The sequence below is a fragment of the Euleptes europaea genome, chromosome 13, assembly GCF_029931775.1.
Source record: "Euleptes europaea isolate rEulEur1 chromosome 13, rEulEur1.hap1, whole genome shotgun sequence".
NCBI classification, from domain to species: domain Eukaryota; kingdom Metazoa; phylum Chordata; class Lepidosauria; order Squamata; family Sphaerodactylidae; genus Euleptes; species Euleptes europaea.
Window position 1 is genome coordinate 41,346,970 of NC_079324.1, and position 143,289 is coordinate 41,490,258.

The 143,289-nt window shown below is 43.8% G+C and overlaps 2 protein-coding genes across 10 annotated transcripts; both read right to left on the reverse strand.

Annotated features, from left to right (window-relative positions):
- Nucleotides 1-13,117: 13,117 nt before the first annotated feature.
- On the reverse strand, nt 13,118-18,385 carry YWHAH (tyrosine 3-monooxygenase/tryptophan 5-monooxygenase activation protein eta). The gene is made up of 2 exons (XM_056859361.1): nt 18,256-18,385; nt 13,118-14,034 (listed from the first exon to the last, which is right to left on the reverse strand). The coding sequence occupies exons 1-2, from the start codon at nt 18,340-18,342 to the stop codon at nt 13,378-13,380; spliced, it is 744 nt and encodes a 247-aa protein (XP_056715339.1). The 5' UTR covers nt 18,343-18,385; the 3' UTR covers nt 13,118-13,377.
- A 26,180-nt stretch (nt 18,386-44,565) lies between these two features.
- On the reverse strand, nt 44,566-114,799 carry DEPDC5 (DEP domain containing 5, GATOR1 subcomplex subunit). Of its 9 annotated transcripts, none has more exons than XM_056859156.1 (42): nt 114,679-114,799; nt 112,537-112,624; nt 111,395-111,441; nt 110,815-110,900; nt 109,200-109,283; nt 108,670-108,719; nt 107,114-107,183; nt 106,111-106,189; nt 105,240-105,301; nt 103,521-103,590; nt 102,802-102,874; nt 101,863-101,966; nt 101,116-101,190; nt 99,813-99,947; nt 98,574-98,635; nt 97,560-97,633; nt 96,272-96,341; nt 95,873-95,909; nt 94,542-94,662; nt 93,292-93,512; nt 88,172-88,375; nt 87,459-87,594; nt 86,683-86,774; nt 85,826-85,891; nt 80,288-80,444; nt 78,582-78,742; nt 77,583-77,700; nt 76,740-76,907; nt 67,600-67,819; nt 66,656-66,789; nt 64,368-64,473; nt 61,323-61,385; nt 57,948-58,099; nt 57,300-57,377; nt 56,854-56,986; nt 56,054-56,162; nt 54,929-55,153; nt 53,233-53,402; nt 50,434-50,605; nt 47,484-47,544; nt 45,856-45,938; nt 44,566-44,910 (listed from the first exon to the last, which is right to left on the reverse strand). In XM_056859156.1, the coding sequence occupies exons 1-42, from the start codon at nt 114,734-114,736 to the stop codon at nt 44,618-44,620; spliced, it is 4,767 nt and encodes a 1,588-aa protein (XP_056715134.1). In that variant the 5' UTR covers nt 114,737-114,799; the 3' UTR covers nt 44,566-44,617. The 9 variants fall into 9 exon arrangements, with proteins under 9 accessions (XP_056715134.1, XP_056715128.1, XP_056715129.1 ...); XM_056859150.1 differs by having other exon boundaries at nt 80,288-80,471; XM_056859151.1 differs by having other exon boundaries at nt 93,292-93,515.
- Between the last annotated feature and the right edge of the window lie 28,490 nt (nt 114,800-143,289).

Genomic DNA, 143,289 nt, shown 5'->3' on the forward strand with positions numbered 1-143,289 from the left:
TCAGTATAAGTCTCTCTCTCCATTGTGAATAACCACAGCTCATACTATACGTCATAAAGGGCCTTAACCATAGAGAGAGAATATGTTGTAAGGTCAAATCTGTGATCCAGTTACAGTTGTTTTTAACTCCATTATCTCTTCCCCAAACTGAATGACTAGGTATTGTTAAATACATGCTTTGCTTAAATAAAAACTTTCCCCAAATGTCTGTTCCCATGCCAGTAATGACATCCCATTAAACAAATTATCTCAGTAATGACATCTCATTAAACAAATTCATTAGCACCTCTAGGCCTTCGTTTCCCAAACTGCAACACACATGTGCACAAACCCAACAGTTTCTCCTGGGAGTCTCAGTGGCTCATTTCCCATATTAAAATACATATCTAGTAGCCACAGCCCTTAAAATGCCTGGCTTTTGGTAACAACCTTCTGCTTTTACACTGATGATGTGTTTAAAATCTCCAAAATCTTCAAAAGATACAGCTCTTCTACAGTCAAGTCCAAGACTGTGAACAGGGTTGCTACCTTTTATTCATGGCTCCAATGCCTTAAATACCACAGAGTGGGCTGATCAGCCAGTGATGTTTTTCTGTCTTTACTGAATTGTTTCACTTGCTGATTTATGCAGCTATGAAAGGTTAAAAAAAAAGTCCTGCCATTAAGAAGTTGGCAACTGTCTTATTTTTGAATCTGTACCATGGTGCTGGAGGGTGGGACATTGAAAATACCTCCCAGACTTAACATTTAAAAAAGCCCCCTTTCTGTTTCTGTAGACTATTATATGTTCCAGATGCTCAAGACTTTCATGTTTCTGTATCATAAAAGGAGCTCAAAAGAGTAATTCAGTAGCCTTAACAAGTGGACCTATTCCAAGGAGAATTTCCTTCAAGTTGACAGGAGTTGACAGGAGGTGAAACATGGCAAATTTAGACTTAGGACATTCTCTGTTATCCTGAGTATAGTTTGATAAGCTTCAGCTCATGAGCTCAAAGTACACAGATAATGACACACCCACACAATTACTGCTGGACATATTAAAACAAAAATAGAAACAAAGTAATATTTAGCATATTTGATGCTATCAATCTGTGACTCAAAGCAGCATCTCTTTCCATCACGGGTGGCTTCAGCCTTTTAGCCAGCAGTAGTAGTTTCCGACACCACAGCTGCTAGTTCTGCTTGGCAACTTTTTCCTGCTTGTGAAGTACCTGCTTCTCCACTGGGGAGGGGGGAGAATAAGTTGCTCAGCTGACTAGATCTCCATGCAGCCCTTCCCCCCTTCCTCTCCACCCCTACATAGGGCTGCCAATCTCCAGGTGGGTGCTGGAGAGCTCCCAGAATTACAACTGATCTCCAGACTGCATAAATTACTTATTTATGATTTATTTATTTAAAACACTTGTTCTACTTCTGGAGAAAATGGCTGCTTTGGAAGGTGGACTGCATGGCATTATACCCTACCAAGGCCCCTCCCCTACTTAAACCCCACTCTTCCAGGCTCCACTCTCAAATCTCTAGGTATTTCCGAACCCGAAATTGCCAACCCTACCTTACACACTTCTCTCTCAATAGCTGCTGCCACCACAGACACAGATATCAAAGGAATTCCTACCTGAGTGGTGTGATCTCACCGTCCTGTCTTCTGCTGCCTTTAGAGACTTTGCTTGAGCACTTCCCTGCTCTTTTCCCCAAGGCAATCTCAGGGCCTAGCACCCTCAGCTTAGTACTAGAGGGATGAGGGATTGAAGTGCTGCCCCCCCCTCCTTTGGGTTTCTTTCTGAGTTCAAACTACAGCATTCAAAATAAAAGGAAATTTATTAAACAAATAAAAAGAATACACATGGTTGCTCAAGCATCAGTCTGAGCAAGGATACAAATATAAGGTTTAAAAAAGCAATGCTCTTACCGTATGATGTTTAATTAGGATAAACTAGTAATTCTTTAAGTTGCAATAATTTAGTCCATCATTACCTCTGCTTTCTGAGTTAGGTCTTCTTGCACTTTCCCTCAACGTATGGTCAGGTGGAGTTCTTAGGTAAAGGCATAGTCCTTTATGGCTTGAGATAAAATGGCTAAGCGCAACTACCTCTTCTTCTCCATGGTCAGGAAATATAATCTCCCCTTGCTCAAACCCTTGTAGGTGATTTAAACTCTGCGTTCCTAGGTGTGACTCTCTAGTTGCTGTGTAAACTTGTTTCTCTTTGTTCTCTCCAGCTTTTGTCATTTGCCAATGAAAGACACCAAATTGCTCTGTGTTTGTAAGTTGAGTCAAACCTAAGATGATTTAATTTTCCCTGGTGTGTCAACTAACTGCGACAAATGTTCATTGCTTCCTCACAACAACTTTGTAGTGCAGACCAAGTCAGCTTAGAATGGAAGTTCTGGCATGCCTGGCATTTGTTCAAACTGCTTTTACAACTGTGCACACATTCTGCCAGCAACCTCACAGGGTGGAGAAATGATTCACCTAGTGATTTTTGTATACTATGCAAAGGTTGCCCAGCCTAAAACAAAAAAACAAATAACCCTGACATTTCTATTTTTGACTGCTGTATATAACTTTGATTATTGTTATATTGATTTATGTTAATTTGGTTATGTTTATTAAGTATTTCCATGGTATGATATCGTATCTAGCTGGTTTACTCACAAATGCATCATCACGCTGGGGAAATTGGATCCACTGCAGCATTTCCAAAAATTGAAGTATTTTTGCTAGCAGAGCATATTTCTCTCATGGGGGTAGCTGGGGCTGAAGCAGGAGGGGAGGAGGAGAAAAACTGATGCTCCACCAGCAGAAATCCTGTCCAGTGAAACACTCCAGTGGATCTAAGCTATGGAGTCTTGAAAGGCCCACTGTCTCCCCTGTCTCCCAGGGAAATGGCTGGAAAATCTGCCCTTTTCCAGCAGAAAACAGCCTCAGAATGAGAAACACAGATAATTTAATGTTTCCTGCTGAAATAATTAATGTGACAAACTCTGGAAACACAGGCTTTCATACTGGTATGAACATTTCTTCAGTCTTAGATACTTCAAGCAAAGTACTGTCTTTTAAAAAGAGGTGACGTTATATGCCCAGGCGGATGCTGAGCCAGAATGCACGTGCACACATGAAAATAAGGTACTATATAATTTTGCCAGGGAAACATTAACTGAATTGCAAACAACTTTCCCACTGTTTTCAAAAATGTCACAAGGAATACCAGCAGTCATGTGTGCAACGTTTTTTAGGATTTACTGCCTCCAGCAGATTTCTAAAGGAACTGCAACACATTTTCCTCTCTCAGGTCAAAGTTTCTTGATGCAAGTTGTTTCAGAAAGTCAAATTCACTCAGCTCAATAGTCAGCAGAAACCCACACTGGAATGTGGAGACAGTGGTTGCAGTGGAATTAACCCACGGGTATTCAGATGTGCAGAATGTGCAGTAGCCCAAAGGGGCCAACCAACAGATACAAGTTAGTTACAGCAGGTAACACCCACTGCAATGCAGTATAAGAAGAAATCTGGTCTCCACTTCTCTGCACAGCGCCCCTTCATGCATTTAATGCAGCATCTTCATGCTCACTGCAGCCTAATCATATGTATGGAGCCTGGAAGGGTAAGAGCAATGCAAAGTCAGTGAACCTAGCACCTCAGGGAGGTGGAAGTCATGCAGGGTAAAGAAAATGGCAGAAGCTCTTAGGCCAAGCAGAAAATAATCTCTCTCTCCTTTGAGTCTTACCCTGCATCCTCTGATAATCCTGAAAACAAGACCAAGACTCTGAAACTTCAGGCCAAGCCCTAAGACCTGGCAATTGTGAGTGTGTGGGTAAAGTGCCATCAACTTGCTTCAGATTTATGGTGACCCTATGAATTAATAGCCTCAGTTTAGTCATTTTAGCTTCTAGGGACAGTTCGTGCTTGATTTGATCTAGAATCCACTGATTTGCCTTTTTGGTGGTCCACAGCATCCGTAAAACACCCCTCCAACACCACATCTCAAATGAATCAAGTTTCTTTCTGTCATCTTTCTTCGTTGTCCAACTTTCACACCCATACATCATAAGGGGGAATACTATGGTATGAATTATCTTGTTCTTGGTTGCCAGCAACATATCCCTACACTTAAGAATTTTATTCTAGCTCCTTCATGGCTGCCCTTCTCAGTCTCAATCTCTTTCTGATTTCTTGGTCACAGTCACCATTTTGATGATAGAGCCAAGGAACAGAAAATCTTGAATTTCAATTTCTTAATTGTTAGCTTTAAAGTTGTATAATTCCCTTGTAGTCTTTTACATATTTAGTTGTAATCCTGCTTTGGCACTTTCTGCTTTAACCTTCAGCAGTAGTCATTTCAAGTCTCCGCTATTTTCTGCCAGTAATGTGGTGTCATCTGCATATCTCAAATTATCAAGGCTCCTTTCACCAATTTTCACTCCACCTTCATCTAAATCTAATCCAGCTATGCTTATTATGAATTCTGCATACAGATTGAAGAGATAGGGAGATAAAATACATCCTTGTCAGACACTTTTCCAATTGGAAACCATTCCGTTTCTTTATATTCTGTCTTAACAGTAGCCTCTTGTCCAGAGTACAAGTTGCACATCAAAACAATCAGATGCTGTGGCACACCCATTCCTTTTAAAACCAACCACAGCTTTTCATGATCCAAACAGTCAAAGGTTTTGCTGTAATCTATGAAACTGTTATCTCTGATTTTCTTCTGAAATTATCTCGTATGCTCCAGTAACCAACGTAAATTTGCAATATGATCTCTAATGCCTCTTCCTTTTCTGAATCCAGCTTGAACATCTAGGATTTCTCATTCCATATATGTCTTTGCTGTAAGATCACTTTATTTGCATGAGAAATTAATGCAATGGTTTGATAGTTGCCACGGTCTTTGCCATCTCCTTTTTTGGGAATTGGAAGGTAGATGGAGCATTTCCAATAAGTGTGCCATTGTTTTGTTTTCCACATTTGTTGGCATATTCTTGTTAAGTTTTTGATGGACTCTGTTATTGTGTCTTGGAATATCTCTACTCCTGGTGATTTGTTTCTCCGAATTGCTCTCAGTGCAACTTGCACTTCACTTTCTAAAACTTTAGGTTCTTCTTCAAAAGATTCTTCTTGGAAGGAATCTGTCATCATTTCACCTCTTCTGTATTGTTCTTCAGTGTATTATTCCTAGCCTTTCTTTATTTTGTCCTGTTCAGTTAATGCTTTTCTGTGGCCTTTTAAACATTAGTTGTTTCCATCGCTGCCACCCCCTAACTACTTCGGGACTTTATTTTCATTATGCATGTTTTCTTTGACTTTTAAAAGTCATCTCGCTCTCTCCTAACATTTCCCCTAACTTTTCTGGATGCTGTTTTATCCCGAGGTAAATATCTGCATCAATCCCAAATCGATAGTTAGTCCTCTGCATAGTTTTAGTCCGGGGTTTTCTCCCATCACCCACATTCTTGCTTCTCCCTCCCACTTGTCTTTCCCCTTCATCCAGCCCCTCCCCTCAAAGCCGTTTTGTTTTGTGAGTGCAGCACTAGTGATATACTCCTGGAATGATCACAAATGACCTATGAGGCTGCTTATTTCTCCATTCTCCATTTAACTTGCTCTCTTCATTGGCCCACCCTGCCCATTTTTTATTTTTTGTTTGTGAGTACAAGATTAGCAATAGAATGCTGAAATTGTATAAACAACCAAGCAAGTGTTCTTATGTCCCCTGCATTGAGATTGCAAGAAACAACTGTGTTTTTTTTGGGGGGGGTGATTTGCCTGAGCTCCCCATCATCATCATGTTCCAAGTTTGTGGTTAATTGCAGCTTTTCCATAACGCCCCTTGGTGAGCCATGTGAGCCACATGTGATAGCCTTATAGAGAAATTTTTAGTCAAATGGTGCATTGATGTCCATTTCTCCTTGGTCATTTTGGGTGGAATCACATCATGATCTCCATTCTCCATTTAGCTTGTCCTCTTCAACTGCCCCCTCCCCAGTCTACCTTGTTTTTTGTTTGAGAATACAAGCCCAGCAATAGAAGAATTAAATAGTGCAAATGACCATGTGAGTGTTATGTCTCTTGAGATAGTGAGAAATATTTAATCAAATGGTGCATTGGTGTGCAATTATCCTTTTGGTCATTTTGGGTGGAATCACAGTAAAGCAGGCATGTGGAATTGGACCTTATGAGATTCTCTGCTTTGGTCTTAAATGGCTACTCAGTTCAGTTAAAATGAAGGAATCCCACTGCGGGGCTGGTGATGAATTAAAAACAACACTACAGCCAATTACAAAGCAGTATTTGCAGGGGGAGGGACTCGCAAGTATACCGACATTAGTGCCTTATTTCAATAGCAATAAATCTCTAGAGTGTACGCGTGATAAAAAAAAGGGGGTGACAAGCCATGTAACAATGACTACATTGGTGACCACTCCTACATTAGTTCAGACACTCTGCATTTTTGCAGGTGATGCAGAAATTTAATCCAATTAATTCCAAATACTCCAGGAATTAATTTGGGGAGCGGGGGGGAAGCCCCTGTACAGAGTGATTTGAAAATTCAACTGCAAATATTGTGCATCGAGAGAGCAGCATATCCAGTGGAAACAACCCATGAATAAAAGGCCTGCGTTGATCTTTCAGCATGCCTAACCGTGCTTTAAATTTCCCTTTGATTTCTTGAATCTTGTGGAACAGATCCCGTGTTCTTCTTTTTTTGTTGTTCTACTTCTTTGCACTGGTTATTATAATAGTTCTCTTTGTCTCTGTGCCAGTCACTGGAACTCTGCATTTAGATTTCTGATTCTATTTCTGTCATCTTTTGCTTATGCCTCTCATCTATCTTTAGCAATTTTAGAGTTTCATCAGTTATTCTTTGAGGCTTTTCATATTTTTTGGTTACAGGAAGGTGCATTCTTCCTTGATAATATCTCTGGTTTCAATCCACAGTTCTTCCGGTTCATGTTCACTTGAACATAGTAATGCAAATCTGTTCTTAACATGGTCTTTGAACTCTTCAGGAATGTTTAGATTGTATTTTGGAACTATGAATGTTTTGGAGTTTTTCTTCATCTGTATTCTAATTTTTGATATTAATAATTAATGGTCTTTACCACAATCAGCTCCTGGAAGACCTGGAAAGCAAGCCTGGCAATTACTTGGAAGTATTTAGTTGCTTCATTTATAACTCACCTTCTTCCCAAATAGGAACCCAAAGCAACTTACATTGTTCTGCCCTCTATTTTATCCTCACAACAACCCTGTGATATAGGTTAGGCTGAGAGTTTGTGACTATGTATTCTATATCATCCTTCAAATGTGTAATCCAGTTTTTGTTTGAATATTAAAACAATGCAGTAAAGACCAGTATGTTTTAATATTCCTGTAATCCATCTTGAGTCTCAGTGAGAAATGTGAATGATAAAGGAAAGAAATAATTTCACTGGGTGATAAGCCATTCACTTTTAGCCTAACCTACCTCACAGAGTTGTGAGGATCACATGGACAGGGCTGTGTATGACATACTATATTTAAAATTTTAAAACCATTTGTTATGTATCCCTACAAGGTTTCTTTTACATAAATGGCTTTATTTGTCTCAGGTCACATGGAACACTTCTCTCTCCACACTCTTCAGGATCATCAAGGAAGGCCCTGTTTTGATAACCTCAAAAGCTGGAGGCTCAGGCCATGGCCTCAAGGAGCAGGCCTCCTCCATGGAATCTCACCACCCACTGCTCCTTCTCCAAGGCCAACTTGCTAGAGCCAGCAGATCTTCTTGTTCAAACAGTCCTCAAGTTAATTCAGTTGCTCACTTTCTTATTTTTGCACTGTATTGCAAGGGCATCTTGAAAGTCCTAAATAGGCTTAAGGAAAAATGAACCTATTTTCTTGAAGTATGTAAATCTCTAAAATACGTACATTTTGCTAGACATGCAGCTGAAAGGAAAATTTTTCAATAGGTGTCTTGTGCATTTAGAATCTAGGTGTAATTAACAAGCATGTGAAGCAGCTAGAACTTATGCACTGATGGAGTCATACCAGATCTAGCAAGACTGAAGAAACACCAAGCCAGGAAGTCACATCTGGTATTCCAAAAATAATATATTCCAGTTTCTTCTCAGAACATTTGGAAACTTTATTTGGTGCCTTAAAAAAACTTTTAAAAAAGCTCCTAACCAATCAGCATTCATACAAGATGACTTGGTTGTTCTCAAGGTTAACTGAGGTTGGACGCAAGGCTTGTACATAGAAGTTAGCAGGGTCACTCCTCAAGTTCATCTTCACTCACCTGCCACCAATACTAAAAACAACAACAACACAATTCTTGAAGCAGCCAATGCTATTATTACTGGAAGGCCTAATGGCACCTTTAAATATAAAGCATGGAGGCACAAGGCTATGCAAAGCTCATCACCATTGAAGTGAATATTGAAGACCTTTAGTTCTGTATGTCGTAACTCCAGTAATTGTTATTAGCCTCCCTGTTTTTTTGGTGTTATGTCTGTTTATATGTTTTTATTGAATTACTGTACATATACTTTAAGTGTTTTTAATGTTTGCTGCCTTGGGGATCCAATCTGGGTGGAAAGGTGGCATAGAAATGTTTTAAACAAATAAACATAGTACACTTTGAGTCATCCTTCGAAAAGGGGAAAAACACCCCAGAACCAGACAGCAAAGCTCTCTCCTTTAGAACAGAAGCTGAACTCTGCAGCTTATCCTACCCTTGGGATGGCTGGTGTCTTGGAAACAGACAGTCTGATGGATAGGCACACTGAAACCCAAGCTAATGGAGCCCTGACTGGGATATCAAAATTTCAGCAGCTCTTTTATTGCATGATTTATTTCAGCTCTTTCCATGTTGACTAGGAAAATTTCCAGACATGAGTTTGATATCACTACTTCCTCTCCTACCTCCCAGCAAGCCTCATCCAGCCAATTTAGTATCCCTAGCAACACTCTCCTGTGCAAAGACGTCACACCATTTCCAAGACAACAGTTCCTAGTGCAATGATGTCATGGTATTACCATAGTGACACTCCATGAAAGGCAAGGGGAAAATACCCTAAAGGAACAGAGAAGGGAAGAGATGGAATTAGGAAAGGCTATCTTTGAGAGAAAAGCAAAATGTATTAACTGCTCAAGGCCTGTAATATGCCAGGGAAAATATCACACAAAACTTCCAGGAAGAATATGCCTCTACATCTGACTGAAGTGTGCATAATTTGCTTCGAGATAAATATCCTAATTCTACACAATTAGGATTTAGCAATTGTATTTTAGAAGACTTATTTGCAACACATCCACACCTCTGACAATGCTCCTAATTAAATGCTGACCTCTCTCTGTAGTACAGGCTTTGATCATCGTCAATACATATAACTCTCAACATTGCCAAATCTGTGGATACTTAAATCCAGAGATTAGAGCCATGAACCGACAAGATGGATCTTTCTATAAACCTGAAAAAGCCTCAAGTTTGCAAAAAATCTTAAAGCTCTTTCAAAAAATACATTGGGGATTTAAAAAAAAACCAAAATAATGGAAGCAGCACCTGTAGCTTTAAGAAATGAACACCCTCTGCAGCGGCCATTATGGGGGTTGTTAGGCAACCTCAACAGTATTGCCAACCTTCAACCCTTGGTTTCTATCTTGGTTTCTAAAGGCAAGAAGTGGGGGCAGAGCCCTTTCCAGGGCTGTTTTGTCCTTTGAGGGATGACTCATTGGGGCCAGTCCTGGCAGCAATCACAGACAATTTGATACCATGCAATTGTCATGACTCACCCAGGCCTGGCTGTTTGCTGTTGTTCAACCACAGCCACCCCATGAAAGCCAGCAAGGTGTAGAGATTCGTTTCATATTCGGACCTGGAAGGCCCAGGTTTAAATCCCCATTCTGTCATGGAAAGTCACTGGGTGACTTTGGGCCAGTCACCCACACACAGCTTAACCTATCTCATGGATTGTTGTGAGGATAAAATGGAAGACAGAAGAATGATGTAAGCTACTTTGAGTCCCCATTGGGGAGAAAGGTGAGTGAAGTAAATGAATTAAAGGTGAGTGAAGTAAATGAATTAATAAATGAAGTAAATAAACAATAAATTTAGCTGAAGACATTAAAAGGTAGGTTTGTTAATGGGTGGGAAATGGGGACAGTTAAGGATATGGGGCTGCCAGGAGGACGGGTATAGAGTGGGGAGGGAAATACAGGGGAAAGTAAGGTGCTCTACTCAAGTACTTGTTGCTTCCCCACTATGTAACTGAGTACCACACAACTTGGCCAAACTTTTCCCAGGGAGCGGTTGCCGAGGGAAGGAAGGATGAAAAGCTGAGGACAGGTGGATGGGAATAAAAGAAGGATGCAAAAAAAGGAGAGGATATGGGGGCTTTAAGGGAAGGGAAAGAGTAAATCATAAGGGAGAGGAAAATTATATGCCTCCTGCAAGTCCTTGGGGGTACCAGCTTGTTATATTGCATAGTAAAGAGCTGACTTTTCTGTAAACAAGAAAAGCAGCAATAAGACATATTACATTTATAATACCAGATAAATTCCCTGAACAAATGTTCAAAATTCTCCTGAAGCAAAGCAATCTGATGCTTCGGTGAAAGAAGAGTTGCCTTATTTAGCAGTAGAGGCAAGAGCATGTAAGAGAAGGTTGACATTCTAGGGCAACCTAACAGTACAAGGAACAGATTTACTCAAGATTAGCAATGCTGAAGAAGGCAGTAGCCTGAGATTTTTTTTAATACTAGCTACTAACTCAAACAGTTTAGCCAACCATAGTAAAGCCACAATCCAGCCAGTAATCAGTAGTATAGGCTGTCTAGACAGCAAGATCCAGATCTTACCAGCTTCTTCTCTTTAAAAAAACACCCTATTCTCACTCCACTTCTGACCCCCTTTAACTTCCATTTTGCCTAACCAAAGGCAACTAACCTGCAAAAAGGCCCCTTGAGGTATTATTGATACTGAGAGCATTGGCAGGCATTGGTTGTCCCAGGCAATAACCAAATTCCAGCACACTGCTCCAAGATACCGTTGTACATTATTGAATCCATATTGGGAAAGTGCATATTTCCATTGAATAAACTTGACCCCTTACATGGGTTTTTGCAGCTTACGTAGTATGCGCTCACCACAGGATAAAAACTGCATTTGAGAATGCTTAAATGAATATGCATGAGAATATGAAGCTCTTCATGTTGTGTTAATTATGGATATAATTCACAACTATTAAAGTGAACAGGGAGTTTTGCTCTTGAATATGGACTGAAGCCATGAATTCTGATCAAAAACCCTGCCGAGGCACAAGGTTTTCCATTGTCATCAATGGAATCCACAAATGTATTGGTAGCTCTCTACATCCTAAGCCAGCAGCACTGGATTTCAGACACATGCAAGGATCTTTTGTGATTTTATGATTCTTTGTTGGATATGGCAAGGCATTTCCCAAATAAGCTGTGCCAATACTTAGCACTGTTCTCTTCTGTAATTCCTCTCAAAATGGAGAGAATATTGAGATTGCTTTATCTTAACTAGGTAATTAAACAATTATTTAATGGCTTGCCAGACCTTGGTAAAGGCGATGCTTTGTTTGAAAAGGTGTTTTTTCCCAGGGAGTTCATTGAGAACAGAAAACAGAGAGCAAATTTAATCAGCTACATACACCCTGTCTTAATCTGACCACGGATCCATCAGCTTAAAAACCAGGAGTTATAGCAACTCAACAAGGAGGCCTTAGCTAAAAGATCATATGTTTGGGCTTTATAAACGGGCTGCAGAATTGCTATGGCAGGAACTATACTTTGTTCTAGGCAAACCATGTCTAAAAGGACAGCCAGTAATAATGCACTATTTGATTTCAAAACAAAAAAAGGAACAGAAGGATAATTCTAACCATTTCCCACACACAGTCTATTAGTGCATGTCCATTAACCCAGAGCCAGAGATACAGGCTGGTACTGTGCAGATGCTTGCCCTCTGGCCCTGATGTGGTAATAAAAACATGTATGGGGGTAAAACTACAGCCAGTGAGGCTTTGTGTATCCTCGAAAAAACCACCTGAATACACGAGGCTGAGGACAGAATTGGTTCTGTTAGAGGACTGTGCAGTTCTTACAGCTATTATCAATGTGTTTGGCTGCATTTTGCCAGATCTTTGGGGCAGTCTGGCAAGACTTCCCTTTGGACCTAAGAGGAAGAGAATGTGCACGGCAAAGTACTGTAGTCAGGTACTGTCCTTCATATTAGTGTCTCTCTCAGGACATTGACAACATTACAGGAATCCCCTTAACTTTTGTGCTATCACCAGAAAATAAAAATGTGTCAAGGCTAGAACATCCAGGGTATCAGGAAGAGAGTGGTTATATCCACTTAGCAAATTATAAGTAAATCTGTTCAGTGAACTGGCTAATCAGTGATTGGTCTATGGGCCCACAGGACAGAAGATAAATGTGTGTCTTCCACAAGTAGAGAAATCAGCCAGGCATCAATTGCAACTAAGGCAACAAATCCACCTTGTCTCTTATTGCCATGAGAACCCAACCAACAATAATGAGCGGCATCTAGTTCCTTAAAAGTTTATTTAGATCCCTTGATTAGACACACTGCAAGCATCATTTTGTTTAGTAAATACAGGACATCTTACAGCCAATATCCCCAAAGCAGCAGTTTATTTTTGTTTAATTCCAACACACTTAATTTAGAATTCTGGTCTCTCATCATCATCCATCTTAACATGGGCTAACATTGACACAGAGCTGTCAGAATACACAGACAACTGAGCAGCCAAAGAATTTACCAAAATAAAATTTCATGATTTTTCAAACTTGCAAAAAAAAAAAAAAGTTACAAATATCAAAACCTCTCAAGATGCATTGCCTGAAACCAAAGTCCGTGAACATTAAGAGGCAAACACAGATCACAGAACACCGCCACTTTAAAACCGATGAAGACAAAATCAGTTCACACCTTATGGTAGTTTCCACTGGCCGACGGGATCAGCATACTTTTCATTTGTTTTGAATGTACAAGGCATACTGCTGAACACACACAAAATCTGCTCCTTCCAAAAAGAAAACTGAACCATTCAGATTTCTGATCAATTCCGCTCACTTTCCATTATGTTAACCGATATATTATGAATCAAATGAAACTAAAATGTCTCATTTTCCTTCTACACAATCAATATGCCACTTTAGTAAAACGGGGCTGATACACCTTTCAGTCCAGCAATATACATGAAGAGCTGTCTGATGCAGCACCTGGCAGACTTCATAGCTGTGCCAACAATACAGATATGCTTAGCACTAGATACATAGTGTGATTGTGGCAAGGAAGTATTGGTGATGGGGGTTTGATGGTAAGCTGTGATGGGGAAAAGCTCTTTAATTGTTGCCCTCCCCTGCTTCCTCATCCTGCTGATCGCTTGTCCAGAGAGTGAGGTTGTCTCGAAGTAGCTGCATGATAAGAGTGGAGTCCTTGTAGGAATCCTCATTAAGTGTATCCAGCTCTGCTATGGCATCATCAAAGGCTTGTTTGGCTAGAAGGCAGGCCTGCTCAGGGGTGTTCTGGATTTCATAGTAGAACACTGAGAAGTTGAGAGCCAGCCCCAGCCGAATGGGGTGCGTGGGCTGCATGTGCTCTTTGCTGATCTCAAAGGCTTCTTTGTAGGCAGCTTCTGATGCTTCCACAACACTGTTCTTCTTTTCACCTGCAGCCACTTCTGCTAAGTAGCGGTAGTAATCACCTTTCATTTTCAGGTAAAAGACCTTGCTCTCATATTGAATGTCACTGCAGTTCTTGATCAAGAACTTATCTAGGAGGGCTAAAACATCATTGCATACGGTCTCCAGCTCCTTCTCAATCTTCTCTCTGTATGCTTTAACCTTTTCCAGCTTCTTTTCATTCCCATCAGTCATGGTTTTCTGTTCTATACTGCTGATGACTCGCCAGGAAGATCGCCTGGCACCAACAACATTCTTATAGGCTACAGACAGCAGGTTTCTGTCTTCATTTGAAAGGGGTTCATTCAACTCAGTCACCTGCAAATGCACACAAAGACTTTGAGACAATCTGGTTTCAGGGACAAATAACCTCCTTCCAAAAAAAAAAAAAAAAACACCCATAAAATAAACCTCCTACACACAAGTTTCATCCTTGTCTCCTTAAAAATCCAAGAAGGAAAACCAGCTATTGTTCATTCAACCAAGACAAAAAAGAAGTTTTAAAGAACTATTTGGGAAAGCCTTGAAGTCATTGGCATTAACCACAGTTCCTAAATTCTTTAATGTGTGAAACTGGTTCCGTAATTTAGTTATAGAAAAGAGCAGTAGCATTCGAGATAATATTAATTTAGTTATAGAAAAGAGCAGTAGCATTTGAGATAATGTCTTACCCAGGGTCCAGGGAAACAACAGGCTGCTTTGGACATTACTACCTACCCCTACATTTTGGGGGACATTCTCTGGCTTGCATGCTTCATTCTGGATTCTTCCTTGATCCTCTCACAGGATGTCTCTTACTCTGAATACTGAACCCACTTTCTCTGTACACACATACACAATTTTTCTCTGGTAACATTTGGTTTCTGAAATCTGACTACTGGATGCATGTGCACACACATCACACACCCAGAAAAAGCCCATATTAACCAAGAGATTGCAACAACATGGTAAGTAAGGGCTGTAGTCCCATTTCCTAAATAAAGACCTTACAAGAGGATAAAGGAGAATCCTGTGAGCTGCTGTATAGATATATGAACAAAAAGGGGGAGAGAGTCTTTGCTAGCCCCAAGATTCTGTTTTTGAGACCATGAAAAAGGGAAACTACCTATTGTAGCATATAATGTGCTATCATTTTTTTGGTTGCCTTGCATATACAAATACACCTTGGGGAAAAAATCCTCCTTTCCTACTCTAAAAGTGGCCTTTCAAAATAGCCTACTGTAAAGATGTTTCTACTAGGAAAAGACAGATTAGAAACAACTCACAGAATCACTATGAACACCACTGGGGGGAAAAAGCTTAACTTAAAAACAAAATAACCTTTTCTACCCCACATTAAGAAAATTAGGGGACACTAGAGAAAAATGACAGATAGCACTGGAAGAGTGTCACTGCCCGGGTACAAAGGTTATCAGCCAGTGAATAAGATATACTTATACAGCTTCAAAACATCAGAATCAAAATAAACAAAAGATATATGTTTGGGGAAAATCCCATGCATTCAATTGTGGTGCAGGTGCCTAGGAATTTACTTCTCTTCTTATCCCTACACAAGGTTGGCATTTATTAGAAGTGTAATCCTGGCACCCAGAACTTGGAACAGTCCCTGCTGTTTTGTCCTCCCTTGCTCCCCTCCATTTAGAACAGATGCTTAAGGCTGCCATGCACAGTGACTTGCTTTTAGATCACCTGAAGAGAGCAAGGTTAAGCACACACAAAGCAGAAATGATGTCTAGATTTAAAAGTGTGTAAATAATTAAATGCAATGCAGTTATAGAATGTGATCTTTAAGTCACAAGATGAAATCTTTTCATTTTTGAAACATAATCTCTGAGGTAAGTCGTAAAAAAAAACTTGTAGGCTATGTTTCTACAAGTCACGCCTTGGGCTATCTTATAACAGTGGCATTCTGACAAAACAGAACCAAGTAAAAGGCATATATTTAAATTTGTGCAGAGATTATGTAGTCAGCTAGCACTACACATTTGAGAAAGATGTTGATTGCCATCTCATCCAGTATGTCACTGATGCAATTATAAATTCTTGCCAAATTAGCCTTTTCCAAGTTCTCCTTAATTTTTTTCGTAGACTGCACTTTTGGGGCTTATCTTGAGGACTACTGCGAACATCTATGACGGCCACTTCTCAATATACTTTGGAAAGTAACATTACACAAATATTAACATAACTAGTTTTTAAAAATAATACTATGGTTGGGAGCAGTCTTTAATGAATAATATGAATTAGAAGTGGCATAGGCAGGCCATGTCAGTGTATGGCTTATGAGATGCAGTTAAGCATTTGACTGGCTCTAGCCTGGAGATGCCATTTTGTGACTGGCTCTGGCTGGAAAGAATCCTGGGTTCCATTTTTAAGAAACCAGATCCTGCAATCCTGAAATTTGCCTTCAGGCATCCAAAAGCCCACTCACTCACTAGACTTGCCAGGAGCCCCAGACCCTCTGGTGAGAAGGGCAACCAGCAGCACCATATTCCCTCCCTGCAAGCTTCTATTATGCAGCAGTAAGGAAGACAGGAGTCTATCACCATTTCCCACCTCTTCAAAATTTAAATGTGAGTTAGACACAGGCAAGGCCTACTTCAATTATCACTGCAGCATGGGAAATATAGGAAGACAAGATAAATGCAAGATAAGCTGTCATAGATGCTTCAGCTCATCTAACAAGGTTCAAGTATTAATTCTAGGATGGTATTAAGAATAAATGTAACAGCCTCTCAACCTGAAATCCTAAATTACAAACCCAAAGCGTAATGGCTCCTTTCCATAACACTGACCTGAATTTCAGGAAGAAATATAAAGGGGAGAACCATACATATGCATTTTAATACTGTGATTCTGCTAAAGTTTTTCATACAGAGAGTTTAAGCTCTCACACTCTTCCTGTACTTGTGAATGGCATTCCACTAACCATAAGGAATTTGAAGAGAAACACAGTACAAACATTCCTCACTGAGGAACAGTTATTGATTTGAACCCCACCCTGACATAAACAGCTAGTCGTATTATCAGGCATATTCAGGCCTACTGGAATGCCTTGGTGCAAATTACACATGTGCGCGCACACACGCACATAAGAAAGCAAAAAACAACCCCTCATTAAAAAAAAGCTTCCAGACACACATTGGAAGAAGTCAGCTTACACTGTTGGAGAGATGAACGCCTTTGCACCAAATTACATTCCTGTCCTCTATGGCCGTTTATGCATGCGAAGTTTCGCCTTGGATTTGCCACTCTCTAGATGCGCATTTTTCCCATCCGAATTCTCAGATCTCAAAAATAAGCCCCCGTGCAAAGTTCTGAAAATTCAGATGGAGAAAATGTGCACCCAGAGAGGCTAAAATCCAAGGCAAAACCTCCCGTGTGTAACGGGCCTATATTAACATTCACAAATCTAGCACAACTCTTTTATTTAATTCCCCACGCGCGTCCTCCCATTCATTTCAAACCATTTCCCATGCGCGAGTCTGCCTCCAATTCCCCACGAGCTGGGGATGCCACTCGAGTCCAGCTCTGTCCAATTTTCCAGCACACAGGCGGGCATCACCTGACCGCTGCCGCCTGTTCTGGGGCAGCCAGCATCAACGACAGGAACCGGGATAGGAAAAGAGGAAAAGGGGTTGACCATGGTTTAAGAGGGGAGTGGTCATGTTCATGGAAGAAAGGGGTATTCATGGCTACTAGTCAAAATGGATACTAGTAATGAGTCCAGGGCAAGAGTCCAGTAGCACCTTAAAGACTAACAAAAATATTTTCTGGTAGGGTATATGAGCTTTTGTGAGCCACAGCTCACTTCTTCAGAAACAGCTAGAATGTGAATCCATCTGTCTTTAAGTAGAGAGTGAATTCAGACAAGCATTAGTATGTCAATGTTAACAGTATGTCAATGTGAATAGCAGGAGTGATGGGATTAGGTGTCGTCTGCAGAAGAGTCTGTGATGTCCAGGGGAGAGATGGGTGTGGAGAAATCAGCAGTGGTAATGAGCCATGAATGCAAGGTCTTTATTCAGCCCAGGTAAATGCACTGTCTTTAGTTTGAATATCAACTGTAATTCAGCCGTTTCTCTTTCCAATCTCCCTTTGAAACTAGTCATGATGCAGACCTATTCTCTCCAGGATCAGAGGAGCATGCCTGTTATCTTAGGTGCTGTGGGACACAGGCAGGATGGTGCTGCTGCAGTCGCCTTGTTTGTGGCTTCCTGGAGGCCCCTGGTTGGCCACTGTGTGCGAGCAGGCTGCTGGACTCGATGGGCCTTGGTGTGATCCAGCAGGGCTTTCCTTATGTGAAGCGGGACCCGCTGAGGCCCACGCTCGCCTTCGGGGCTGAAAGACCCACCCAGTAAAGCCTGCCTACCTTCCCCGAACCCTCCTCTTACCTGAGGAGACTCGACGGAGATGGAGAGGGGGCGCAGAAGAGCCAGGGCGTTGGCTCCCCCGCAGCCATGTGGAGGCTGCGGCGGCGGGGCCCGAGGGGCGCGCCGCGGGTCCCCGGAGCCCTCCCCCACCCCCCCAGCCACTCACCGCTTTCATGGCCGCCGCCATGTCGTCGTATCGCTCCGCCTGCTCGGCCAGGCGAGCTCGCTGCAGCAGCTGCTCCCGGTCGCTCATGGCTGCTCGCTCCGTCGTGGCACGGGCAGGGCGGGCGGGCGGGCAGAGCCTCTTCTCGGCACCCTTCCTCGAGTCCTCGCAGGGGCCAAGGGGAGCTGCGCCTCGACGGCGGCTCCCTCTTACCTCAGGCCGGCCACGGAGCGCGCGAGCGGAATCAGCGAGAGCGCGCCCCGGCTGTTCTTTCTCGCATGCGCAAACGCGCACTGACCAGGACCGGGCAGTGGTTGAGGCGCTTCGGAGAATGTGAGCATGCGCGCGAGCTCCCTGCGACCGTTGGCGGCCGCTCCCGCCAACCCTCTCAAGAAGACCGGGTGCCGGGGGGGGGGGCGCCTATAGCAGGATCACAGCAGCTCGCGCTTAACCACCCGCTAATGTCCTCTTACTCGCACTGCGCGTGCGCACTGTGAGGACACCGAGCGGGTGGGGTACAGGGAGTGACGCGAAGGCCGCCGGACCGCCGTTCTATTTCTAGGTGACGTCAGCTACTATAAATAGCTCCTGCGCTGTAGCGAAGAATTGGGCGGTGTCAGTCGGCGCACGCGTGATAGAAGTGCTGCATTGCAAAGGGCGGTGGTGCGCGCGTGCGCAGGACGGCATTGCAGAGGGTGGTGGTACATTTGGGCATGAGCAGCCTTTTTTTAGTTTAGTCAGTGGGTGTCATTCCTTGGCAAGTAGGGTTGTGGTGCCTTAGTTTTCCTCGCTCTTTGTAGTGACACCTGAGGCTTCGACCTGTACACGTTTCGCTGGGAGCAAACCCCGTTGAATAAAGTGGACCTTACTTATGAACATACTTAGGATTGCGCTGCAACACCAGTAATTGCTAGCAACCCTACACCTAGAACAAATGTCCTGTTCCTTTAATAGAGGATTAGTGCATGGAAATGTACTGTTGTAGCTTTTCAAGGCCAGAAATGCTGGAAATTATGAAGCTGTGGAAACCAAACTTTTTTTTTGGGGGGGGGGAATGGAAATGCTGGGGAAAACTACATGCAATACACATTTTCCTATTAAGCCTGAACCAGTTTTGCTGCTTTAAAAACATAAAAGGTATCATTTCCAACCTTGTTGAAGTATAACATTAATTAGCATATTTATGGGATTTAAAAGTATAGAATCATAGAGTTGGAAGGGACCACCAGGGCCATCAAGTCCCAACTCCCTGAACAATGTAGGAAATTCACAACTACCTCCCCCCTCCACATCCCTAGTGACCAGAAGATGGCCAAGATGCCCTCCCTCTCATCATCTGCCTAAGGTCACAGAATCAGCATTGCTGACAGATGGCCATCTAACCTCTTCTTAAAAACCTCCAGGGAAGGAGAGCTGACCACCTCCCGAGGAAGCCTGTTCCACTGAGGAACCGCTCTGTTAGAAAATTCTTCCTAATGTCTAGACAGAAAAACTCTTTTGATTTAATTTCAACCTGTTGGTTCTGGTCCGACCTTGAGCAACAGAAAACAACTCGGCACCTTTCTCTATATGACAGCCCTCCAGGTACTTGAAGATGGTTATCGTATCCCCTTTCAGTCTTCTCATCTTCAGGCTAAACATACCCAGCTCCTTCAACCTTTCCTCATAGGACTTGGTCTCCAGACCCCTCACCATCTTTGTTGCCCTTCTCTGGACACGTTCCAGCTTGTCTACATCTTTCTTAAATTGTGGTGCCCAAAACTGAACACAGTACTCTAGCTGAGGTCTAACCAGAGCAGAGTAAAGCGATACCATCACTTCGCGTGATCTGGACACTATACTTCTGTTGATGCAGCCCAAGACTGCATTTGCCTTTTTAGTTACAGCATCACACTGCTGACTCACGTTCAGTGTTTGGTCTAAGACCCCAAGATCCTTTTCACACACACTACTGCTCAAACAAGACTCCCCCATCCTATAATTATGAATTTGATTTTTCCTACATAAATGCATTTGTCTTTGTTGAAGTATAAATACTTTAGCTTTCTATAAGCAAAAATGCTTATATATCTGATATTAAAATGATGGAGAGTTGCATACTGCTGTACTCTGCTATCTAAGCATGTTTCACTCATTCCATACTGGGGGAAAGCCCATACTTAACAGGAGTATTTTTTAGTGCTGTCCAAAATCCCCCATTCTTTCTGATGGAAAAATGAGGGAAGTCATCAGACTTTTTATGCTTTACATTCTAATGATTTCTGATAAAAATCTAATAAATTAAATAATCTCTAATAAAGAAGCTTATTTTCAGTGCTCCCACAAATTTCCCAATTTTGCCATTGGAAAATTTTTTTAAAGTCCTTGTCAGGGACTTTCCCCCAAAATGTTTGTGGTCCCTCCTCCCAAGCCTTCACATCAATTATTTATGTCATGGAGGTAAATTGTATCAACTGGTAAATAACATCCTCTATTAAAAGGGGCTGAACAGTTTTCTCCAGGCTTGTTGGCAAATCTACCAGCATTACATTTAAATCAGTTTTACTCTGTGGGGAATTAACCTGAGGTGTGGATAGTATTGTTTGGTGGCAGGAAGCTTTCAAATACAGTAGGCTGCATATCTGCAATGAATACAGGTCTGTGGGCTTTGCTCTGGGGCACATGCTGGCTTTGCTTCATACTCCCAGCTAAGTGCTAGAATTTGAACACATGAAGCTGCCTTATACTGGATCAGACCCTTGATCCATCAAAGTCAGTATTGTTTACTGAGACCGGCAGCGGCTCTCCAGAGTCTCAGGCAGAGGTCTTTTACATCACCTACTTGCCTAGTCCCTTTCACTGGAGATGCTGGGGATTGAACTTGGGACCTTCTGCATGCCAAGCAGATGCTCTACCACTGAGCCACAGACTCTCCCCTTTGTTTGAGCGGTGGTAATTCTGGAACTTTCTTACATCAGTCAGCCTGCTTTCATCCATTTTTGTATTTCTCGTCAGTTTTTCGTAGGTTTCTGCAAAATATTACTAGTTGAGGTTAAATATCATACTTGTAAACTGTATACCTGCATCTCTGGGGAAGGAGCCACTGCTCTAGCCAGGCAGTTTGGCTCTGACAGAAGGTCTGTGGAGAGTGTTGTACATGTGTGGGCTTTGCGGGGGGGGGGGGAACTGGGCATCCTCTGAAGCCCAATTCCCCTTCCCTTTATGTCCCTGGCTGAAAGGAAGCAGGTAGCATGCCCCTTGCTTCTTGTCGGCCTGGCCAACTGAGACTTGCTCCTGTGTGCTGCTTTGTGCTGCTAGTGGTCTAAGACTGAGCAGGGATAGCACAGATGTCCTTTGTTTTGGGGCAGGCAGGGACTTGTTTCTACCAAGTGGGATATTCTTGCAGATCTAGGGGTTATTCATCACCCATCTCCTAGGGGCTCACTTCCACACTCTGTTTTAGCCATCCACCCTTGAAGAACTAGCTTTTACTAAGAGGAGTGATAAGGAGTGATTTATTTTTTCTGCCAAATATTAGAGAGATTTGTTGTGCAAGGTGGGAGGGAAGCAACTGTACATGAATCTGTGTGTGCGTAGGTTAAAGCCAGGGAACGGCTGGGTCGCCATCTGTTTAAAAATATTATATTGGCATGTAATTCAAGTCTTCAGTGTTGGGAGTTGTAAAGCTAAGCATCAGTGTGCAGTGAGGCAAGAAAGGAAAAGAGAAGCTGCTAACAAGATTAGAAAGACATGGCTGTAACAAACAAGTGTTGATACTGGGATGACATGACCTGTTGTGTCTTCTTCCAAAAATATCCTTAGTGTTGAAGGTGCTGAGAATTCACTCTTAGTAGTTTCCCTGCCATCTATCTAGAACTGCAGTTCCCAGGGGAAAACAGTGTTGGTTAAGCCATATCAAGGGAGAAACCTGAAGAAAGGTCACTGCATCCCAGTTGGGGTTCTCTTATCTACTTGTTCATCACTTGTTCTTTCCCATATCCTAACCACCTTTCCTCCTCACCCCCCGCCACTCCTTCTCTAAAAGTTCCTGTTGACCCAAAGGAATTGAGTCTTCTTGCATTTGCTTTCCTTGGGAGTCTCCTGCACCCTCTTGTAAGGATGGTCATATACGAATGTAATTTGCAAGACAAAGAAATTAATGGTTTTGTACCTTGTTCCACTAAAATGATAAACATTGGAATTATGTCGCACTTTAAGCTTTATGGTCAGGACATTCAGTTTGTGTTGCATGGCAGTTGAGGAAATGGGTCAGTCCTATACAATTTTTATTTAAAAAATCTTGTTTCTTACACATTGTTCCCCTCTTTGGCTGGATCACACAAATTAAAGATGTGTCCAGTGGACTTGAGTTATTAAGCATCTACTGCAGTTTCTTCCCTGGATGCAAAATGTATGGCAAATACCCATCTCTATTTAAAAGATGTCCTTGGTAATGCTTGTGGAACTGTTCCAGGAACAGAACAAAGGGGTGGCTACCAATCTCTGTGCAATCATTTGTGCATACACATATGCATCAAGAAAGGCCCATTTCTGGGATCAAGCTGCTGGGAAAATATGTGTCCACAGATAGGGTTGGCCAAACTCCCCCCGCCCCCCCTGTGCCTGGTACACAGAAATTTAAAAGGTCATAAACAAAATGTTTATTTTTATTAATACATGTGTAACAGGCCCTTTCTTGAAACTGAGGGGACCAACACTGCCACTCCAATGCTTTTGGGGACCCTGCTTGGTTTTGTGATATAAGCCATCTTCTCTGTTACAAGATGTTCTTAGGGTAGCAAATGTAAAGACTTTGGGTGAGTGCTGTGAGGTGGGTTTTCTATTGAACTTGAAGAGTACAGAGATCGTTGAAGCAGGAGATTTAATAAAGCAACAAAGAAGATTCATTATGTAGTAGTTACGTGGTGAATTCTCATTAAAGCTTGTAGTTTCCAGGTCTGCTCATCACCAGGGTCAGGCCTCACAATTCTGTCCTCTCCCAGAGGTAGAAGAAGAATTAGTTTTTATAAGCCAACTTTCTCTACCACTTAAGGATCAAACCGGCTTACAATCACCTTCCCTTCCCCTCCTCACAACAGCCACCCTGTGAGGTAGGTGGGGCTGAGAGAGCTCTAAGAGAGCTGTGACTAGCCCAACGTTACCCAGCTGGCTTCATGTGTAGGAGTGGGGAAACCAACTTGGTTCACCAGATTAGCGTCCACCGCTCATGTGGAGGAGTGGGGAATCAAACCCAGTTCTCCAGATAAGAGTCCACCATTCCAAACCACCGCTACAAACTGTACCACACTAAACTACTCTGGCACACTACCAGGCAGAACTACACATGGTATTGTCTGCTCCCTTGCTGCGACACTTTCCCCTCCTCTCAGCACTCTTCCTCTTCCTCAATTCCCTTTGGAAGGAGATTGGATGGTAGAGCAGCACTCCCGTTGGCTCAGGTGTCAAAACAGCTGCGTGCCTGTTTTAACTCTCAGGGCCAGGACAGCCTCCTGTTTGTCTCAACAGGTTGCTCCCATGTTGGGCTAAAACCACTTTAGCTGAGATCAAGAGAGCTTTAATCAAGGCCTTTTTTTTGTATCCGGTAAAACATTTTGCAGGTGTTAGATGGAATGCCACTTCTTTTGAACCTCAAACTTTATTCTAATAAGCGGATAGAATATTGGTCGCCCTTATACATAACTCCTCATGATACAGATACTACCACCATATGTGGTAAAACTAAGCATGTCCAATATGCAAAGGAATTGGCTCTGAATGTCCAATTTGCAGTTATTCCAGTTCAAGCCTCTTGATTACACCATCAGGAAGGTTCTCATACTTCCATCATTTCCGATTGTGAAAAACAGAGGGCATTTTTATAAAGGGAATAGAGTTGTGGTTTTAATTGCCTGTGAAAATTCTAAGCATTGTGAAATTAAGTTTATTGCATGTATCATACTTTTTTCATTTCATGGTTCTCTTGTTGCATAATCTAGTTTTATTGTATTGTTTACTGTACATATTATAGAATTCTGTAATCTACCTTGAGTCTTAATGAGAAAGGTGGATTATGAAAGAAGGAAATAAATAAATGGGCCAGAGTAACAGCATAGGGTTGCACTTGTAGTTTAGTGGATGTTACATACCACCTGGTTGTCGGCTTATATTAAATATCTCTAGTGTAACTAGAAATACGTACTACGTTAATAAAGCAGTGCATCTTTTCCTGCCTTTTTTCTGAAGTACCAGAATCTGACAGATCTTTCTTCTAGGGCACAACCTATGAGGGAGCTCTCCAGCACAAAGCCCCTGCTACATTACTTCTAAATTCTGCTTTGTATGCCTGCTTCATTTTCATGTCTTTTAAATATTGCAGTCTTCTTGTGGGAATAGTTTTTATTCCTGTGCAATTCATAGATGAACTGCCTTTTAGTTATTCTATGCTGAGACTTTAGCTCTAGAATCTTATCCTTCTGTTGCTATGGTTCAACCCAAGATCTAGCCAGTGAGGGAAGAGGTGGGTATATTTGTCTCTGTTGCTAAAGGCAGAGGAGGCTTACTAGCCAATTGTAATGAGGCAGGACTGGGGGGCTCGCCTTGAAACATCAACTCTGTCAAGGGATCAGTCTTTCTGTTTCTGTGCTTGTAATATCTCTTGTGTGTATGCAAGGGGCATCCAGCTAAGCTGAGGGATGGATGGTTTAAGTAGGTGGAATGCCAATTCATTCATTTTTTCACTTGCAGACCAGAAAACTGTTTGCGCAAAGTCTCTGTCTTCTTTACCTGAAAATGACAACACACCTCATTCATGAGTAACGTGTTATCACATAAAGATGAACTAACAAGAAGCTGCCTTATGCTGAATCAGATCCTTGGTCCATCAAGGTCAGTATCCTCTACTCCAGTGGTTCTCAACATTTTTTTACTCCATTCCCCCCTTTCACCATTGTTCAGAATATAACTCCCCCCTTCCCAAAATAGTCTAACTCAAAAAAAAAAAAAAACTACAATTTTACAGATAGTACATAATCTACAGGACATCACACTTTGTTGAATAGTGGTCCCAATTCCCCCCTTGGAACCCTAAAATCCCCCCCTGGGGGGGGGAATTCCCCCCTTGTTGAGAACCCCTGGTCTATTTAGACTGGAAGTTGCTCTCCAGGGTCTCAGGTGGAGGTCTTTCATGTCACCGGATACCTGCTCCTTGAGATGCCAGGAATTGAACCTGAGACCTTCTGCATGCAAAACAGAGGCTCTCCCACTAAGCCGTAGCCCCTTACTCTTTTTATCTGTTAGGCTATGGGATAAAGAAATGCTCCTACAAATAGTTTACCATTCTAAAAATAAGACAATTGATGCTTAAATCTATTGTGGGGATTTTTTTGCGTGTGCGCGTGTATTTTACTCTATAGAAAAGAAAGTGAAAAGGGAAAGATGATTGGAACAACTTTTATTTGAAACTCTTCAACAACAGAAAGTCAGTTGTAGGGACAAGAGTTTTGTTTTGAAACAGTGAAATAGAACTTTTGAACTGGACTGTTGCTTAAAAAGACGTAATTTGATTTCAGGCTGCCTAACACATGTTCAAGAGTTGATTTAAACGTGAAACAAAGTAGCACCCCATAGGGGTTTTGCCCATGAACAGTGCCTCGTTTACCCTGAGCCGTTTCTTTAAACTGGGTACTGTGTATAGGTAGCAGCCCAGTTTAAAAGGATACTCTGAGAGAGTGCAAAGTCCCATGCTCTTTTTCCTTGGCTAGTGTCATGTTTAATTAAGAACCCACAGGATGTGGCACTGAGCAAAAAGTTACACGTTGGAAAGGGAAGCAGACCTGGAGCAGTTGGACTGTGGAAGGACTTTTGGAGTATCACTGGTGTTGTGCTTCCCCTTATGAGTTGCAGGTGTACAGAGGACACTAGTAAATTTTGCAATGAAGCCACAAGTAATCTTCTAAGCCTTGCTTTTAATGACATTAGCATGCCTCACTTGTCCGCCCCCCCCCAAAACACTAAGATACTGGGGACTCACATGGTTCCAAACTACTGTTGTTGGGACAGAGGAGGGAGTAGGCCTCAGCCAACTCCCAGTGAATTTAGAAATAGATAACCCTGTAATTAAAACAATCTTTGTAACTAGGAGCAGCTTCCCGGTTAACTGGGAGGCTTCTTTAGGGCCAAGCCACATGATGTGCTGCCAGAAGCAGCAACCCAACATCTCAGCGCTAGCCACGAGTCCCGTGGAGTGTTTTCTTTGGCCTTTAGCCACAAAGGATCTGAGAGGAAATGTAGGGGGAGTCACAAACGGTTGCTACAAGAGAATTCACAGAGCAACCAGGCTGCCCGGAGCGTATCGATGTCTGATGGATCCCACCACATCTGGAATTTAAAACAGAACATGTTAGTGCGATGGCTGCATCGTATCCTACATCAAGAATGTGGGTTCCCCTCTGGAGGGAAGATTCTGGCTTTTCTGTAGGGAGGGAGGAAGTGACAGATTCATGTAGCATGATAATTAAGCAAGAGAAACCCCCCCCCCTGCAAAAATGGTAAAACAGTTAAGAAGGGCTTAGGTACAGAGCATACCTTAGAATCTCTGCTCCTCCGCTTTTCTGCTAATTTGGAGAAAAAAAATAATGTTCTATGCTTGCAGCATTACTATGGAAAAGCAAAGATTGCTACCCATTGCAGAAATCCTGGCAGTGCTGTTGTGAAGCTGCTGGATCCATGTAAGTGGCTCTGCCATGTGCCTGTGTCTTCTTAAAACAATTGGGTGGGAGCTTCCCTCATAAAGTAAGCTGGACTAATAATCCAGTTACTCTTTGTTGCAGTGGAGCCTAGGACATTGTGTGTATTTTAAACAAATGTTCAGAATGCTTCTTTCCTCCCATTATGCTGAATTTAAAACACCAACTAAAACTGCACCCCACACTGCAGTGATGCACCACATTTGCTAACTATTGATACACTCAAGAGCAGATTCACATGTTACAAAGCCCACAGGGACTTTGGATCAGAAGGAGGAGGAGACCAGCTTACAATCCCCTCCCCTCCCCTCCCCACCAACAGACACCCTGTGAAGTAGGTGGGGCTGAGAGCTCTAACAGAGCTTGCTCAAGGTCACCCAGCTGGCTTCGTGTGTAGGAGTGGGGAAACAAATCCAGTTCACCACATTAGCCTCCGCCGTTCACGTGGAGGAGTGGGGAATCAAACCTGGTTCTCCAGATCAGAGTCCACCGCTCCAAACCACCGCTCTTAACCACTACCCCACGCTGGCTGGAGTTCCCAGCTGGGAATTCAATTGCTAGGGGCATGTGGACCTGATTTGGATTTGCTTCTGTGAGCTTGTGCTGTTTTCCCAACCTGACATGGCCCAGGGAAGCCACTATTAGATCAGTTGGGGAACTTAAATATATCTATGAGTATACATGTACATTCCCCTGTCAACCAAATAGCTCCCCTCAGTAGGGGGGGAGAGGAGGGTGAAGCCCCTTCTCCTCGTACACCTCGGTCTTTTTGCACCCAGCAGGGAACTCCCAGAAAGCATACATATAAAATCCACATAGGAGACACGTGGACTTCATAATGTGTGAATTGGTCTTAAGAGTTTGTGATAGTTTCACTTGGCTAGCACTGGAATTGCTGCCCTTGAGAGCTACAGCAGCCAAGAGGCACAGCCTCATTCTTTCCAAGGTGCTGCAAGGAATTTGCACCAGTGGGCGGTGAGGCAGGAGGGGGGGAACCCCATGAATGTTTTATAGACAATTCTGGGCTGCCCTCCTATGATGCAGACATGAACAGGTTGCTGCTAGTATCATCCATCTTCAGGATGCAGTGTTTGTTTAGCAACAGGCATGTTGGAGCTGTCCATGTTGAAACAAGCGGTCGGTAGCGACAGCACCAACCATAAAAATCAGTGACAGAAAATGGAAAAAAAAAAAGCAACAAGGGAAGGAAATTTTCCTCTCTCCTGTTTCACTTGGGTATTTGAGCTACAGAACTACTTTGTGCTGTCTTTCGAAAAGAGAAATAGAAAAGTGTTGGTTTTTTTAGGAGCCGGAGGCTCAAACTCCCGCGTACATTTGTTTCATCCCTGCGACGGAATTCAGTTGGAGATGAAACACAAGGCTTCCACAGGGATAGCAGGAGCCTCCTCAGAGGAAGCATCAGCTGCAGACTCTTCCTGAGTGCTTCCTTGCTTGGGCAGCAGCTGCAGAATCAGTTGCAACAGGAAACAGACACTTTTGCCTCAGGTGCTTCTCCTGTCCTGGGGAAAAAATTATAAAGCACACCCTTCCCCGGCACAGTATGTGTGTGTAAAGTGCCGTCAAGTTGCAGCCGACTTCTGCACAGCAACCCTGGTATTCCTTGGTGGTCTCCCATTTAAATACTAACCAGGGCTGACCCTGCTTAGCTTCTGAGATCTGACGAGATCAGGCTAGCCTGGGCCATCCAGGTCAGGGCCCGGCACAGTATACTGATAGGGAAATGTGGATTTAGTATACTGATAGGGAAATGTGGCTTTTCTTTCCCGGCAAGCACAGACCAGCAAGAGATTTGCCTTGAGCATTTGTCACATGAAAAAATAAAGGATTGTCGGGAGGATCGATCTATAGTTAAACAGGATGAATGGTCATTTCCTCCCACTCACCCCTCTATCACCAGATTGCTGCTGAGAATGATAAAAAGGCATATATTTCATTCAAATGAACAAACTTGGGATAGATCACCACCACAAAATTATAGTGGTTTCCCCCACCAAAGACTCTTGGGAGTTGTAGTCCAACAAAGGTTATCAGTTTTCTCTCAGAGCGTTTTGACATGTTTTAACAGAGGCTTGTTCAGATATGGAGCAGACAGGGCATGGACTGGGGGGTCTGCCTCCAAACTGATGCGGAAGTCTTGCAAGAGATTTGCATAAGGCATGCCTGCAGAACAATGAGGAAACATAATCCAATGTAAAGGATACTTCCTTCATTGATGGAGAACTACAAATTTCCCATTGAAAGGGAGCAATTGCAAGAGGGGAAAATAAGTTTGTTTATACGTTTTAGTGCGATTTGGCAGAACATACTAAAGGATACTGTAGGTAGATTTGCGGATATTGGAGTGGGTTGCATGGGACATAAGTGTGTTATAAAATGATATACCTTTCCCTATCACCCTTTTTCCCCATTACCTTTTTCCTTTCTGTACCCTATGAAAAATTTAAAATTAATTTTTGGAAAAAAAAAGGGAGCAATTGCTGGCTTAACTACATGTTTCACTTTTCTCACAGACTCCATAGCGCTTCACAATCATTATGCCTCTTCTCTCTAGGCTCAACCACGACACCTGGAAGCAGGTGGAAAAGCCCCCTCCCTCTTCTTTCCTCATTGTCCTCCTCCATTTGGAAGGAACCATCCTCCAGATGACTGTGCAGCTGGTTCTTACCTGCTCATGCGCCAAGAACTGGCTTTCCTCTGGACAAGGCATGGAAACTACTGGGTACCTAGGAATGAAACTGAGAAATAAGAGTTGGTTGCAAGTGAGACTGCATGCAAACGCTTTCCCTTCTTGACCCAGATTTTGCAAGCATTCCTGCTTCTTCACTGCTGCCCAGCAATCTATTTTGGCATTGCAACGATGAGGCCAAACTAGACAAGATGGCAGGTCTGATCAGTTATCCTGAATGAAAGTATTAAAAGGAGCTGTGGGAGCCCCCAATACAACTGGAATCACAGCACTGGAGCTGGATGGTGATTGTTGTTAACCCTTTCCTTCTGCATTGTTTTCCTGATCTAAATCATACACCTCACTGCCAATGCCATAGGGGAAAATGTACCAGGGCCCTATGGTAAAATGGCACTAGGGGAAAGATTTACAAACTTTTGCATTGCTGCAACAGGTTACCCACCTCCCCCATCCAGGTGCTTTTAAAATCTAGGGGAGGGGAGAATGTTAGTTTGCAATCTTGTTTCCACGAGTCACAGTAAGGGCCAAACTGAATGTAATCAAAACGATGCATGATTAACATCTTACACAATTTTGTAAAGCTAATTAGCAGCCTAGGTGACTACTTTGAAGACTGAGAAAGGAACAGAGGCTGTTTAACTTTTTCCTTCTGTATCATGATGGATAGTTTTCCCATTAATTACTGGTGGGGTGGGTGCTCATCACCCACTGTGGTGAACCTAGAGGTGAACTGGGTGGGGGGGTATATTAAAACGAATGCCTCTTGCTCCTGTTTCAACAGCATATGGGCTTGTCCTGAAGCATATTTTTTTTTGGTTCTTGTAGGTTATCCGGGCTGTGTAACCGTGGTCTTGGAATTTTCTTTCCTGACGTTTCGCCAGCAACTGTGGCAGGCATCTTCAGAGTAGTAACACTGAAGGACAGTGTCCTTCAGTGTTACTACTCTGAAGATGCCTGCCACAGTTGCTGGCGAAACGTCAGGAAAGAAAATTCCAAGACCACGGTTACACAGCCCGGATAACCTACAAGAACCAATGAACTCTGACCGTGAAAGCCTTCGACAATATATTTTTTTTTGCTGTCTACATCGGGGTGTCAATTGTTACAAGGGCTGGATATGACATAAATGGTACATGGTTGGGCCGGGCCATGCCTCACCAGCCCAGATCAAGAGTAGGGTGTGTGTGTGGCTGCCTTGGCTGGATTGTGGGCCAGATAAGAGCTCTTAAGGGGCTAGATGCGGCCCACGCGCCTTATGTTTGACACCCCTGGTCTACATGTTATTCAAAGAGGATTTGAGTCCCACAAGCCAAAGTAAGGTGAGGATTCACTCTTTAAGATATACACACACACAAAGCTCCCCCCCTCTATTCATGACTCAAATGGGCTTATCCCATTGTTCTACTTTATCCCCACAACGACCTCATGAGGCAGGTCAGGCTGAGAGACTGTGATGGGCCCAGAGCCATCCGGTGAGCTTCCATGAAAGAACAAGTTGTCCCAGGCCCTAGTCTGACACTTTAACCACTATGCAACACTGGCTGTTCTCATTACCTGTGCGGCAGAGGTGCTTCCAAGGACATCAGCTGCCTTTCTCCAAGCACGAGGCCTTCGTTCTCTGCCTGCTCCCTGACAGACTCCGCTTTGGCCTTGATACACATACTAGGAGACATTCTGCCACACGCACATCTCACATCTGCATTGGGAGTAAATGCCCAGATTAAGACACCCTAATAGCATCTTAATCAACTGAAAATGAGTGACATCAAAGCTCCATAACCAATGTGGTGGCATTCCACCCACAGTTATGTGCTTCCCTGGTTCCCAGTTCCTTTTAGGGGACCTGGGCAGAATGGGTTTGCAGTGGATTGTGCTCTCAGCAGGCTGCTTTCCATTCTGCTGTTGTCCACATCATCCACTACCATCCTGCTGTAGGGGAGGGCTACCCCTGGACCCAAGACCTGTTGGACTCACAAGGTGCATCCAAGCTCCAACGAGTACACTGATCAGTCTTGGAAGTGTCCTCCATTGCTGTTCTAGAAACTGGCAGTCTTTCAGCCCACTGCAGTGTTGGGTGTAAATCATAAGAGTTGTGGCTAGGGTTCTGCATCCAGAGACTGGAGTTGGTGCTGTTGGGTTCCCATCCAGATTCCACAGTAGCGGTGCCAAGGATTTGTCCATGCTGTTCCTCAGCTTGGGAATAGAATGCTGTAGATTCGTCGGTTTTGATGGAGCTCATCAATTCTGGGCTTGAGCCAAAGCCTTCCAAGTGGCTACTTAGTAAGATGCTGTAATGGTTCCATGAACACAAGCTCAGTTTGGACAAAAACACACAACTGTGGCTTAATTAAAGAACTGTTTGTATGATCATATTATTGCAGGCCACTCTACTAACTATGTTTAGTTCAGGTCCATCAAACCAGGGTCTGAAACCATGGTCTGAAATCAGTTTATTATATACAATTAGTCTCAACTAACTAACATGGGAATCCTGGTATAATCCTGGTTTGTGCCCTGACACCTTATGCACTCCCCAGCTACAGGAATGCTTGGTTGGAACAAAGGTGGCAAAACCAGAATTTAATTAGGTGAACCAGTATTTTAGTTTTCATCTGTAATTCAAATCTTGGTTTCATAAAGTAACCAAGAAGAAGAAGAGTTGGTTTTTATATGCCGACTTTCTCTCCCACTTAAGGAAGAATCAAACCGGCTTACAATCTCCTTCCCTTCCCCTCCCCACAACAGACACTCTGTGAGGTAGGTGGGGCTGAGAGAGCTCTAAGAGAGCTGTGACTAGCCCAAGGTCACCCAGCTGGCTTCATGCGTAGGAGTGGGGAAACAAATCCAGTTCACCAGATTAGCCTCCGCCACTCATGTGGAGGAGTGGGGAATCAAACCCAGTTCTCCAGATCAGAGTCCACCGCTCCAAACCACTGCTCTTAACCACTACACCACACGCGCTCCATAGTTAAATCATATCAAGTTATGTCTGAATCATCATTGATTCATGGGGAGGGGGGCAAGAGAGAGATGTACAAAGGAAGGCTGTTGATAGCAAAATACTCAAAGCAGCAATCTAGAAAGGACCCAAGAAAATGCTTCTATTTATCACCTGCCAGGTAATAAAAAGGTCCCATCACTGGAGCAGCCCTGGTCTCCAACTACCTGCCCCCAGCCTGGACCACTGGTTACAAGTGGCATCTCCATCTGCTCCAAGCCAGCGCCTTCATGAAGTTCATCTGAAACAGTATGAGAAAAAGCAGATAAAGAACACTCCCAAGGATTTCACACAAAAATTACAAGAGCACAAAGTTGTTGGTAATATTTAGGGCACAGGAGAAAGAATCCTCCTTCCACTTAATGACAACTGATAGTGCCTAGAAATGGGATGCCACTGATTTATTTTTCTTCCCAATGAGAAAAGCCACTTTTGCTGTGGAAAAAGAGAGATGAATGTTTTGCCATCTGTCCCCTGTGCCACCATGCTTCAAGTGGGCTTTTATTTGGGAAGTGCTGCATTTGTTGGGCAAATATAAGTGGGGGTACACCTTTCTAAGCCCACTGACGTCAATGGACTTAGAAGGCTGTTAACTTTGTCTCTGATTGCACTGATATCCAAGCAAAAATACATTCATGTTATCTTTTTTTTTAAAGCACAATCATTTTTTTTCTAAAGTTGAAAAACTGCTCCAGAGACAGAGGTGTTTTCCACCTACATATAGAAAACAACCTGCATGTATGTAACAGGGACAGGCCAATCACTGCATGGCTGATTTCTGCTGCAAAAGCAAAATTAGTTTTCCTTGAGTATGGCACTGGAGAGGAACTGATTTGTTTGGCAGGAACCTGGTAAGTGCATTTCTGGAGCACAACTGAATGCACATTTGTTATACAGCCTTATTATTTTGGAAAATATTTATGATATGTCTACTGGCTTGAGATAGAAGCAGAGTTCTTCCATCCAGACTGTCTACTCTGCTCCTACCTACAGCTATTCCTGATGAGTTCCAATAAAGCTGTGGTTGGTGTTCTAAGAGTAGGTCCCACCCCAAAGCCTAAACTTTTGCCATGATTCCGAAATGTTTAAGTATTTACAAGGAAATGTGTTCCTGCTAGGACCAGCGCTATTCCTATTCAAGGCAAGTCATCTGCTGCCACAGGTAACAAACTTCGTATACCATTACAAAGGGTATAATAAAAGACAGGTCGATTTGACCCAAAGAAAACCATCCAACAGGGAGATCTCTGCACAAGTACCACTGAAACAAATGGAAACCATGCACAAGGATAGCATTAAAGGGATGATCTCCCATCCCATGAATCTAGGATTATGAGATGGATAAATGGTACTCTCTTTCTATACTGGTCTTGCAATGTGAAAATAATAGTTTTATGTGAATCATCCTTAGAGATCAATAGCACAAGAGTAAGTTGCTAGCTTACTCTTTTGCTAAACATTGGAAACAGGATGGCAAGACATCCTTAAAGGTTGAAAAGAAGGAAGAGATATTTTAAACCGTTTCTCAACCTGTCACATTCCATCCCCTGCCACAGCAGAAGCACAAACTCACTAAACTGGAACCAAATGCAACATTCAGTCCAAGGCACAGGAGGGTAATTAGGGCAATCATGCCCCAATGTGTTTGTGTTTTGCAAGTGTATGGAAGAGGAAGAGGAAGAGGAAGAAGAAGAAGATGACGACGACGACTGACCGACCTGTGTTCTGTGCTGGACCTTTCTGTCCTTCTGTCCTTCCTGCTTGAGATTTCTCTTGGCAGGCTGAATCCTCAACACTTGATGACTGGACAGGCTCCTCTGGTTGACTGGGCCTGGTTTTTTGACGACGGCGATGGTTAGCAAACCAGTTATAGATGTGTTGGGGCCGCAGGTTTGTTGTGCGAGCCAAACCTTCCTGTAATGAACAAAAGACATGGCATAAATCACATCCAGACTGGCTCCTCATCTTTCTAAATAACCTTTTAATTAAAGTCATCTTAGCTACCCTGAGCCAACAAGGTTATCTTTCTGAGTTAACCTACATCACCAGGATGGATCAATTCTACACCACTTGGGCACCCTGTGCCAGATGTCCTCCCTATTCACCTTCAAGTCCCAAATGAGGCATATATTGCAACACTTCTGAAAAGAGCTCAGACTCTGGCAGGTCTAAAGCAGCTCATTAATGGTCAGGGAGCGCTGAGAATTCTTCTTTTTGTGCCTGTGTCTTCCTCACCCCTGCATAACCAGTGGCATTAAGAGGACTGTGTGGAGGCTCCAGAATTATGGAAGAAAAGCAGTCTCCATTGGTAAGAACATAAGAAGAGCTCTGTGGTCAGACAAGTGGGTCCATCTGGTCCAGTATCCTGCCTCACATCCTGCCCCAGGATGTGGTGATGGCTGCCAGCTTGGAGGGCTTTAAGAGGGGAGGTGACATGTTCATGGAGGAAAGGAGTATTCATGGCTATTAGTTGGAATGGCTGTTCTCTCTAGTATCAGAGGAGAATGCCTATTATTTTGGGCGCGGTGGAACACGGGCAGGATGGTGCTGCTGCAGTTGTCTTGTTTGTGGCTTCCTAGAGGCACCTGGTTGGCCACTGTGTGAACAGACTGCTGGACTTGATGGGCCTCAGTCTGATCCAGCAGGGCCTTTCTTATGTTCTTAAAGGCCAACCAGTTCCAGGTATGTTGGGCCTAAGTTGCCTCAGCTGTATGACTGGTATCATTCCTTTCATAGGAGCACATTTGATTTGATTTGAACCTAGATTTTGAAGTAAACCAGAGAGTTAACCCATAGTAATTAATCTAGCTCTTGGTTCTGCCTTTATCCAGCAGCTCCATGTCCCCTTGCCCTCAACCAAGCCCTGCTCTTCATACCCATTCATTTATCCCCTTCTACAGACTGGGTACTGACAACCACAGAACGATTATCCTTGTGAACAACATTCAGACGTATTTGCACACTTACCCTTTGCTGTCTGTTTGGTTTGGCTGTCTTCTCCTTGGCAAAATTCTGAAGCACCTGGCGCACTTCCTTTGGGTAATTCCTGTTTTTCACTCCCTCAGGACAGAGAGAGGCTGGTGGAGGGTTCCTATTCACAAAGGACAGAAAAAATTGGCGTCCTATTCAGAATCCACAAAGTACATCAATTAATCATGTCCATGACTTAAACACCTGTGAGCTTCTGATAAACCAACCAAGTCCTCCATTAATATCACCAGGGTGGTGGTGGCGGCAAACAGGAATTTGGTAGTGCTGTTGACCCAGGGCTGTTTCTGGACCAGTGTGATGCCAGACGGTCAGAAACAGCTCAGTTTGAGCTTGTGTTGACTTGTTCAGACTGAAGAGCCAAGCTGGCTATATCAACTTTGTCGTACTAAGCAGAAATGGATCCCTGCTGCAGCATTCATAGGCCTCACACTGGGGATCATTGGCCTGCAGATCCCTTTAGATCCTCTGTGGGGTTCCAGCCATGTACACACACATCCTCCAACATTTGAAGTCCCACTTCTTTCATTCATGTGTGCTCAGAAATGCTTCTGTAGACCTTCTCAGACAGCCCTCAAGACTCAACAGTAGTTCAGGAAAGGAATTGCAGGTGGTTTTGAGTGTTGGCATGGCAAGGTAAACACCAGAATATGCTCTGGAATCCTCCAGTAACAGAGAAAAGTAGAAAGGAAGTACCAGAGCAACCTGACTAGTAAGCTTAACATAACCTCAACTTTCACCAGCAAAAACAATACATCTATCTGTCCCTCCCAACAATTACTTTTTTTGGCCCCACGTAATCTTTCCTCGCAATAAGTACCTTTTCCTACATCGGAATTTCTGGACAGGTGTCAAGGTCTGCTTGTGCCCTTTCTCCATAGCTTTGTGATAGTGGATCTCATTCCAAAGCTGCACCAATTCCTCTTTCTCAATTGCTCTGCAGTTCTGAGACAACACAAGGGCAGTTAGTTTATTTTTCATGAAGTGTAGCGCCAATCCAACTTTTCTCATGCTTCTAGCTTTCTCTGAGCTACAGTGTGTGCTGTAGGCTGGTGTTTTAAAAAGCACCGGAAGCATAAAAACATTCTCTCTGGCCTCAACTAGTCTATCTTCTTATCATTACAGCAGTTTCTCCAGTTTCCAGTTTCTCTGGAACGTGTCCAGAGGAGGGCAACAAAGATGGTGAGGGGTCTGGAGACCAAGTCCTATGAGGAAAGGTTGAAGGAGCTGGGTATGTTTAGCCTGAAGAGGAGAAGACTGAGAGCGGATATGATAACCATCTTCAAGTACCTGGAGGGTTGTCATATAGAGAAAGGTACTGAGTTGTTTTCTGATGCCCCAGAGGGTCGGACCAGAACCAATGGGTTAAAATTAAATCAGAAGAGTTTACATCTAGACATTAGGAAGAATTTTCTAACAGAGCAGTTCCTCAGTGGAACAGGCTTCCTCGGGAGGTGGTAAGTGCTCCATGAGAGGGAGGGCATCTTGGCCATCTTCTGGGCACTGGGGGTATGTGGGGGAGGTAGTTGTGAATTTCCTGCATTGTGCAGGTGGTTGGACTAGATGACCCCGGTGAACCCTTCCAACTCTATGATTCTATTCTATGATTCCAAAAAAGGCGAAAATTTCAGAACTGTTGGAAGGATTACTGTGAAAATTATATAACAACCTTTATTTTATATTCCACTCTATGGTCCCTGAATTTCAGTCCCTTAACGCTGTGGTCTGAGTGTTCCCTCCCCCAACATTAAATGAATGCAAATTGAGGATCCACTCCTAGAATCTGAAGAAGTGGGCTCTAGTAATTTTGTTTCATTTTTAAGTTTTTTAAGGTGCCATAAAACCGCTGTTTATTTTTGCTGCAACAGATTCACATGGATACCCCTCTGTGATAATGTAGATAAAGCACTTTGAACATGGCAAGTGAAATAAACACATTAGAGTATTATTGTAAGAGAACAAGAACATATTTCTACCTCTAGAAGTTTGCAAGCCACATCGTACTGACTGCTGTGGATGTGAACAAGTACAGAAGCCCGGACAATGTGGATATTGGTGAGGAGGAATCTCCAGTGCCTTCCCTGCTCCATAGCCTTCACCAGCTTCTTCAGACTGCAAGAAGTGTGCTGGAGATTCTGACAAAGCCTTCCTGCTTCATCCAGCAGCTTGGTCTGGGGAGAATCTTCACAGTCATTCTTCTTAAGCAGAGCCAGGAACCGCTTAATCTTTTTGGCCCAGGAGTTGCCTCTTCTATGTAATGTAAACAACATTTTAGATAGGATTTTCCACAATCAAAACGGAAGCAAAAGAAAGATGTGTGTTCTTGAATGTATGAACCAGACTGATATTATCTACTCTGACTGGTGACAGCTCTCCAGGGTCTCAGAGAGAGGTCATTCCTCAACAGCTAATACCTGAAGATCAAAGTAGATTAGAACTGGAGGTTCCATGGTTGGAACTCCCAAGCTTTGAGGGGAAGGTTAACTGGTAGCCATGCGGGGGCTCCCATGCTGTTTTCTTGAACTGAAATGGCCCCACGAAGCAGTTCTTTGCCTTTGGGACAAACATGTTATTTTTATTTTATACCCCGCCCTTTCCGGGCACTGGGATCTGGGTGACTTACAACAAAAAATGTAGCCACCTGTCAAAAAAAGCACAGGGAAAAGGACTAACACCCCTCCTTCGAATGCAAATCAGGTCTGCACCTGGCTACTATTTACAAATAGGAACTTTCTGTACCTTGTCTAGTTTGACCCCAAAACCTTTTAACTGGAGTTGCCAGGGATTGAACCTAGGACCTTCTTCATGCAAAGCAGACACTCTTCTCTCTACTAAATCCACACACACACACACACACACACTTTTAGTGTTATGATCCTTTGTAATGCACCATTAATCTACACGCACCCCCAAATTAAGGAGGGGATTGTACCAAGTGCTGTTGCTTCGGGAAATGATGCATCTGGTGAAATTCTCCCTTCTACACAACACAGCTTTTAAAAATCTTCTCAGGACCCAAGTCTGAAAAGCCTTCTCTAGAAGCCCTGCCACCTAAGTTCCAGAGCTGAGTCCTGTCGAAGGGAAGGGGCACAGAAGGTTACCCAGGGGACCTAGCAGCTTTATTTTTCCTTTTCAAAATTCTGAGCCAAATCAGAAACGAGCAGATGTACATGGCATATCATCAGCCCTGCCCTTTTTAAGTGCCTATGCTTGACTCTAGGCTTACCCAAACCTTTTGAATAGGTAGACTCAGGGGTGACTAGCAAAAGTGGCCCCCTGGGACAACCTGGCCAGGAATTTCCATAAGTAAATCAGATCCCCATAGAATGGAACAGGCAGATAAACAGGCCGGACAGCAGGTGAGAGAGAAGACTTAGGTTCAAGCTGAATTCAGCTTCCTGGTCAGCTTTGGGTTGCTGGCTGAACCAAGTCAAGTGGGCAGTGAGGTCAGGCACTTTCCAAAGCCCCAAATCCAGCAAATGGACTACATTCTCAACAGTAACCCTGCTCCCAGCATGCACAAAGCATGAATGAAAGGTAGAGGCTACAGGAGAGAATTAACCATTTGCATACGCTTACAGTGCTTTGCCCTCTACCCCTGCAAATCCTGGCATTGGCAGTTGTCAGCCAAGATGCACCATGACAATTGTAAAAATGAGAAACAGTGACCCGGCCCTAAGACTCAAAGGAGATTCGGTGTATGCTGGCTAGAAAGGGAATCAGGCCAGCCAAAGAATGACCAGCCTCCACTGCTTACTCTTTCAGGAAAGGCAAGACAAGGTGCGTCAAGTGTAGGGTTGCCAACTTCCAGGTACTAGCTGGAGATCTCCTGCTATTACAACTGATCTCCAGCTGATAGAGATCAGTTCACCTGGAGAAAATGGCTGCTTGGCAATTGGGCTCTATGGCATCGAAATCCTTCCCCTCCCCAAACCCCACCCTCTTCAGGCTCCACTCCAAAAACCTCCTGCTGGTGGCAAAGAGGCACCTGGCAACCCTAGTCAATACATGTAGTATTTTTTTTTGCTCATTATTAGGGTAGTTGTCATACTACATGTACAAAAAAGAAAGAAACAGACAAATTATTGAAGTACCTGTATAGGCTTCTACAGCCTGCTTCACCACAATTGAAAATTAGTATGCCTGCATATATCTTTAATTTCCCCCATGTTTCCTCTGGTTATCGTTAGACCTGTCAATTTTTCCGATATTATTTTATTTTTTCCTCATTACCTAATTTTGTTTTTTGCAGCTTACCTTTTTAGGATTTTGCTTGTATATTATTTTTGGCTGATGTTTGCTTTTTAACGTTTGTTCATATGAGAGGGTGGGTATAACTATTTAACATTACCATATCTTATTTGCAACTACTTCTTTGGGCAGAATCATAGAACCGAAGAGAAAGAAATTTGAATTCTTGCACTGCCACAGCCTGTTCTGTTGACACATTTTCAGCATCAAGTTCCTATCAGCACAGACAGCTGCCAGGAGAAAATATGCCAAATTCCCCAGGGCCCCCAAAAGAGATCTCAGATCCCTATAGATAACTTCCCATTTTGTGACAGTGAGAATTTTTCCAGGCTTTAAAAGGCAAGCAAGATTTTGCTTAAAGACAAGTAATTATAATAAAGTGCAATCCTAAACAGTTTCATGCTTCTAAACCCATTGAGTTCAATGGGCTTAGGAGGGGTGTAATTCTGTTCAGAACTGCAGTATGCTTCTCAAAAACTGACACAATTTGCTGTTTTCTTTTCTTCTGAAGTACACAGAAATGCCCCCAAAATGGAAGGTTTCTATTGTGTAATTTCACAACAAGGAAATACTTCATGGAAGCATCTTAGTAACAATTTTTCCCTCCCCAGCCAGTGATTTTAGTAATTATGTAACTCTCTTTCAACTGTTAATGGAGTGAATGAATAACTGACTATTCAGTTGAACGACTTGTTATGCCAATAAAGGTTTTGAATTTGACTACACAGTAAGTGCTGGGAATCAAGTTTTAGCCTTCTCTGTTTTCTAAGGTATATACACACACTTTTGGCTTACTGCTGTTTGAACAAAGTTCTCAGTCTTTATAATTCACCCTTATAAATCTCCAAGCTGTATCTAGAGGCACTTCCAGCAGGCCCAGCCTGAGTTTTGGGAAACTTTAAGTTCATCAGATGTCCTGCAGCCATTTGAATTTCATTTCACAAAAGAAAACAAGGCTGCTATCTTCTGCATACTTGGAAATAAAACTCAGTAGAATTTTCTTCCAGCAAAGAGGCATTTATATACTAGCTGGAGATCTCCTGCTAGTACAACTGATCTCCAGGTGGCAGAGATCAATTCACCTGGAGAAAATGGCTGCTTTGGCAGGTGGACTCTATGGCATTAGACCCTTTTCAAGTCCCTACCCTCCTCAAACCCCATCCTCCTCAGGCTCCACCCCTGAAATATCCAGGTATTTCCTAACCTGGAGCTGGCAACCCTAGAGGCAAAAGATCAGCCTGCAGTCCGGTAACACTGAAGGCTATTCTCGATGGACTTACTGGTGAACTGACATTTGAACCCAGTATCGTATCCATTTAATTGGGGGTTGAATGTGGCAGATCATTCTGGAACATCTGATTTATGATTAATGTTCCAGATTTAAACTACTAACATTATGCAATATTGGTATTTGGTTTCTTTTACTCCAATTTCATGCAAATAAAAATCAATTAAAATTTGCACACGGTGACTTCAAAAATGACTCAGCAAGCAAACCTTAAAATACAAGCCCATGTCCTGGAACACAGTTCCCATTCCAAATAAATTAATGCATCAAATATGCCCTAATTTAATTTTTTTAAAGAAACAATTAAGAAAAATACAATTAGGCTGCAATCCAAAGGGGTTTCCTGGGAGTAAACCCAATTGAATAACACAGGATTTATTTCTAAGTAGACCAGTTTAGGCTTATTCCCCCCAGGTGCCTACATTTTGTTGCAGCGTTTCTTTGTAAGAAGCTAGTTTGCTAGATAGATTCACATCCTTGCAAATGTTCAAATAGATCTTAAAATTTTTAAAATCTTGTAAATATTCCAACTTTAGCAAGATTATCCTATTTGGTGGTAAATATACATTGTAAAACCTGCAGATTAAGAAAAAAGACCTAAATATTTGTTTGGCAGCGTCTTTTTTTTTTTTAACGGCTTGTGGTTTTTACTGCTTGTTTTAGTGGTGGTTTTTAATGCTGCAGGTGTAAGGAGCTGTTAACCACGTGTTGGGGAAAGGCCTTCCTTTTGTCCGCCACACACACCGGCTAGCCAACAGGTTCCTGGCCTAATATAGGAGAGGGTGAAAAAGCATTCTCTCCTTTTAACCACGCTGCACGCAGTTGTGCATGGTCTTCGTCGTCCGGCTTTGCGCAGGAGCATCTTACTCCCGAGGAGGGCAAACCAGAGGCCCCCTCGAACCTGCCTTAGGGGCGACGTTCCGGAGACCGCCGCCTTGGTGCTGGTTTGCAAGCAGCCGCGGGCCAAGCATCCAGCCGGATTTCTGGGGGTGTCCCGCAGCCAAGCAGGCCCCTTTCTCTCGCCAGGCATGGGGTCATTACCTGCCCATTTTGGGTCGGGGGCCGGGGCGTCTTTGCAGCCTGCCCCGAGAGCGCACCCAGCGCGGAGAGGCCAAACGGTAGCTGGAGAGACTACGCGGAGGGGGTGGAGGGCTGGGGGGGGGGAAGCTCGCCAACCCCAGCCCCGCCTTCTGAGCCGAGTCTGAAAACGGTTGTGGTCGCGTTTGATGAGAGGCGCCTTGGGTCAAAGGAGAGCGGAGGGCGCCGTGGGCGAATGCATCGCAAAAGGCACCTGCTTGCAAGTTGCAACCATTGCTCCTCGAAGCGCCCGGCCGGCTTCGGTCCCTTCGCCGCTGCACGCGCAAGGGCCAGAGTTGCTGCGCTGCAGGCAGGGAACAGCCCCCCCCCTCCGCGGCCGCCTAGCGCAAACGAGCGGTTGCGCTTGCTGTACTGCCAAGCATTTGGGGGTGCTTTCGCCCAGCCCAAATAATGCACTTTCAACGCACGTTGAAGGTGGATTTCACTCTATGGGTTACCGCACTTGTATTCCCAGCGATGTATTAAGAGTTTGAAAACGTTATTTAAAAAATACCGTTCGCACTTTCTATGTATTCCCACCGGTGTATTAAGAGTTTGAAAACGTTTTAAAAAATACCGTTCACACTTTGGCCCCTTTAGCTGTGAAGACGTTTTCCAACCATTTATAAGCCGTGGTATCCAAAAAACCCCTTTAAAGCGATGGGTTTTTTTTTATATAACAGTTTCCAACTCTTAATACATCGGTGGGAATACATAATGCGGTCACCCCGTCTGTGAACTGGCAAAATCCGCTTGCAAAAGATCGTGAAGGTGCGCTGAAAGTGGATTGAAAGTGCATTATTTGGGCTGTGTGAAAGTAAATACTATGCGGCTGAGCGGGGGTGCGTGCATTTGTGCGCTTTGAAATCCTCTGGAGATGTTCACCCCAAAGCATGCTCACACATTGTTTGGCTTTTTTTCACCCCTCCCCCCAACCTCCTCCTACATAAAGGAACAGCATCGTGAGGAGCCATTTGTTGCCTCTGGAGTGTTGCCAGACGGCCGCGCCCCCGCCCCCCCTCGGGGATGGAGAGGTACGGTTGCTAGATCCAGGTTGGGAAACTGGAGATTTGGGGATGGAGCCTGGGGAGGACAGGGACCTCAGTGGGGTACAGTGCCATAGAGTCCACCCTCCAAAGCATCCGTTCTCTCTGGGGGACCTGTAGTCTGGAGAGGAGCTGTAATTCCGGGAGATCCCCAGGCCCCACCTGGAGGTTGGCATGGGCTCCAGTTCTCAATTTTGTTAATTTTAAGGTGCCACTTGCTTATGTTTGCACGCTCTTTAAATGCTTTAGAACTCACTTCAGAAAGCTCCACAGAGCTCCTTTCCCCCCAGCTACTTCCACCACGCTTCAGCCTCCAATAACAGAAATCAACTTTACAACTGGCTGGTTCTCTAAGTGTGAAGAGCAGCAAGGTGTTGAGTGGGGGCTGGGTGGGCAAATCTCACACACATGTAAAAACCAGACTGTTGAGTGCAGGATATTTTGGGGAAATAGGCTGCATTTTCTTTACATGCACTTGCCCTGTTTGCATTTTAAGCTGCTATGTGGTTATTTAAAGCTAAGCAGACACATCAAGTGGGTGGGGCAGGTAGGGGCACCCTCCCCCCCCCACAAATAGGGAGCAGATTTAGCCATGGGAATGCTGGTGATGACATTTTGAAATGTTATTTCCACACTTTCCAGACATCAAAAAATGAATGCTGATAGACATTTAGTTGGTGAATTATCAAATTTCAACAGTGTAGCAATCTCTTAAGATTTTAGACATTTGGGGTTGTCCACGTTTATGAACGAATGTCAACATTAACCAAATGTCAAGTATTCACACCCATACCTGCCTTAACAAATGGGTGTTGCACAATTTTTTTTAAATTAACTATTCTCTTCCTGTCTTTTAGACTGCACCACTTTACTGTATATGCAAGAATTATCTTTTTAGCCTATTTTCGCATTGTCTAGGTCTCAGTACCATATACATATTAATAAAAAGAACTGCATTTTATTTAATACATTTTTATTTTTCGTATTTACATACAGAGAATGAGTAGTATCTTACATATGCACACAAAACCATGAACATCGTAAAAGGTTAGAAAGATTTTACTCATGATTTCGAAAGAGCTACCAGTTTTCTTCTAGTCCAGTCTGAGGGTTTTCTCCTTCTCTCCATTTGGATGGGAGCCTCTTCCATGTAACTCCAATGTCCACAGCATCCTGAAATAGCCTGATCAGGATTCTAATCAGGATTTCTAATAGCCTGATCAGGATTCTCACGATGCTCTCCAATTTTTCACTACACCGATCCTAATTCAATTTGACTTCTGTCCTTCAGGGCGCACTGGCATGCATCTTCTCTAGACAGCTTGTCCAAAAGGAGACAAGCCGGTTGTCCTTGTTCCCGCAGAAGTCTGTGAAATCCTTCAGCAGTCGATCGGCAAATTTCTCATCCCCTGTGGCACTAGACCTCCATGTCTTGGTCAACATAGTATTGTAGGCCCAGTTGTAGCCAATGTGCTCTTCACAGAAGACGTTTTGATTGGTGGAACTGGTAGAATTGCGCCGTCGTCTCTGCTGTCCAGAGAACTTCCGCTTGGAGTATGGCAACTGAAGAAACACAGTCCCTGAATGAAATGCAACAAGGTTTTAATGAGTGGTAGCCATCTTACGCTGCAGTTATTTAGCTATGAGTTTGTTATGATCCCTGATAGGAAAAGAAAGTGAAAACAGGCTTAAGCATGCTTGCTAAGGACTGTTCTTGGTTTCCTGTAAAGCTTAACTTTGCAGAGGAGTGAATTTCTGCAAAGAATTCTAATGTTATCTAGCAGTGGACTCTTCCACTGCTTGCTTCTCCTTATTACTAGTAGCATTGATTTAGAAAATCTCAAAAAAGAAAAAAATCTATATTTGCAATGCTTGTGAACAAAACAGACCTGGCACAAGTAGTCAGGTAGGTAGGAAACGGGAAGGGGTCAAAACGTACCAGGATTCGTGACGGTTTGCATCAGACACAGCTGAAGTGCATCAGTGGTTTGCATCAGACACAGCCAAAGTGCCTGCATTATCTGAACACTGATATTGTTATCTTTGTTTTTCCTCCCCATGGATAAGGTAGGGGTAGCAACACAGACCCCTTAACCTGGACCTTAAGAGCACTGGCAGTGGGCATGTCCCAGTCCCTGGCTGGAGCTCCTCTCCCAACTGTATGGGAGATTACTCAAATTACCCAAATGCTTTGGGTCTTAACCAACCCTTGTGGATCCTGTACCAAGTTCCTGCTGGCTGCTTACTGGATCCATCTTTGGCTACTGTGTTTCCTTGCCTCGTAGATGAGCTTTTATGTGATGGGATGGGGCTGCAGCCTTGCTTGATGAAATTACTCGGACCAGCGGCCTATCTTAAATCCATCCCTCAAATAGCAAGATTATTGCTGCCTGCTGGTGGCCTTTTGCTTACTCTGCTTCCCTTGCTGCAGCTGCCTGCCAGCTGACTTGCAATTGTAACAGAGAGCAGAATAAGCCAGCTGCTCCCTAAACGCAAAGCCACATGCAAGGAAAAAACATGCTCACCAGTAACATGGATATATTGGGGCTTGTTTTCTGCAGGGAAGTTGAATGCAGAAGCAGAATATTTATCTTGTACAAATCCAAATCTGCAGAGAACAAAACTTGTAAGAATTAGAGAACAATGAAAACAACAAGCAGAAGGAACCCTGAGAGTTTAAAAACAACAAAAACAAGTTGGATGGCTTAGCAGGATCATACATTTTAGGCATAAGAGTCCCCAAGGGCTGGCCAGAGAAAGGACTCCTTTGTTTACAGGGAGAAGGCTGTTGATGCTCAAAGTAAGACTGCTGCAATCCTCTCTACATAGGACTGCCTCAGGTCAAAAGTTTCAACTGGTGCAAAATGTGTGAGTAAGATTTGCTGACTGGTGTAAATTACAGGGATCTTGCCAATGTTAAGAAGTTGTAAATTGGCATCTGCTTTGCTTCTGGGCACAATTTAAATGCTGGTTATTACATTTAAAGCTCAGCATATCCTACAGCCAGGTTACTTGGATGACTGCCTGCTTCCACACATACCTGCCGACTTACTAAGATCACTCTTAAGAGGCCCTTCTCTGTCTGCCTGCTCTTGCTGAAATAAGATGGGTTGTCACTGTAGACAGGGCCACCTCTGCTGGGTGAGAAGCCTGTTAAATTTTCAAGCACCAGTTTTGTTTACCTTGGCTTTATATTGAGTTTATTTTTGGGGGGTTTTTGCCAGCCTTTTTAATACCATCTGAGTATATATACTGCTGCTGTTCACAGACTACCCAGGGGGTTACCGCATTATGTATTCCCAACGATGTATTAACACTTTGAAACTGTTATAAAAAACATTGCTTTAAAAGGGTTTTTGGATGCCACGGCTAAAAAATGGTTGGAATACATCTTCACAGCTAAAGGGGCCAAACAAAGTGCGAACAGTATTTTTTAATAACAGTTTCAAACTCTTAATACATCGGTGGGAATACATAGAAAGTGCTAACAGGATTTTTTAATAACAGTTTCAAACTCTTCATACATCGCTGGGAATACATAATGCGGTAACCCCCTCCCCCCAGTATTTTCACTGTTCTTTAGAACTGTTCATCTCCCACTGAAGCTTTTATTACTTTTAGCCTATTTTAATGCTGCTCTTTTAATAGATGATTTCCAAAATATATTATTAATGCTGGTAACTTTTAATTGTTTTGATAATGTTTGTAAGCATTGTAAAGCTGCTCTGAAATCTACCCAACTGAGTGCATTGGGCAAAAATAACTCAAATAAAGAGCTGCCATGGAGCTGTTGTGGTCTGGTCACCTGTCTGTCCAGCCCTCCATTTGCTGCTGGTGTAGAATCTCACAACCTACTGTGGCTGCAGATATGCTACAGAAGAGAAGCTGAACCTATTAGTTTGGTCCCTCTTCTGAGCCAGGGATTGGTCACCCCAGGAACACCATTATGAGAAAGTCAAACTCTCGTCCACAACCCTAGCTGAATACGAACAGCTTTGTAAATAGTTCCTAGCTGCATCCCAAAACACAGCCTACAGGCCATACCCCACTTGCTCTCTCTATTCCTGAATGAGAAATGGCATCTCTAGGTGTTCTTCCAGCCCTCCTAGGGCTAAGCGGACACTCCCCTCTTATACCCTTAAGGTCTGCTTACCTGTATGCAATCGCCTCTTGGAGGAGGTGCATGCGATCCCAGTAAGTCTCTGGTTCAAAGCCTAAAAGAGAACAATCAGATGTTGGGAATACTTTCTAAATGGACTGCATTTATATTTTCTATGTGTCATGTGATGCGGGGTGTGTGTGTGTGTGTGTGAACAGAGTTGCACATCTTTGTTGTAAAGGATTTCTTGCAGTTGGCTCTCCTTTCTCAATCAATTCCGCTTTCCCACATTGACTTTCTCAAGTCTTGCCCTGCTTTGCTCAGCCAGTGCGGACGTGAAGCTCTCGGTCTGTATATGCCTCTGAGCATCATTCTGGGATCCCTGCTTAAGAGTTACGAACAGGAACAATGGACTAGCAATATGAATGACGGAGACAACTTACTGAATTGTTTTAATTACATATTCCTTGAAAGGAACATTCCTTTCTGGTCCCTGTTTAGTTGCTGTGAGGAAATCTCCTCATGTCAAAACAACGTCTCTGGAAAGTCAGAAGATGCTTCCATAGAACAAGATGGCAATTTCTTTCCCTCCCCTTAATCTTGAGAGCTTGAAGGGTAACCATAGCAACAGAGAATGCCTTTCTTAGAAGTATGGCAAACAGAATCCTGGACTGGAAGGAAGGACAAGGACAGCTGAAGGAGGCATACAACCACAGAGCAGCCAAAAAAAAAAAAATCACGAGGGGATACCAGCTGGATTTTTAAAATGTTCACGCAATGTGGCAAAACAAGTACGGCTTTACACAACAATGCTGATCGTGCACCTCAAAAAATATTCCAGTGAAGCCCTGCTGAGGAGGGGCAGCTCCGCTGCATTTCAGCATCATCCATGATTGAATGAGCTAATCATGCCCAATATATAAACACAGCAGAGGAACCCAACCTTAAGGGAGTTTTTCTGCACTGGGCTTGCTTTGCTTCAGTTGGGAGATACACCAGGATCAGTGATACACACAAAAACACAGAGGTAGTGTGGTCAAGTAAATTGTACTCTCTCCATGTAAAAGTAGGACTTTATGGCTGGAAGAGTGAACTGGGCCCTCACTTTTAATTCAGAAGGGGGAAAAGGGCCTAAGATACCAGGTATTTGGGAAAGACTGGCTCACTGTTACAACAAAGGAAGAGGTGTGCAGAAATGACACTTCTTCCCACCAGGTAGGGGAAAGAAACATTTGATTTGCACTTAGCTAATGCTCAGAGGTTGTTCTTATATAGCCTTTCAAGGTATGACAATGGCTATTAATTTTATAAAATTGGAAACCTGCCAGACTAGAAAAATTAAAGCTGATATGCAAGTACAGGTCTATGTACCAAGTCGCATTCTCACATGGAGAATACTAGTTCTGCCTAGAATTTTCCACTAGGTAGGTGGGGCAGGTCAGGGGTGGGGCTCAGAGATTGGGGGGGGGGCAGATGACCATCTGCAAAAGGTGGGAGAAGCCATGTGGACAAACTGGAGAAAATACGACTTCAGGAAGAGGCTGAACTCCTAAACTGGCCATGAAGATTACAATTTATTTATGATATTTCTGTCCTACCCCCTCAGCTTGAAGGCTCTTGGAGTGATTCACAAAAATGAATATTGTCTAGTATATATTAAATACGAAAAGCCTCCCCAAACTAAAATGATGCCAGCAGCAGACACCAAAAAACCTAAAAGCAGGCCATAACAAAATAAACAGTAGCACTTAAAATAGGAAGGAACAAAGCAAAAAAGCATTAAAAGTAAATCATAACAAACATAAAATTGCAGGTACTGAGGAAGATATGTAAATGATGAGAATAGAATGGTGCTGGTGTGAATTTGGAACCTGGTAAAAGCTCAGATTATTTTCTCAATTCACTATTGGAGAGAGAGAGAAGTTTTAAATATAGGGGGAGAGGCACTCTTTCTTAATTTCTTCCTCAGTAGTCGTTAAAATTATGTTGGTCATACAAACCCTCCCACCTTTATGTGTAAGTTACTTAAAAACACACATACACACACACACACATTGGTGGTGGCTCATAATAGTTGTCACCAACTCTGTATAAAAGCCTAAAGTGGGCATCTGCTTACCAAGTCACAAAGAGAAGGTGGGGAAATTTCTGGATGGATGTGCATGATTAAAATAGGCATGTGGTGGTGGAAAGTGCCATCAAGTCACAGCTGACATGGCGACCCTGTAGGGTTTTCAAGGCAAGAGAAGTTTGGAAGTGGTTTGCCATTGCCTGCCTCCGCATGGGCTGAGAGAGTTCTCAGAGAACTGTGACTGGCCCAAGGTCACCCAGCAGGCTTCATGTGGAGGAGTGGGGAATTGAACCCAGTTTGCCAGATTAGAGTCCGCCACTCTTAACCACTACAGCACGCCGGCTCTCTGAAACAGGCATGCCTCCCAGCTTTCCCCCTAATTTAGGACAAACTGGTGGAGGCTTGTGGAAACTGGAAAGGCTTGCGGTTCTTTAACTGAAGAAGAGTCTTCCGAGAATCCAGAGAACTAAACTGCAATAACTAAATAGGTTTCTGGTCATGGCAAGGGGTAAAGGATTATTATTTCACCTGGGGTGGTGACAGAATGAAGTTGAAGAAGACAACTGCTCATTAAGGAATTGGGGACCTGGCCCAGCAAGGTAAATTCTCCATATAGAAAGTCTCACAGAACAAGGGTTCCTCTTTGGGGCAAATTCTACCAAAACACAGAATGTCTAAACTGGTTCACTCCCCCTTTCTAGTCTGTGTCCAGCATTCTGAAAATGAGCTTCGCCCACAAAGGCCAGCCCTTTACTAGCTTGCTTTCCTATGCTTCCAGCAGACAGGCAGTGCATGTTTCTAATCTTTCCTCCTTCAACACTGTGGTTGGCAACATGTCTCTTCAAATGCAGCCAATTCTAGATTCTTCAGGATAGGCATGCACAGATGCAAGAGTGTAAACAAGGCTCTCGGCACCAAGGTCAGGAACCTTACCGTCAAAGAGGTGCTCGCTGCCCTCCTTCAGCAATGAGCTGACGTTGAGTGGGATGAACAGCTGTGCTCGAAGAGGGTCCCCGTACAAGTAACTGGGAAGTGCAAATGGACCTTCCAGCACTGGGACCAGTAAGAAGCCACAGGACGTGGCTTTGCGATGCCAGCCCTGAACCTGTGTGGAGATTAGAACATAAGAACATAAGAAAAGCCATGCTGGATCAGACCAAGGCCCGTCAAGTCCAGCAGTCTGTTCACATAGTGGCCAACCAGGTGCTTCTAGGAAGCCCACAAACAAGATAACTACAGCAGCAGCATCCTGTCTGTGTTCCACAGCACCTAATATATTTGGCATGCTCCCCTGATCATGGAGAGAATAGGTATGCATCATGACTAGTATCCATTTTAACTAGTAGCCATGAATACCCCTCTCCTCCATGAACATGTCCACTCCCCTCTTAAAGCCTTTTAAGTTGGCAGCCATCACCACATCCTGGGGCAAGGAGTTCCACAATTTAACTATGCGTTGTTATGAGATTGGAAGGATGAGCGATGGCCACATGGTAGGGTGAGGAAAAAGAATACAAGAGGGCAAAACTGGTCCGAGCCTGCATCATACCCTTCAAAGGATGCAACCTAGGCAGGCAATCTCTCCCTAAACAGCTTATTAGCATAAAGCTGCCTTGGAGACGGGGAAAGTACAGCAGCCATGGCTGAGTCAGCAGGAGGCTGAGGAGAAGATTAGAGCCGAATATTTCACGTTGGGAATGGGAGTGAAGAAGCCATCCTTTAATCAGCTCTTACCCATTTCCCCCAACCAACATCCTCTTTTCAGCACAGGCAAAGCTTTTCTCTCCGGAAGCAAACAGTGCTACTCCATCAGTCAGAGTTCTGCAAACTGCTTCAACGGCAACAACTACTGCTCTTATTTGAATTGTATGAAATCTGCTTTTGGTAGCCAATGTGGCTGAACAGGGGTCAGGCTTAATAATGGAACTGAATCAATAAAGGAGTAATAGCATGAATAAGCAACAAATGTTATAAATATTGCCAGGATTCCAGCAATGATGCCTGACGAAGTCCTTCACGGCCTTGGACACTCATATCTGCAAGACCGTCTCTCTGCCACAACAGCTTCACTCATCTGACCAGATCCTTCTGCAGGTGCCACCCTGCAAATGGGAAAGATCAGAAAATGCCTGCACGTGTGCATTCTCTGTTATGGCCTCCACCTTATAGAATGGCCCGTCTGAAAACGTCAAGAAGGCTCACACGCTTCTGTCATGTTGCAAACTACATAAAACAGAATTGTTCAGTAGGGCATTTTTATAAAGGTAATAGGGCTATATTATAATGGATTGGTTCAGGTAGGGAATGGTAATGTGGACTACTTCTGTGCATGGTATGTACGTATTATTTGTTTTCTGGGTGTATTATCTTGTGCGAACTGCATTGTTTTCTACTTATGTAATACCATTTCCTGCATTTTCAATGTCTCATGTCTAACAGTTATGCTTCGTTTCAGATTTCTGTAATCCTAGTCCTCATGAATTGCTTACTTGAAGTTGATGTCTCATCCTATTGACTGCATTGACGTACACTGTGTAATCTGCCCTGAGTCTCAGTGAAAAAGGCAGACTATAAATAATGTATATAAATAACACTTCAAGCTTTCTTTCTCCTGTAGAATTGCTTGAACTAAAAATGCAGGGTTCCCCTCCCCCAATTTTAAAAACTGCCCTGCTTCATGTACTGAAAAGAGACACACAGATCTTTCTATATATAACTAACCTAGATCTACAGCTGATTTTAAGAAAAGGGAATTAGTCAGAAAGATGAATTAACCCAGACTACTATGAGGACACCCTCCCATACCAATGGCGAACAAAGACTTTAATCAGCAAAGTACAAAAAACATCACCGCTAATAACCAAAGTATAATCAGTTTGGAACTCTGACCTTGGAGTCATCAAAACCTAAGTTATCTTCAATAACTGAGCTAGAGGGGATTTCTGATGATGCAATCATAGCAGAGAAGTGTTGCTTCTTTACCTCTGTCACTGCCACCTTGTCTGGTAATGGGACCTGCCCTGGATTTGCAGGCACAGTTCAGCCTGGATGAGGCAAGTCAAGCTGTACATGATTGCATCAGTCTGGCCAGGACATGCCCGAGACAAACAGGGCCTTGCAGCAGACTCTGGGTCTGAGTTTGGCAGCTGGGTGGAGCCCATCAGGTCATCAACCCCCACCTGGGGGGAGGGAAGGAACCACCCAGGAAGTGCTGCAGCTGAGACAGGGCTCCAGAACACTTCTTGGTTTGATGAAAGGATGAAGGGGAAGGACCAGCCCTGGGCAGGGATTGGAAGGGTGTCCTATTTAAGGAGGATTTGTAGCAAGATAGGGAGAAAGGAGTATACCTGTTTAGGTAGCATGTGAGCATGGAGGATATGGAAAGGGGGGGATTGAGGGTGCAATCTGAGTCCTTATGGGTCATCTGCTGTGGAGAAGGTCATGGTAGATCAAGGGCAATGTAGGCAAGTAGGTGATGTGAAAGACCTCAGCCTGAGAACCTGGAGAGCCGCTGCTGGTCTGAGTAGACAATACTGACTTTGATGGACCAAGGGTCTTTCAGTAAAAGGCAGCTTCATGTGTTCTTGTGTACAAGAGGTCATATGAGATGCAAGACAAAACTCCCATCTATTGAAATTAAATCCCAACCAGGCAACAACAAACAACAATGCCCACCGATATCTGCCCCACAAAGAAAAGACTGTCAGATGTGCATCCCTCCTGAGATCTCACCATCTCAAAGAGAACTGCTGCCGTCACAGCCATCCAGTGCAGTTTGATCTCAAAGGCGGCATTGAGGGAAAAACTGCCATGGTAGTAGCAGCTGCACCACTCCAGGCGGTTTGTGCGATTGTTGATGTCCACGTCCAGTGTCACCGTCCGCTGTTCAGGTACTGTGGCAGCTGCCAAAGAGCAGGAAACCAGCACAAGTAGGATAAATGGGAGAGACAAACTGCCTGGCAATTTACTGGCTACATGTGGGATCGAGGCAAGAAACTGCTAGCCTGGATATGCATTATTATAATAATGAATTCTGAATCCTAAAAAACCCACAACTTTGACTCTGGGGTTCAAACTACCAAATTCCAGCTGAAAGGGGAGAGGTACTGCCGAAGCTAGATTGCTGCATATAAGGTTGACTGTAGCGGCTTTGAAAATGAACGGATTAAAAAAATTTAAGAGGAAATGATGTGGAAGAATTCCAGTCATTATAATGTTTTAATGGTGAATTTTCTGCTTGAATCCCACCATCTCACATACAGTGGCAAAGTTTTGCTATATTGCTTCCAGAATACATGAAACAGCTTTCTAATTATACTACTGTACGATTATGTACTAATGTGATTGCTTTTTTATTGTTGGGCTGGTCAATGACTGTATTTAATAAATCTTATGTGGAAGAACTCATCAACCACATTCTTCCCTGTCCTTATCAACTTTGGGACAGTCAGTTAAATTCTGCTTTAGCTGCCCCCAGGTGTTCATTGTCCAGACACTGCAATCAACGTAATTTGTTCAACAAGGAACTGTCCTATCTTATGAAAGAAAACTACATTTTCCAAGCAAGGAAGACAGCTTGCTCTCAGGGGAAAACTCCAGAATAACACTGGAGGCAGAGCAGATGCTGGGCTTCTTTTTGCTTGGCTGCCACGATGTTAAAGAACTGCAGTCCTAGGAAGAGGAGACTGGGATAATCAGCAACCAAGCAGCCACCAACAGGGGCTAATATACTGGAAATGGGGGAGCAGATGAAGATGTAAATATTGTATTATAGAAATGTTGTAGGCAGATTTAAAGACTTTCTGGTTGAAAAACCAAGATATACAATCAAATTCTGTTGCTACACAGAGATATTTTTGGCAAACTCCCCACCCCCCATTCAAAGCAGTTTTTAAAATAAACGGAACAGGAACATGCTTTTCTTCTTCTGCATACATTTCTTTGTTGCAAGACAATCTCCTTCCTTCCCTGTGAACCTTGCCAGGTTCTACCTACAGGGCAGAGAGATGGTGTCATTAATACCATGCTGGGGATCATCCCCACAAAGGCTGCCGTACCTCAGTGAAATCCACTGAGGTAAAAAAGGAATTAAATCTTGAGCTTAATAAAGCAATTTCATCCAACTAACCTTCAACGGGACTGAGAAGCAATTAATTTTTTCAAATTGCTGTTAAATTTGAATTTTTGTCTGATTTCTCTGTGTACACTATGAACATCCCCTCTAAGTGACAGAGAAGAAGGAAACAACCCAGGCACAAATAAGACAACTGCCGAAACAGCTGGATGTAGGGCAACTATTTCACTGTGCTCTCCTTCTCATGCATATACAAGCGACAGGTCTGGCACATTTTTTTGCTGGACTGGGTGAACTCATGCAGCCTTGGCTCCTGCTAGCCTTTCTTCAACCCACCTTCTCAGAGACAGTTACCTAACAGCGCAGCTGCCTGGCTCCGCCCTCCGAAACTGCGGCTGAAGGAGCTGTGTCTGCTGGCATACGAGGCGGGGCGGCTGGGCAACCACGGGAGAAGAAAGGCCGGGATTTCTGAGTGCAAGTGCTCCTCGGCTACAAATGCCACTTCAAACCATTTCCGCTGGAAAGTGGAAAAGTCATCCATTGCTGCTGTGTGCCACATGGTGGCCTGCTGCATTCCCACTGGAGAGAGAGGGCACAAAAAAGGGGCGGGAGAGAGGGGGCGGAGAATTAAGCCCATTGGAAGCACAAGCTGGTACTTTTAGCTATCTGATCAATACGGGTAACTGTGAGGATTGATTCCTTTGAAATGTGGTGTTGGATGAGAATTTACTGATACCATGGGCCGCCAAAAAGACCAATCAGTGGGTTCTAGATCAAATCAATCCTGAACCCTAGAAGCAAAAATGACTAAACTGGGGCTGTCATACTTTGGTTACATCGGAAGACAAGAGTCAGTGGAAAAAATGCTAGGAAAAGTTGAAAGCAGCAGGAAAAGAGGAAGACTCAACATGAGAAGGATTGATCGGCAAAGGAAGCCACGGCCCTCAGTCTGCAAGACCTGAGCAAGGCTGTTAATGATAGGACATTTTGGAGGACATTAATTCATAGGGTCGCTGTAAGTCAGAAGCAACTTGACGGCACTTAAAACACACGAACAACTATGAAGCTATTGTCACTCAGGACTCTTGGAAGAAACATCAGGTGGTATCTTCCCTCCTCCCAACTAATGAACACAACCCAAAAGGACATTCTTCTGCAAAAATTTCCAGTGGATTCAGTTTATTCTTGAAATGAATTGGAGCTGCATTCCAAAGTGATAGTGTGTTTTTGTGTAGCTGTTCTTATTTCAGTGGGTTTGTTGTGTCTGCCTCTTATTTGCTACTCTAAAAATTCTGTTGGAAGAGCCCATGAAATAAGGGTCACCCATGTGGTGGGGGGGATCATGGTCTAGTACGTAGGCCCCGCCTGGGCAGAGCCTTCACTTTAGTCTTACAGCAGAAATTGCACAGGGAGCATCCCTGAAAAAATGGGTCGAATCTAGGTTCCTATTTATGTGCCTTTTGGTGCTCAGAGCCTGACCTCGTTCCGGCTCCTTGTCTGCTACAATCTTGTAGAAGTAAAACCCGTAGATGAAGGTGCGCAGGGCCTCTCCAGAGGCATGCGTGATCAGCTGCTCATCCAGCATCTTCTAAAAATTAAGAAAAAGAATAAGAGAATTGTTATTTCAATAGTATAGTGGGGGGGGGGCATTCAGCACAATGCTTAAATTGCCTGGGATGAACAATTTTATGCTACCTTCTTGCTATATACAAGTCAGTTCCTAACATATCATCATACTGTAGCACAATTCAGCAACTGAACACAGGAAAGGCTGTGCACACAGAACATAAGAAGAGCCATGCTGGATCAGACCAAGGTCCATCAAGTCCAGCAGTCTGTTCACACAGGGGCCAACCAGGTGCCTCCAGGAAGCCCCCAAACAAGATGGCTGCAGCAGCATTATCCTGCCTGTGTTCCACAGCACCTAATATAATAGGCATGCTCCTCTGGTATGAGTTCTCTGTAGCCCCAAGGATGAGATCTTCAGGTCAGAGAGCAGGTTTCTCACGCTATGGAGGTCCCTAAGTGCTGCATCCTAGAGAAGCTGTTATGGGAAGGGCAAAACTTACCACCCAATTCTGGGTGGCCTAGCACTCACCAACAGGGACATTCTCCACACAAACCTGCCCATCAGAATGACACCAGTACCTTCTTTGTTAATGCACATGCATGGCATTTGTAGTGCAAGTGAGCATTCTGGTCAATGCTGCAACAAAAATGATTGAAACAAGAACTATAATCAAGATTCTTAACACCTTCTAAGCATAAATTAAGATCACCTGCATGATGTCGATGGCCATGGCCTGGGTCTGCACCCCTTCCACTGTGTTCACCAGCCAGTGGACTGCCTCAGCACTGATGAAGCTATATGGAGAGAGCCCCTTCTGTTCTGATAGCAGCTGGATACCAGTGCTAAAGGCCAAGAAGACAAGGGACAAGTTAATACAGCCTGGTAAAACTCTCCTTCTCCTGCCCCAAAAGAAGCCCCGGAATTTTCTTCCAGTCTCCCTGAGTGAAAAGGACGTGCCAGATGCACCTAAACTCTAATTCCTGCAACCTCCTCAGAAGATGGCAGGAAGCCACAGAACACGCTGCCAAGAGAAGCCTTGGTATTGCTTCTGAAACTAGAAAAATCTGTCATCATCTGCATTCTTTTCCAAAAAGGGGACTGCTCAAGAAGCAATGGAGATTTGGAGGCGGGGAGAGACAGAGATGTGAAACTCACGTGGGGTGTTTCATGGCTTCAAGGATCTCTATCAGAGTAGAGGATGATGTTAGGGAGCCTGCAGAAAACTGCTGAGAGCTGGAAAGTTAAAAATAAAAAATATATTTTGCTGCCAGTCTGGTTCATTTTGGAGAAACATTTCTTGCTCTTCAGTATAAATAATAGATGAACACCTTCTTAGCTCATCTATTGAAAAGGAAGGACAGATTGCCTGTCTCCCTTCCGAGGAAGTCCCCCCCCCCCCGCAGAGCAGAAGGCAGCAAGATCATGAGTGGATCCATAGGAAGGGAGGGCTTCTGGCAGGGCCCTGAACCAGAGCCCTTCCCATCCCGTCGAACTCCTGCAGTCTTCCAGTATTTATTTACTTTCTTCTTTTATACCCCACCAGTCTCCCCAATGGGACCCAAACTGGCTTACATCATTCCTCCACTTTATCCTCACAACAACCCTGTGAGGTAGGTTAGGCTGAGACAGTGTGGCTGGCCCAAAGTCACCCAGAGAATTTCCAGGGCAGAGTTGGGAGCATTTGAACCTGGGTCTCCCAGATCCTCTAATCACTACCCTTTCAAAAGGCGCTGAGAAGATTTCTGGCCCTGCTAAGGTGGATCACACGCTGCCACCAGACTTGGTTTCCTCTCCTTTTCATACCTGTTCTCAATAGAACCAGATGCAGAGGATCCCTGGTCTCCTATATTCTGGGAGCTGGCAGAGGTTTGAGTGTTGCTCCGGTCTGTGGACTGTCCAGAGCTGATCAACATGCTGCCTTCTAGGACTGCAGGAGCCGTCTGATCAATGGAGACCTTGAGGGGGGCAAGACGTTAATGCTGCAGTGCGATTCGTTACAGTTGACACTACGCATCAAACTTAAAGACTCACCTGTGAATAGAATGCACATTATTGCAGACACCCACCTGAGCCCTGTTGGCTAAGCATAAAGGAAAAATATGCAGGGACACATCTCGGGAGCCCAAACTATTGGGGAGTGCTGTATTGAACACATGAACGTACGAAGCTGCCCTTTACTGAATCAGACCCTTGGTCCACCAAAGTCAGTAATGTCTACTCAGACCGGCAGCAGATCTCCAGGGTCTCAGGATCTCCAGGTCTTTCACATCACCTACTTGCCTAGTCCCTTTAATTGGAGATGCTGGGGATTAAACCTGGGACCTTCTGCATGCCAAGCAGATGCTCTACCACTGAGCCACGGCCCCTCCCCTAATGTCCCACAGCCTAGACATGTTGAGTTCTTCAGTCCGCACTCGCCTGTGCCCACAAGTCAACTACCTAGCCTGGTTTAATAATGAAGACAACTGCTAAAGGACAACAGAAAGTGTAGTTAGGTGAGGGAGCTCAGAATTCTCTCCTGTGGGTCCCTCATTCTCTGAAGGCCCCGTGGCTCCTTGGAAAAGAGGAGTTGACAATTAAAGTGGTTGTAGTCTAGACCAGAGGTCCCTGAACCTGAGGGTATTTTTGGAATTTTGAAACAGGTAGTAGGCACCACCACAAAATGGCTTTTTGGGGGAGGGGGGCTAATCACAAGACATTGGAAAGTTCACAAAATGGTAGGAGGTCCTGAGCCAAGCATTGTCTTATGATGGAGGCAGCTTTTTCCAAATGGGTGCTGCATGCAGACAGAAAAGTGATACCTCTAGGCTCTTCTGAAGCACCTCCTACTCTTGATTTCCTCTTTGGGGATGAGATGTTTTGGAGAAGTAGCAAGTGGGTGCCAGGAAACACACTAAGGTGCCATGGTGCCAACAGGCAACACAGCGGGGATGACTGATCTACATATTCCTTTAGGCAGGGACAAAAGAGTACCTGCACCAAACATTTCCAGAGCTGAAACAGGATTGCCTTGGGGAGTGAGGTTGTGTATGCATGTTTGTATGTATGCATCAGCCATTTGTATTTAATCATAGCCAAGCCTTAAAAAACTCTGATCATGAAGTTACAACAAATTGCCACTTTTGTTTAAAACACATCCAATTCCCTTTAAGTTTTCAGGGAACCATTGAAAGCCTGACAAAAAACTTCCCCCTTTTCCTTCCTGGCTTTGCCACTTGAATGATGTGTTACAGAACACTTTCCCCCCATATTGTGCAACGTTCTGTAGTAGACTCAGAAGCTGCGGCAGAAGGAGCGATTTTAAAAAGCCTTTTGAAAAGAACATGAGCCCCTAAAGCCTCCGCATTAGAACGAGACAGGTTGCGGTTGCCAGCTCCCATCCACCCATCAGCAGCACATTATGTTAAAGCTTTGTGAGAGGCGGCGCGGAGGAGGGAAGGAAGCAGGCCCAGCAGCAGCAGAGACAGGGCCGAGGGAAGGGCGAGTCACCACAGCAAATCCTGGGCTTGCAAAGAGCTTGATACTATTATTTTGAGCATCTATAAACCCGATTACAGCATTGACGGAGCGTTACTCATTTTAACTGGAAATTATTAATTCTTAATAATGCAGCATGCTTAATTCCTAAAAGCAAGTACACATACATGAAGCTGCCTTATACTGAATCAGACCCTTGGTCCATCAAAGTTGGTACTGTCTACTCAGACCGGCAGCAGCTCTCCAGGGTCTCAGGCGGAGGTCTTTCACATCACCTACTTGCCTAGTCCCTTTAACTGGAGATCTCGGGGATTGAACCTGGGGCCTTCTGCATGCCGAGCAGATGCTCTACCACGGAGCCACAGCCCCTCTCCATGGTTCTCCAGAGTCTCAGGCAGAGTACATTTTGTCACATCAGCCATCTTTCAAATTCTTCCCAGCAACTCTTTAATTTTCTGTCCCTCCACCAGCTAAAAGCTATTTTATGCCACAGTCAAGATATTAATAATTAAAATTCTACATCATCTTCTTACACATACAAATCTTTCAGATACCTAAGCACTATCGCAAGCTGTGGAAGTGGATAAATCGATAGGGTTGCCAGGTCCCTCTTCTCCACAGGTGGGAGATTTTGGGGGTGGAGCCTGAGGAGGGCGGGGTTTAGGGAGCGGCGGGACTTCAATGCCACAGAGTTCAATTGCCAAAGCAGCCATTTTTCTTCAGGTGATCTGATCTCTATCGCCTGGAGATCAGTTGTATTACCAGGAGATCTCCTGCTACTACCTGGCAGTTGGCAACCCTATAAATTGATAAAAGGAAGTTGATGATGAATGACGGGGGATGATCCGACAGGTGTGCCCTGGAGCCTGGGGCCACAGCTAAACTGGTGAAAAGGATAGTGCAGCTCACTCAACTCTCTTTATCTCACTGAACAGTTTGGGACCCAGTCCTTTCAAAACCCACATTTGGGGCACAGTGTAAGCAAACAACTACATTCCAGTAGTCTAGTTTGGTCAAACCAGCGTTAAAGATACAAGACAGAACTGTAACAATCATAATTAAATTAATTCACAGTGGGTAGCCATGTTAGTCTGTCTGCAGTAGTAGAAAAGGGCAAGAGTCCAGTAGCACCTTAAAGACTAACAAAAATATTTTCTGGTAGGGTATACCCTACCAGAAAATATTTTTGTTAGTCTTTAAGGTGCTACTGGACTCTAGCCCTTTTCTACTAATCATAATTAAAGTAAGTGCCAAAATCCTGCCAGTTATCTGAATGACTTTGGACTTATTGGCCAGAACAGAGGAAAGCAGAAGCAGGTTTATTTCTTACTAGGCACTGGTAAAAGCCTGCCTCCAAGCCTGTCTGTCTTTCTCCTCTGTATGGCCAAAGATTTTTTCTTTAAAAGATTAAAGGTAAACATTCAAAAAGTGGTCCGCATATATAGCCCAGTAATTAACTCACACTCAAACTCAGACTTCAGAAAGGAGTTGCAAACTTTAAATTCATTTTATGGCTTTGCCAGATTTAAAACAGAAGTCTAGCGGCACCTTAAACATTTATTTCAGCATGAGCTTGTGTGTGTCAGAGCTCACTTCTTCAGATGCTATGAAGAGGAAAACATTATGGCAAGTACTTTAGGAATTTTTATAGGGAAAATTACAGAAGGAGGGGAAAAGATATACCCTGATCTAAAAACTGACCTGAGAGTGGAAGGCAGATGCTGTGCGTGGGCTCCGAACAAAATCCATAAAGAAGGTCCCATCCTGAAGGAATTGGAGGAAGCAGCAGCAGGAATGAGAGGATAAAAGACACAAAGTTGTGCAGATCTGCCACCACAAGGAAGAAGGACGAAGGAGACAAGATTCCCAAGATAGGAGTTTCTACCTGGACAAGACCCCCAGAAGGCAAAGTGCCAGCGACGCCTGCCCTTGTGCTGGAGGGCCACAAGTAAAGAGCTTAAGGTTGTGTGACAAGAAAAGCAGAATTAGGCAACAGCAGCAAGAATTATGACCAAAAGGGGACACTTTCATCATTGCTCCATCCCCATCGAAAAGCCTTTTTGGCTATTCCTCTCCAGTTTCAGGGATTTCAGTAGATGTCTCCCACATGCTCATATCTTTATTTGGTTTTATTGTGTTTTTTTTTAAATATTGTAAGTCATCTCAAGAAGCCTAACGAGTTAGTAGGCAAAACGTAAATGTTTTTAAAAAGCAAAACTAGTTTTCACAACTATAAGAGCTTGAACTTTTTAAATCGAAAGCTGAGCATCTTGGGAAACAGCATTCTGTGCCCACTCCCACATTCTGCATTTTTTTCCTGCATTCCCACAGAATCATAGCCACGACTGTAAAGTACATCCCAGGACAAAATCTGTTAGGAGCAATGTGGAGCCCTTCCTGTTAAGAAAACTGCATAGCAACAGACAGCCCTGCAAAACACCAGAGAAAGTAACAGCCGTTCAAAGGCCAGAAAGCAGCTGCAGGTGTAAGGGAGCCAAACGTTTCTAATATGCACAAAGCAGGCACAATGAGAACAAGAGACAGACATCCCTTCCAGAGCTGTTATTTTTACATTGCTTGCGCTATGTTTCAGAGAGCAATCTGAAACAGGTCTACTTAGAATCGTTCTCAGGTCTATTCAGAGAGATTTACTCTCAAGGAAAGTGTTCTTGGGACTGCACTGTACATGCCTTAGAAGGCTTATGAACATATATGAAAATGCCTTACACTGAGTCACACCATTGGTTCATCAAGATCTTCTTTAACAGTAGCAGCTCAGTGTCTCAGGTCAAGATCTTTCACCTACTACCTGATCCTTTTAACTGGAGATGCTGGCCATTGAACCTGGAACCCTGGGCATGCCAAGCAGATGCTCTACATTAGAGCCACAGCTATTTATTTATGTTCTCTACAACTCAGTGAGAGGCAAGTCAGTCTGATTTCAAAGCAGCGAGAAGCTGCAGAGTGTAACACCTGTATCCTAACAGCATCCTAACAGCAGTCCACTACTGATCTCCAAAACAAAAAACGGACCCTTTTGCTATCTAATTGCCTGATGGGATAATGGAAGGGACTGTGGCTCCGTGGTAGAGCATCTGCTTAGCAAGCAGAAGGTCCCAAGTTCAATCCCTGGCATCTCCAGTTAAAGGGACTAGGCAAGTAGATGATGTGAAAGACCTCTACCTGAGACCCTGGTGAGCCACTGCCAGTCTGAGTAGACAGTACTGACTTTGATGGACCCAGAGTCTGATTCAGTATAAGGCAGTTTCGTGTGTTTATGGAACTTTCCTAGGTTTTCAAAGGCACTTGCCTAGGTTTTCATTTCATGGAGTCATCACTTGATTGTCGCATGTCTAATTTCTTACCTGGTGCAATGCCAAAATGATATGCAAAGTGTGTCCTTCTGCTAGGTACAGAGCTATGTAAACATTAGTAGCTAAAACTGTGTACTAGGAAGTTCCCTGGTTCAAGTCTCTCATCTGCCACAAACTCACTCGGTAATCTTAGGCAAGCCATGATTCTTAGCCTCAGCCCCAAGTTAATATAATCTACTTTATGGGTTGTTAGATTCATTGCTGAACTAATGTACATGAAGCACTTTAAAGTGCACTATTGTGTTTCAAGCTAGACAGGTTTCTGAGAAGACAATCTTCTTATAGTGTTCCTGTTCTTCCCGGCTGGCAAGATAATGTCACAAGAAGGCGAGTGTACCCCCCTCCACAGGATTATAAACTCTTGACAGGTTAAGGGTTCCCCCCATCACTAACAATTATTTAGACTGCTGTTTTAAAAATCCCTTACTAAAGGAAGAAGATGTAGCTAATTACAGCCTCACTTCTAACCAACTTTGTTTTTCTTTCTATAACACTCCCAATAATCTTTGGTGTCATCATATGAAAGCCAGTGTTCTGTAGTGGTTAGAGTGTCGGACTAGTATCTGGGAGATCTGGGTTCAAGTGTCCATAAAGCTTGCTAGTTGAACTTGGCCCAGCTGTTTCCTCCCAGGCTCATAGGGTTGTTTTGAGGATAAAATGGGGGAAAGAAAACATGCATGCCTCTTTGGAGGAAGGGTGAGATAAAATGCCTTAGACAGATAAATGCAATAGATCATCTGCAGCCTGGTTATGGGCATTTTAACCATCAGTTCTCTGGAACTGGTTCCCAGTGGAGATGAAGACAGAAAGGACACTCCCTGCTGATTCTTAGAAACACAGTTGTTTCAGAGCGTTTTGTTGCCTTGCTCCAGAGTACAGGGGGATAATGGACAGTTTCTATTGGCAGGATGATAATTTGTAGATACAGCACTTTTTGCATTTTTAAAATTTGCCATTTTATATGTTTCTATGTTTGTAAGCTGCCTTAGGCCCCCATTTTATCAGGACAAAAGGTGGGGCATACAGTTTTTAAACAAACCTATGCTGTATCAGCCTTTTTGAGCAACTGAACTGGAAAAACATTGGGAAGCCTGAGCACAGAAAACGACCGAGGCTGCTCCGTTCACAGTGAACAAACACCATGAAAGCTAGATACTGCTGCAAACATTTTTTAAGCCTGCATGATGGATCCTCATTTATAAATTACTGCTCTTCTTGTTCCATCAGGAACTGTGCTGAACCTGAATTCTAATCGGCCTGCAGTGTGGCAGACAAAACAGACAACAGAGCCATGCCTGTTAGTGACAAGTTAGGTGGGCCAATGATCAGCACCTCCCTCCCTGTCTGTTTAAGTGGTCCAGTAGGTCTTTACCTTGCGGGGACTGTCCAAATAGGTGGGTGTAAGGGCAACACTGCCAGTCTCCGCTGGCTGGACACAGCCTTTTCCAGCCACTGCTGCGACCTGTTCACCCAGGGTCCTGGAAAACAAGGGACAGGCAGGTCAGAACATAAAGACAGTCCTCTTTCCGAATCAGGGCCTAACAAAACCCCTAACGTTAATCTACAATTTGATCCTGCTGCTAGTGTGTGAATTCCAATTACTGAATGATGAATGTGCAATATGAATAATAAATTAAGTACATGAAGATGGGGCTCTTATATTGTTCCGTTGGGCAAATGTGGAAATAGTACAGAACGCACAGACTCCAGAGCTTAACTGAGACAGATTAAGCCATTTATTGAAACACAACTGTATATAAAAAAGCAAAAATATTACAAACTAAAAGAAGCATAAAAAGGGTCTAGAAACAGAATGGAGAGACGAATCGAATATATTGCAAACAAAGACAGAACAGAAGCAGCAAAATAAATAAATTGAAATGGTTATATGCTAACTAAATCCACAACATTGCAGCCTGTAGCCTCCTTATAAATGTGCTCCTGCCCATTCTAATTTAAAGCTAAGTTCCCTAATAAATTATTCAAAACCCAGAAAACCACAGTTACCTTTCAGAGATTCAGGACGACTCCAAAGTGTCTTTAACCCAAGCTGGTTGGGAAACTGAGCTTGGAATTCAAATGCTAGCAGCAGGGTACATGTACCTTTCTGGACTTAAAATGTGCCACCTTTTACCTGAATGACCTTATAATGTACATTGTGTCTTTGTTTCTGTGCAACGAATCTTTAGAAGGTCCACACTGTGTCATCTCAAAGTGTCTCGAACCACTGGGAAAAACTAAGATCTAGAATATGAATGAACACTTGCTAACACCTTCTTCAGTACACGAATAGTAAGTTCATAGGTACACCAAAGATTTCAGCCAAAGGACTGTAACTCTTAAGAGGATGCTACAGACTGTCTCTGTAAAAGAACCACTCTAGTACCCACTTCATTAATAGCCCATATGCCCAGAACAGCACTACTTTCTAGTGGGAAAAGTAATGCAGCAGAAATATTAGGACCCACGCGGAAATGACATTTTCAGCCTGTTAGGAGACGAGAAGAGTACCACGGGGCACAACCTGTTGCTTCTGCCTCCTGCACAAAGATTTTCCTTCCTTGCCTGTGTGTTAACCATAATGTAACATTATATTTATGTCAGCGTTAGCTATACTTAGTTTTCATCAGAGTTGTAAATCTGAAAAACATAGCTAAAGGCTACCTATAGTAAGTATTAGTACAGATACAATGGTATGCCTTAGATAACACTGGCAAGGACGAGGAGAGAGCTGTGGAGCTCTTGGCTTGTTCTGGATCCCTTAGCCTGCACTCTGCACTGGCCCTGAGTCACCATGCTGTCTGGTACCCAAGGATCTGACTGGTGTATGTGGGGATTGTTGGGTGGGGTCCGAGCCCAAAACCCTCTTAAGAGATCTACTGGGGGGGGGGTCACTATTCAGTGGTAGAGTACTTGCTTTGTATGCGGAATGGGACCTTGATTACTTACCATGAAGGTTCCTTCTCCTCAGAGGTAAGAAGGGCGTCTTGGAGACAGATGGGTGATTCCGTTCCCGGTGCTAAGGTAGGCAGGAAGTGTAAACTTTTCACCCCACTTCCTGTTTCCTGCCTGGAATCGGCCTCTGTCTCCACTTTCCTTCCTGCCTTGCTTAGGGTTAGGCAGCTCCTTGGTTGCTCAGTTTGCAACCCAGCAGATCCACGTGCAAGCAGGCTTTGGAGAGCCTCCAGCCACTTCAAACTACTTCAACTACTTATCTAAAAGGCAAAGACACCCTTCGCCTCAGGGGGAGAAAGTCCCATGTTCAACCCTTGGCACCTCTAGTTAAAGAGCCACAGGCAGCAGGTTTGGAGGAAAGACCTGTCTCTGCCTGAGACTCTGCAGAGTTGCTGCCAATCAGAGAAGACAATACTTGGCTAGATGGCCCAGTGGTCTGATGGTATAAGCCGGCATCGCATGTTCATATGACTTCGCTAACACATATCATGTACAAGTAAAAACAAAATAAGCTTAATGCAGCAACAAAACGAAACAATTACACCTTTCCCCCCCAAAAGAACGCCGCAATCAAGGAACATGAAAAACCAAGACCAGAGAACAGGAACTACCAAGGAGAAACCTTTGTAGGTTCAGTCTCCTTGTAAAAAAAAAATGCATGTGTTCCTCTGGATCATCCTAGATAGGCTGATTGATGGGACTCACTTCTGACTAGCTTCCATCTCCAACAGAGCTGAAAGTGCAGAGGTCCCCTTCTTGCCAACAGGAGGAGGCCCGGATGGTTCCAGTGAATGAGTGGAGAGTGGACCCACCACTTGTAAACCTTTCACTGCATTTTTCTAAATGTAGAGAGGAGAGGAGAGGGGGCAAAGTCATTAAATGCTTAAGCAGCTCGCTCTTCACTAGGAGAATATTATGGTGACTGAAAAATCTCTTAGCGGACATACCTTTACTATAAACCAATTTTTTCCATGTATTCTCCAAAACCAACAAAAACACTCCCCTGGGAACTGTGGGTGCCTTCCACACAGGAATGGGATTTTGTGGTTTCCCCGTTGCTGGTGCACCTCCCCTCCCAGGCCCTGAACTTCAGTTCCCAGGTTTTCCAGAGACGAATGACAGTTAAAACAGTTTACGCCCACAGTGCTAATGTGCCCTTTGAAAGCTACCAAAAGGAGGTGAATTTGTCTCTTGCCACGTCCCTGATGAACAGCAGCTTCAGCGAAATGCACTGGAATATATTTGTTCATCAGATATATACTGCTACTGTTCCTCCAAGGAGTTGAGAGTAGCTTAAAATAGTTCCATGTACTCTCTGTTCTGACATAAATCAAGGCCATGCACACAACCCTCAGCTTCAGTAGCTGACCTTTATTATGTGGCTTCAGAGTATTCTCTACTTCATTGTCGTTTCAAAGAATGATTTGATCCTGCATGGTGGGGGGAGGGTTGGGGTCACTGGGAATGTGGGGGGGAGGTAATTGTTAATTTCCTGCATTGGACAGGGGGTTGGACTAGATGGTCCCTGGTGGTCCCTTCCAACTCTATGATTCTAAGTGTCCATCCAGTGGCAAATTCAAATTTGTCCTGCACAGTGTATGAAAAGGCTCTGAAACCCACACAAGCTTTGTCCGAAATGACTGGCTCACCCGTATCATCCTGTCTGATCGGTGACGCCTGCGAATGCGGTTCAGTCCTTCCACGAAGCGGATGAAGCCATCCAAGAGCTGCCACTCCTCCTCGTCTGAGCGGGGCTTGCCCCCATACACATCGCAATGTGCTTCGCCCTCTGTAATGCGCTTTGTGGCGATGACACAGGCTGGCAGGAGGAGGAAGCGGGTCCGCCAGAATTTCAGCGACTCAATGAGGCTGCACAGAGGAAAAAGGGAAGGACTAAGGGGGGAAATTCCATCACGCAGAACACTTTAGACCCTATGCAATTTTAATGAGCACCTAATGTCCTGACCTGGATGGCCCAGGCTAGCCTGATCTAATCACATCTCAGAAGCTAAGCAGGGTCAGCCCTGGTTAGTATTTGGATGGGAGACCACCAAGGAATACCAGGGTTGCTGTGCAGAGGAAGGCACTGGCAAATCACCTCTGTTAGTCTCTTGCCATGAAAACCCCAAAAGGGGTCGCCATAAGTCGGCTGCGACTTGACGGCACTTTACACACACACACAATGGCCAAACACAAGTTTCTCCGAAGGCACTCAAACGCAGTAAGGAGAGTAAATCAAATGCAAACAGGTGAACAACATGACTAGCTCAAAGAACATTTTATTAGCTTGCCTGTCCAAAAGAAAACTAGGAAGCAACTTCTGTGACTTTTCCCTGTTTGAGGTCTTATTTACCATAGACAAGTGGGCTGTTGGTAAGCGATGAGACTAATAATCTCGCCACACAGCTCTCTCTTCCTTCCTAGAGGAGAGCTTCTTTCCAAGCCAGCCACAACTCTGGCAGAGAAGGGACTTCCCAAGAGTTCAACTATGATTTTTTTGGGTACGATTTACATGTATTGAAATTTTCATAGACACAGAACAGGAAAATCACAGCCAGAAGGTTTACAGGAACTTTTATCTAGAGATGAAACTGCACAAAATGATATCATCGAGACTAGACTACTGTGGCGCACTTGTCCACTGGTCTCGCCTGAAAATCAACTCGGAAACTCTAACTGGTACAGAATGCCGCAGCTCAACTATTAGTGGGAGCTAGATGGAGCATGCATATTACTCAGAGAGCCAGCATGGTGTAGCGGTTAAGAGCGGTATAGTGGAGCAGTGGACTCTGATCTGGAGAACTAGGTTTGATTCCCCACTTCTCCACATGAGCAGCAGAGGCTAATCTGGTGGAAGAGGATTTGTTTCCCCACTCCTACACATGAAGCCTACTGGGTGACCTTGGGCTAGTCACTCTCTCTCAGCCCCACCTACTTCGCAGGGTGTCTGTTGTGGGGAGGGGAAGAGAAAGTGATTGTAAGCTGGTTTGATTCTTCCCTAAGTGGTAGAGAAAGTCGGAATATAAAAACCAACTCTTCTTCTACTTCCTTTCTGCAGATGCTCCATTGGCTGCCCATTTGTGACCGAGCCCTGTTTAAGTTATTGCCTGTCACATACAAAGCCCTTCATGGCCTTGGCCCCTCTCATTTGCAGGACTGCCTCTCTCCCTATGTTCCGCCATGACAACACTGCTTGTATCAGCAGGGGCTTCTGAAGATGCCAATCTGCAAATGGGCAACATCAACCACTGCCCGTACACACGTGCTTTCTCCATTGCGGCTTCCCCCTTGTGGAACGGCCTGCCAAAGGTCAGGAAAGCTTCCACTCTCCTGGCTTTCTGCAAACCATGCAAAACTGAATTATTCAAGGGGGCTTTTCTGCACAGGTAATAGGGTTGCACCGTACAAAATAGTTCACAAACTTACTTGGATAAATGATTGGGACTTGTGGTCTATGCAGCTATATATAGCACACTAAGTAGGATCCTATTATGTAATTTCTGTACTGCTTAATGTGTCGTGTTAACACTTATGCTATGCTTCAGTTTCTTTCTGGTGGTTCCAGACTTCTAATGTCCTAATGCACCAGAACCAGAAACACCTTTATTGGCATAAACATCATAAATTACATAAGGGTCAGTGGTATATCCTAATGCATTCGTTACTGAATGTCCCATTTTGTTGACTGGACTGACTCACTATGGCCATTTATGCTTGGTAATTAGCAGCGCGTTCTGGGCTGAAGTGCCCCGCATATTTTTTTGAATTTTTCAAGTGAACCGTCATTCAGGAAGTGACTGCGAAGCCAGTGCATACCTGCTTCGCATTTCTTAAGAGCCCCTTTAATGCGACCTTTTGTATTTGCTCCACTCCGGCACCAGCTTCGCAAACGACCATTGCCAATGCCTATGCAAATGAAGGAGCAGGCAAGTGGGGGTGGTGGAATTTCTCCTTTTGCATTGGGACTGTGAATAGACATTTTAAAGGTCACATATTAAAAAAGAGCTTTGACTAAGCATCAAAACTGACCCTGTATAACTGGCCAAAGTGTAATCCTCCTTGAGTCCCTGTGAGAAAGGCAGATTATAAAGAATATAAATAAATGAACTAACAGTAAAACTTAGGGCTAAACTACATGTTCGGGTTTTTAACAAGTTAGGTCTGGGTTCCCTGCAGCCCCACCGCAGCTATGGGGAATAGCTTTGTTTTTTTTAAAAGAAGGGCCCAAATGGGCTTGGAAAGCTACTGCAGAGAGGAAAAGTTCCTCCCCCCCCCCCACTGTTTTTCTGCACAGTAATGGCACCGGGGGGGATGTTACCAGTTTTTGCTGCTCCACATGCACAGAATACTCCACATGGAGCAGCAAAAATAGGGAAATAACTCGTCTCCCAGTGCTGTCTCTGTGCAGGAAAATGGCTAAGAGAGGAAGGCAGGAGTGCCCCCCAGGTGGTGGTGTTCCAAGCCCATTTGGGCTCGCATTTGTTTTTTAAAAGCCATTCCATGCAGCTGCTGTTTGGCTGTGGGAACCCAGACCCAACTTGTTAAAAACCCAAAGAACACAATCCCAAAGAACACAATCCATAGTAGGACCAACCAAATGACACGTGACAGTGTGCGAACTTTCAAGCCCTCCAACTCTTCTTTGGTCTGGATGTTACAAATAAATAAATAAAAAGGGATCGAGGGAAAATTCCTCAGGACATGATATTAAGTCCTGTTACAGCCTGCATTGAATGATGGATGCACAGCAGACTCAAAGGGCGCTGGTTCCTAATGTTTCTCAGACCAAGGGGAGGGGCTGTGGCTCAGTTTGTAGAGCATCTGCTTAGCATGCAGAAGGTCCCAGGTTCAATCCCTGGCATCTCCAGTTAACGGGACTAGGCAAGTAGGCGATGTGAAAGACCTCTACTTGAGACCCTGGAGAGCCACTGCTGGTCTGAGTAGGCAATATTGACTTTGATGGACCAAGGGTCTGATTCAGTATAAGGCTGCTTCATGTGTTCAAGAGGCAACAAATTGGTTAAATTCCTCAGGAAAAACACACAAGTCCAACAAATGTCTCCAATATCTCACTAAACCAGGTATTACATGGATTGTGCTTGTGGTTTGGATTTTGCTTTTGGACCAGCATGACTGTAAACAGCTTCTTTCAATGGTAAAACAACCCTCGTACAGCTCCTGAAACATAAATCTTCAATAAAAGAACTACAAAGTGACACTCTAGTGAGAAAATGCTCAATTTCAACTTATCAATAGGTTCTTCTGTATTAGCCAGGAATTAAACTGAGCTGGCATCATTCTTAGCCACTATAGGTGTTAACTAGGTAGACCATGTTATCACTAATGATAGCTGCTGTGAATGGCTAGTGTACTATTTTGTGTACTCTGAAGTTTTGCACAGATATGTCTCAAACTACACTCCTTTCATCTAATGTCCTTTAATCCACTATTAAAAAAATTTCCCTGTGCGTGTGCGTATATATGAGCTAAGTATTCACCTCATCCATAGGACGATCCACAAAAATGTATGCTTCAATAAATCTATTAACGTTTAAAGTGCCTCAATACTTGTTCTGCTTTTATGGTTCCAGATGCAACTTCAATCAATCCCATCTTAACAAGTAAGCGTATTGCAATAAAGAAATATATTTATATTGCTCTGGGACGTCATCCCATTTGTCTGGAAAGAATCAATACAGGAGCAGAAAAAAGGCAAATCAAGTCATTAGAAAAAGATGATGGCAGCTCAGACCTGAGAAGTTTATTTATATATGAGGCACACTCTCTCCAATCCTGATGAAATGGGGATCTGAACTGCCTCCATATTGCTGCCCAAGAATTCTCTGCAGCAACTAGTAGGCAGCAGAAAAGTAAAGTAAAATAGAAGAGGAACATCTTGTTCAACAAAATGCAGTAAGATCAAGATCTTCTCATTCTGTATGATTTACAATTTTGTCACATTTATGTAAAGACTAATTTTTTTGCAACTACAATATCCTGCAGATATGGTGCGAAAGATGATTGAGAAGGCCAGAATGATACCCAGGCACAACTTACTACAAGATAAGCCCAGAGAGAACGACAACAGAACACCTCTGGTTGTCACTTATAGCTCCCAACTAAAACCAGTCCAACGTATTATTAAGGACCTACAACCAATGCTGGATTGTGACACTTCCCTCGCTGAAGCACTGGGGGGATGTCCCTTTCTTGCTTACAGACAGCCGGCTAACCTAAAACAACTTCTCACCCATGATGATAAACTACTTAACAAGAACATGGACTCTGGCACCAAGGCCTGCAACAAACCAAGGTGCCAACTTTGCCCTCATATAGATTCTAGGAACACCATCTCTGGACCCACCAATGTCAGCCATACTATCTCAGGTTCATATTCCTGCTCACCTTCTAATGTGATTTATGCCATCACATGCCAGCAATGCCCTTCCACAATCTACATTGGACAAACAGGTCAGTCTCTTAGACAAAGATTAAATGGACATAAGTCTGACATCAGAAACCACAATATTCAAAAACCAGTGGGAACATTTCAACCTTCCAGGACATTCTGTTGCAGATTTAAGAGTAGCAGTTCTCTTACAAAGGAATTTTAAAGGGAGATTGGAAAGAGAAACTGCTGAATTACAGTTGATATTCAAACTAAAGTCAATGCATTTACCTGGGCTGAATAAAGACCTTGCATTCATGGCCCATTACCAATGCTGATTTCTCCACACCCATCTCTCCCCTGGACATCAAAGACTCTTTTGCATATCACACCTAATCCAATCAAGCCTGCTATTCACTGGTTCTTGTAGGTTATCCGGGCTGTGTAATCGTGGTCTTGGAATTTTCTTTCCTGACGTTTCGCCAGCAACTGTGGCAGGCATCTTCAGAGTAGTAACACTGAAGGACAGTGTCTCTCAGTGTCAAGGGTGTAGGAAGAGTAATATATAGTCAGAAAGGGGTTGGGTTTGAGCTGAGTATTGTCCTGCAAAAGTATTGTCCTGTAGGTATCAAGATAATGTGCTAATGAGGGTATGGTATGTTAATATGGAACCATTGTATCCTGAAGTGATCTGTTAATGTGTGTAATCCAAAGCTAATCTGTATGGCTATTGTTGAATGTTGTCATTGTCTGGAGGTTTTTCAGGGCAGGAAGCCAAGCCTTATTCATTCTTAAACTCTCCTCTTTTCTGTTAAAGTTGTGCTGATGTTTATGAATTTCAATGGCTTCTCTGTGCAATCTGACAAAATAGTTGGTAGAATTGTCCAGTCTTTCAGTGTCTTGGAATAAGACCCTGTGTCCTGTTTGTGTCAGTCCATGTTCAGCCACTGCTGATTTCTCAGGTTGGCCAAGTCTGCAGTATCTTTCATGTTCTTTTATCCTTGTTTGTATGCTGCGTTTTGTGGTCCCGATGTAAACTTCTCCACAGCTGCAAGGTATACGATATACTCCTGCAGAGGTGAGGGGGTCTCTTTTGTCTTTTGCTGATCGTAGCATTTGTTGTATTTTCTTGGTGGGTTTAAACACTGTTTGTAGGTTATGTTTTTTCAAAAGTTTCTCCATCCTATCAGTGACTCCTTTAATAAATGGCAAGAATACCTTTCCTATGGGAGACTGTTTTTCTTGAGTTTTCTGATTTTTGTTTGGTTCAATGGCCCTTCTGATTTCATTCTTGGAGTAGCCGTTTGCTAGCAGTGCGTGATTTAGATGATTAGTTTCTTCCTTGAGAAACTGTGGTTCACAGATCCGTCTTGCACGGTCCATTAATGTTTTGATTATTCCTCTTTTCTGTCGAGGGTGGTGGTTGGAGTTTTTGTGTAAGTAGCGATCTGTGTGAGTTGGTTTCCGGTAGACCTTGTGACCTAACTGAAGGTTTGATTTACGGATGACAAGGGTATCAAGAAATGGGAGTTTACCCTCAATTTCCTTTTCCATGGTAAACTGAATGTTTGGATGGATATTATTAAGATGGTTTAGAAAGTCCATTAATTTTTCTTCACCATGGCTCCAAATGGTAAATGTATCATCTACGAACCTGAACCAGACTGTAGGTTTGTAAGGTGCTGATTCTAATGCTGTCTTTTCAAAATATTCCATGTAAAAGTTTGCTATTACTGGACTGAGTGGACTTCCCATAGCTACTCCATCAATCTGTTCATAAAATTCTTGATCCCATAGGAAATAACTTGTTGTCAAACAATGGTGAAATAAGGCTGTTATATCTTCTGGAAAAATCTGGTTAATCAATGAGATTGTGTCTTTTACTGGAACCTTGGTAAAGAGGGATACAACATCAAAACTGATTAATATATCCTTTGGATTGAGTCTTAACGGACTGATTTTGTTGATGAAGTGAGTTGAATCTTTGATGTAAGAAGTGGTTTTTCCAATGTGGTCCTGTAGGAGGGTGGTCAAATATTTAGCTAATTCATATGTTGGGGAACCAATGGCACTCACGATGGGTCGGAGTGGAACGGAATCCTTATGAATTTTAGGTAGTCCATATAATCGTGGTGGTTGTGCTTCAGTCTTGCATAGTTTTCTGTGTGTGTCGGGATGAAGAGTGGAATTCTTGATCAGAATGCTAGTTTTCCTGGTAATTTTGCAAGTTGGATCTCGTTTTAGTTTTTTGTATGTGGCAGGGTCCAGAAGTTCCTCAATCTTCTTTTTGTAGTCTTCTGTTTTCATGATCACTGTGGCATTGCCTTTGTCAGCTGGTAGAATAATGATTTCTGGATCTGCATTGAGGGTCTTGATGGCGTTTCTCTCCTTGCGTGTTATATTGCTAGCAGGGGGCTTTGCTTTTCGTAGAATTCTTGCTGTCTCTCCTCTTATTTCCTCAGCATCTTCTTCAGGTAGATTACGAATGGCAGATTCTACATTTGCAATGATGTCTTCCACTGGAATTTGGGTGGGAGTGACTGCAAAGTTTCCTCCCTTAGCTAAGATGGAAGTTTCTTCAGGTGAGAGTTGTTTTGAAAAAACATAACCTACAAACAGTGTTTAAACCCACCAAGAAAATACAACAAATGCTACGATCAGCAAAAGACAAAAGAGACCCCCTCACCTCTGCAGGAGTATATCGTATACCTTGCAGCTGTGGAGAAGTTTACATCGGGACCACAAAACGCAGCATACAAACAAGGATAAAAGAACATGAAAGATACTGCAGACTTGGCCAACCTGAGAAATCAGCAGTGGCTGAACATGGACTGACACAAACAGGACACAGGGTCTTATTCCAAGACACTGAAAGACTGGACAATTCTACCAACTATTTTGTCAGATTGCACAGAGAAGCCATTGAAATTCATAAACATCAGCACAACTTTAACAGAAAAGAGGAGAGTTTAAGAATGAATAAGGCTTGGCTTCCTGCCCTGAAAAACCTCCAGACAAAGACAACATTCAACAATAGCCATACAGATTAGCTTTGGATTACACACATTAACAGATCACTTCAGGATACAATGGTTCCATATTAACATACCATACCCTCATTAGCACATTATCTTGATACCTACAGGACAATACTTTTGCAGGACAATACTCAGCTCAAACCCAACCCCTTTCTGACTATATATTACTCTTCCTACACCCTTGACACTGAGAGACACTGTCCTTCAGTGTTACTACTCTGAAGATGCCTGCCACAGTTGCTGGCGAAACGTCAGGAAAGAAAATTCCAAGACCACGGTTACACAGCCCGGATAACCTACAAGAACCAATGAACTCTGACCGTGAAAGCCTTCGACAATATCCTGCTATTCACATTTACATACTGTTCCTCTACTTAAAGACAAAGGGATTCACATTCTAGCTGTATCTGAAGAAGTGAGCTGTGGCTCACAAAAGCTCATACCCTACCAGAAAATATTTTTGTTAGTCTTTAAGGTGCTACTGGACTCTTGCCCTTTTTGACTACTACAAACAGACTAACACGGCTACCCACTGTGAATTATGAAAAGACTAGTCCAGGAGTTTTTGTGGTGCAGAACATTCCCACCAAACATTGACATTTTCACCAAGCATTAACAAAGTCCCAACTTATCCACACTTTCCCCAACATTTTGTGTGTGTGTAAAGCGCCGTCAAGTCGCAGCCGACTTATGGCAACCCCTTTTTTGGGTTTTCATAGCAAGAGACTAACAGAGGTGGTTTACCAGTGCCTTCCTCTGCACAACAACCCTGGTATTCCTTGGTGGTCTCCCATCCTAATACTAACCAGGGCTGACCCTGCTTAGTTTCTGAGATCTGACGAGATCAGGCTAGCCTGGGCCATCTGGGTCAGGGCCCCCAACATTTTAGATTCTACTAATTCTGTACCAATGGCTTGTTAATTTATATTGCATTTCACACACATTTGTGCAAATTGTTGGCTTAAAAGCATTGTATCCCACATGAACTAGCTTTGATCCTCTTCTAGTTACTCCCCCCAAATATTCTTCCCACGCTTGGAGATTGCAATTTCATACATCCAAGAAAGCAGTTCTCAGAACAAATGGATAAGACTTAATTGAAGGTTCAAATAGGTGCTAAATCTCTGATGAGCTGGGATTTGAGATCTGAGTTTAGCAAAAGGTGATAAATCTTGATATCAACAGCATCACCAAACTCCCAGATTTTCTCTCTATGTTCGGTGGTTTTCCTACGGCCTTTCAAAAAGCCACAGGCTCTTCAAATATTTACTGATTAAGAGCTGGACAATCTGCAGACATGCATAGAAAAATAGCAGGGCACAGGACGGACACACAGGACGGACACAACTGTGGTTGTGCTTACCTGAAATCCTCTGAACCTGCAGAGCAGATATACTGGTCCAAATAATTCCATTTATATTCTTCCAGCCTCTCGTGGGAGAACTCCACCCAGCAGGAGACAAACTCAGAGTCAGAGTGGGAAGGGCACAAACTGTAGGTGTAGTTGATCTGAGCAGATTCATATGGATACCTAAAAAGGAGCAAACATTAGGAAGAACTTTCGGACAGAGAGGTTCCTCAGTGGAACAGGCTTCCTTGGGAGGTGGTGGGGTCTCCTTCCTTGGGGGGTTTTAAGCAGAGGTTAGATGGCCATCTGTCAGCAATGCTGATTTTGTAAACTTAGGCAGATCATGCGAGGGAGAACAGGAAGATCTGCATCAGTGTTTGGCTCTCGTTGCCCCTTCTTGCATGCCCAGGGTAATGCCGATTGCCACTTTGGAGTCAGGAAGCAATTGTCTTCCAGGCCAGATTGGCCAGGGATCCTGGAGGGTTTTGTGGTTTGTTTTTTGCCATCTTCTGGGCATGGAGTAGGGGTCACTGGGGGTGGAGAGGTAGTTGTGAATTTCCTGCATTGTGCAGGGAGTTGGACTAGATGATTTTAAACCCCTGCAACTCTGGTACTTTTAAAATGTAAAGTTGCTAGTCTATATGAGGTACTGGGGTTCCATTGTCCAAGGTCCCTACTTTCTCTGTATGCAAGAGAGAATGAAGCAGAGCTCTTCTGCATCTGAATCACTCCTACTCAGTGATGGGCTGCTGCTACTTCTCTATGGAACACAAAGCCAAGCATCCCTTGGGAAGGTGGGTCAGTTCACAAATGCCTGGAGAGCAATGAGTCCACATGATGACTGGAATGGATACTCACTTTGGTAGATAGCGAGTGACAGTAATTATTTTGTCCTTCAGGATCACTTTATGGAAGGTTCGGCCCATGCTCAGCCAGTACTGATCTTCCTCTTCAGGTCGATTTCTTGACACAAGTCCTAGTTGCAGACCAGAGAGGAGGAGAGAAAGAGAGAGAACACTCAGCCAGCGTAGTATAGTGGTTAAGAGCAGCGGACTCTAATCTGGTGAACCGGGTTCATTTCCCCCTCCTCCACATTAAACCTGCTAGGTGACCTTGGGCTAGTCACAGTTCTCTCAGAACTCTCTCAGTTGCACCTACCTCACAAGTTGTTTGTTGTGAGGAGGGGGAGGGAAGGTGATTGTAAGCTGCTTAAAGGTAGAGAAAAGCAGGATATAAAAACTAACTCTTCTTCTGAGTCTGGCCCAACAGAACACCACCATATTCCCTAACTAGTGAAGAACTTAAAAGGGTATGGACTTTAAATTTCCCCCAAGCACCTTCTTTGATCTTGTTGGCAAGATCCTCAATTTTCACTGAACACCTTGAAGCAAGCAGACTGTAACATAATAGGTGGGTGACAGATGGGTCTGATCCAGAAGACATAAGCTACCTGCCAGCCCTCCTGCATAAGCCCCTTTGAAACAAGTTTCAAAAGAGCACAGTGCCGACAACGCAAGTTCCACTTCAATGTTGGGCCCCAAGATGTCTAGAGCAGCCAGAACTTATCACTAAAAGAATGGACTGTATCACTTCAGACAGCAAACAGGGGATGCCCTTTTTGAATGCACCTATATTTTTTAAAAAATAACAGGAAGAAAACTTGCTTTAGCTTTTTAATTGTAGGAAAGTTTTTTGTAGCTTATGGAGAATTCCAAAACATATTCCCTCATCTGCAATCAGCATCTGTAGTCCATTCTAGCACCTCACTGTTTTGCACAAGTAGACTGGAGAAGAGGAACCAGCTCGTGTTCCTGCTTGCATAGGGGAAGAGAAAACACGGAAGTCTAAGCGGCTCACCTCTGCTATACAAAGGGCTGCTGCTGAGAGGGGGCTGGACAGCTGCAGCTGGCTTCTGAGGTTTGCTTTGCACAATCAGCTGGTACCCCTGCATGAGACGCTGGCAGATAAATTCTTCAAACACCTGGTGGGCCGTCATCTGAACACCTTCCTCATCCCTCCTGAGTGGAAGAGATTCATCACAGGTGACTAGGCAGTTCGTCACCTTGTTCTTGCATTTGATAGTCTAAAGGATGCTGCCATGGAATCTGGATTGGGGCCACCCTGAGTCTCCCCCCCCCTTTAAGAACTGGACCTGAAGTTGCTGTGATCTTATGTCTTGAACATATTCAGAACCAAACTGCTTGTGAGCATCCCTTTTTTGCCATCAAGTCACAGCAGACTAATAGCAACCCCAAAATGAAAACAATATGGGGTTGCTATTAGTCTGCTGTGACTTGTTTTCAAGGCAAGAGATACTCAGAGGTAGTTAGTCATTGCCTGCCTCTGCATGGCAATCCTGAACTTCCTTGGTGGTCTGCCATCCAAGTACTAACCAGAATTAACCCTGCTTAGCTTCCATGATCTGATAAGATTGGGCTAGCCTGGGCCATTCAGGCCAGGGAACCCAAGAATTGCACTGAAAAGAAAAAAAAAAAAGACTTGCCAAGACAGGCAATGAAATTTCAGGCAATGCCAAGCCAGCTGTCTGGTGGCTTCAGGGACAGCTCCCTACTTAGTTCACTACCCCTTGCCAAGATGGCCGGAACAGGATTTCAAATCCACACTCGGTCAAGCAGGTGACCTTGAAGACCACAAATGTTTAGACAGAACAACTGCAACCTAATACACTTAGGCCAGGTGTGTCGAACTCAATTGATATGAGGGCTGGATGTCACTTGGTCGGGCAGGGCCATGCCTTGCCAGTATGTGTGTGTGTGGGGGAATTGGCTGCTCCGTCTGGCTCACGGGTGGGATAAGAGCTCTCAAAGGGGCGGATCCAGCCCTTGGGCCTTATGTTTGACACCCCCGACTTAGGCTAAACAGATATCTTTTTATATGCACCTTTTCAAAATATATACAACTGTTAATAATAGCCAAGTAGTAGTATCAATTACAAAACTATTGTAAAAATGAGAGTGGACATGTTAATTTTTAAGGGCAAAGAGAACACACAGCTCTGCCTATGAACAGACAGGGATTGGATTAGGTGTGATAAGCAGAGGGGTAGTAGGCATGGAGAAATTAGCATTGGTAATGAGATAGGAATCCTAGATCTATATTAAGTCCAGGAGAATGCATAGTCTTGAGCTTCATTATTAGTTGTAATTCAGCAGTCTCTCTTTCTAATCTCCCTTTGAAATCCCTTTGTAAGAGAACTGCTACTCTGTGGCTTCAAAATTTCCAGAAATTTGTACATATTTAATGGCAATTAATGAGCACATTCTGCCCACAGCTCAGATAATAGGTGGAAGAGATCGGCATTTCAATTAAAAGGAAAGTTGCAGATTTTCATTTATACAAGCAAAAAGGTAAAGGGCACAGAATAGTGATGCGACATGGAGGAAATTCAACTGCCTGCTGCAACGCAATCCTCTGCTCCAAATGCTGACCGCCTCTCCAGCGGCTAGAGACTTTGACTCAGACCTGGATGCCTCAGAGGCAGCACAGCTTTAATGCCATTGGCAAGACTGCTTACACAGACCCACAGAGCAAGAGGCACATACCTGTCTAGATCAGCCTCAGGAAGCAGGTCGTAACAACCTTCGGTGTAGTCATTCTGTAGACTTTGACGATCTGGGAAGTAATCGGTGGTGAGGGGGAGGCATGCCGGAGTGGTGAGAGACTTCCAGTCCACTCCGACTGTGCAACAGAAGCCTGGCACTACAGGGGGAGCAGACAGTGTCAGAACTGCCTCGTTTCGTCATAGGATGGCAGGCAATCGGGGCATCAACGGGGGGGAAAGGAATATATCAGGAGCCAGAAGTGGAAAGGAAAAAAAAGAAGAGGAAGGTGCCACAGAAGCAAATGGGAGAGGCATGAAAAGATGCATGTCAGGTTGGGGGAATGAAAATAATTAAGGATAGGGAAGAGGGGAGGGAGAGAGGGAAAGAAAGACAGAGATTGTTAAACAATGCAGCGCCCATGCCGATTCTCTCCCATCATGCAACTGGGACTCAAAAGTTAATAAATTGTCTGTTGATTATATACTCAAGCCAATAAAGCTGCAGCAGAATTAACACCATTATGAAGTGTACCAAGAAAAACAAAAACACAAGACAACACCAATATTTCAAGCCCAGACCAGAGAATTAATACCAGGCCCCTCCTACTGGATGAGTGCCAGAGACACAGGGGAAGGGAAGAGAAATGGAAAAACGACCATATTTCGCAGGAGTGCACAGTGGCAACAGAGGAAAGGGATATTCTCCAAGTTGTCCAAAACAAAACACAAATATAGCAGAGAAAGGCAGAAATGAACAGAGAAATTAAAGGAAGTTCTTACCTTGTGAACTTCTAATTCTTTTGTTCATTTTCATTTGGGTTATGTCTGCTTTCTGGGACCAATAGGCAGGGCAAAGCAACAAGCTACCGGACTTTGAGGAAGCCCATGAACTAAACCTGAGCTATAACTATATAAACAAAACCTGAACATGAAATAATCAGGGAACACCTTGCAGAGATGAGACACAGCTCTCTCCCAACAAAGCAACTAACTTGCTCACAAACTGAAATCATACTGAGAAAACATTCTCAGGAATTGAGCTAGTTTGACAATGACAATGAAACCTTTAATGGCATAATTATTGAGCTAGTTGAATAAACTTCAGTCAACAAGATGCTCACAAAGTGAGAACTTCCTTTTCTCCGTGCGAGGATAGATAGGACTTCGCTTTTGTTTGTAAAGCTGAAGCATAATATATCCTTAAATGGAAGAAAAAGGACTCCCTGCTGTTGCCTAAATCTCATGGCACCTGTCAACCATTCTGGGTTTAAAAACCCTCCATCCAAAGGTTGCCTGTACAGAGGCATAAGTGGCCACTGCTGATCCAAACCCTTGTGTGGTTCTATAGGAAGGGGTGTTTGATGAACAGCAGCCTGATTTTTGGCAGAAGGGAAGAGCCGAGGAAGCGTTTGCCTTGGCCTCTGTACTCTCAAGCCTTTGACCTCTGTACTCTCAAGCCTTTGACCTAGGTGAAGGCTGAAGTGCGATCACTGTGTAGGTTCCTGCAGCTACAGGAGAGCATAGCTTGTACCCCTCTTCTCATTCACTTTCAAGTTTGCTATTTTAAAACTGTATTTATTGTAAAGCTTGAAAGATCCTGCTAAATCCTTCCCCTCTATACACAAATTGAGAGATGACTGGAAGTCTGAAGGGAGTGCCCTACTCCCAGACAAAGTTGCTCTGCCCTGATAGTTGGTCTCAGGAGGCCGGATCTAATCCAAGCAAGAATAAACTCCTATCCACAAGGAGGGAGAGGAAAAATAGGATCTTAGAGAAATTGTCCCTGTTTTGGTTAAGCCTTGGCCCTGGAGAAGGACCTTCAAAAAGAAATTCACTACATCAAAGCCATCATTTGCCCCAGTAGAGTACACTTGTACAGTTAGAGGCACTGGGTCTCAAGCCTGCTTGGAATCAAGGCAATTCGCTCTAAACTGGAGGTCCCCTTTTTAATCCTAGATGCTTGATGTGGAAGGAAAGACAATCCGTTTCAAACCAGCCAGTACTCATGTAAACCCAGGAGGAGCAAATGGAGACCAGGTTCTAAGGTAGTGTATCGCTGCAGAAGCACAGCTTAGTGTGGGGGGCTGTAAGCACGTTCTGAGGAACAGCCTCCATGTCACCTTGGTGTTCTGGGACAGACTCTTCCAGCATGGTTGCAATCTGCTTTAACCTTGGCCACATTTTCTTTGTGAGCTTATCACAAATGTCAGCAATGAGGACAAGAGGAAAATCTCCTTTAGCAGTCATGAGAGAGAGGAGGAATGTTGGTTCTCTCTTCGGGAAGGGAACCTATTTATAGTTGTTCAATCTGTATTGCCTTCTGAAACGATGTACCTGAAGTACAGGGAAGAGCAAAGACATTGCCCTTGGCATAGCCCTTAGTCATGCTACAAGGGGAAAATTCAAGGACTACAAGAAGGACAATCTTATCTTTCTGACTTTCCAAATTATGCATGAAGGCAAATCCCCACATGTGGAGGGTAGCTGAAGAACCAGGTAAAATAAAACTGACAAGAGGTGATGTTCTAGAGCAGTGGTTCCCAACTTGGGGCACACACCCCACAGGGGGGCAATTTGATTTTTAAGGGGGGCAATTCGAGAATGAGTTATTAACAATGAATTTTTTGCATTTCTTATGGTTCTAGGGTCCTCATATACAGTATATAAATATATATTGTGGCATACACATTTTAAAAATTAAAATCAGAATGTATACGGTGGTCAGCTGGTAACAATGTCACAAGGGGGGCATCAGGATTTTAGAGATGCTTAGGTGGGGCATGTCCAAAAAAAGGTTGGGAACCACTGTTCTAGAGCTAATTGATAAACTACAACTTCATAAATCACTAGGTCCAGATAGCACACACCTGAGATTTCTGTTAAAAAAATCAAGTGAAATTGTTGATCTTCTAACAGAAACATATAATTTGTCACTAATACAAATTACCAGAGAAACTTAAGATAGCTGATCTAACGCTTTTTTTAAAAAGGAGCCAGAGAACCAAGAAGTTAAAGGCATTAGTTTAAACCTTTTTCCAAGTAAATGGGCAGAAAACATTAGTGAAGCGACTGTTACTGAAATATATATGCCTTGCAAAAGAATAAACAGCATAGCTTCTGCTTCACCGACTATTTAGAATTATCTGAGAGTGTCCACAAACTTCTAAATATGGAGATCCAATAGGCATTACAAATAGAGCTCCCAAAAGCTTTAGATAAAATTTCTCACAGACATTTATGAGTATACTTAGAAATTATGGGTTAAAAGAATGGGTCCTCTCAGGAATGTGTAAAACAACACCAAATAGAGGGTAGTAATAAATGAACACCCCCTTCCCCAGCACAACAGCCAACATTGTAACACTCTTATAAATCTATGGTGCAATTATGCTCGAAATTCACAGTGCAATTTTGGTCACCCCACCCAGATTTGCAGAAAACACCAATGAAAATGATCAAGGGGAATGAGTATCTTTCCCCGTAGAGAAAGGCTAGGGAGTTAGGAGCTTTTGAGTTGCAATGAAAGCTGACTGAGATGGGGACATTTATAACATTTTTTTTCTCCCTCTTCCAAGATACGTGATCTCAGGGGCACCCTCTGAAATCGATGGGCAGTAGATTCAAGACAGATAAACGGAAGTGCTTTTTCATGCAGCGCATAAATCACTGCCATAACGCATGCTGATGGGCCACTAGCTTAGAATGCTTTAAAAAGGAGGTTGGACAAATTCATGGAATGGAGGTCTGTCTGATGATAGCTAAATGAAACCTCCATGTTCAGGCACAGTGTTGCTTTATCCCTGGCTACTGGGCTTCCTGGAAGTACACAGCTAACCTCTGCTGGAGATAAGATCCTGGACTAGATTTTCCCTGGGTCTTATTCAGCAAGGCTGTTGTCCTTACACTCAGTTTATAATGTTGTGATAGCTGGTAGGTTGTGGTGTTGTCATGGTAAAATGTGTAAGTCTTTGCCAAGGTTAAGGTGAGTGTAGGATACTGGGGCAACAGGGACAAAAGACTCCATACAGAAAAAAATGGAAAGCTGACAGAGTGGAAGAAACCGCTGAGGTCACGGGTGCTTTTTTTTTTTTTAGCTTTCTGCAGACTCTTTTTCACAATCATGAGGCCCTTGCTTCTGTTAGGGCAGCTTCCTACTAGGAATGCCAGTCCATTAAAAGACATCTCAACCAATTAATTTCTTGAGTCCATTAATTAACTGAACAAATCTACATAAACGGGCATATTGCTCTGAGGAAGCAGCACATGCTATTCTTAGGAGATGCATTTTTGTGTTTGCAGCAGACACCATCTGAGTCATTCTGTCCTGAACGCAAGTGAAGGAGAAATGCCTCCTTTTTTAAAATTAGCATTTTTTTAAAGCCTGCTCCCAAACGGCTTCCCTTCAAACACAATGAGTTCCCCCTGACACGCACACACAAACTACATTTGATTTAACCCACCCTCAGCCACAGGCAATCTTAAAACCTGCATACATAATAAACTTATATATTGTGGTGTCTACCAGTATTTCCCCTGGCAACTCCTGACCTTTTCAAAAAGTGTGTGTATGTGGGGGGTGGGGAGGCTTTGTAAGGCAGGGCTTATTATTGGCTGCCTCTTTCTAATGAAAGCATTTTCCATGGATGCAATAGCAGCAGCCTCAGGAGGACGGGCAAGGTCCTGGTTTGTGATTCCACTCATCCTTCAGGCTTCCCCCCTGCTCTTTTTCCTTTCCTTCCTTCCCCCCCCAACATACTTTCCTTTGTTTCTTTTTATTTTCCTTTTGAATGGGAAGAGGAAGGTATTGTGTTTGGCTCCATTTCCTGAGGCAACCACTTTGGGTTTAGTTCCGCCTCCTGAAGAAGCCATTTTGGGGTGGTGCTTATTACCCCCTCTCAAAATTCCAAAGGTGTGTGCGAGCTCAAAGAAGGTTGGGAACCCCTCAGCTACAGTATGCCTTATCAAATTTTCTAATTTGCATAATATATTGACTTCCGCCTCCCTCTTCCCTTCATCCTCTAAAATTTCAGAACAGAATCTTTTAAAACACCCAGCCAAGTCAAACACCCACTCCAGCTCTTCATAGGAAAATTTTCTACTAGCAAGAGCATTTAGTTAAATGGAGCTATTGGCATCAATTACTGAAGCTCTCAAACTGGAAAAAGCACCACAATGCATTAGGGGATTGTGTATACTCTGCAATTTTATGCCATCTGGGAACTAAATACCACTTAATGTTTAAAGGCAATGGGTTCCATTTCTGCTACAATTGCTTACTCCCAGACAAGCATTCTAGACAGGCAGAAATTTGTTGGCGGATATCCTTGACTCTCCTCAAGGAACTGAACCATGCTGGCTTTTACATAGGTAGGTTTGGAAGCAACCAAGTATATAATGTCAAAACTTGCCCTCTTTGAGAGGAAGAAAAGGAAACTGTTCACACCCCGGCTCCTGAACATCTGACTTGACTTTTCACCTTGCTTTTCCCCTCCTCTACACAAACCAACCTCCTCTCTGACCCCACAACCACTGCGCTTACTCGGATCCGCAGCGTTAGAAACAGCATCTTCCTTGGAATCCTTGTTTTGGGTTTTGACACTCATTCCTGTAAGAAGTGGAAACGGACTTTTACTGCAAGCGAAGCAATGAGTTCCTTCATCAGTTTCCCAAATTAAAATGAGTTCTCAGCCCAGAATGGAAGCTTGTGGATACCTTCGTGCATCAGAAGGCTGGCTGAGCACTGCCAAGGTGGTGGGCTAAGGAAATGCTAGCCCGAGACACTTTGGTGCTCAAAAGAGAAAATCCCAAGTGTAGCAACCCAGCCCTCCCAGTGATGAAACTGGAGCATACAATCAATAGGAATGCTAATACTGGTGTGTTTTTTAAATGGATGTTGTAATTGTTTTATATCATTATATTGTCTGAAACTGCTTTCAGAGTCCTGATCAACAAGCAGATTACAGGTCTATACAATATACTTCTCCCGAGCAAGCCTCACTCTCTCTAACTGGAAATGTGCAACAGTAGAAGCTGATTGCCTTAAGTACCATCTTTTAAAACCACAGGTCAAATTTTTAGAAGATAGCAAAGGTGATTCGCTTGGAGTCTGGAAGCAGAAAGAAGAACCCAGGCAAGCGTCATTTTGCAATCAACAATCCTAATGCCACTTGCCACTCAATTTGGGATGCCCAAGAAACCCTCACTGTAGGTACAGTGAATATCCAAGGGTCAATGGTACCACTGAAATGTACAAGGATTTGCTACTATAACAGAAGAAGCTTCTATGTTTTGTGGATGATGCCAGATCAGTTTGGAAACAGACAACTATCATCACATGCAACCATTTCCAAGTCTAACTGATAGTATTTCCTGTACCAGGGATTCAACCTAGGTTACCATTGCTGCTGATCAACTGGTTGGAATAATCTTCCATTCCGCTAAAACTCAGGAAAGAACTGCTGTCATCTGGATGCCGAGAAACTCCGTGCCTGGAAAGAAGAAAGGAAGCAGTTGCTAAGTGGCTGCCCCATGGCTCTTAGCTCAAAGCTCTAAAGTAGAATACCGAGGCAGAAGCTCTTGGCATGTACATGAAGAAAGAAGGAAATGGTTTACGGGAAATTATTTGCACAGTTCAAGTATCACAGATAAAGAGCAGCTTATCTGATCATGTGCTTTGTGAGGTTCACTCTAAGCATTCCCTCATTGCTACATCAGGATCCAAAATATGGCTCAGAGGTTCCAGTGTCAGATGACAATGTAGGAGACCTAGGTTCTTAGCCATGACATTCAAGATCAGTCATGATGCTTGGTCAGTCATTTTCACTCAGCCTAACCTACTCAAAGAGTTGTTGTGAGGGTAAAATGAGGGAAGGGAGAACCGTGTACCTGCTCCTTGGGAGGAAAGACAAAAATAAAATATACAAATAGATCACTCTTTTAATGGCCCTGAAAAGATCACAAGGTAATAACAAGCACTTCACTAAGTGCCAAGTATTAGAGTGTCAAAAACTGAAACCTATCAAACAAACAAGAAGTGACTAGTGGAAAAATCCTGGAGGCTGGATAGACTGAGTGTGTGGGAGAAGGATCTGCACAGGGGCTTCAGTGAGGGCAGTTTTGTTTTTTGGTGAAATTAGGAAAATTTCCTGCTCATTCCTTTTGGGTAGCTTCACCTTCCAGCTGCCTCGTGATAGGCTAGCTCCAACAGCTCGGCTGAGGAGTGCGTCCAATCTCTCTGCCCGCTGCCCTGCATCTCCACCATGTTCTGACGAGTCTGGTGATGAATCTGGATGGCTTCTCCAGAGGGACCTGCCCAATCACAAATTTTCGTCATCCTTTGCTCTTCCCTCCTGCTTTCTCATGTTGCTTCCCCACTAATTGAGAAGACCCTCCCATGCAAATCTCCACATTGTAGAAGAGCTTCCAAACTGGCCATTTAGCATGACCTGCTACTAAAAGCATGCAGGAGGAGCCATGGTTTGCACAGCTACCCCATATCTACCTCCTGTTGCTTTTGTCTAGCATGGCAATGCTGGGCATTTCACATGAAAGCATGAATTCAGGGGTTTAAGTTTTTCCACCACAATTCTGGCCAAAATCTTGTATTATCCCCCTTTCTGGCATTTTTTCCTCACTTCATCAGCTAAAAATTCTTCATTTGCACCCTTATACTCAAATTACTTGGAGGCACCTTGCCAATTCCTTACATTACTTTCTTCTAGCACAAACTAAGCATGGCTGCTTCTCAATCCCATCTCAAAATTCTTTTCCAGCATTTCTGTAGCATACAAAAATGTTGTTTGGGGGGAATGTTTGGCGAAATTATGGCCATGATAGACTGTGTTTAGCCCACTCTTTAAAGTCTTGAGTCATCTCAAGATCTTACCCATGGGAAAAGTATGCATCCAGCGCCTTCGATTGGATGTGAGCTTCATGGGCATCCGAGATGGGGCAAAAGGATTTATTAGCGCCCGCTGTGGTGCATATCCACCAGGACGGATGTGCAACATGGATTCAGCACTGCCAACATGGAACCTTCCAGGTGCACTAGAGTCACGCTGCTGAGCCTCCAGCATATTCTCTAGGGCATCTGTAATACAAAGCCGTGCATTAACAGAAGATCTCTCAAGTACACACAGATGCAGCCATATCATGGGATGAAGGCGGAGAATTGTCTCAGGCAGTAGTGAGCGCTTTATATATTTATTTACAAAACTTATATACCTTTCTGCTCTCACCATGGCCAACAAAGAGGCTAACAGATTAGAAACATACTTTTAAAACACATCTTTAAAAAACCATTAAAACCAAGCAAAAACTCATTATTAAAACAGTTAAAACCAAAGCTAAGTACACATACGAAAACATAAAAATAACAGTTACAACATTCCTTTGATTTGATTCCTTAGAGCCAAGGTCTTGCCACACATTAACCAATGGCAGAGAAACTGCCAGAGGAATTTTCTGCCTCCAGCATCACATCTTTGTCCATACAGAGGATACAAATGAATGGCCTGCCTAGCACAGAGTACTGGGGCTAGACATACAATTTCAAATTTAAATAAATTTATTGGCATACCATCAAGCAGTCGATCAAATAAAACCAACCCTCTAAACATAGTTCAGGGGAGTCCACAAGCAAACGATAGCAACTACAACAGCCACTAATGATAATTTTATAATGTGTATTTAAGTACTTCATAGTCTTTTGTGTGCGTTGCCCTCTGAACAACCCTGTAAGGACATCAGTAGTAACACAATAAAGAGTCTTGTGTACCATAAAGACTCACAGATTTGTTGTGGCATAAAGTTTCATGGGCTGTGAAGAGGGCAGAATTGTATACACTATAACACATTGAGAAACCAATGGGGGAGGTATTTCAACCTCCCTGGACATTTTAGTACTATATTAAGTGTTGCAATACTTCAGAAGACAAGTTTGAAAAGTTGACAAGTATGAAAAGCTGTTGAATTGGGATTCACATACATAATCAACACTATTAGGTTTGGGATCCACAGGGACACTGGGTGACTAACTCAGAAAGTAAGTGCCCCTCCCCCCAGGTTTCAGAACTCCACCTGACTCTTCCAACTGATCAACAGTCTGAAGAGTTTCACATCCCGTTGTACTAGATCTTTTTGTCTGGATCTTGTTTTCATCTGTCATGTTATGTAATGCACCTAAACCCTTGGAATACAAGATTTCTGATCTCTCCTTCTAACAACTCCCCTGCTCTTCCGTTTGTACCTTTCTGTACATTTTTGTTCAATGACTGAAACACTCCGTGCACCTGACGAAAGTGAGCACTGGTCCACAAACGCTTCTTTAGCAACATACCTATGAATTCTGAAGGTGTGCAACAGCTTTTGCTGCAATCCTAAATGGAGTTGTAACTGTAAAAGCTCACTGACTTTCAGTGGATTCAGAAGAGCATAACTCCACTTAGCACTGCACTGTCGGTCTTGTTTTGTATGCAGCAGACGTACATGGCTACCCCTAGGGCATTTGTCACAGTAATAAAACACGCAAAAAACTAAGGCTGAAAAGTCTTCCTGGGCTGAGGCCCAATTCCCTAATTCCACCAGGTCCTCAAAAAGGTTATAAAAGGAAGAACCACAAAAGGCTATACATTATCGCTAGAGAGAGACTATAAACAGAGCGCTGACGGCTCCCTTACAAAGCTGACCTCTTCAAACAATTTAATAAGCAGGGTAGGGAAGTAGGATAACAGCTGCTATTTGCAGGTGCTAAAAAGAGGGCAAGGACACTGGTATAAAGGAAAGATTTGTGAAGAGCTGGGGTAATGAGTAGACTGGCGTCAGGACGCCTCTGTGGGGGATACCATATAACAGTGGTCGACAAACCGTGGCTCCCGAGCCGCATGCGGCTCCTTGGCCCCTTGAGTGCGGGCTCCCGAGCCACTCTGCTCCTGCCCCGGCGCAGGGCAGCTTCTCGCCTCTCTGCCCGGCTGGGTGCCTCTCACCGCGCCTGGGCTCCTCCCACCACCGGGACCCACCCGCGCCCGGGCTGCACGTGGTGGGAGGCTCCAGAGCCCTCTCGCCTGCTCCCCGGGCGTTTCAGCGGAGTGCGGGGCCGGCGGCAGGGCCGGCCTTCCTAGTTTGCCTAATGGCAGTACCGGCCCTGGGCTTGGGGAGGGATCGGGGCGCGCGGAAGGGGAGTTCGTGGCCGGGGAGGGGCGCCGGGAAGGGCGCACCAGGCACAGCGGAGAGACCAGCGGGCGGGGAGGGGGTGGGCCCCTGAGTGCTAGACGGCTGGACTTGCCCGAAGACCCCCAACCGCGGCCGGATGGCAAGGGCTTCCGAGCGCACGAAGGAGGGGGCGGCGAGAGCGAAGCCGGGAGCCCCGCAGAAGGAAGAAAGGGGCGCGCAAAGGGGCTGGAGAGGCGCCGCCGGGCAAGCAGGAGGAGGGGATCGGGGCCCAGCGGAGAGCCCGAGTGGGTGCGGGGGGGGAGGGGGGCCCGGGGCGGAGAGGGGTGGCTCAGGGTCTCCGCCACGGCCGGCCCATGGCAGCGGGGGCCGAGCGGCGCCGGCGGCAGCCACTGCAAGGGACGGGCGGGAGGCGCCACGCTCTGACCCGGAGCCGGATCACAGGTGGGCGGGCAGGTAGGCGGCATGAGGAAGGGAAAGTGACAGGCAGGCAGGTAGGCCACAGCGGGGCAGGCGGGCAGGGTCTGGACACAGGGGCACCACCTCCAACCGCGCCGGGAGTCCCTTGGGCACGGGGAGCCACCTGCGTGCGCGTAGCCACCCCTCCCTCTGGGGATCGTGTTGCCAGCGGGCGGGCGGCAGCCAGAGTCTCCTGAACATGTGGAGAGCGCTTTCCCTCGCTGCTGGGACGGGCCACGGCTTTCCGTTTAGGATTGGGGGGGGGAAGAGTCCGAGTAGTCACATGAACACATGAAGCTGCCTTCTACAGAATCAGACTCCTGGTCCATCAAAGTCAGTATTGTCTACTACTCAGACTGGCAGCGGCTCTCCTGGGTCTCAGGTGGAGGTCTTTCACATCACCTGCCTGCCTGGTCCCTTTAACTGGAGAACCCGGGGATTGAACCTGGGACCTTCTGCATGCCAAGCAGATGCTCTACCACTGAGCCACAGCCCCTCTCCAGTCTGGCTACGTGGCGGACTGGCCAGGGCGGCACTCGCCCATCAACTCAGCCTCGTCCCGAGCCGCGCCAGATCTGCAGCGCCGCGTGGCGGAGGCAGGCGGCAGGGCTTCCCTTGCGTGCGCTGTCCCGGCTGCGGCCCCCCGTCCCCTCCCTCCCGTGAAGCCGCTGGGCGCATTTGCCCGGCAGGAAGCGCCTTCCATGTGCTCAGGGCGCTTCCCCAGGCGCCGCCTACTCGTGCGCCCTGCTGCGCCCAGTCCGCGGCAGAGGGAGGGGCTCATGGGGTAGCGTAACGGCCGGAGGCCTCAGCCGTCGCCTCCGTCCCCCCCTCTTTGTGCAGACGGGGCATTCAGGCCTGGAGCTGTTTGCCGAAATGTCCATGTGATCAGCAAGCCCCATTCTCTCAGTTTGAAGGCCTTTTTTTTAGGTGGTGGTGGAGCATCTTTATCTATTGGCTCTCAAAAGAAATCTCAATTGTTGTACTGTTGATATTTGGCTCTGTTGACTAATGAGTTTGCCGACCACTGCCATATAACAAACTGTGACAGAGCAAAAACTGAGAAGACTGCGATAAATACAATCTGCAGAGGGTGGTTTTTAAGGCAACCTTCAAAGGGCAGGAAAGTGAGGAAGGAGAAGTGCCAAAGTGGGTGACTGCAGAAGGGGAAAGAGAACAGGTGAAGAGCAATCCAGCTTACTGAGGTCATACAGCAGGAGCAGAACACCTGTTAGCAATTACAGGAAAGTGGACACGATTCCAGGAGTGACGGAATGGATTAATAAGCTATTTGATTTTGCTTTGATGTCAAAATTGACTTTTGGTAAAAAAGAGATCGATAGATTATTTTAAGTTGAGGTGCAACCTCTATATGAAAGCTATTCAAGCGGTTTTAATTCATTGGTTTTTTTAGAGGGCACTGAGACAAAATGTTAAACTGAAATATAGAATATGTAGAAGTTTGTGATACAATATAGAGTATGTGCATAATGATTGGAAGTGGACTAGGACCAAGAAATATTAGATACGTATTTTTAATCCTTTGATATAACCATAGGTTTGTGTGTGTGTGTAAAGTACCGTCAAGTCGCAGCCGACTTATGGTGACCCCTTTTGGGGTTTTCATGGCAAGAGACTAACAGAGGTGGTTTGCCAGTGCCTTCCTCTGCACAACAACCTTGGTATTCCCTGGAGGTCTCCCATCCAAGTACTAACCCGGGCTGACCCTGCTTAGCTTCTGAGATCTGACGAGACCAGGCTAGCCTGGGCCATCCAGGGCAGGGCAACCATACGTTTAGTACACTGGTTCCCAACCAGGGGTCCGTGGACCCCCAGGGGTCCGCGAGAACTAAATTAAGGTCCGCGAAACAAAGTTATAAACCCATAATAAATTAATATTTTCAATTAAAAGTTCTCTATTATAAAAATATATATATTCAAATATTATTCTAAGTTTAATTTTTAACTAACAGTTCTGATTAAAGTTTATTTTCAAATTCTCAGAATTTTTATTTTGAACCTTGGGGTCCCTGCACCGAACAAAAAAGTCCTAGTGGTCCCTGGTCAAAAAAAGGTTGGGAACCACTGGTTTAGTAGAACAATAATAGATCAACAATAGACACGAATTAACAATTAGTGTTAGAATGAGTTGGCTAAGGTAAGAGTTGATGATGGATGCTTGTATGCATTGTTATAATGTTACTTGGACATAGATACAATGTCTCTATTATCACCCCCTTTTCCTTTCCCTATCTTTTTTTCTGTACCCTAATTGTAAAAAAAATATTTTTAAAAAAGCAATTACAAGGTGCACATATTGCTCCCTGGGAACTCAACAGGCACTGCTGCTATTGCTGCCCCTGTCCCCCACCTCAGTCTAACCTCGGGTGCTGGTGTAGCCCAAGGAGCTGCTGACTTCGTACTGGTGCAGGTGAGGCCGTGGGATCATCAGGATATTGGAGATTTTGCCCAGGGAGCCGTCGTCAGAAGCCTGGCTCCTCACTTCTTCTGGGGGCAGGGGGCGGCTGTGCAGGGAAGGGCTGGACGACACATCGAAGGAGCTGGAGCTTTTCCGGGTACGGCTCTCCCTCTCTCGCACAGATCTGCTGGAGGAGCAGTAGACAGAGGCTTACCGAGTGGCCTTGTGCCAAGAACCCCATTCTCAAATGGAAATAAAAATAGCTGCATTCCTCTGCCCAGTTTCACTGACAAAGGCACTCCGCTGACTAGTACCATTTTGCAGGCCAGATTAGGTTTGCCAAATGGTGTAGTGGTTAAGAGTGGTGGTTTGGAGCGGTGGACTCTGGTCTGGAGAACCAGGTTTGATTCCCCACTCCTACACATGAAGCCAGATGGGTGATCTTGGGCTAGTCACACTCTCTCAGGGAAGGGAAGGTGATTGTAAGCTGGTTTGATTTTTCCTTAACTGGTAGAGAAAGTCTGCATATAAAAACCAACTCTTCTTCTAATCTGGCCTGCAAAATGGCTTCCAGAGTCCAGATCTCCCTTCATCGTAAGGCTCCAAACGTCTGTTCTACCAGCCATGCCATTCCCAAGATTAAAAAGCTCCACTTGCTGATAGTTAAAAGAATGAATAATGCAGTCTGCTATACTTTGGTGATAATCCATTTACCTCTAGTGCATTTTGAATGAACCCATGTGGATGAGTTAACAAGAGCACAAGCCACCCTCTTGAATATTAGAATGCTTTGTTCAGATTGCAACATCCGATAAAGATCACGATCCAGCAATTTGTGTCCAATGCTGACCTTATTTTAAGTGTTATCAGGGCAGAGATGGTTGCAACATGCAGTACCTAGGTATCTGGAAAGTTAGACAGATGCCCAGCAGTTTCCTGAAACTAAGCTTTCTAGCCCTCGTAGTTACAAAGAAAAGCTTGAAGGCGCATAAATCCCACCCGCCCTTTTTGCCCATCATCCAAACTGCATTCTGCACCCTTTCCCCACAGTCCTGGCTCCTTTCAGCACGTGGCAGCATGCAAACAAGATTATCCCGAAGAACAGCTTGCCATAAAATCACTCACTGCCTTGCAGAGGCTACTTAATGTCTATTCCATGGGGGACAAACCTGCGCCGCTACACCTGGCTTATTTCCTACACAAATAAGTTTACCTGAAGGTGGTACAACGCTGGGCTCTGGATGGGCCAGGGAGGCGGAAAACCTGGGCATCGTAACCATCATAATCCACTTGAATGGGGAGAGCATTCTCTGTGTCTTTAGGCGTTCCCAAAGCTAGAAGAAAATGCCATATTACTGGAGCAGCTTTTGAGAATCAGACTCAAGCCCAAAGACTTAAAAGTAAAGTAGAAGTTTCCAGCACTCACCTTAGACACAAGGACAGGAGGCTTATGGATAAAAAGGCTGGTTGCACATCTAAAGAGTTTACATTCATCTGCCTAGCCTAGAATTTTCTGCTTTTAATGGCATGACTCTTCAGCTGAGCTATGGCTTGTTGCTGGAGCCTGTGGTATTCGGCTTTTAGGGAGGGAACACAATTATCAAATGCATGCAGTGATCAAAGAAGGTGACCACCAGAGACGTGTGGCCATTCCCCGGTTTGGTCATAACCATAGATATTGGTTCTTGTAGGTTATCCGGGCTGTGTAACCGTGGTCTTGGAATTTTCTTTCCTGACGTTTCGCCAGCAACTGTGGCAGGCATCTTCAGAGTAGTAACATTGTTACTACTCTGAAGATGCCTGCCACAGTTGCTGGCGAAACGTCAGGAAAGAAAATTCCAAGACCACGGTTACACAGCCCGGATAACCTACAAGAACCAATGAACTCTGACCGTGAAAGCCTTCGACAATATAACCATAGATAGTTTTATATCCTTTTGTTTGAATGGCAGCGAGTGACTGAAGTCTTACTGATAGCATTTGAAGTGACAGCAGAGGTCACGGCAGAGCAAGGCAGGACAAGAACTAGGAGGGGCAAAGTCTTGGCCATACCAGCAGAGCAGGTGGGAAGAGAAGCTGGGGCAGGACAGCCTTTGCCACTGTGGGAGAAACGTCTTTTCTACCCATCAGCAGAAAACACTCTGTCCACTTGGCAGGTAACTTGCAACGCCATCCCGGCAACGCCATCCACACCCATTTTGGTTTAGTTGCTTTTTGCCACAATTACTGCATTGACCTGTTTCAGAAACTTGTTTTCTGTCAGTAAAGCCACCAAATCAGATGGCCTAGGCTAACCTGATCCTGTCACTTCTTGGAAGCAAAGCAGAGTTGGCCCTGGTTAGTACTTGGATGGGAGACCACTAAGGAAGTCCAGGGTTGTTATGCAGAGGAAGGCAATGGCAAACCACCTCTGCCCATCTCTTGCCTTGAAAACACTACAGGATCAGCAGGTATTTGACGGCACTTTCCACCACCACCAAATAATATCACATTTGTTCCTGCCCCCCGGCCAATAAAGTAAAAAATTGTGGGATGATTACTCACAAGAATCCCGGCTACTTTTCACTTTTTCACTCTGTGGCTGAAATCCAACACAAAAAAATAATGTCAGATTGTGCTACGGAAGCATCATCCCATTGTGAGTGGCAGCCTCTGATGGCAGCGAGGGAACTGGCATGAGTGATTTTGACAATTCATCTGACAGCCCAGCCTACTAGGGCCATTACAAATCGGCATGTTCTTCATTGGATGATGTTTTGATGACTGTATTTTTATAAAGCAGCTCCCAAATTGTATACATTACCCAAATGAATAAAAATTAATCTTTCTGGGATCCTTCATACCAAGTATGAAGTAATGCTGCTGTGACCGCATGGCTAAGGACAGGTGGGGGATGGGACGGAGGGAAGAGTAAATGAAAATACTATTTTGATGTCAACTTACTTTCCTGGCTGCCAGTTTGATCCGTGGAGTGAAGCTGTTACACTGGAGTTGGCTTTTGGAGGTGTAGAAACTGAAAAAAGGGGCCAGGGAGAGCAGCAAGACAGTAAATTTTAAGAGAAGGGGGACTTTCCATGGGTGGTTAGAAAAGCAGCATCTACCTAAAAGACAGGGTCACAGACTGGATTTGGAAGAGGGAGGATTTTGAGGAAGATCCTTTCTAAAAAAAGATAAAAAGATACCACTCCTAGCAGATGATTAAGAGGAAAGAGCTGAACAGTCCATCTTTTGACTGTCCCTTGCAGGGTCCAACCCATGTTTTGTTTAACATGAACTCCGCTAGGATGCTGGTGCATTTTACCTCAATGGGCCAGAGGGCAAGCCCCAGCACAACAGCGCCAACTGCTGCTGCACCAGGCACCAACTGAGTCCTTCTCATTGGCACAGGGAAATCAAAGGCAACTAATTTTTTCCTAGCATCAAATAGACATATTGGTGAAGACTCTCTTACATAGAAATTGGTATTTTTATAACTTGTCCCCCATGCTATTCAGCCTCTACGTGATGCCCTTGGGAAAAATCATTTGTGGTTTTGGAATAGGGTGCCATTAATATGCCCATGTCACCCAGCTCAACATTTCTCTATCCAAATCACTTGGTGACGCTATAGTCTCTGAACCAATGGCTCACTGCTGTAGTTGAATGGCTAATGGTAAAACTAATGGTGCTTTGCCTAGTACCAATCTTGTTAAATTATGGGTGGCAAATAAAAATATTTTTTATCTTTCCAAACTCACTGAGAGTTTTTAAATTTTTAAAAACACTGCCTCTGTTTACTGTGGTGCTATATATTATTTCCCCATTGTTTTTATCTATGATGTTTTTATGGTCTGAGATGCTGTGTTGTTTTTTGCTGTTGCTTTAATACTCAGCTATACTATCTGTTGCTGTTCATTGTTTATATCCTGGTTTTTATCTTTTATAAGTAGACATTTTAAAAAACTTCTTCTGAGTCACTTTGGGCATTTTTCTTGCATGGATTACAAAGAAATACATAAATAAAAAGCTTGCAGACATTTTCAGCAGTAGAACAAAATGACATGTCACAGAGAATGTCACAAGAAGAACATGATTATTTAGGGTTCTCCCCCCAATTGTGGGGGAGGAATACTATTATTTCCTTATTTAGTGCTTTAGTAGCAAAGCTTAGGGATGCATGCAAAACAAATTCCAAAACAAAGTACTTAACGCAACAGCCTCAACTGCAATTACTCCCACTTCAGATATGTACCTGTGGTTTATCCAGTGTGGTATGTTATAGTCATCCCCCAAGCGAGAATCTCCAGGACTGCAGCGATTGTGCAGCTAAGAAAAAAATTGAAAAGGGGATAACTGTAAACAAGGCTGTGTTTTGGGAATCTGCGGGTATGTCTCGCAGTTGGGGAACCTGGTGCCCGGCACCGAACTCAAAAACTAGGAGTAGTGGCTAAGAGACTGAGCTAAGAATCATGGATTTCATTTCGGCAGTGAATTGACATGTCACACTCATTGCAGCCTTGGACACACACCCCCCTTTTGAAACACAGATATAATAATAATAATAATACAGGCCTGCTGTAAGAATTGTGTGTGTGTTAAGTGCCGTCAAGTCGCTTCCGACTCATGGCGACCCTATGAATGAAAGTCCTCCAAAATGTCCTATCCTCCAAAATGTCCTATCTTTGACAGCCTTGCTCAGATCTTGCAAATTGAAGGCTCAGAAATTGAACACTCAGAATGTTGCATATGAATTCCAGGCATTATTATTAATACTAATAAACCTTAGACTCTCAAACTTCATTTAGGAAAAAGTAAGTTGCCCATCTCCAAACCTGAGGATACAGCTCAGAAGCAGATGAGCCAACAAGCAAGTCTCACAGCTGTTATGTAGAAGAAAACATGGATGTTCAAGTGACTCCCACTATCCCAAAGCTACTTCCTGGGCCAAATGCTGATGTACTTCCTTCTCCGTGCCCTCCTTGCCTTTTGCTCCCTACTGCTACCCCCCCTTCACTGAAACACTATCTGAAAAAGCTGACAGCTATTTGAGCTTCACTGAAAGCTATTTGAAAAAGCTGCAGTGCGAAAGTAGAATTACACAAATATGTGACATTCCTTTCATTTGCATGATTCATTCTGGTGCAGAAATTGGATTGGGGAAAGGAGGCACCAAAAATGCAGAGCACTACACTACGTCTGGGCTGGTAAGTATTTAAGCAAGGTAGATGTGAGGATGGGGAGTTGGGAACAGAAAAATGTACCTTACCTTAAAGAGTGGCACAGCATGGAGTGGCTGCTCTCCCATACATACCAGATCTACCCCAATTCCTACAAAAACAAGCAACACCCCCCCACCCCGTGGGGGGAGGAAAGGAAGTATTAGCCACATGCTGTTAGCCGTTAATTCCAGTTGCTAATTCTGATCCAGAAACCCACAGAATAAAGGTATTTTAATGTGCAGAACTAAGCAGCACATCCAGTATTCTCTCTAGCTTGTTGAACCACATAAGCACTATTACTGCAGGAGAGAATTTGTAAGGAAAAATAGTAAAGTTGTACAGCAGGAAATATAGGCTTAATTTCCATTAGAAGCCAATTTGAACCTTGCTTTCTTGGCATTTAGGAAGAGTTATGTCTGAGAAAAAGAGTCCTCCACATGGACGTGTCTTTGTGCTTATGATTTCTAACACTTTATTGGGATGTCACATGCAGTCATGCTCCACGTGTTCTCTATCAAATTCCTTTCACGCACAGGATCTTGGAGAAATCTTGACTTCCTTACTTTTGGTGGTTGGGGAAATCACTGCTACCTCTCACCTGCAGCTTATTTTTATCATCTTGAGTCTATTAATTATAGGAAGGCCTTTACCCTTGCCAGATGCCAGACCCTACCATCAGTTGTCTTAGAAGGGAAATATAAGAAGATCCGTAGATCAGAGAGGTTATGTCCGTGTGGAACAGGGGACATTGAAGCCATCGAACATGCACTGATATGTTGCCCATTCTACCACAAAGTTAGATCAAAGCTTATTTCCCCCCTACTTGATAAATTCCCTGATGAGTCAGTTGAGCTTTTGGCAAAGAAGCTCCTATTAAAAGAAGACCCTCAGCTTACGCTCCAAACTGCCAAGTTCTGCACTGTTGCTATTAAGATATGCAGAGCTATATTAGAAATTGATTGTTAGAATATTTTACAATTTTATCAATTTCAATGTGATAATTTTAACCAGGGGTTGCTTTTATTGACCTTACAACTTTATATGTACGGGCAGTCTGTGATTCTGCAGTGCAAAACTATTGTGTATGAAAATTTTGATGTGTTGGCACGTGATTGGTCAGTCGACCGTATTAATAAACTTGACACTGCAACTTCTGCAGAAGCGGCTGCTGCCTGTATCCCAATCCAGCACAATGGGAGAGATTACATGAAGAGAACAAGCCAAGACTCACACGTGTGAACTGGACGTAGGTTCTGTTTACACAGATTGTTGCAAAACCATTTTACCATTGTCTATCATGCGCTGTTTGGTCAAGATCATGAGAAGCCGGTCCACTTCAAAGACTGCCACTCCAGGTGTGATGACCACAGACATCTGCCCGGTTCGGTCAAAATTTCGGTTTATGTAATGCTTGTCAAACACTATTAAAAAAGATACCCAGAATCAAAAGAACGTACGGTGTTTTTAGAGTCTGCACCCTTTTTCATACTTGTTCTCAATAAAAATCAATTACCCTGTTTTTATGGTTGATTGTTTTCCCTATTTAGCCCTGCTACAATTATTTGTCTGCTTAATAAAATATTAACAACAGTATAAAAGGATCTGTATTACTGGCAGCTTTTCCAGATTCTTATCTGCCCTCTACATGTGCAATGTCTGCTAATTGGATCATAGTGGTAATGTCTCATACTCTTTTATATCATGCTGTTATTTTTGGAGTTCTTTTCTTCCTCTGACACCCATTACATGTAAACACAATCGTCATCTCAGCAGTCGAAGAGGCATGCACTTTTCCACTCTCAAACAAAGTGTGCGGGATGTAGGACTGAGAGATAACAACTGGCATGGCAGAAGCATGCTTAGAATTTAAGAGAGACAGCTAATTGGTTCACTGTAGGGGGCTCCTGGAAACATCTCCTTAATGTTCAAACTGTATTCTGGATAACCCAGGGGTTCCTCCGAAGTTCCTTGAAGATGAAATCAGTAACGGTGGTCAGGCTTCCCAAAAGACACCTGCACCACCACTCGGCTTTCCAGGGTGATGTGCAGTTACCTACCTAAACCCACAAGGGATAACAGGCCTGGCAGGACCCCACAGCCATGAAGTGCACACATCAGAACATGACTCCCAATTCTGTGTGCAACACAGAGGGTTTCCATGGCAAGTGTGGTGCAGCCAGTGTATTGGTCAGTACAAGATTAATTCTAGGTTCAAATCACCACATTGCCATAAGGCTCCCTGGGTGATCTTGGACCAGTAATTATCTCTAAGGCTAACCTACCCAACAGGGTTGTTATGAGGATAAAATGGAGGAGGGGGAAACCCTGAGCAACAGGAAAATGTTATAACAAAAACAGATTTATGGGGTTCCTCAGACGACCAATCAATACAAAAAAAAAGTTTCCTAAAGGTAGAAATGTTTGAAATCCATTAAAAGCTCTCATAAATTGGAGGTATGACAGTTCTCTCTCGTCTAACCAGTCTCGTAATATCAGGTAACATTTGAGTGGAAAAGCAACTGCTGTAAGAGTGCCACAAAGGGGGAGCAGCTTCCTATGCTGCTGTGGTTCAGTCTGCCCCATACTTACCATTGAAAGAGATATTTATGGCCTCCAAATAATTTCCTTGAGCAGAGGTGGAGTTGTAACCTGGAGGAAAGCCCTCTGGATGTGAATTACAAAGAAAGAGATAAATCTTTTGGCTATAATGTTCAAAGGCAAATGTATTCTCTTAGCATAAACACTTCAACAAGAGATCATACATACTCCATGACATTAAAACAAATTTTAATAAGTCACAAGAGAGCTTGAGCTGTGGGAGCGTCCTCATCAGGCAGAGACAGTAACTGCACAAGGGCTCACTAACTCCACCGGCATTCCATCGTTCCCAACAACGTACACACACAAACGAGGAGGAGATCCATTCTGGCCTGTTTTCAGACACAGATCTCACCCAGTAAGGGGGGGACCAATGATTCTGCTTTGTAAGGCCTTTCAAAAAACAAAACAAAAAAGTGAGAAGACTGGTTTCCTTCCAGATGGCAAGTGGTATAAAATCCTCAAGTTGATTCAGCAGGGCTGATGGCAGATGGGCAGCCATCTCCTTTCTGCAAGTTTTATGCTGCTTCCAGGAACCTTTGAGCCCTCTTGTGGACTAATCTGACCATTCAGACCACTTTGCTCTGCCCAACAAGCCTCTTTACTGGAGCGGCTCAGGAAAAAAAACCTGTTCGAAAGGCTTGTGGTTGAGAGCAAAAAGAGAGCTGAACCAGAGCGAAGTAATGCCTGATTTAATTACACTTTTACATTTTTAAAATAATTATAAAGCAATCCCACCTGCCTGCTCTAGTCGCACCAGAACAGGGTACTGGATGAAGAGCTTTTTAATGGTCACGAGCAACGACGTCCATTCCTCTCGTCTTTCGTTCTGGACCACCACCCTGTAAAGAATGGCGTAACTGGGTAACACAGAAATGAAACCGGCATAGACCTTTACGGAGAAAAGGACGAGGAGGAAGGTCAGGCAGGCTACAGCTAGCACAGAATTCTGTAAGAGGCAGCAATGATTTGAGCAAACACTGCTCCACAGGTAAGGCATTTAAAAAGCAAGCCAACTGTCGAGACTTCAAAATGTTAATTTAGAATCTGGCAATAAGACAGAAGAACCAGATGCCTTTTCTAGAATCATGAGCCTCTCATGTTTTTAGACAGAAGCAATTTCCTAGCCCTGGTGTTTATTAAACAGATATTGATGACATGCCAGCATTTCTACTGAAGTTACAGAAACCAAAAGGGATAGAGGTAGATCTTTCAGTACAATCTGCTTCTCTGGGATATTTCTCTTAATCTCTTGTTCATGTGCTGGATTACACAAGTGCTACCCGGTTGGTTATAAATTACTTTATCACTCTAGAATAGAACTGCGCTGGAAGACTACCTTCTTAGCGGGTCAGTCTAGAGGTTCTCAGAAGGTCCTGAGTGGTGGCAGTTGGTTACCAGGGTACTTTCCAGGGAACCCTTGGTCTAAGGAAAGGCACCATTTCCCCCTTCCTACCGTAACACCTCGTTTATATTTAGATTAGGTTTAAGAGTTACCATTAGGAGGTTTTAATCCACGGTCCTGAGGACTAGAAAAATTGTCATTTAAAATAATCTTACATTCTTATAATTTCCTAATAACTAGGTTCTCTGCAGTTTCCTAGATCCATGTTTATATAAGCATGGGGTGGGAGGCATGATCCCAGGGATTATGGAAGAAACACATGGAAAACCTACTTGTAAAAGTCTTCATAGAATCTTCCTTCATGATCCTCCCGAATCGAGGATCGCTGTGCCTCTGGAAAGTCATCTAAAATGAACAGAGTCAAGTCTTAAAAGAGCTCCTGTGGGACTTTCAGAGCATGCAAACTTCCCTGTACAGCCAAAGATGAGGAAACCCCCCTTTTCAAGGTCACAATTTCCCTATGGTCCCTTAATTTTTTAGCAGGCAGGGATTTGGGGGTCTTGCTGACAAGCACCAATCCTTGCACTAACACAGCAGACAGAATCACTTCTTCAACTGCTTGGCCATCTTTCTTCATTCCAGTGCTCTCTTTCTGGAGCTTGCACTATTAAATGCAAGGGGTTGGGGAATTTTTTAATTTCACTTGGTATGCTGTAATAAAAGGAGGAGCAGGGAGAAAAGACTGGTATGCCTGTCAACTGGGTGCCTGAAGGGAAGGCTTCTCTGTGGAAGTTTGGTATCATGTGTTGACTGGAAGAACAATGCTACAGGGACTAATTTCTTGTGTTTCCTCTATCATCTACTACTGATTAAACTGCATGAAATTCAAAAGAGAAACATCTTTTCCAAGTGATACAGAATGAGAGCAAGAGATGGGACAGCATTGGGCCCATGAAACACCCATCACGGTAGATAAAAATTAAGCAAAATATCCCAGATGGGAAGGGGACAGCTTACAAGCAAGAGCAACATTTGATTTCTGACTACTTACGTATGGACTTGGCATCATAGAATGTTCTAGAAAAGAGAACTACTGTCACTTCGTGGCTGCAGTTCTTCTCCTGCCCAACAGGAATGAAAGCTGATGAGGCAGAGAATATTGTACAGCACTATGCCAATCTTCACATACATCAAGTGTGCGCGCACACACACACTACATTCCATTCACGCGTCTTGTTGTTTCCATTTAATGCACTTTTTGTTTTCAATGAGAATTTGAAAGTACAGAGGAAACAAGAGCATATACTCAGCTGTAATGGAGGGTAATGACTACTTTGCAATACTTTATTAATTAGAACATTACCAGAGAAGGCTTTTTCCAATTTCAACAGGGCAATGCTGGCCAAAGTGATATGAATTATTTCTCTTCTCGAAAGCTAAATTCTGGGATACCCTCACCTGACTTCATGGAGAAAAAGGGGGGATTAACTCTTGTGAGTGCAGAACATAAATGCATCATACCCACAGAAAAACCTTACAATATTTACGTAGCTGTGGGCAGCCCTTACAGCGTTGGAGGGAAACGTCCTGTCCCTTTAACGGAGGCTTAATGTGTCTAAATGGGCAGTTGAAGCTTTTCATGGCATGAGGTTAGGGATGTTTAGCTTGGAAAGAAGGCAGCTGAGGGGAGACATGATAGAGGTCTATAAAATTATGCATGGTTTGGAGAGAGTGGACAGGGAGAAGCTTTTCTCCCTCTCCCATAATACTAGAACACGGGGTCATCTGCTAAAGCTGGAGGATGAGAGATTCAAAACAGATAAAAGGAAGTATTTTTTCACACAACGCATAGTTAAATTGTGGAACTCCCTGCCCCAGGATGTGGTGATGGCTGCCAGCTTGGAGGGCTTTAAGAGGGGAATGGACATATTCATGGAGGAGAGGGGTATTCATGGCTGTTAGTTAGAATGGATACTAGTCATGCTGCATACCTATTCTCTCTAGTATCAGAGGAGCAGGCCTATTATTTTGGCTGCGGTGGAACACAGGCAGGATGGTGCTACTGCACTCGTCTTGTTAGTGGCTTCCTAGAGGCACCTGGTTGGCCACTGTGTGAACAGACTGCTGGACTTGATGGGCCTTGGTCTGATCCAGCAGGGCCTTTCTTATGTTCTTATGAGGTTCAACAATATCACCTGGTATTTGCTGCAGATCAAACTGATATTCAAGGGACAGCTAAAGGGACCCGTTTAGAAATTTGCAATCATCGTTGCAGGAGCGGGTAACAGTGCAGTTGTCAAGCAACAACCACAAATGAGCAAGCTCCCCCTGAAGTAGGAACTGCTCAGAATCCTGTAACTGCCAAGATGGGACTAGATGCCCTTTTACTATCTTAATGGTCCAACATATCCTTAGAACACTCATTTCATCCATACTCATATCCAAAGACTCTTTTTAGAGCGGCTACACTCATCTAATTTAAACTAGAAAGATTTTAATAGGACAAGCATTGTTTTTTTGTTTGTTGGACTGCAGCCCATTTCTCAGAATCAAAGCATCCAAAGATCTCCTAGGTATTTTCTCTGGATCCTGCTGTCCTGGGCTAAGGAACCTCCTGTATTATGTATACTTGAGAAGACTCAATCAGCTGTTCGGAAGAGTGGTGTGTGTAGGAAGGTTCATTGAGAAGCCATGCTCTATGCAAAACATCACACAAGATATCCATTCTAAGAAATAGCATTCTGCTGTATGGACACCTGCACAAAATTACCTTCCACTTGGTGAAGAGATCAGCAAGGAAGCCATTCACTGCTTTTTCAAAGTAGAGGTCCCCTGCAAAGGAAGGAGGGGCAAAGAGGGACAAAATGGGATTTCCGTGGCAGGAAGCCAACTTGTGGCCAATCTTCCAGGTTTGTTCCACAGGGGAGGGCCCACAGCTCAGCAGGATAGTGTTTATGCTGTCTGCCAACAGGCAAGATCAGCAGAGTTTAAACCCAAAGGAAGTGTGAGCCCAGAAAGTTGTCAGTGGGTAGCAGAACTGGGTCATGATGGTGTCAGTCAACCATCTTCCTAAAAACAGGTAAATGAAGCCTGAAGTGTATTAAAGGATTTCCCACCTCACAGGTACGCTTACGTACAAGCAATATTATTTTTAGTTCTACACTACCTTTCTTAAGATCAGTTTAAGCAGTTAATAACCCCCCCATTATTCGTTTAAAAAACCTTCCCCATGTGCCCCTTCCTCTCCATCAGTGATCCTCAGTGGCTTGGGAGCCACACGTGGCTCTTCAACATGTCACCTGTGGCTTTTCTGAGCACGGTTCCCCACCTGCCCCATTTTTCAGGAAAGCAGCCAAGACCCTTGCCCAGTGGGGATTGTGGAGGTTCACACCAGGCAAAAGCAACCATTAGAGGAATGGGTATGATGCATGCCTCCTTGGGGCGCAGGCCTCATGCTTGGAATGGAAATAAATGTGCCTCTTTTGGTTGATGGTAACTGTAAATCTGGCCCTCCACAAGCTGCAGACTATCATGGCTCTAGATTATGGAAAGGCAGAACACTCAGTTGGGTTGTTTTAGCAATCATGCAAGACGATGCTAAAAAAAAGAGCAATCATGGGCAGCTGTTCTCTTATTCGTACCGTAGATATCAAAATCCCACATTTCAGAGCTCATCTGGATTAAGATGTAAACCATGGCAGAGGTTGAACGGAATACCACCTGCAAAAAACAAACAAACAAAAAAAAACCCACACACACACCATTGCAAGCTGGAAGGCAGCAACTGGTAGGGTCAGAGCCTAACATTAGTTAGCATTTCATTAGTTGATTCAGGATTGTTATTCTGAATCAGTCATACTTGTTCACATGGGAAAGGGAGTCTTAGAAGGATACTCCAGCTCATTTTGATTACTGTGTGCTAGCAATGAATCCACCCAACACTACCTGTCCATGCCAAGATAACAACCTGTCAGCTTTTAAACTGGTGATGAGAAGAGTGTCAGACAGCTATTCATCCTTCATGCTACTGCACAGCTCTGGCAGGGAGGCCAGGTACCTCCTTGCATCCGTATGCCATGGCAGGACAACCTGAACCCTCTAAAAGCTTTCTGATCAGGATTGCTATTCTCTACTCTCAGTGCTTTTATTCTTGTTAACTACAGACCACCCTTCCTCCCCACTCCCCTTGCCTTCAACTGCACAGGATCTGTGTCTGACACAACTGCAGCATTACTTACATGAACAATGACTGCATATACTTAATACAGTCGAGAAAGGGAGCAAATAAAGAAATGGCTTGAAATTAAGCCTGCCAGGTGTCTGCATGAGCATAATACATTGTCATTAGATAGCAACAGGCAACCCTCTGAAGTAGGCTACTTGGAGGGAAAGTGGCCTGACAAAACCACCCAGGACTGGGCAGTAGGGATACCAGGACACAGCCTGGCACCCTTAGGAGCTTAGGAGGCAGGGCAAGGCACAGAAAGGATGTCCCACAACATACCACCATCACTTCCATATGCAAATGTTTTATAGCAAGGGAGTGGACATGAAGAGAGTTCCCTGCTGTAGCTCTTGATAGATAACAATTCAGAGTCCAAAAATCAGTATTTGAAAATATGAGAAAGTTGTTCTTTTCTTTACCCTGGTGTCCTCGCTGATGTAGCCACATGTGACCTTCTCACTTTTAACCCACAGTTCGCCTGCCTGAGCCCTAGGAAGCACATCAAGGAAAATAATAAACTAGAGTTCTGGTGGGTGGCTTGGACAATGTAAATGGATCTGATACGTGCCCAAGGTATCTTCTAAGGAAAAAAAATGTTGTTTAGTACACCTCAAGCCCTCTCCCAAACACTTCTTTGAAAACCAATCCTAAATATAGTTACCATTTTTTGTAGTGAACCATCATTTTTCTTTTTTTAAAACCCCAGTTATTCAATGCACCAATTATACTATATTTTTAAATTTTAAAATGAAAGCTACTGGAGAGATCTTACGGCCAAAGTCAAGATAAATATCTAATAAATTAATAAATTAATGGCAAAGTCATATGTGTATTATATAGACCACTGGTTTGCTTCAGGTGTGCAAAAACAAACAAACCTATTCTCAATTTTATTAATGTTAAAGTCTAGGGTAATTTTTAAAAATCCTCTGAGCCATTTTACATTGGTATTATAATGGTATAACATTGAAACAGCAGCTTGCCTTGACAACTGTTCTTGCTTCTTTAGCATTTTCATTTTGACACCAAATTACAGTATCAGGCAAAGTAGCTTCTACAAACTGGTGTGCTTAACCCAGGCAATTCAGACTGGTCAATTATACCTCCTCTATGGCCCTAGACCAGTGATACTCACTCTATGGCTCTCTGACATGCCACCTGTGGCTGTTCTCAGCACTGTTCCTCTATGTTGCACCTGCCCCATGTTTCAGGAAAGTGGACAAGGCCCTTGCCTGATGGGGACTTTTGGCTGGTAGTTGATTCCCACCTTGAAATGGCTACCACTGGAAGCTGCGAGCCTCCTTGTGGTCCAGGTCTCACACCAGGGATGGAAGTTAAGTGTGGCTCTTTTGGTTCAGGGTAATTGCAAATGTAATTCTGTACGAGCTGTGGAGTCCCAGACCCAACAAAACACTCCACAGATCTTGCTCCACCCAGGGCTGCCAGTGGACCCTCTCAGTAGGCCCTGGGTTATGATCTCAGGCTCTCCATTACATTACACTTCAAAGGAAAGGTCTCATCCATCCGTTCAGCAGAAGGACAGCTTTGGACAGCTAACTAGTCACATATTATTACTATGAAGGCAACCATATAAATAATTGCGTAGCCAGATTTTTACCTAAGAACTTCTTAAAAGGTAAAGGTCCCCTGTGCAAGCACCGGGTCATTCCTGACCCATGGGGTGATGTCACATCCCGACGTTTACTAGGCAGACTTTGTTTACGGGGTGGTTTGCCAGTGCCTTCCCCAGTTTCCCTTTACCCCCAGCAAGCTGGGTACTCATTTTACCGACCTCGGAAGGATGGAAGGCTGAGTCAACCTTGAGCTGGCTACCTGAAACCGACTTCTGCTGGGATCGAACTCAGGTCGTGAGCAGAGCTTGGACTGCAGTACTGCAGCTTACCACTCTGGAACATGGGGCTCTTAAGAACTTCTTAACAATACATCAAAAAAGAGGTTGTGGTTGGATACTTACCGAATACCTGCAAATTCCACTTTCTGAGTGACATAAGCACACGTACCAACCTACGGAATATTCAGTTTCAAGGAAAAAAGAGAACAATTAACACCCAAGGAAGTGAGACTTTGCAGGAGATAGAATTTCTGTCCTGGCCTGAGCCAGAGCACTTCAGATAAAGAAATTTTCTATTTTCATGGCTAGGCTTGGGAAAAACTAACCATTTTTGTGGAAGGCCCAGAAACCAGAGGTCCCTGGAAGCAGGTCTCCAAGCATCACCGAGCATGGCTCCTTCTCCCATTCTTATACCATCTACATGTACCACTTAGTCTCCTCTCTTTCTAACATTTCAAATCCTAAATAAAAGCTGCCCAGGTGCAACATGAACCCACATACACTTTTGAGATAACGCATACTAAAATCAAAATCTGTTTCTCGAAAGTTAATTAAGGCTCCCTGCAGAGAGCTGTAGGATCAGATCCCCAGGTTAAACTCCCTACAGTCCAATAGCAAGAACAAATAAGGACCATTAGAAGCAATGAACTCACCAAGCTCTTCTTTAGCCGCCACATATCCCCACGCCCAATATACTGATCCTTGAATGTCAGCTCCACCAAATCAAGGGTCACATCCTAGAAAACAAGATGGAAAAGGGAAGAATGGTTCAGGGGTGTTTGTACTTAGATTTTGCATAGGCCAGCAATGCAAACCCAAGCTGTCTGCCTGCAAGAACAAGCTCTCTTTTTGTTAAGCTTTATTACAGATAAAAGAGTATGCAAATACAATTCTCATTTTAATCTTACCAAAACATTGTTTATTTCAGGTGAGAATCAACCATTTTTTACCTTAAATGCTATTTCCCCCCCCCCCATTAAGGCAACATTCTTCAGCCATTTCTACTCTGAAGGAGATTCTGCTAGTTTCTATGTTACAGCTAAATAATCTTTACTGCACCTAACAGATAAAGAGCAATCAGAAAAAGAGACGAGGGAATGTTCCCTCCTTTGACGTCTATGCCTTATGTCAATGCTCTCTTATCCTAGGCCAGGGGTCTGCAAATTGCGGCACTTTGGCCCGTTGAGTGCGGCTCTCCGAACTTGGTTCGAAGCCCCTGCTCTCGCGGCTGCTCACGCTGGCAGCCAGGCTGCGGAGCCAGCACGCCTGAGAGAGAGCGAGCGCGAGAGAGCAGGTGAGCGGGCGCGCTGACTCTCCCCCCCCCCCCGCCGTGGAGAATGGCCAGGTCCCCCTTTCCCTTGTCCTCAATGGTTGGGAGGCTAAAGCCTCCCCTCCCCTCTAGCCGCGCGATTGCTGGGCGGGAGGCTCGGCAGTTCCTCCCCCCCCCCCGCCCGCCTATCAGCTGTTGGGCGGGGAGGGCTTCCTTTGGTAGACCTAGCCTCCGGCTGAGTCCAATTGGGAGGCCATGTCTACCCACTGGCTTTCTTGGCGGTAGACCTGGACTCCAAGGAGGGGGAAAAGTCCCCATTCAGAGGCCAGGTCTACCAATTGGCTTCTATGGGCCTCCGGAGGCCAGGTCTACTGCCAAGAAAGCCAATGGGTAGACCTGGCCTCCCAATGGGACTCAGCCGGAGGCCAGGTCTACCAATAGGCTTTTATGGCGGTAGACCAGGCCTCCAGAAGAGGACTCCAGATGGGGAGGGGGAAATGGCAGGGACTTACAATTTAATTTTTATCAATAAATAAGATCACTATTAAGTATGATGTTAAGTATGAAGTTTTATTCAGTGTACCTATTGTTTAATTAAGACTTAAAACTTTAATTAAAGTTTATTAAGTTAATAAACAGTGTACCTACCTATATAGTTTAAGTTTAAGAAATTTGGCTCTCAAAAGAAATCTCAATCGTTGTACTGTTGATATTTGGCTCTTTTGACTAATGAGTTTGCTGACCCCTGTCCTAGGCAAAGCCAAATAGGTGGTATTCCACTTAGGGAACAATCCTAAGTAATACCCATGTTATTCAATGGGCCTGGCTACTAGGAAAGTGTCCTTAGGATTGCAGCCTTAAAGTAGTATAATTGCTGGCCTAAAACAGAAGGAATTTTCGCAAACACCCTGACAACCCTAACAAATCTGATAGGAAGAAAATTCCTTTCTCAGCTTAGCAGTGGGCCCAATGAAAACTCTTCCAGCTGACATAAATACCTTTGGATCAACAACATTCACATGGACATCCTGGTAGGGTCGCAGTCGGAACACCTGAGCAACAGTCTGATCTACACTTATGGTTTCTGTTAAAGAAAAAAAAAAAGAAAAGTAATAAGGAGGTGATCGTTTTAAATGAAGACTGGTGGTTCCCTGGCAAAGCCATGGGCAGAACTATTGATTCTGATAAAAGTTTCCATGGCTATAATATAGCTAATAGTATTAACTGACAGATTGCACTTATTAGCTACTTTAAAAGACCCAAAGTGGTACAGAATGGAAAAAGAAGAAATGGCAAGTTATTGATTAAAAATAAGCCCCATTACACCATGTTGCAATGTCTAAGTTCAGTGCTCAGTGGCAGAGTAATGGATTGAATATATCTAACCTGAATATTCAACTGAACAACATGGACAGAAAAGAAGCTATGGGAAGGTCGGTACATGAAAAGACTCATAAACCATGAATCTGATCAAGTGATGACCGTAAGTTCAAGTGTATCAAATTGATTATTGCTGTTGATCTCACCATCACTGCTACAGCCTCATAAGGCTTTTGAAGGACAAAAGCAGATGCCTACCTTTCTGTAAATCCTCCTTTAGAGACTTGACTTGCAGAAGCAGAGGGCTGGAATGTTGGAGAAGAAAAAAGCTCAACAGTTACACCGATCATGCTTCCATAGCATACTATAATAAGCATTTTTTAATCATAGAAAGTGCTCAAAAGCACCAAGAAGCCCAAGAAAAGTGCTAAAATATTATTTTCCCCCTGAAAAGATTACATATACATTTTTCAGAAACTGCACTGTGTGAACACAAGTTACATGGGGAAAAAACAAAAACAGAAAACAGCAACTATGACAACCAGGATAATATTCCAGCCAATCGTCTTTTCTTCTGGTGACTCCTAAATGAGAGGCAGCATGTTCCACCATCACAAAGCATGATGTGTTACTCAGGGATTCCCTCCCTTCAAGCAGAAGCCAGCAATTCCTTTGTGAAACAGGCCATGCTTCCAAAGCTCTGCCCTCTAATAAAGGTTGACACTCAGGATTTGGAGATATGGTCAAACTCTATGTGAAGCCAGCGTTTAAAATGGAAGAGCGCATGACTCCCTCCCAGAAGTTACAAAGAATATCACTGCATGTAGCTGCTCCTTTGGGGTCTGCATAGTCCAGTTGACCAACCCAATGCAAATGTGGCCGATGACCATGGAGCAGCAGGCGGCTTCTCTGACATCTAAGGGCTTAAACAAATTAACCAGCCTGACCAATTTTATTTGAGTTTCCTGTACTAGCAGGGAGATAAGCTGACACCAAAGAACTTTTGCGACAAAAGATCTCCAAGATTGCTTTGCAAACTACAAGTTTTACAGAGCTCTTTATCAAAAATGCACACCAGAGTTTCCAAACTCTACACCAAAGTGTGTTTTTTTTAATCATGCATCCGGTCTGAAAAGGCCTGAAAAGAGATTGTGTGTGTGTAAAGTGCCGTCAAGTCGCAGCCGACTTATGGCGACCCCTTTTTGGGGTTTTCATGGCAAGAGACTAACAGAGGTGGTTTGCCAGTGCCTTCCTCTGCACAGCAACCCTGGTATTCCTTGGTGGTCTCCCATCCAAATACTAACCAGGGCTGACCCTGCTTAGCTTCTGAGATCTGATGAGATCAGGCTAGCCTGGGCCATCCAGGTCAGAGAGATTAGTCAACGCACAACTCGATTCACCTGTACTCATCGTTAGGGTGTGCAATTTCCACAATGTCTCCCAGCTTGATCTGAAGGAACACTTTGGGGTTAACCACAAGCTCATCATCTGAAAGAAAAAAATGATTGTCTGTGAGTAGGGGGTACTGACTCTGCAGAATCCCAAGTTAATTACTGTTTTGCCTTGTAGAGCAATTCTTACAACACCTTCATCATATGTAAGGATATTTTGTAACGGCCTATGGCTAAACAAATAAATGAATTCTCTACAACACCTTCATATTGTTCCAACAAAAGAGGAAATTCCTATCTTGGTTATTGCAAAGATAAACCTAAAACAATTCTTTTGTGGGGGATTAGGGGGGGTGAAATTGCCACTAAAGGCTCAAAAGCCAAGAAGGGGCTGGAAGTACCTCTCTGACAAGGGGAGAACACAGCTAAAAGTTAATGAACAACCAGCACAGAGGCTGAGAGGGAGCCTTGAAAAGTTTGATTCAAAACCTGTTTCAGTTAAGAACTGAGAAGGCGGGCCACCATCTCTCAGCGTTAGTCCCTCTGACATCTAGTATACAAGGGTAACATGGACCTACTTTGCAGGGCTGATATAAAGATTACTGAAATAGTATGGGAAGAACTCTGAACGTTGGACATGTGCTTCAAGCATTTGCTTCCTTCAACTGGGATTCTCAAGAATTGCACAAAACTGAATGAAATCACCTCATGGGCTATACACAGCACACAGGCTGAATTTCAAATAACTCCAACAAAGAACTGTTTAAAAATATGTAAGGAGGTGCAGGGTTCTGTTTCTACCCCCTTGCATCATGTGTTTGGTTTCTTCTTTTACTCATGTCAAAACTTTACCGTGTATCCCTGAAGTTATACGGTTTTGAAGTCTATTTTAAATTGAAAGTTGGAAAGAAGCAATTTATATTAAAAAATGTCAAGACAGAGATGCTGTTGGTTGGGGGATTTGACTAACTTAGGAAGTCCAGTTCAACTTGTTTTGTACAATATTGTACTCTCCCCAAAAGGACCAGTTTCACATTGCTCCTTGATGTCCTGGTAGTAGTTGTGGCCAGGAGTGTCTTATATCAATTCAGGCTGTATACCAACTACAGTTATTTGTCGAGAAAGCTGGTGACTTCCAGACTGAATCATTGTAATGTGGTCTATAAGGAGCTGATTTGGAAAACTTAACAGAAATTTCAACTTGCAACTGTCCATTTGTTCACTTCAGTTAGCTACTATGGACTAGCCTCCAACTTGTTACCAGGCCTAACTCAAAGTGCTGAGTAAAACCTTAAAAGCCCCAAGAGGTTTGGGGCTGGGGTACCTCAGCCTTCTCCAGTACAAAGCTATTACCTTACTTAGGTCAGCTGCAGGTCCCCATATGAGCTTGGCTGGCAAACTTGAAACAGCCTTCTTGGTAGCAGCACTAGGACTCTAGAATTGTTTTCCCCAGATGTCATCTGTGTGTCTCCTTAAGTTTCAGAAAACTTGTTAAAACCACTCTCTTTCATCAGGTATTCATACTGAGCTGATACAATGGAGCCTGCTCAGCTTTTTATTCTGCCTTTTATTATTAGATCCTGGTTGGCTTAGTTCTTACCACTGCTTGGCTAAGCGGTATGAGATAATTGCAGTTCACAGCTTCATTGTTTTTGATTGTCCAAGTTATTTTGTCTTATTGTGAGACACCCTTGTAGTTATTACTGGAAATAGGCATATACATATTTATATGCAGCAAACAAATTGTGCCTAGATCAAAAACTCCCTAAACCAGGAAGTCTTCAATATAAGAACAGCATATGAGGGGAGAAGGGAGAGAACACAAGACAATTAAGATTTCAGGCTTGTTTTCATCACAAATGACTTTTTGTTTGAATGTAGCCCAAGGAAAACTGTTGGTACATGGAAGATAAGCTGTAAACTAGCACAACACGTGAGAGGCTGCAGAATGTGTTAATTATTTTCATAGCTCGGAGTCAAGCCAAGCTTAATTTACAACTTTCATAATTTCTGGTTCAGACATAAAAGCCTTAGCTCTTCTCTTAAACATAAAGTGTTTTGATCCTAGAATTACAATGTCAGAATGCTGATTATATGACTACTTCACTACCCATAGCCACCTTGTGCACATCCATCTGTATAGCTACTGACCGCTATTTCCAAAGCCCTTCTTATGTATTACAAGCTTGTAGACTTTGTTGGTTCTCATCTTGAATCTTGTTCTTCTCAGCTACTAGAAACCAGATGAGTAGCCAACATTTTGTTCTTTTTCTGTATAAAGGCAAGAAAAAAAGAGAGGTCTTCAGAGTTACAACACATTTTCCATTCAGCATTACAAGGAAAAAAGCCCGGTCTCTCAAAAGGTCATGTGTCTTGATTCAGACACACACACATATATATTAATACACCATAAACCTATTGATCACATTCTATATTTCACTTTCATCTCTTGAAGATGGGTAGGAGAGAGGATTTTGGCTGGTGCAGCTTAATGGGTAGGGAAGAGGAATGTTCTTCTCAAAAGGTCCTTTTTGGGCATCTTTCCAACCAGACAATATTCAGCCAATTTTGGACACTATTTTGATTATCTGTTTAAAGAACCTGTGTGATATAGTGGTTACTGGGTCAAAGTAGGATTTTGGAAGACCCACCTTCAAAACCCCATTCCGCCATGAAGCTCACTAGGGTCCACACTCCTTCAACTTTCCAGGATTGTTGCAAGGATAAAATGCAGAAAAGAGAAACATGTATGCTGAGTTCCTTGAGGAAAAAAACACTATTTAGGATATTTCTATGCCACCTCTTCAGAGTCCTGCTCCAGGTGGCTTACAATTAAAACCCCATCACAATATGAAAAACTAGCCATTGGACAAAAGCAGCATAAAAACTATCTACAAAACAGAAGCATTCCAGCAGATAGACTTGAGTCTGTGCGAAGCAGTATTAGGCAGGGATTAGGGCAAATTTGGATTTAAATCTCTATTTTGTCATGAAGCTCAACAACTTTCTCAGCAGTGAAGTAGTAGAAAAGAGCAAGAGTCCAGTAGCACCTTAAAGACTAACAAAAATATTTTCTGGCAGGGTATGAGCTTTCGTGAGCCACAGCTCTTCAGAAAGCTCATACCCTGCCAGAAAATATTTTTGTTAGTCTTGAAGGTGCTACTGGACTCTTGCCCTTTTCTACTACTGCAGACAGACTAACACGGCGACCCACTGTGAATCAGCAGTGAAGATAAAAGAGGATCTTCATATAGCTACCAGCTTTTTGGAGGAAGGGAACAAGCTTAAGACCCGATAACAAATATTTGCTGTCTTTTCGCACGAATGCTGGCAGTGATACCGGTGGACACTCCCCCCCCCCCCCGGCCCCAACCCTTAGATTCTCATGGCACATACTGGGAGCCCTGTTAACAAAAAGCCTCCCAAGACCCTAACGGCAACCTGCAGGGCGCGACGAGGCTGCAAGGGGAAGGCACTGAGCAGGCAAGGAAGGGGCTTCAAGTTGCCTGGTGAGCGCTCAGCAGACAGGAAAAACACTACACAGTCCGACGCGGAGGGAGGGGAGACCCTGCGCCGCTGGCCAACGACAAAGAAAAGGCACTCTGAACATGCGCAGGGGCACTCTCACCCCGCCTAGGCAAAGTCTCTCCTACTGGCCGCGTAAACCGCTTCCTAACAATCCCATTCAGTCACGCCTCGCGAGCTGACTTCCTCATCCGGGCCTCGCGGTCGGAAACCCGGGCGCGTCACTCGGTCATGTGTCTGCTCAGCCCGTCTCCGTGGAAACCAGGCCCCAGGCCAGCCTCCCCAGGAGCAGCGCGGCGATTTGCGGGACCCAAAGGCGGGTCGCCGCGTGCTGTCGAGGGGCTTGGTCGAAAGCAACGGGGAGAGGCTTCAGCTGAGCTCAGAGTCGATCAGAGTTCAGGGCGCGGTGCGACAAGAGGGAGCCTGGGACCAGGGCTCAACTGGCCCCATTTCTCCGCTTTGGCAGGTTGTGGCGATAAAGGAGAATCATCTATCACTCGATAGAGAAAGGGCTTTTACTTCCCCAGGCCTTTGATTTTTATATGCTGACTTTCTCTACCACTTCGGGGAGAATCAAACCAGCTTACAATCACCTTCCCTTCCTCTCCCTAAAACAGACATCCTGTGAGGTAGGTGGGGCTGAGAGAGCTCTAAGTAAGCTGTGACTAGGCCAAGGTCACCCAGCTGGCTTCATGTGGAGGAGTGGGGAAACCACGCCGGTTCACCAGATTAGCGTCCACTGCTCATGTGGAGGTGTGGAGAATCAAACCTGGTTCTCCAGAGCAGATTCCATCGCTTTTAACCACTATACCACACTGGCTCTCACATAAAACAGATGAAACCACGCGTTAAACAAAATGCCTGACCAAACTTCCTTCACAAAGGTGAGGGTGGCCTTCATTGTTCTTCTCCATCATATTTTCACAACATCCCTGTGAGGTAGGTTAGGTTGAAAGTGACTGGCCCAAAGTCATTGGGGGTTACCGCACTTGTATTCCCAGCGATGTATTAAGAGTTTGAAAACGTTATAAAAAATACTGTTCGCACTTTGTTTGGCCCCTTTAGCTGTGAAGACGTCTTCCAACCATTTATAAGCCGTGGTATCCAAAAACCCTTTTAAAGCGATGTTTTTTACAACATTTTCAAACTTTTAATACATCACTGGGAATACAAAGTGCGGTAACCCCCAATGAATAGCGAACCTTTCTATTGTGTGTGTTAAGTGCTGTCGAGTTGTTTCTGACTTATGGTGACCCTGTGAATTAACGACCTCCAAAACGTCAGCCATTGGAACACAGGGCTCCCAAGTCTAACACTATAATTTGCCTTCGCTGGCTCCTGCATACCTGATTTCAACAGTTACTTAGTACATTTTTTGCTCTCCTTTCTCCAAGGACCTCAGAGCAGCATTCATTGTTCTTCCCTTTTCCATGTTATCCTTACAACTACCCTGAAAGGAAAGTTAGACTGCGAGAGAGTGACTAGTCACCCAACTTCGTGGCAGAGTGAGGATTTAAACCTAAGTGTCCCATGGTGCAATCTTAAACTCAGCATGTTGTTTAAATTGAATTCTCAGGTGCTATATGTGCATTGTTAGCACAACAAAGATCTATAGCCCAGGCCTGATTTAAAAATGACTATAGCAAATAGGGAGATTGTGTAATCCTTCATATGTCAGGCATTTTGTTTAACCTGTGGTTTCATCTGTTTTATGTGAGAGCCAGTGTGGTATAGTGGTTAAGAGCGGTGGAGTCTGATCTGGAGAACCAGGTTTGATTCTCCACACCTCCACATGAGCAGTGGACGCTAATCTGGTGAACCTGCGTGGTTTCCCCACTCCTCCACATGAAGCCAGCTGGGTGACCTTGGGCTAGTCACAGCTTACTTAGAGCTCTCTCAGCCCCACCTACCTCACAGGGTGTCTGTTTTGGGGAGAGGAAGGGAAGGTGATTGTAAGCTGGTTTGATTCTCCCCTAAGTGGTAGAGAAAGTCAGCATATAAAAACTAACTCTTCTTCTACGTGTAACCTTAACATACCATAACCTGTGTGGGCATTGCACCAGTGTGTTAACACATAGCAGTGCAGAGTGTGTACAAAGTTGTACAGGTAAGACCTGCCATTACACTGTTACACTTAAATCAGGCCCCAGGCAGACATTGCACTGGCATCCTAACATTATCCATGCAGCTGCTTTGTCTATGTAGCGGCCCAGTTTAAGGCCTAACTTAAATGTGATGCAGTTGAGGCAAAGATCTTGGTGGGACTTTGCATGGTCTCAGTCTCTTGTTTAAACTGTGCAGCAGCCTGGCAAAGCAGCTACATGGGTTTAGTTTGCATAGCAGGAATCTGTTGTCTTTTTGTTGCTCAGTGGTAGAGCATCTGCTTGGCATGCAAAAGGTCCCAGGTTCAATCCCCATCATCTCCAGTTAAAAGGACTAGGCAGGTAGGTGATGTGAAAGACCCCTGCCTGAGACCCCGGAGAGCCACTGCCAGTCTGAGTAGACAATACTGCCTCTGATGGACTGAGGGTCTGATTCAGTACAAGGCAGCTTCGTGTGTTCATGTTCACAAATAGCTGCTTTGCACAGGTTGCAGCACAGCAAGATGTCAAGCCCCCCTTGCACAGGAGAAGTTTAGTGTTTTGTCAGCATCACATTAAAATAAGAGCCAAGAGAACTTTAAAAGTGCAGTTGCCCCAGGCTGTTCTTGAAGTAGGTCTTGTGGAGTTCATGGTGCAGTGAGTGAGGCTGCATCCCTGCTCATTCTTTTACTTAGAACTGCTAATATTAACATTCATTGGGTGTATTTTTATCTTTCCCTTTCTTGAAGGAGCTCAAGGAGGCATACTTGGTTTCACCCTCCTCCATTTTTACCTTGACAACAACTCTGTGAAATAGGCTAGACAAAACCCGACTGGCCTAAAGTCACCCAGTAGAGTTGAATTTTTGCACAAATGAAGTAACCTACAATTTAGGGCCTCAGATTATGAAGGGCCAATACATACAAAAAAAAAATTCACAAGGTTTTTTTTGGTGTGGGGGGTAATGCCATGGGGCTTCCTAAATTTGACACAGATTATGGCTTCATTGTGTCTTAGTTCAGCCCTGCATGATTCACAGCAAATGCACGTTAGAACCTGGGTCTCCCTCACCCTAATCCAACACTAACCACTAGTCTTGCTTCACGCTGGTTTATTAAATTATTCAATGTGTGATTCTCCCCCCCCCCCCATTTAAATCTATACCTTACTATCAAAGGAAGAAAGACTTCGAGCAGCCGGATTGACGTTCCGCCTCCACCTGATCTCTATGATACGCCGGTAATCCCCGGATGAGGAAGTGGTGCGACCATAGAGAGGAACAGCAAAGAGCGGCCTGATGGTGGAGGCAGCGGCGGAGGCCCGCGGCTCGCTCAGGTAATAAGGGGCGAAGTGATGGCCACGGAAGACCTCTTCCCCACTCGCGCAGCTCTCTCCAGCTTTCACACGCTCCGGAAAAGGAGCCGGCTGCCCCTTCCAGCCCCACCCTAAGAGCCGGCCCTAGGGAGGGCAGGGGCGGACGGAGAGAAGTCGGCCGACTCTTCCTGCTCGAGAGCTGGATGCGCGCGCCTGTCAGGCTTGAGCGGCTGGGGTTTCTCTGGAATCTGTGGGGTCTTCAGCCCTGCCCCCTGGCAGGGCTGGGGTGGGAGGGAGGAAAGGCACATCAGGAGGTGGCAGTTGACATGGCTAAATTGTGGAACTCCCTGCCCCAGGATGGGGTGATGGCTGCCAACTTGGAAGGCTTTAAGAGGGGAGTGGACATGTTCATGGAGGAGAGGCCTATTAACAGCTGCTAGTAAAAATGGATGCTAGTCATGATGCATACCTATTCTCTCCAGGTCCAGAGGAGCATGCTCATTATATTGTGTGTGTTAAGTGCCGTCAAGTCGCTTCCGACTCATGGCGACCCTATGAATGAAAGTCCTCCAAAATGTCCTGTCTTTGACAGCCTTGTTCAGATCTTGCAAATTGAAGGCTGTGGCTTCCTTTATTGAGTCAACCCATCTCTTGTTGGGTCTTCCTCTTTTCCTGCTGCCCTCAACTTTTCCTAGCATTATATTATATGCTCAATATATTAGGTGCTTTGAAACACAGGCAGGATGGTGCTGCTGCAGTCGTCTTGTTTGTGGGCTTCCTAGAGGCCCCTGGTTGGCCGCTGTGTGAACAGACTGCTGGACTTGATGGGCCTTGGTCTAATCCAGCATGGCTTTTCTTATGTTCTTATGGTGAACTGGGGTTAATGTTCTCAAAAGAAGCACGGAGTCAGTGGGGGGTCTTGATAACGTATATGAGATGTTCTGGCTGTGGTGAGGGCTAAAGGTATAGCGTGCTGAGCTTCATTCACAGCATGTATCCAGACTGTTTCTGTGTGAACTTCCCTGCTCCCTTCAGTGATAAAGCTTTGGATCTCTGTGTTGCTATCATGCATTGATGGAAAAAACATGCCTCTCCCCATGCTAGTGAAAAAATCTGTGCAATGGACCACAGCTGGTTTGCAGAAACGTGGAAAAAATTGAAGTTGGAGGCTAAAACAAGCAAACCCAACGACCCATAACAGTGATGTTTGCATATACAGATCACATTTTTAAAATGTCATAGGTTGCCTGACTACAGCTGCAAAAAAAGGGGGGGAGTGATGAAGGGGGGGTTGGAGTGAGGAGAAAATAAAGGTGAATTGGCAAGGGTGAATGGCCAGGAAGGGGAAAGATCAGCTGGTGATCAGAGAAGAAAGTGGAGATAGTGTCGATGGACAAGAGGGTGGGTAAGTGGAGTCAAAGTTAGAGGGGAGGAAGCAGCGGCTAGAAGGGGAGGTAATGGGACTTTTCCTCCCCCATGAGTCCTTACAGCCCCCTCTCCTTTCCAAATATTATTTACTGTGTTTGTATCCCATTTGTTTTCCATGGAACTCAAGCTGGTAATGTATGGGTGGGACATCCCATGTTATCCTCACAACAGCCTTGTGGAATACATGAGGCTGACAGTGGCTGGCCCATGGCCATTAAGTTAGTTTCAAACCCAGGTTTTCTTAATCCAGGTCCATTGCCACAGTGACTGTTCTGTTGTGCCTGACTGTCTCAACATTGAACTGAGTGGGGAATTTTATGCATGCTAGAATTCTTGCAGATTTTTGGATCAAATATCTGAATATTTTTACCCAAACCTTCTGTCTGTCTTGTTCCCCATTCCCTGTTGCAACAAGAGAGATCTGAGTTGGGCTAAGTACGCAACAACTTGGGTAGGTCAGCAAGGAGGAAATAATAGACAGGAGATAATGAAGAAGGGTTTTAGTAGTAGATCCAGAGAGGAAAGGATAAGTAGTACAGTGGTTAGAGTGTCAGACTAGGATGACCTGTGGTCAACTCCCTCATGTACCTTAAAGCTCACTGAGTGACCTTAGATTAGTTGCTCTTTCTCAACCTACTTCACAGGAATATTGTTTGGATATAGTAGAGTGGGAAAAACCATGCACACTGCTTTGAGCTCCTTGCAGCAAGGGCAGGATGAAAATGTAAACAATGGGGGGGGGACACTTCCACAATTTATAAAAGCTTTGACCGCTAGCCTCCTGCAGTGTAGAAATGGAAACACTCAAGGTGGTGTTTTCCTTGTCTTGTATGTTGGTTAATAATCAAATATTCACAAACTTTTGTTTTCAGGTCAATTCTAAAAGGTGAATCCAGCTGTCCTCATGCTTCTTCTGATGGTGGTGTTCTTGGGGGGAAAAGCCATTTTGACACTCTAGATTCCTCCATGTCTGCTGTGGTACAAGAACTGTATGCTGAGTTGCCAGCTTCCCTCTCTGCTGAACTTACTGCTTTGTCTGATCCAAAGATTGTACTAGATGCGCAAACTGAAGTATCTGCATTTGTGCTGCCATGTGGTAGCGATTTGCCATCTGAGCACCAAAGAAATTATGAGTTGAAAATCTGCTCCCAGAACTCTGATGAAAGGCTGGATTGTACAGGCAATATATCTTGCCCTGGACAGATGGAACTAATTTCTGAAGCACCTATAGTAACTGGAGACCTTGCAAAAGATGCTGAAATAGAAAACAGGAGTTTACGGAAGGAAGATTCTCTTTGTAGAAGCCTGAGAAAAAGTGCAAAGGTGGCAGAAGATACAAGGGATGTTGCTGCGGAAGGTCCTGTGCAGTATTCTCTAACCCCACAGGAAAATTGTTATTCGAAATGGGTAAGAATCAGAGAAACATGAAAATAGAGAATCTTATTTATTTATTTATTTATTTGTTAGTTAGATTTATAACCTGCCCTCCCCAGCAAGCTGGCTCAGGGCGGGTAACATCATTTTAAAAACAGCAATCAATATATATCCAAAATAAAATCAACAATGAAATTCTAAAACCTAATCTGATGGCGCATCAAGACTAAAAGAAAACTGTAGGGACCGCGCAGGTGACACCCTTCATAATGTGTAGTTCCCATTCAAGAGAAGGAAGGGGAGGGGAGGCGAAGATGAGAAGATCTTGGAGACTGAGGTTTGGTCTATCCATGCAGCAGTATGTGGGGGGAGGTAATGAGGTGACTGAGTGCTGATGTGGTAGAATGGATCGTACCACATCAGACTATATGGTGAAGGATTACAGCTTTCAAAGTTTTTTTACATTAATAATTTGTTTTAAGTGGAAAACCAGAAACATCACACTAAGGGCTAGATTAGAATCTTTCTCATTGATTTAAAAAATAATTACAGGAAGCTTTTACATGAGGGAGTATTAAATGTGAGCTGCTGTCTGTAGTAGTGGTCCAGTTGACCACAAAATTCTGGTACACGCATTGACCAGGCCTCAGTTCCACCTTTGCTCCCAGATGTTTCCCCAATACTTTAAAGAAAACCATGGTAAAATTTAATATCAGTGACTTATGGTAACGTGCAGAGTATCTATAAAACTGAGTTGTTCAAAATGTTGGAGGCCAGCATAAAGAAAGATCATTTCATACATATATGATGGGATTGCCTGTTTGTTAAGAATCATTGGACACTATAATTTAAATAAAGTAAGTGTATCTACTGTGTAGAAGTATCACATTTACAAATGGGTAGAAAATATGCTATTAATGGCATATCTGCTTGTAAATGGAAATAAATTCAATTGATAATGTAGGCTGAACAAATTGCTGTGCACAACCACATGGGTAAAATGGGCAAGCTGAGTGCTGTTAAGATGAAGTCCATCAAGAAAGGGTGATTTCTTTGTAAAACATGGCCCTTTGTTAGATATTGGGTATCTCAAAACAAGTTGAGTAAGAAAGGCATTTATTATAAAATGCCCCATATTTTTTTGAATCCCTCAAATTTCATTGTGTGAAAGTTCACACTACCTATTATGCTGAGGGGTAAACTAGTGTATTTTGTGAATTCAAAATGTATAATTATTTTTTTAAAATGTGTGGAATGAAATTCTTTGCATTTCATCAGGGGATTAAGCGAGAGATGTGTTATGCAGGAGTTCTGTGATCTCCCTACCTTCCTTAGAACTGAAATGCAGTGTGGAGGTGGTGGTTATTTAATCCCCACTGGTGCTGACACTTCCCTGGTTGAAACAGAAAACAAATTGGCTATTTTTGTGTCAATTTATTCAAAGCAGCTTGGATGTGCGTGCACATCCTGATTTTAACTGGGACAACAATGTGTAGGAAAGGGTTCAACACAGCCCACTTTACCGCCCTTCTGGTGAGAAAAAACTGGCAGCCCCCTGTGGCTGCAACTCATTTAAAGCAAATAGGCAAGTCATAGGATTAAATTACAAACCTCCCGTGTAATATGTAGTTTGGCCTTGATGTGTATGCTGGGAATGGGTATTGATTTAGAATTTCATCATATTATCCCTGGCATATACTAAGTATTTAAGTCAGGAATTAGAAATAAATGCAGCAACAAAAGCTATAATGAAAACATCTGTGCTAAGTTGCATTCCGGATATCTCTTTCTTTGATGCAGGGATTCACCTTTGTTGTACAAAGGAGTAACTTTTATGTTTCGCAAATCACATAATACATTAATGCAGGGGTGGGGAACCTTTTTTCTGCCAAGGGCCATTTGGATATTTATAACATCATTCGTGGGCCATACAAAATTATCAACTTAAAAATTAGCCAACCAAGCCCCAAGCAGGCAGCTGCCCCAGATGACCCCCCGCCAGCATGGGTAAGCAGGCAGGCATCCAACTGGTGGAAAAGGGTTAATACAGTTTCTTGGGTGGTCCTATCAGCTACATAGCTAACAACTCTTCTGCAAGGGGGGGGGAAGGTTCCTTTTCTTGGCAAAACAAACTCACATCCACCTTGAATAGAGGCTATTCCTGTCCGGGGGAGGGGGCGGATCACCAGTCTTAGATCCTTCTGAGCTAGACATCTGCCAGGACCCACGAAGGGCCAGACCAAATGATTTCGAGGGCCTTAAACGGCCCCTGGGCCTGACGTTCCCCACCCCTGCATTAATGTATTATTGCCTGGAGGCTGGACTCATGAGTGGGTGCTTTGGAAGTTCTAATTATTTCTCTGTCTGAAGTGGAGATGCTGCTGCATCTGTGATGTCATGTGTTATATGGTTTTATTTCAGGAGGAGTCTTGGCTAAACCAGGAGGAGCAAGAATTTCTTTCAGGGTCTTCCTGTGCTGAAATAGTAGGCTTTCTGCAGAATCTAGGTATGTGTATGTGTTCAGGCATTTTTTCCAGGATAGGGCTCCTGGGCCCATGTTTACAAGCATTAATATGGGTTATAAGTTGCTATTGTGTATTCAAAAAAGACATTGAAAGACTGGGGGAAAGTCCATACTCTTTACCAATTTTTAACTGCCCTAATTGCATATTATAAAAGTGTCTTAAAGTGTTTTTAGCTCATCCATCTGTGTCAAGTGATACAAGGTACCTGCTCAAAGTAATTTGACTTAGATAAATGAGCAGGGTAATACCAGGGCCATTCTATTTGTTAACAAAGGATGGTTCCTGTTAATTTCTTCCTCTTTGTCCACTTTCTATTTGGTTTATTGGTTTAGAAAAAAAATACAGTGGCATGTAGAATACATATATTTGGCCTACAAGCTTACTGTTCTGAGAATGAACGAGTAGACTCACAAGACTTTGGTAGTCAGCAGCGTTTTTATCTTGTTCATCCATTCCCTACTGCTGCCATTCCACATTTCACCTGTGTGATGTGTACAGCTAAGTGTAGTCACTGAGCAGTAACCTTGCTGTCACAATCACCATATGTGGGAAGAGCTGGTTTTGCTTGTCTTGTCCTGTTGCTTCTTTCTGCTTTGGTACAAAAGATGATGAGCATTTGTGCTCATAAATTTAAATTTAGATTTAAAAATTTTTAAATTTAAATTTAAAAAAAACTACCCCACTCCTAATTGGTCACTACAGAAAAGCCCACAACAACAATTTCATCTAATTAGGAGTGGATTAGTTTTTTAAAAAAGAGGTTTATCTTCTGTAGTTCTAGATTACATGTTCACTGGTTATGTCATTTCTCAGTCTTACTGAGTATAGTATCTCTTAATGCTGCTTCCAGGTTCCATACCCAGAGTACATAGAGCTGCAGGGTCATCATTCAGCTGTTTCATATTGGGCATCTGTGGGCAACTTTTGGCACAGTCTTTGTGGCAAGAGAGCACTTCACCACAGTACAGAACAGATGAGATATATGTCAAGGCTCTGGAGGAAAATACTGAGTGGTACAAACACTGTAGAATTCCAAGCAGTTTCTGTCTTTCTAGGCATTTGTAACTGAAGTTCAGGGAGTGGGATCCACAGGTTCCATTCTCTTAACTGCGGAGCCTTCCTCTGGTAGCTTATGGCTTTAAAAAAGTACACGTGTAATTGTAGATGGTATTTGTGGAATCTTAGGTCTGCCTAGTCACTTTATCTTAGGCATGTGAGCACATCTATTTAATGACAGTGCCAACTAATGTTGTTGCATTGACTTTATCAGAAGATCTGTACCACTTAGGGCTTCTTCCTGTGTCCTGAATACATGACTGTTGCAGTGTATTAGATCGTATGCACCACCAGCAGAAGGTGCTGCAGAAGGCTGATCTTTCCTGCCTTCCCCAGCAGCTCCTATGAGTGCCAAAAATGGTTTTGAGGGTTAGGCAACCAATATGAACTAAAAGCCATATCCTGCTTCTTCTGTCAACAGCACTTCCACTGGCACAAGAGGCAGAGATGCATGATTTTGCTCGCTTCCCTCTTCTAATTTCAGTTGTTGGCCTTGCATGCTTTTTGTCCACATATGTCCTCCCCTTCCCAATCCATAGCATCACCTTTTCAGCACTCATAGGGGAATACTGGGGGGGGGGGGGAAGACAAGAAAAAAAATCTGCTGCTGCCAACACCTTACACTGGCAATGCAAAAGACCCACCTGTCCAGGAGCAGTGAAGTCCTCAGATTTAGCAGGAAGCCACTGCCTCTTCAGAGCTGCACCCCATTAAAAGGATGCTGACAGCTTCATGGCTGATCGATGCCTTCCTGGGGTAGCTTTAAGGGAACTGGAGGCATGGCAGGCCTGTGGAATTGACTGGAACAGCTTCCAGCTTCTCTCAAGGGCCTTCTTACTTGCAAGAGACTAGAAGTGGCTGAGGGCATGCACACCCTGCTCTTCTGCCCTCAATAGGAACTGGGAGGAGAATGACAAGAACCAGCAGAAGAGGAGGAACAAGGTGCCAGTGAACCCCTTTCTATCTTGGCTCTGAGGCCCCAGTGGGTTTCCAGGGAGGCCCCTGGAATCAAGCTGATGAGGAGCCCTCTCACACCAACTCTTGTGCCTAGTGATGTTACTCAGTTGCCATGGATTCTCTGCTCCAAGTACAAAACTTGCAGGAATCTGAAAGTCTAGTTAAATAAGGTGTATATGACAGTTAAAAGGAACATTCACAGGAACGTGGCATGCACCACAGTAATTTTTTCTTTCTCTTTTTTTGTACAGAAGAAAACCCAGCAAATATGCAGGTGACAACTGAAAGTCTGCCAAACTCCATAAAAGAAGCACAAGGTATGAAGGCTGATGGGACTAGGCTGTTTAGAGAGAGAAATACCAGAGTGAGTACAGGTGTTCCACCTGAGAGCAGTGAGTGCTCAAATGTAGACAATGTCATGGCTAAGGTTGAGGTTTCAGAAACCAGCGCCTTATTCTCTCACAAGCCTGTAAATGTTATGGACAATGCCTTCTCAGAAGAACATCCGCAAAAAGAGAACAAACATCAAGAGCTGACAGCCTGTACAGTCTTATCAGCAATAGGCACATGTGTCCTTTCTGGTTCAGAGGCTGAGGGAGAAACATCGTTCAATCAACATCAGGATGCCAACACTACCCTTAACCACAGTCTGTCTTTCCAGCAGGATAAAACGAACTTGCATAATAATGTATCTAGTTCAGTATCGAAAAGGTTGGCTGTTGTTGACGATCAGCTATCAGATATGAGTTTGGAAGCCTCCAGTATTCACTTTAAAAGTTGTTTGAAATTTGGAAGTGTATTATGGGAAGAGAACATGAAGATCTCTGAAGTTATCTGTGAAATGCAGGAGGAGTGCCCTCTTGGCAAGGAGGACAGCTTGAAAAGCAGCACTAGTTCTGAAACAATTGAACTTCTGGAAGAATGGGCTTCTGACATAAATATGAAGAAGACTGCATCACCAGCCTGGAGCAGCGAAGACCCGTCCGTTGATGATGAACAAGAAATGGGTATTTGTATGGATCATTCCTATAGTAGTGTTTGTAAGGAAAGTTCTGAATATCAGACATCTAATGAACATTTAGAAGATGATATAAGACCAGTCCTTTCAGAAACTGAGAGCACACAAAAGGAGGTGGATCCACTCTGTGCCTTTCTCAATGATGGATGTATGGCCACTGAGATGGAAGAAAACAGGACTTTTTGGGCGGAAGCCAGCAACATTGTCTGCAGACGAGAAACCTCCGATGGCTTACAGAACAGTTCCATTGAAAGCATTAATTCAGTTCCCACCTACAATGACTCTTTGGGTGTTAACACTAAATTATGTCAAGAGGTTTTACCAAAAATAGAATCCAACAGTGACACAAGGAACGGAGTCTTGAATAGTGCTTCAGCCACACATGTGCACGCTACCAACTCTACTTGCATAGTAGGCACCACCCTAGGTATTGATGAAAAAAATCATGAAAGAATTCAACTCTGTGATGAGCATTCATTTGCCCAGCAAGCTGATGTGACTTTAAGTAGCACTGAGTTCCTAGATAGCCTGCCTGGAGAAGGACTCACTGGGCTCTGTGCAAAGTTGCAGTCAGGGAGCACTGACTGCCTACTACATCATAGAAGGAAGTTGCCTTCAGCTAATCAGAAACATGGTAGTTGCATCTTAACAAGTGTGCCATCTATGCTGAATGATGCAGAAAAAAGAGTGACCGATGTAGCAACCACAACAAATTCTGAAGAAGATGACGGACTGGAAATGAGTTGTGCTTCTGTACCTATCAGGACAGCTGGCCCTCCTGAGGAGTATGATGTTAAGGGATGTGACTGTCCTAATGAAAGTAGCTGGGGTCACTTGGTTGGAACAGATGGCAACTTAGATTTTGTTTGCTCTGTGGGTGTGTCCGGCACTGGTCTGTCTCAGGCTGACTCTTTAGAGCTCAATGTGGAAGCTGAGAATCAGAGGGCTGATGATGGTGGTGGTGTAAATGCAGAAGAAATCCTGAATGTTGACATCAGTAGTTACCCTCTAGATACAAACCTAGAACTTTTTAAGGCTTCACTGGAGGTAACTGAAGGAATGGAAATGAAGGAAAGTGTAAAAGTGTATGAAAACAGCCTTGGAAACAAAATGAATGAAAAATCAACAGGTAGCATAGGTTTGGATACACCTGTCCATCCCCTTAAATTTCACAGCTTCACGAAAGGACAGAGCCAGAAAGAATTAGAGAAATATCAAGCTCATCCTTCCTCTTCTTCAAATGTTTCCAGTCTGAAGATAAACATGATCTCTGACCAGCCAGATTGCATAAAGCAGCGAGACCATCCCATCCTGGATAAAAATCCAGGTCAGCTTCCGATGAGAGTTCAGACCATTGCATGGTCTGATTATCAGGATTATCACCTTAATAACTTAGATTCTTTTAATCAGAAAAATGTAAGCCCCCAAGAAATGAGAGTTCTAGCATGCCAACAGCATGTTTTGGTTATGTCCAAAAAGCAAATGGAAGATAATACAGTTCAGACTGTGAACCATTCACTTGAAGAAATTCAAAAACCTATCATCTTTAGTCAAGATGAGTCAGTGTGTCCAAAGAAAGACCAAGATACAACTCTGCAAACTCACCCAGTGCTCTTAATAAAAAATGGTGTTCAAGAAACATTTCAGCCAAGCATGAGGGGCAATAACTCATGCTATAAAAAAGCATCAGAATTAATCAGTGGTCCATTAAAAGGAAGGGTAATAAAATTAAACAACACTGGAATGTTTTTAGAATGTTTAAGACGTGCTTCTGAACTACGGAAATCAAGTAGATACATTCAGAAACGGGGTCGTCAGAAAACAACTGAATTTTGTTCTGTCCTGCGATCAGTCAGGAGGAGATCTTTGGAAATGCGAAATAAAAAATGCTTGCTAAAGGTTAGCAGTAAACCCAGATTATCTCCTAATCACAATTTTTTTCTTCTGAACTCACTGATGTTTACAACAGCTGGTGGTCGGAGAACTATGGCGGGGGTGTGTTCAAAATTGTTCAAGGACAGTTTTATATGTATATCTTTAGGAATGCAGCCTACAAATTCAACAGCCTGTTTGCCTGGAAGAGATGAACCATCTACTTCACTGTCTCTGAATGTTTTTGACTCTTCTCCTGCAGCAGCGGCATCACTGGAAAGAAAAACAGATGATTGTATCCGCCTAGTATTTTCAGAGGATGGCAAATCATGCTGTTCTGTCAAAGGGGTTGTGTATGTGGGCTGTCCTCCTGGAAGCAAAGGGATACTTGTAAGCACTATGCATAACATGCCAGGTGTTGAAGTAATAGGAGAAATTTTATCCATAACTTCCAGTGGTCCCGAACTCTCAAAGAAAATCAAGCAGACCTCTGACAATAAACAGGGAGAGTGTAATCTAATAACTGAGAAAACAACGATACCAATTCATTTGTTCAGTAAAGATTCTTCTAGAGCTCTTTTGGACTTACCTATTATTGGGAAAGAAGAAATCATAATTCCATTCAAGTCTGAAATACACAGACGGCCTCCTTTTTTCCACCCACTTGAAGGCATTTCAGAGCTTAGCTTAAATGAAGGACACACAAATGCCAAAGATCCCTCTAAACCAGCAGTTGTCAAACAGCAGACTTTGCAAGCTAAAGATGTATTTCCGTCAGTAATGCCTGGAACCTTTTGCAGTACTGTGCCTTGTCCTTCCCTAAGTATCAGTATGTTCGAAGCCTTGGCCAAGTGGTTCAGTGGTAAAGAGAGAAATCTGCAGAGCACTGAGAAGCAGGCAAGAGACCAAAGGAAGCCATTAGATTATTTGGTCAGTATAGGCAGTGAAGCTCCTTTTAACAAAAGAACTCCTGAAACAATAAATTCTCCAACATTTATGATGAGAACTGTGCAAGAGGAGATGGAGCAAAGTTCAGCTGAGTGCACTAATTTCTCTGATGCAGTTATTCAACAGTGGGGGGCAAACTATAAGGGGGAGGCAGAGAACCTCTTCAGGCAGAGATCCATCAGAATTGGATATCCTTTAGCCAGTTCTTGTAATAATAAAGTAGTAGCACTGAGTGCTGGGAAGCCTGAAGATCCTACATGGACTCTGGTGGTGGGGAGGATTGTTGAAGACAGTGAGAATAAACATCCTTGTAGCACTTTAAGGGACCCAAAAAGGCCAAAGAGATCCAAAGAATTAATTGGGTTGGAATATATGGAGGCCAATTATTCTGAGGCCAGAAGTCCAAGCCTTTGCTTCAGGAACCATGGTCAGCAATCAACCAATATCGACATTCCTGTTGCTCCTGTTCTTTGTATGTTGTCACAAGCTTTTGGCTATTGGCGTGGTGGAATCCAAGTAACCTTTGGAAGTGCACGTCAAATAAGCCGATCTCTTCCAATAAGGAGAAGATCAGGAAACATATGTAAGAAGGACTGCATGCAAGGCCATTTCAAGGTGAGAAGGAAAAGTAACCAAATTAAGAGTTCTGTTTACCTGAAACATCTTTTAGAGATTGTTCCCAAGAATAAATGTAAGCTTATCAGCTCGGTTTGTTTAGCTGTGAAACCAGCAGCCATAGAAAACAAAGTAGCTGTGATGTGGAACCAAACACCAAAGCAAAGAGCCAACCGAAGCAGCCTGGTAGACACTTCCAGGATTAGTGGACATACCAAAGACCCAGCTGTCTTGAAGAGGCTGTCTGCATTAGCCAATAATTTGCTGGTCCCTTCAACAAACCCTCAGACGTTCAAGTTATCAGTGAATCCCACAGATCTTTTCCCTTTAACTGAAAAGAACAGCCAACTCAGAAGAAAGAAGCTACTGGAAGTATTTTCCTGGGTTAACATGAAGTTAAATTCTCAATCGATTAAGGGCAGCAAGTACTCGACCAAGATGTTCAACTCTCAGTCTATGGCACTTTATAATGTAAATTCAAAAAATGTGTCTGACTTGGAACCAAGCAACAGAATTCCCCTAGCATTCAGTACTCCCACTTTCCCGCTTTCTTTTCATATAAAAATGGGCTCCAGTCCTGTGTGGAGCACCCTGGGGATTACGACTGTGCACAGTTTCACTAACAGAGTCGCTTTGGAAGAACCAGAAGCTTTGCAGCCTGCAAAATGGACTGTCTCTTTCCACCTGTCTCAAAACAGCTCGAGTGACTCCCCAGTCCATGAAGGTCCCTGTGTTCCTGCTGAGTCTTGCATTGCGTCAGCATCTCTACATGCAGCAAAGGACAGCAGAAGATACGCTGTAGCTAAGAGGAGTTCAGGCTGCTCCATGCTTGGCCTGCAGACAGTACTAGCGTTGACTTCCCCTGGATGTTATAGGGTCTGGACGAGAGAAAGAAATCTAACCAGTCAAATCCCAGCTATCCAGAAGCTGACTGTGCTGCACTTTGCCCAGGGCTTGCAAGGGTTAAAATGTTCCTCTTCTGTGTCAGCTGACCTCTTCTCTTCCTTGCCCTATTTGCTGGGTAGGGTACTGTCCATATGGAGCCAGCATGGTCCTTCCACCTGTCCCTCCGAATTCACTCCTCTCCATTCCAATCGCTGCAAGTGGCAGCCAGTCACTACCGCAACTACAAGTCTGAGCCTCGGGAACAGGTAAAACCCCATCCACCTTATTTTTGAAAATCAATCTGTGCAATTGTGTGCTGCCTCTTGGGAGGGAGAGGGAAAAGAGTAAGGTATCAGAGGAACAGGCTTGTGTTCCATCTTCTTTACCTTGTGTGTACTTCCTGTTGGTTAAACTTTCACACACACGGATGGCTCCCTGCAGAACTCTGCTTTGGCAGCTGATTTAGACTTAGGCTTTGTTGCTTTAATTTTTGACCAACCACTAACTCTGTTTTTCTCCCTCCCGGCCATACATAACACACCTCGCGCCAGAACACTTATTGCGGAAAGGTGAGCTACCTCACTAATGCTTTTCAGAATCTGGCTGCGGAGCTACTGGATTTTTGAGGTAGGGAAGATTTTGGAGATCTGAGCCACCGGAGCACCTCTTGACCATGCAAAATGGATTCTGAACCAGAAGTATTGTATTGCCCTGATTTAGAGCCACTCTGTTCAATGAAATAACAACCATAGGCCAGGGGTTCCAACACCCACAGCTTTTGAATATCTGATGAAGGGAGCTTTGAATTTTGAAAGCTTACACCCTGGAAATCTCGTTGGTCTTTAAAGTGCTACTGGATACGAGCTTTGCTCTTCTACTGCAGACCAACACAGCTACCTACCTGAAGCTTTGAACAAGATAATTTTTGGGCCTTAATGGATTTGTAAATTGTTGCTCTCTGGGCATCATCCAAGCTGTAGCTCAGCAAGGGGTTTTTTTTGCCTGAGAGAGAACAGAAGGTGGGAAAAAGCTTAAATAGTGCTTCCCTTTATGCTAAATAAAGGAAAGATTGTCTAGTTTTTGAAGCAGTGGGTGATTGAAATTATGATTTTTATCTTTATTTTCCTCTTTATAGGTTTGCTACTCTTAGGCCTTTGTCAAATCAGGATATGATCTTCTGGAATATTAACAAATTTGTCATGTTGCATTTCTTATGGCTGTAATGAGATAAGCAGATAAAGTGGCCAGCTGCTGTGCCCAGAGTTGTCTCTTCCAAAAGATCTATTACACCTGATGTAGCCACAGTTATTCCACCTACGTGTGTGCTGCCAAACAAAACAAAGATTTGAAAGCTAATAGAAGTCTAAAATTACATTGCTTCTATGAGTGCTTTAAAATGAGGTTTAGCCCAACACATATACACAGAAAACTGCCTTATATGGAATTGGAACACTAGTCTATCTAGTCCAGAATTGTTTACTCTGACTGGCAGTGGCTCTCCAAAGTCTTGGACAAAGGTCTTTCAAATCCTAACTGTCCCTTGAACCACCTGGGAGCTTCTGGATAGAAAGCTGGTGCTCCGCCACTAAACTGTGGCTCTTCCCACAAATACGTAGTCCCTTATGGTGATATATTTTGGTCTATGCTAAACACACAAAGAAAGCATGAAACAAACTTCAAAATGTGTTTTAACTGGAACATCCTGATTTAGAACACCCATGTTACAAAGAAATATGTATGGGCTCGGCTCTTCCTTTCAGGCAGTTCTTCTACATCCTCATCTCTTTCACTTCAAACTTCCAAAATATGAAAGAAATTTTTTTCACTGTGAGGTTCTCATAATTTTGGCCTGGGAAACTTATCACTTCTGATGGGCATACAATGCTAGATCGAAACCTTCCTCTTTGGCTTCTAGTGAAGTCAGTGGGCAAGATGTTTTCCTGAAGTCCACATAATTTTGGCAGCTTAACTATAAAAGCATCCTAGTCACTCTTGAATGCTGAGGGGAGACCAACTGTCCTGCTTTATTTTATTGTGTGTGTCTCAAGCACGTTTGCAAAGGGGAAGCCAGTAGCTGTATGGAGCCTTAGATGTGAGGGTACACCAAAGAAAGGCTGATAGTCTTCCGCTTCTAATGTATTTGAGTGAGGTGCTATTAATTTCTTAGGAAAGGAGTGAAGGATTCCAGCCAGGACAAGTGTCATTCTACATTCATTCTTAAAAATTGACAAACTAATAGCGGGGTATTTGTCCAATTGTGTGATCTAAGCACAAAGAAGGCCTTAGACTGCGATGAGAGCCCCAACTCTCCCTTCAGTCATTTGTACAGTGTAACATTTAAGTAAGTGTAGATTTGCACGGGTGATGCTAATACCTAAGACCAGCCCTCGCTAGGAAAAAATGGGCTGTTTGTAAAATGTGTTGCTTATTATGCTATAAATAAATGAGCACAGACTTGCCCTGCTGGGTAGAAGTCCAGCTGCTTGAATTATATATGAATAAAAGAGGCTTTCTGACAGCCCGTTGTATGGACCTTTTCCATTTGTTTGCTTAATTCTGTGTTGCCTAGCTGACTTCTTGGCTGGGCAGGGTATGTTAGTAAGGCTGCGCCAATGCCATTCAGGGCTGAAGCGCCATCTTGTGATAAAGTCTCACTTGGAACAAATTGTGTGCTCTCCCAAAAGCAGTTCTGTTGGCATTAAAATTGGTTGCTTGGCTCCTGTCAGCTGGCACCTCCAACTGCTAATGATCACAAATGGGCAATCCTTGCCCCAGTAGGATGGCAGTAATTAAAATGCTGTCAGGAAAGACCTGCCTGACCATCCTGCATACCATTGATCAGAGTTTGGAAAGGGGGACAGTTTTGTTGTGTATTCTGCAATCAAGTCTCTCTTGGTTTCAGGCTTTAGGAACCCTGGTCTAAACATGAGAATGGGCTTGATCTTTACAGCTGTAGGAGCAGCTGCTTCCAACAGTGATTATTTAGTGTTTGTTTAAAAGAACTCTTAAGTTCACGTGGAGCAGTAAATAACCCAGCCTCTAAGATGGGTTCTGCTCTTTCTTTCTGCAACCAGGGATGGATATAAAGAATGTTTGCTCTTCTCATCAGTTAGAAAGGCTTCAAACATATTGAGAGGGAGGAAAGAGAGGTGGAAGTAAAGGAACTGTGCAGTTAATTGGGATGGAAGATTTTGGACATACCTGTTGCTTGTGCTGCTAGGCTTCCTTTGTTTAATAGCTTAGTCACTTTGAATTTGCCATTTAAAAAAGGGGGGGAGTAAATATCATTTGAACCATTACTGGTGGGTCTGACAGTTCTTGAAACCTGGGGTATAGAGATGGGGATCTCTCCTTTAGTACTGTATAGCTCTAACTGCTGCTTCTTGTTTGTGGTTTGTTTTTCTTCTGTGCACCAGCTCTGCCATGTTGCCCTATGTGCCTGACCAGGTTGTTGGCGTTCCCAGGATTGTGCATGAGCTAAGGTGAGTGTGATCTTTGAGACTCTCCCACTTTGGGTGGCTTTTCTCCTTGCCCATTTGGCTCCTTACAGTAAACGTAAAGTAGCCCTAGCAGTCCAAATGTTCCGTATGGGGCTGCTTTTCTTCCCCTGTCCTGCTGCCTCCCCAACCCATGTCACTGCTGCCTTTTCACTGTTCGGCCTTTGCTGCCCTATCTCTCAGCTCCAATGCCTCATCTTGTACCCCTCATCTATGCTATTAGCTTGATCATGGCCCCTTTACACTGCTTGATCTGTCATCCAATGTCACCTCCTGCCTTGCTATTCACATCACTGCTGCCTTAGGTCCTGTTACTTGACCCACCAGGACTATGCCTTGATGCTGTTTCCAAAGCTGCTTCATTGATAAGTAACATTAATTAGCACTTTTTAAACCTATCCCTCCTAGGTTGGAACCATACTTCTCTGCATCATTACCAACATCTTGCTCGATTCCAGAACCTCAGCACTCTCCTCTTGGAAACTTGGCTCCTGAATGTCAGGTCCACCCACCAGAAGATGTTTCTGTCTCTGTGTTGCCCACAACTGGTACTCAGTTGGAAAAAGTAAGTTTCGTATTGGGAATAGGTAGGAAACCCAAAGTGGTAAACAAGTTTGGTATCATAAGGAATGATGCTCTCTGTTACTCGGTGGCACACGATTGTACATGGGAGGGAAGTATATTTAGTGAGTAGTTGAGATAGTAAGCCAAGAAACGGCTTAAATCAGAACCACCAACCCTCAAATAAGAATTTAAAGTTGGAAAAGGGGGTAGTTGGCTTATGCAATACAGTGTCTCCTTCCTGTCCCCCTACCCATTATAGGTTGTTAGTAAGGATTACTCAGATAACGTGAAGATCTTTGAGCACATTGAAAAATTGTTGTGTAAGTGCCAAGTAGTCTTAGGAGAGTACAGGGGCTGGTATGATGGGTTTGATTTTTCAGATTCTCACTTGGCCGTGAAGCTTGTTGAGTAGTCTTGAGCAAGCTGCCTCTTTCTACTCTAATTTATCTCGCACAGGGTTTTTGTGGGAGGGAGATCAAATGGCATAGCCCCATGTATGCTGTCCTGAACATACCATGGTGCATGCTCAGGTTGTAATATAAGGCTCTCCAGTTTTATTTACTTCATCAGGGATCCTGCTGTTACAGGTTCTATTGTAGTTATATATCCCTCTATTTTCACAAGGCAAAATTGGAGAAGAGGCCAAAGAAGGTGTCTCAGATTCGGATTCGGAAGACTATTCCTAAACCAGATCCCAATCTCACCCCCATGGGACTTCCTAGACCAAAGAGGTATAGTAAGTTCTGTACAGAATAAAGCAGTACCAAGATTCTGATCTAATGCAAGACTGTTAATGCAAAATATCTTGAAAAGTATCTTGCTGATTTTAGACATATACAAAATGACTGAGGCAAAGACATTTGAAAGAGTATCTGGTCAGGGCTTGGGCTGAGAAACAGGTATGGAGTTAAGGTGAGACTCCCATGGTACTCTTAATAATAATTCTTTAGTTTTCAATCCATATCCAGTTTTTTAACGGTCATAGGATTTTGCTATACTATTGGGAGCAAAGACTTGTTGGATCCTCTGAGGTCCATGAGGAGAGCACAGGGAGCAAACCTAGAGGGGGAATTGGTGGGAATCTCCTCGTTCCTTAACTTTTTTTTAACACTCTTCAGGACCCTAATGATAAGTGTGCCTCTGTGTGAAACAGATTGAAGTCTGTATGTATTTGCATGCACTCTCTTCCTCTTGTGTCTTCAGAGATTAACTCCAGAGAATAAGGCAACCCCAAGTCACCTGTATAGTGGTTATCCTTTCTTGAGGTAGAGCACAAAAACTCTTCAGAGTACTGGTCAAGATTACCCAACAAGCTTAGCCTTTTCTGCTTTCACCATTGCCTTAAAACCTTCAGGAAAAGAAATTATTAAAAGAGACTTTGGAAAAGCTTGTTCATTCCTGGAGTTGTGCTGCTTGTCCCAGAGGGAAAGCTGAAGAGTTAGCTTTAAAACCCTGATGGCCTTAAACAAAGTAAGTCTATCTGAGGAAGGATCCAAGGAAGCCCATCTCTCCTCCATCAGGCTTGAGAGCTAAAAGCTGATGCTCATGCACAGCCTGTTCCCAGTCAGGATCTGAGGCCAAACCCTTTCTGTGTCAATGTTATGTAGTTAAGAAATTCAGAATGCTTTGAGGGTCAGAAGAAGGCATACTGTGCTGCTGCTTATCCTTGAAACTCTCAGAATCAAAAAGCAGGGCTTTGGTGCCTGTGATCTTCCCTGTAGTTTCAGTTGCTAGCAATTGAACCTGCTCAAAGAAGGTGCTGCTCTTGAAGCCCATAAGAATACTGACTGGTGAAGGGGGGATAACATGTGCTGAGTTGTGTGTTCTGTTAGCTGTTGTGGGGACCCCTCTCCAGGTGCTGGAGGTCATGGCGCTTAAGGCTCTGGCTCTTGTCTAGTCTCCAAGTTCACTCCAAGTTCATAGGGTCGTGATTAGAAAAAAATGTTCCCTAGTCCTCCTTGTCTAGAGACTAGGTTTTTCGTAGCCTCTTGTCAAGTCAAACGATGGTTCAAGCCAAAGCCTAGCTAAAAATCGTGGAAGATTCTCTCTCTGGGAACTAAAGCCGAGCTGACTGTAGCTTCAAAGAGTCAGATAAGGAAGATGGGAGGCAACCCAGGTGCTGGTCAGATCATTAGGCCTGACAGTTTCAAGGCCAAAAGAATCTAGGAGGATACATTCCATCTCGTTAATGCCTGAACCCATGGGTGAGAGGTGTTTGTTGGATCTGATACAGAGTGTCTGGTCTAATTGGCAAATTCACCTGATTGGTTGAGGAACCTGGTTAGCAACATGCCTGATGGGTCAAGTTGCATCATATGCTATAAATTTGATTGGTCAACTAGAATTGGGCCAATGTGGGTGGGTTGAACATAAAGGAAAGATACGAACATAAGAAAAGCCATGCTGGATCAGACCAAGGTCCATAAAGTCCAGCAGTCTGTTCACACAGTGAGCCGAGCTGTGGATGGTCTTAAGTCTCTTGCTTCTTTCTTTCAGGTTAAAGAAGAAAGAATTCAGCTTAGAAGAAATATACACCAACAAGAACTACAAATCCCCTCCTGCAACCAGGTGGGACAGGCTAGGTAGTTGCATAATGATACAAAGACAACATCTTCAGAATAGAGAATTGTAGATATTAGCTGGGCGTATGAAGAATCAACATAGCATGGTCTGAATAAGCTCTCCACTGTATGTGTGCAGTAGTTGAGGTCGATGTGTTAACTGTGCAAGAGAGAATAATTCTTGTTTTCATGTTGAAATGGAGCGTCAGTGCCTAGGCTCACTTGGGACAACACTTTGTGCTTAATGTTTGCATCCTCTTTCTCCCTGCCCTCTCCCCTTTCAGCTTAGGTTACAATGTTCCTGTCATTGGCTACAGGTTCTTAATCTGTGCTTTTGGAGCACAGCACTGAGAGATGTCATCTAGATATCTTCATGCCAGCAAGAACATCCAGAGGATGTCCTAAGGTGGTGCCATGGCACTACTCATGTGTTGGTGCCCAATTCTGTCTTCCCCAAGGCAAAGAGCCAATTCTGGCTTTCCTCCATTCAGTAGGAAGTGCTTCAGAAGTGCCCAGCAGCCATCATCATTGTGTCTGCAGGAAGCCCCACTTGGAAACAGTTGTCTCCATCATAGGCGGGTGCTAGACTTTAAACCTCCCATCATGTTATGATTGGCCACAGTACATGACATCCATTTTGTGGAAGTGCCACTCAGTGTTCTAAAAATTCTAAAAGTGCCCACAATAAGATTGTGGACGACTGTCATAAGGATTGGATAATAGTTGAAAGTATTTCTTTATAAAAAGTGGTTTGTGGCTTGGAACTTTAAGGTAGAAAGAGATCTGCATGTCAAGATTTTGAAAAATGTTAGTACTAATACTTAAAATTTGTGTAGCACCAGTATTCAAAGTGCTTCACATATTAATTATCACAATAATTCTTTCAATAGCCCTGTAAAGTAGGCTGTTATTATCTGCAGATTGGTGACTAGGGCTGAGAGTGTCACTTACTTAGGGTCACTTAGTGAGTGTGTGTCTAAGATGAGATTTGATCTGGGAACTTGCCAGCAACCTACCAGATGATAGCTTGTTCTCTAAGCTACTCTGCTACAGCATCTTAGAATTCCATAGTGTCCAGTCTCAAGTGTGCCATCAAATCACTTCCTCTAAAATTACAGGACTGTTTATGATGATTCTTTGGTCCTCAGGACTTCTTTGTATTCTAATATTATTCCCAGGTGCCTAGAAACTATATTCGAGGAGCCAAAGGAGAAAAATGGATCCTTGATCTCTGTCAGCCAACAGAAACGAAAGCGGATTTTGGAGTTTCAGGACTTTACCATTCCCCGGAAGAGAAGAGCTCGCAGCAGAGTCAAAGTGATGGGTAGCTTCACTAGGGCACAAAAAGCAGCCTTGGAGGGTAGAGAACTTGATGCCCTTCTGATTCAGAAACTAACAGACCTTGAAACTTTTTTTGCCATGGAGGAGGAGCGGGAGCAAGGGCATGCACCCGGGAGTTGAGGATGGGCCGCCACCTGGAAATGGCTTAAGTGATCCTATGTGCTTGGAAGGACCCTTTCCAGTTTTCCCATACCAGCTGCTCAGCTCTGATACTCACGGTTAGCTGTTGGCTATGGACCCTGAGGTGCTTATATATTTTTTTTAATTGCTGGAAGAGAGCCTCTTGTTTCCAGTAATGCATTCAGTCAACTCTGGAAATTACTGTTATTACCTGTGGTTCGAAAAATCTTTGAAAATCGGTGGGGCAGATTCAAGGCTAAAGTGACACACCTTCAAATATGATAGGATTCTAAGGACTTTTAAACTGTGTACATTTATTTGCATCCACTGCTTTTCTCCTTAGTGGCTCCACCAAAAGGTGTGACTGGGGTGTAGGGAACTCAGAAGACATTTATATGTAGGCGCCTCTTGTTGAAGCAAGGCATGCACAAAAAAAAGTGTGGCGCTTCCGTCCTCTTGCCCCCAGTGGTGTGGGGCAGGACTCACCTGTGAGACCCAGAGCTTAGCAAGTTGCACTTTCTTTTGTTTGCTGCATGAGGGAACCTCATAATATGTGTTGTCATACATATTTTTAATCATGCATTACGGGGGTGCAGCAGTACAGATTTTAGGTCCACTCTGAGATTGCTTTAGCTGTTTTTAATTTTTCTCCCAGATCTGAAGACACGCAAGTAACAGCTGGTAACCTGAGCTCAGCCTTGTTCTGGACTATTTCTCCACAGTGTTCTTTTTGTTGATCTGGATTTGGGTTGTTGGCACTGGTGAACTTCAGGATGGAAGCTTTTATTTAAGATAAGGAAGCTGAAGAGACCTCAAAAATGTGTGTCTCCCTCCCACCCTAATCTCCCTTCTACGGTTAACTTGAAAAGTCCAGAATTGGAGCATTACCTAGCTTGAATGACTGAACAAATTGGTCTCGATTGCTGTCTACTATTGTATCCTGTATCTAGTTTAGTAAGCAAGCCATTAGCCGTTGTCTGAAGCCATGCTTGAGAAATAGTAATCTTTCTTCCCTAAAGGGAATGCTGCTGCCTTCTTGCAAATTCTGTTAAGTTTTTTTATTTGACCATTTCAAATCGTGAACAGCTGTGATAAGGTACCTTCTGTCTGCAGTGCCTATACATTCAGTTTGAGCCAGGCTTAACAGCTGAAATGCTCAAAGATTGTCTCCCACTTTTGCATCTCAGATTTTGTACTTTGTGCCTCTGTTCCCCATGGATACCTTCCTGTTACCTCTTGAATATATAACTCCAGTACCCAATTTATATGAAGCCATGCTAGAGAAAGCTTAGCCCTTTTTTTCCTAAAGGGAATGCTGCTGCCCTCTTGGGATGAAAATGATACACTTGTCTTCTCTTTCTTCAGCCATTCCTGTATTTTAAGAGCAGACACTGAATAGAATTCAGCCAATGTAGCCTGTGGAATCCTGGGCCTTAAAGCTGCAAGAAGTTGAAGGGCAATGAATGCCACACTGTGCCTGAAATACTAAATGGATTTCTGCTCTATACTCATCTGCATGGATACCTTGATGGTTTCCTCCCCCTGTGAACAAGATAAGAACTGAGAATAATTATTTTAATAGCCTGTTTGTGACAAGATGCATTTGCTACTGCATGCAAATCAATGGGCTCTTAAGTATACCAAGTAATAGCTTCATCATGGGTAGAAGATCCCCAGAATATTTTTTATCAATACTTTGGGAGCACTGATTTGAATCGTTTTTAGGAGTATGTTTTAAAATCCTTTTGTCCCATAGTGGGATTTTATAACACACTGGTACAGACTCTAATGTGGAAGCATTGTCGGGTTCTGTTGTGAAAATATATAGCTGAACTGGTGTTCTGTTAGTGCCAGGCAGGGAGAATGCTTTAAGCATGGTTTTGCTTTCCACTGTGAGTTTTAAAAATGTTTCAGGGGTTTTTCTTTTAGCACTCTTTTTCTTTGAAACTGTATTTTTATAAAGCTGCAACAGGGAAACACTGATTATTTTCAGCTTTGTTTTGCTTTCCAGAAAACAGTGCTGAAGATTTTCCATCCTGAACCATGATCTGTGGCAGTCCCATCAATGGTGGGACTTTGCCAAGGAGAGATTTCCTTTCTCCTTGGATGCTTCATGGCTCTAAAACCCAGTTGTTGGGTATGTGTGCTCAAAGTCCCCACAGCCCATTTTCTCAGATACATAGAGCATAAGTGTTTTTATTGCTGATGAAAGCATCTACTGAAACTCCCTGTACCCCAAAGAGAAACTGAGGATATTTCCTTGGAAGGCTGTCTTCAGACACAGCCCTTCTAAAGTGTGGCCAATGCAAACAGAAGAAGACAGGGATTGTTGGCTGCTTGTTTTGGTGGTCAGTACAATCACGGGTGGGGGGAGGAAATTGAACCATCATAACAGACAGAAAATCCCCCCTCAGAAAACACCCTAGGTAAACTATAGTATCATTCTTAGCGACGGGGCACACAACAGAGAGGTTGTAGCCCAGATAGGAAGGGTTTTGTGTGGGTGTCCAAAATTAAGAATAATATTTTTATCCCTTGCAGTTGCCAGCAGAATGCATACTGTGGGGCTCGCCAGATCTCATCAGCAGAGGCAGCAAGCATTTGAACGTTTTCATTTATCATGCTGTTCTGGTTTATGTTGGATTAACAGCCACGTGATGAAGCTTCAGCCACTTTGTAGTTGATGATTAAGAACAGCTTGTGAAAAATGCTTGTTTGAGTCCTTCATGTTAAGAATGGAAATTTGGACACATCCTCTATCATGTATTTAAAAAAAATTGAATAGGCTTCAAAATTTTAAATTTCACTTTTTTTTCTATGTGCTTAAATTAAAAAAATCAAGCATACATCAAAGGTAATTCTGTTTAATTGTTGTTTGTGTTTATGTACCATTACATACCCCACCTTGTGCAGAAAGAAAACACAGGGTTGGCAATTGATGGGAGCCTTCCAGTTGCTAACCTGAACATGAGGGTCATGTTTTTAGGGAGCAGGGAGTGTGGTCACAGTACACACATGCCCCCTTTCCCATGATGCTGTTCAGTAAAGCTGGCTGCTAACTTGGGGTATGAACTTTTAGTC

Excerpts from the sequence above, each read along its gene's own strand:
- YWHAH (XM_056859361.1), bottom strand. The coding sequence starts at position 18,342 with ATGAGCGACCGGGAGCAGCTGCTGCAGCGAGCTCGCCTGGCCGAGCAG. Across the intron at positions 14,035-18,255 it reads TGGCGGCGGCCATGAAAGCG|GTGACTGAGTTGAATGAACC; the intron begins GTGAGTGGCTGG and ends GTGCATTTGCAG.
- DEPDC5 (XM_056859149.1), bottom strand. The coding sequence starts at position 114,736 with ATGAGAACCAACAAAGTCTACAAGCTTGTAATACATAAGAAGGGCTTT. Across the intron at positions 103,591-105,239 it reads ATCTCTTCACCAAGTGGAAG|GAGAAGAACTGCAGCCACGA; the intron begins GTAATTTTGTGC and ends CCTGTTGGGCAG. Across the intron at positions 53,403-54,928 it reads CCAGGCAGCTGCGCTGTTAG|CTGCCACAGTACCTGAACAG; the intron begins GTAACTGTCTCT and ends GCTCTTTGGCAG.